Below are 144179 nucleotides of genomic sequence, written 5' to 3'. Positions count from 1 at the left end.
TGTGTGTGCCAAGACTAGAAAGGCTAAAGTGAACTAAAGCATGAGGACTTTAAATGGAGACTGCTGGGGAGCTGAGAGGGCAGTGGAGGGCTGGGGCTGTCTTCTAACATCTGTTATACCACTGGAGGTGCTCAACTTGTTTCATCTCAGGGCAAGTCAGAAGAAACACAAGTGTAGTTAGTTACAATTTCCAGTTGGATGCTGAAGAGTATGGACAATAGTCTCCAAGATGCTGGAGACTTCTATCCCCTTGTACGTATATATATGTAGTGATCTGAGCTTGCATTCATGTTCAGTGCTTTCACTGACATTGGAGAATTTACCTGCTGCAGTATAGCTAAAGGACATCAACCTTCAGCATTAGAGCAGATCACTCAGAGATGGAAAATAAAAGTAAAATATCTTATTTCACCTGGATGACTTTTAGTCAAGAAAGGATATATATGGAAAAATCAAAGACATGGAGTCAGTGTTTGACTCCTGGAGGCACTTCACCAGCCTGTAGTCTCTGTTATCCCATTCATCTACCTGCACTGCAGGGTGAGTTTGGGGAGTCACCCATCACTCAACCAAGCTGAGCCATGTTGCAAATCCAGATTGACCCTGCTAGAAAAGGTTCATTTCTCTGTCTTGTCCTTGCCTTGCCTCTCCTGCCTCCTAGTATCAATATATGCAGAGCAGCCAGGCCTCCAGCATCTCTTTCTTTTCAGGTTTGCACAGCCTTTTCCCTGGAATCCAGGGGACTTGTTTGTATTAACGTAATTGGCAAACACATTGTTCAAATATTAGCAGTGGCAGCAAAACCATTGTGCGGGAGTAGTCAGGGGAAAGTGGTCCCTTCCCTCACAACAGTTAGAACTGGATGCTGCTGCCAGGCCTGCTGGGTGCTGAACGTGGTCCAGAAAAGCAGTCTAGATCTGGAGCTGGCTGAGCCACTCCAATCTTAGGCATTATTAATTTGAATGGAGATGAAATGACACAGAAAGCCACTTCATACATGTGATGAAACACAAGGAAGGGGGTCTAAAGGTGGGCGGGGGGTTTCTGTAGGGCTGGAGGAAGGCTTGGGTTGGCAGCTTCAAAACCACAGGAAAACCCAAATGTACCAGGTACAAAGTAGATCAGTATTTTTATGATGATGACCTTTGCTGATATACTGTTTGTCTAAAAAAAATTAAAAAAAAGGAAAGAAAAGTGGTCATCAAGCTCAGTTTATACTTAAACTTACAGACACGTGAATAATTCAGATCCTATATGACAATAAAAAGAATGGGAGGAAGGTCTTTTAAACTCTTTATTGATGAATATAATGCAGTGGGACAATACCGAATTGTTGATGTGATGGAGGGGCTGGGGCTGCCAGCACTGGTTCGGACCTGGCCTATGGCTGAAAGAAGTGAGAATTTCAGTCATTAAATATGCATTCCCCTGCTGAGACTGAGGAGAAGTGCCAATAAGATGGTGGAGATCTCCCACTTATTCTCATGTAAAATACAGTGCCCAGGAGGATGCTGAGGAGAGCATCTGTGATACAAAGGATTAATAGGATGGAACTTGCGTATCACTGCTCCCTATTCAAAATCCCATGCATCCTTCACCCCCTATCCAGCGTTATCAGCTTTGTTTGGTTTTTCAGGTAAATCTTCATTTCTTGGAAACACGAACTAACGGAGAGTCACATTTTTCTGTAAGAAAACATGCCGTGTTTTTCTTCTGCAGATGCAGCTGGGGAAAAAAAAAAACTACCTCAGCATAGCCTGAAGATGTAAAAGAGAGAAGACACATAAACAAGAATTCAAAATGTATTTATAAAAACCTCATGCATTTTTTCAGCTACTCTCACGCTGTTTGAACACGTAAAGCTGGGCACACTCAGGCTGCAGTTGAAGCATCTCCTACGATAGCTCTGCTGGAGCTGAGACGAGCTACATCAGCACACAATTTGGCCCATAATTTTTCCTCAAGATTGGCAATTTAAGAAATAATCTCTGAAGGCAGTGGGTGTTTGAGCACCGTTAGCTCAGCTCACACTGCTGCTCTCCCATGGTGCTTCGTCCTGACCCAGGCCCTGTGCTGCCTGCAGCCCTCACAGCATCATGGCCTGGAGCTGGGGGTCTCACTGGAGCACCCTGACTATGATGATGCTCAGCCCTGTCTTCTCATTTTCCCAAAGTGCGATGAAACACGAAGGCCATTTGATGCTACTTCTGTTTTAACAGCAGTGCCACATCCTCACTTCGGCTGGGGGGAAACTGAGGCAAAAAAGGGAAATGTCTTTTGGTAAATACACTGTAGTGGAAATGCTAAGTCAGTGACATAACATGATTGAGTAGCTGGAGGGAAGGCAGGGCCAACCCAGGGCAGTGCAGTTGCATGCAATGTCCCTGAGTGACTGGAAGAGATGGAGCCAGCATCCACCCCCTCCCAGACCTCATTTAAGGGTTGGCAGTGAAGGTATCTTGCTAGAGACCCTTGTGTATCTGAGGCCTTCTGGAGGTAAATGGCTTCTTTCCTTGGTTCTTTGGCTATCGCATTTGAGGAAGTCCTCACTTGGTGCAGCCTGGACTTTGCTGCTCTGTTGTCATTGCTTTCCTTAACATCAATATTATGCTTCCACCAAAAGTCTGTCTTTAAATGAGAGCAAACTCTCAGCCTTCTCAAGAAGCTGTTTCTGTTAAAATGGAAGAACCCTGAAGCTTTTAGCATATTATTGCAAACGTTTCAAAACTGTTGATATTAATGGAGAGCTATGAGAAAACAAAAATCATTAAAGGGAGCTTTTTCCTTTTAACATGTATAAGTTCAGAGATGGATGCACTGGTGTTTTTTCTATGCCACCATTTTGTTAATGAAAAATTTGTTTGTTTACCTTTGCACATATCCAAGGACAGCTTCACAGCATGGTTTCTGTTATTCCCCAGCAAGCAGAAAGTTTGTGGTTTTAGGGAAGCGCTTCTATTTAACATTTATAGCAGAATATGGATGAGATTCACGGGCAGAATTTTGCTCCAGTGTGATGTTTCAATATATCAATAGGATTGATAGGATAGAAAGTTAAATAGAAACTCAATTTTGTCACAAACTGTTTGAAGGATAGTGTGAAAATGCTGGAAATTTTATTTTTAAGTGAAAATCCTCCAGATATGTCAATTTGTTTCAAGATAATGCTATTTCGGGGCACATTACTCTCTCCCATGGGCTTCAGAATAGGGATATACCTGTCTTCTTCAAAAGAAAATCTGAAGTAATTTCTGCCATGTTGATATTTTACAGGGGGGGTGGGAGGGGTGGGGGGTGCGGAGAGAAACGAAATACTTCCTTGCAAATGCTTTGATGGTAAATCTCTAATCATCTGCCACTATTCAATGAGCTGCATGTAATTCCTTATGTGGGCAAAGTTCCACGGAAAGCCATGTCCCCATTGACGCTTGTGAGGGTTTCTGAAGAGCAGTGGATTAGCCTTCCTGAGCAGGGAGCCAGCCAAAATTGACACCCATCACAGCCACATCTGTCTTGTCTGAATAGTACAGGGCTGTCTGTCTGTCTGGGTGCACAGCTAAGTAGCTACTCCTGTAGGTGATATCCTGGAGGGGTGCAGGGAGATGGGAGAGGAGGGCCGCCTTCTGAGGAGCATCAGTTCAAGTCCATGCAGACTAAAAATGGCATAGACCTCCCCTTCCTCATCCTCAGACAAATACTGAGAGCAGTGACACGCAGCACCAGCAATTTGCCACTTACCTTTTGGTCTGTAATACTGATCTGCTTGTGACAAGCACTCACAGGAACAGGAGATCTTCAGATGCAGCTGCGGAGATTGGACTGTTAGAGATGTTTCCAACAAACTCCTCTTATTATCCCTACAACCTCTCTTCTTTGCTTCCAGCCAACCATGAAATAGCTGATTCAGCCACAAGGAACTGAACACATCTCACTTCCTTTTCTTTTTTTCCTTCCTGTAGTTGTATTTCATATGGAATTTTGATGAGCTTTAGGTATATCTGTGCATTTGTGATTTAATGAGATACCAAAAGTGCTTCCAATAGGATAATATGTGGTGAGAAGAAGGTACCAAGGAGAAAAGGAAGCAAGAGATAACAAAGAAAAGGGGGAAAAGGGAATAATAAGAAAAGAAGGATGGAACTGAAAGGAAAAGTCAAGGAAGGAAATGTAAAATCAAAAGGAAAGAAAAAAAGCAAAGGTAAAAGGGCAGATGGAGGAGAGAAAAAAGAGAAGATGAATGGGTGGGATGGAGGAGGGCAAAGGAAGAGAAAAGCTGAGTAAGAAGGGATGAAAGAACTCCAGAGTGATGGGTTTTGCAGGTGCATCTCAGCAGGTTGCCTATGATCGGCTCTCTCAGGGACACAGCATGTTACCTGGACTAATTTATAAAGGAAATGAAAAGGAAATGGACTTGTTATAATGAACACCATTAATTCACCTCTTCAGACTTCACTGTTTGAACAGAGAGCATCAAGCTAGTCAATTGTCATTTGTCTATTCCATGCTTCACTGTTGCCTGTTGGAAATGACTGGTGAGCACATACGCCCCCGAATGGCTGCGCAGCCACTAATTAGCATATATATTGTTTGTCCTGGTACAAATTTATAGCAAACAGCAATATTTTACACTCCAGTAAAGTTAATAAATGAGGCTTTAGGCTATAAAAATTTCATGTTCTTTTGTGCAAAGGTCAATTATAAATAGTTAAGCACATATTCATCCAAAACTCTGGGCTCCAGCACAGGAAGAATAAAATATATATTGGTCAATCCATGTGCCAGCTGGATCGATGCCTCTTGTGTAGCTGCTGAGACACCTCTCTCCAAATGGCCATTCAGCTGTAGAGTGCTTTTGGCCATGAGATGATGGAGGTCCCATTGAAGCTTAGAGGATGATGCTCTGCAGTGCTGGAGGTGTGCTAGGATCACACTGAGCCAGGCTAGGGGAGAATTTAATGATCAGTTATCTTCTATGAGAAGTAGTTCTGGTGTTAGAAGTCGGATGCTTATACTCAGCAATGCCTCTGATGATACTAAGCACAAAAAACAAACAGGAGGAGCTCAAACTAAGTGAAGTGAAAACCCTTTAAGACAGAAGGAAACCTGGATTTCAAAGGATCTTTAATTGGCATTATGGAAACACAGAGCCACATTGAGCTCAACCATACAAATATTCAGAAGAGAAGTGGCCTGTATCTTATAAAGCATCATCTACATATGAGTGATGAAAAGAGAGGTTCTGCAGTTATGTGAGTTGTTAATAATATTATTCCTTTACATTACAGTTTCAATATTAAGACTGCGTATGTGACCATAGATTAAGACAGACAATTCCTCAGAACTGAGAACTTCTGAGGCAAGGAATCAATGACATGTGGCTATATCTTCTTCTATTGCAGGTGGAGGGGAAACACATGGGCATTTCCTGCTACAATCTTCTTGAGGTTGGAGGTATTAAATCACAGATTTTCTTGAGGGATCGTGCCAAAACTGGCCTGTGACAGTGTGACAAGAAAATTCAATCAGAGGACACTTGAGATTAGAAAAAAGTGAGGGTGGAATGCAAGAGTTTGGCTGCTAGAAAGAGACACTTTACAGCAGCATCTGACGACTTGACACTGCAGGAGGTTAGGAATGAAGAGGGCTGTAGCCCAGATCACAGAGGAAGCAGTGCTAAACAAACTGTCATCTAGCATTTGTCATCAGTGTTAACCTGGTAACCAGGCAACTGAGAGAGATGTTAGAAGCTCACTGCATCATCCAGAGTGAAAGGATGCATTTGGAGGGGATGAGAGAGCTTAAGAGCTCTGTGATTCACGGGATCAGCAACTCATCACCAGGGGTTGCTGGGCTGGCAACTCAGGACACACACACAGAGACTTTATATTGCTTCTCCTCTGCCCAGGGACTGCATCGGGCACCATTAGCTTTAATGGGGGAAGGAGAGCCACAGGACAGCAGCAAACTTCCAAACAGAGGCAGGTGGGGATGGAAGAATAAAGCTGCTGAGGACAGTTGACAATTAGAGACTTGCTTGTTTCTATAGAGAGGACACCTCCTGATTGAACTGTTTTTATACAGGGAATAGTTTGAAGGCCTTGTACAAGTGAAATCTGCCAGGTAACAGAAAACTATGTGGAGGAGAAATTAAATCAGAAATGCTTTTTACGTGAAGAGACATGAAGGGGGAGATGCACATACCCTGTAAATTCATTCCCCTGCATTTTTTCTGCTAAACATGATGGGAGCTCTGCTGCAGCAGGCAATCCAATAGAGACTGGTAACAAGATTGGAAAGGAGAAGTAGCTACCCAAGGTCAGCAGAAGCCTTTGGCTGCCAGCGCCAGGATGGCTCAGCAAAGGTCACCACAAATGGAGAGAGATGTCTTTACTGCAAAAGGCTGTTTAGCATGTGAAACAGGCAGGCCTGAGTTGTCAGGGGAGATCCAAGGATGCACCTGGCACCCAGTGAGGTGAGGGATGCTGATGTCTGCACTTGGTCAGGAGACAAAGCTCAGCAAAGACAATGCAGCTGTGACTGTCATGTTGGCTTTGCCTTGTTTACAGTGCCTGTTAATTACACAAGGTTTGTTTTGAGAACAGCCCTGCTTCTGCAAATGCTGGTTTGGCCATGACCTCAGTCCCAGGATTGGGAGGAACCTATTAACTGACTTTTTGCCTCAGAGGGGACTGAAGTCAGGCAGGTCCAAGGATCTGGATGCCACTCAGCTGGTCCTGACCTTTCTACTTTCTTCCTCTTTGTGTGTCCAGTGACCAGTTCTCATTCTGCTTCTAGTTGTATAACACCCCTATTTTAAACTGGGCTGTGAAACAACTTCATTTTGTCTCAATTCATACAAGAAAAGAGGGAAAAGTTATTTCAGATTTAGCTGCTAGAAACAGATCCTCCATACTGTTTATAGTTCAGGATTTGCCTTTCAAAGGTTTGGAATTACTAGTGCCAGAGGGAAAACAATTCAGAAGTTTAAGACACAGACCTTTGGTTACTCCCTGTAACTCAAAAGAGGTTCTATTTGTTAGACAGTCGTGTGCTACTTACAGGCTCACTCAGAAATATGTCTACACAGCTGATTTCATACACCTGGGATTTTAAAACATTTAAATAAAGTTTGCTGAAGGCTTTGAGTACAGCCTGGATTTTGCTGTATGAAAGCAAGTGCTTCATTCCACACCCTGTGAATGGAATCCAGTCTGGAGGTGCTGTGCTTGTGCTTGGATGAGAGCTGGACACTGATGGGAGAAAAAGAAAACCATGGGAGCATCCTTTAGTGAGACAAAGCCTCGTGAGTGGTTCCTGATGTTAAAGGATGTGTCTTTAGACGTGGTGCTGGGAGTGAAAGGCTTCTCCTGCTCACAACGCTGAGCACTGTGAACAGAGGGGCAGCTGGCCTGGCACACCAGCCCTACACCACCCCACCAGCTCACACCCAGCTCTGCTGCTGCCTTTCCCCTTCAGAAGTGGGACTGTCTGCCCACAGAGGAGCTGGAAGGAGGCTGAGGGGTATGAGAGGGACTCCTGTAGCTCTGATATGATGTCTGACCAGTTGGTAGACATAGGTTGGCTGTCCACTCTCTCACCTGGCTATATTAATCCCTCAGGAGTTCAAAATCTCATACAGATTCAGAAATTTGGAAGCTCAGTCTGGTCTCATCAAAGCTTTCAATGTTATTATCTCTGCTACTCAGAGGCAGATTCCAAACACCCTCAGGAATTCACCTTTAATAAACAGTGGTGGGGTGAGGGGGTGGGAAGTACTCAGTACAGACCCTGTTATTATATTTTCCCCTTGTTTCGTGCAGCTCTCATTCAAATACCAGAACCATAGAGGGCTGCTGGTGGGATGGGGATCTTATTACATTTCATTTCTCCTCCAAATAAAAATCAGCACATTGAGTTCACCTTGCTGAACTCACTTGAGTCTTTTTGCTGGAGCAGAGAGGATGGGCAGTGGTCCTCAGCAGTGACAAATATGGGAGGTGGGCACTGGAGGCTCACTGCTTGAGAAGATGAAGGATGAAATGTGCTAGTCCTAAGGCAGCTGGCAATAGATGCAGCCAACACATCTCAGATGGAGCATTGGTCAGACCCCTACTATAGTGGCAGCAGGCTGATGCAAGCTGGATGTGCTCTTCTGCTGGGCCCCCACTGTACTGTATAAGCAGCACCAATGGTGTCCAAACATCTGCCCAGCCACATGGCTGACAGCAGCAGCCGAAGGCAGTTTCCTTGCTGCAGCAGGATCCAGTCTCTCCAGGCAATGAGAGGAGACTGTGGGAGGAATCCAGGCAGCAATACCCTGATCTGAGTCATCTGAGTGACTTGCAAAATTCATTTGACTAAGATTTCACTAAGCAGCTGAAGGGGCTTGGATGGCTGTTTTGTGGCAGTGGTTTCTTTTTTTCTTCTCTTTTCTTCTTTTTCCTCCCAGCTCTGTAATGAACATTCCCCACATTTCACCAGCCCAGACTTTCAAACTGCACGTGCACCAATGTGCGTGTGCACACAGACTGATGTTTTCCCCTTCTTCACCCTTTCTCCCTCCACTCTCAATACTCAAGTGCATTTATCTTGCCTGTGTCCTTGAGCACACCAATGATCTGTGCTTATTCCCAAGTTCTTGTTGCTGGCAGTGGTTGAGAAGCACAACCCCAGCCTCTTCAGTGGAACAAGTCAGTAGCGGGGCTCTTCACTGCTGTTCAGGAATCTGAATTACAAATGCTTCCCTTTGAAATCTCCTTTCACCTGTGAGTGGAGCCACGGGCTCCAGGATTTGTTTTATATTTTACTATTTTATTCACATTCTATCTTCTTTGTCTTCAAAAGGTGCTTCTCACAATGCGGGGGGAGGATCTATTTCTTAGTGTAAGATGGAAGAAAGTAAATGTGGAACAATAGTTGACAAAATAAGCCTATAATGGAAAATCTTCCTGCAGTTTTGTGTTTTATTGCAAGTTATTGTGTACACCCCCTGCTCTGATGTTATTTTATCATCTGACATGCTGCCGTTCAGTACAATTCTGATGGACACCTCAGGTAGGGTTATCCATAAGATCTAAGCAGTTGGTGACCCTGATGACTTGTATAGCTGCCCTTGTCCCCTGCCCATATCTGCACGCTGCAGCACTTGCCCAAGATCAGGAGATCCCAGTTGAGGGGGAATTCAAGTCTGTGAAGCCATTTATTGTCATCTCTCCACAACCTCTCGCATCAATTTAATTTCATGTTTTTATTGATCCATTTCACGCTTCTGAAGTCAATTTTCAAAGCCATTTAGGGGCAGGTGTGCTTCTGTGTTTTTGCTAAATGTCCGTGCCCCACGGTGCTCCCAGAGAACACAACTAAGCAGCATCACCTTATGTGCAGGGCTCCAGCTCCAGCTCCAGCTGGCTGTAGATTAAGACCAGACTCAGGTTTCCATTCCACTACTGATGCAGCCATACTCACACTGGCATCAGTCAGGTGCCTCTATTATGGTCATCTTAATTTATATGGTCAAAATGATGTTTAATGCATAAAGTGTGTCATCAGCAGACCTCACCCAACGTGAAGTATCATAGTTAGATGAACTTTAATGGATATCGTCTAATTTATTCTGCATGTGATAATGCCATGACACACTCAGGGTCTAGAGGGCAGGAGTAACCCATCTTGCTGCTCACTGTGAAGTTCTTAGCATTTAATGATCTTCAAGCTTGGCCTGGTGATCCTATGAGCTCCTGAGTGAACTATCTGCAGTTTTCTTGTTGTTCATCCAAGATTTTGGACACGTCATTCATAAAGATGTTTTCTTCTTGCTGCTAATTATCCTGGGGTATTGCACCATGCAGAAAAGAAAACCCTTCCTGGGAGAAAATGAGCTTTGAAGAAAAACCCAAAGTGAAATGGTGGAAAGCTCAGCAGCCACAGCGGCATTACCTGCACGCCATGCCTAAAGAGAAGGCGAAGGAAAGCTGATGCCCACCTTTCATCCATGCAGGGGGCCTCTGATATCTGGGGAAGGTTTTCCCAGATTTGTGAAATAAAAGAAATGCAAAGAAGTGCCTTCATCCTGTGCTTCCCCCCCAAGCTGGATTAAAATTGTGCATTCAGAAAGCAAGCTGAAATGTGTTCTGTTTAATAAATTCTCTTTGAAAGCTGGAAAGAGTTTGCAGCCAGCAGAGGAGGGAAGCTCCAGAACAGCCTTCCAGCAGGAGGAGTGGGTGGCAAGCAGCAGCCTGACTGGTTTTATGATGAAGCTTGATCAGTTTATGAGTGGGATTGTGTGGTGCCGTTGCCTGAGATAGCAAGGGACTGGATGTAATGACTGAAATCTCTTCCCGTCATGTGTTCTTCAACTGCAATGAAGTCACAGAACAGAATAGGCATAGTTCCTATTTTTCTGCTTAAGATACTTGAACTTACACCAGCTGAGAATCTGCCCGAAGCCAGGGCCAGCAACCTTTAATCTTTGCAATGTGTGATGCCCCTTTAGCCCTGCCCACACCTGGCTCCCCAATAATATCAGCAATGTCTTTATTCTGCAATGCCTTTTTCTATTGCAGAGATGTTAGCAATGGCTCATGTGGTGGTCACATCCAAATATCTACTTTTTCCCTTTGTCTGGGCAATAAAAGACGCCTCGAAGGATCAAGGATGGTGGTGAGAGTGTCAGGTGGGGTCATGAGGCACAGACGTTCCACAAAAGGGAGTCAAATAACAACCAGCAAATACCTCAAAACGCTTTCCAAAAATAACAGCCTAATTAATACAGCTGTTGTTTGCTCTGCTCCTGCGTCTCCTTTTCCCACGCTCGGCAGTGACTGCTGGGGAATACAACGGGGAACTCAACTTTGTTTCTAAGCTTCGGCCCTAACAACTGGGCTTTGATAGGGAAATGTGTATGAGATCAGGGGGATGGGGACATGGCATGTGAACTCTGGGCTGTGTCAGAACTAACCACTGCAACACGAGCATGGGATACAGAGTACTGACAATGCACTGCCTATTATGTATACATATCTTACAGAGGGACGGTGTGCTCCCAGTCAAAGTGCTGGATGGGCTGCAAAAACAGAACAAAAAAAGACAACCTGCAGAAGCTTCCAATTCAAATAAGTTAAGACACAGTAGAATAATTCCAGGGGAAAAAAATAAATAATTTTTAAAAATTAGCAAATAAATCTAAAGGATTAATGATCTCAGTTGAAGGAGGATAATTCACAGAAAGGCAAAATGAGTCTAATAAATTAGAAAGAAGCAAAATTAGCCTAATAAACCTTTGGCTAGAAGTTAATCACTGCGGTGCACAGGTACAATGTAACTTCCCTCTGGGTTATCCTGAGCATGGAGAGCAGCTCAGTGTGAATGCACACTTGCAGATGTGTCAGAGTTGGGAGGAAAGTCTATTTCACCCTCCCCTGAAACTCCTGCAACCCATTGCTCATCAGCTAACAGATATCTCAGCATGTGCCCAGCCCGGTCCTGGTAGGAGACAGATATTGGGTTTGTACATCTCGCTATCAAGCCTGGTATGACTTCCAACTTAGCAGGCCTTATGTCCCAGTTTTCTGTGGTCAGACAAAGCAGCATTTGTTCTGCTGCTGCTCCTCTTGAGGTCTTTGGAGATCCCCTGTGCATGCACTGCTGGTGTACACGGGCAGTGCTGGTCACATCCCTATGCACCTGAGGATACCAGAATTAGGATCTCGTTTATATCACCCCATAAATTAGACCTGTCCAAGCTGCACAGGAAAGTGAGCCCAGGTGCACATTTTATGGCTCAATTGTTGCGATGTGCAGCAGCTCAAGGGTACAAAAGGTCATGGTTTCTGTTATTGCTGTACATCCCTAAGGAGCATCTTTATGTCTGACACGGGAATGGCACCAAAGTGTCCCTCCATCAGTCCCTGTGAAGGTACAGGTTAGGGTAGGGAACAAGCAGGTCAGCAGCAGGGCTCTGCAGCCGCAAAGCAGAGCACTGGAGGAGGGAATGATGTCCCCAGAAGGCATTCTGCTCTTGCCAGCACTCACAGTAGCACGTTGACTGTTCATCCCCACTGCACAGAGGGAAGACTTGAAGCGCTGTCTAAACCTCCTCTTTTCCTAAACCTCAGCAGCTGCCCAAGGACACTAGTTCATTTAATTGCTGTATCAGTACATTCAAAGATACTCACTATCTCACTATCGGTCCAAGCGAAACATGTATTATCCATTTGTCCTTGAGAGCAGCCATTCCCTCACATAGCGATTAAAGTAGTCTTGTGCTGGATGAACCATGCACATCTTTTCTTTCTGCCTTCCCCAGAAGATATCATCCCCCTCCACCTCTATCCCAGTCATGACAGAGCTTCCTCCTTGCAATTTGTTATGTTTGCACTCGCTTGTTTTCCTTTTGACAGTCTTTGAGACGCTGCATCCAGTGACCTCTGGCAAAGGACTGGGAACAGCACACACTTATTCTGGCACTGGGGAGCAACAGTGACACACTGGTTTACTATTCTGCCTGTTACCAGGGGCTGAGAGTAGGGAGAAGAAGTTTAATTACCCCAGAGTTACTTAAGCATCTGAAAAGCTCTTTGTAATCTCTCCTCTCTGATGTTATTTAATATATATTTGGGTTTCTCTATTCGTGCTTGGGAACACAGAAAGTTTTGTCCAAATGGATGGAATGTTCTGGTGGGAAATAAACTTGCTATCGTGACGTGCTGGGATTTATATATATTATCTTAACAGCTAAATATACATGTTCTGTTGTGTATGGATGTACTCAGCTATGCTAGAAATGAGAACAGCAGACACATGCACAACCACACTTCCCAGCATGAATATATCGAGCCATCCACCAGTGAAAAGAGATTGGGAGGTGTGGTGTGCACAACCACCAGCACTTCTCACAGCCTTTGGGAATGTTTTGGAAAGAAAGTACTCTTTCCACTTCACTCTAAGACTGGAGTCTTCCAAGAATGGAAGTAGCCCAGTAGGTGGAGGACTCTGGTGATATGGGAAAGCACAAAGAGCAAATAGTGACAATTTTGGCTTCTGGACTGATTGTTTTGTTAGCAACCCTCTTGTCCCACCATGGCACATCCACCTACCATGGCATAGGAACAACACCAGGAGAGTTTAATGTGAAGAACCCAACACTGACTTCCTTGGCAAAGCCTTTGAGGTCTACTGAGAAGAAGCACTCTCGGCAGCCAGGTGTTGCTTCCCATCGACTGAAAAAATCTAAGGATTAGTTTTAACACTTGTGGATTTTTTTCTGCATAACTGTTCCTAAAGGAGCACTTTTATGCTCAACCATCCATCTTCCATTCTGACTCTGCTATCTGCTGTTGTTCCGAGGATGATCCATGAAAAATTATGTCCCTCTTAGTTTGGTACACTATCAGAACAACATTTTCCCTGTTCCCATGTTGCTGCCACATCCCAACCTCAAAGGAACGATCTCAGTGTGGCCTCTTCATAGAACTGCAGTTGTGCTTCCTCCTCTCCTTTTTATTTATTTATTTATTTATTTTTGTGGCTGATGTTATCTTCTGTTATTTTAATTACATGCTTTAAGGATGCCTGCTGCAAAGATCATTGATGGAGTTTGATGTTTGTTAATATCACATTGCGTTATGGAAATGTGGTACATTAAGACCTTGGTGTCTTTCCAAATTATTCTGAAGATATAAAAAAAAAACTTAATAAGCAACCCACTTTAACTAATGCAGACTAATAGGTTGAAAAGGGAGGAGGTGAGCCTGGGAGCTTGATTGTTTGTGGGATTGTAAGTAAAATGATTTGAAGAGCCCTTGATTGAAATTTGTTCTTTAAGGTCACAATTTGGCATCAGAATTAGGGGTAGGACTGGTGGGGATAGTAGAAACCAGTCTGTGGTCAAATCAAGTCAACCTTCCTGCTTTCATTTAATTTTTCCCCAACCAGCAATTTGTCATTAAAAGCCAGCACTCAGCTAAATCAGGTGCAGATGGTTGTTTTTATCAAATGAATGCTGTTTTATCACTTTAAAAGCTTTTGTTTTTAGTCAAGTGAAGGAAGTGGGCAGCACTCCCTTGTTTTTGAAAGAAGAAGAGCATATGCTTTTTAATTTGAAATGTAGCACTAATAGCATTATCCACAGGGGGATAGGCTGTGCTATTGTGGAATGTGGATAATGCATTTATGCTCAAATATCCTTTATTCCCTTCTGAGTGAAAGAATTTAACATATTGTATTACCGTGCCATAGAGAATATAGTTTACTTTTAGAATGAATTTTTTGACAGTCATAACTGTTTTTGTTTCTGTTTTGTTAATTATGGGGGAAATTCTTGATGAATTTGCAATGTTCTTTTAACACCGTGCTGAAAAATGCCTTCAACCTACCATGAACGATGAGAAAATACTGTTGAGGGCAGATCTGGAGATATTGCAGTCAAGAGCCAGAGACAGTTTCAAAAATAGCTTTTCTGACACATCCCTTCTTTGCATTTCTCGGTCTCTGCTCTCTTCTCAACACAAGTTGGTGCTCATGCTTACAATGGTGCCAAGCTGGGGATGCTGTGAAACACAGAGAAGAAAGCTCGAGATGAGGAAACTCAGTCCATTAGTGACTTTCTATAGCAAACTCATTTTCCCCAGGGCTGTAAGACAAATGGTTTAATAACCCAGAATGCTGTGCTCTTTGCTTCTGCAGAGTCGACTCTCCGCATTCAGCCGTACCCACAGGTATCTCCAACAACCTTCTGGGAAAATGCTGAACAAACCGAGATCGCGACTTGGAGGCCCGGGGCTGGCCTTGCATTGTTTGCTTTTTATTGTAAGGCTTATCTCACTGTGTCATATGGCTAAAAACTGGAGCCTTGCCTCCAAGATAGCAATGGGAAGGCAAGAAAGCTTGTGCGCATTTGTCTTCAGGTCAGTTTTATAAATGAATATAATGATGCAGCACTCAACAGAATGCAAGGGAGGAACTCTGAGCATGAAAAAGCAAGTACAAGTTCTGACTTCTTTTCTGTCACGTGGCTTTCTGGAAATGGAAAATGTGAACACTGCTCTCATGCGCTGTCATCAGAGAATTGGCTGTGCTCCAGGAATATTGTCAAGTGCTGGACTGGTGCTTCCAGGCCAACACAGCAGGGATGGGCACAGCCAGCCCAGCTGCAGGCACATCTGGGAAAAGCCGCTGAGTGCTGTTCTCAATTCCCATCTGCTCACAGGATCTTGGGATGTAGCGTCAGAGACACCAAGCCAAACTTGCTGCTGATGCTGGAATAGAGTTAGCAAACTCAGGATGGAAAGAAGGCATCACAACCCATGTGCATGGTGTCCAAGTGGCATGGTGGAGAACAAGAGGAAAAGGGTTTTTGAAGATACTCTGGCCTCTGAGAGCTCTGAATGCTCTATTCCTACAGCACTCTATCTGCTAAGGCAGAGCCTGAAGCAGTGATGGAGAACCTAGTGGGAAAGCAGGGCCAAGCCGGGGTTGCTCAGGTATATGCAATGCACCTGAGTGAGTGGAAGGGATGGAGCCAGGATGCACCCTTTCCCAGACCTCATTTAAGGGTTGGTGGTGGAGGTGAGGGTTTCTTGCTGGAGATCCCTGCCTACCTGAGGCCTCTTAAAGGTGCAAAATTTTCTTTGTTTTTGTGTCCATGGCTGCTGAATTTGTTCTTGTTCTCATTTGCTGCAACCTGGGACTTCACCACCCTGCTCTTATTGCTGTACTTTCCATTGTGTTATAGCACTACAAGCAGGAAACAGAAAACAGGGCTGCTGTCTCCCAGGAGAGCTCAGCTGAGATCAAGCCTGAACCTGGCCTGACCTACTGCTGGGCAGCAAGACCTTCACCTGCCTCAAGCATCCTACAGATGGAACAGCAGTGGTGTGATTTCCATCCTAGTGCTGTTCTGGAAAGCATGCTAATATCTGTGTCTTCTTCAGGAAAGATTACTTGTACTTAGTTTTAGCCATTTAAAAGTTGAGGTGTCTAAGCTGGTGATCCAGGCTTCATCTACAGGCTGTGGAGAGAAAGGGAGGCATCTCCAGAGGGTGAGTCACCTCTTCCAATGTGCAGTGCCTAAAGTGGGTGGCATGATTCATCCTTCGAAGGCAACAGCCTTTCTTTCTATGGCTTAAATGACTAGCTTCAACTAAAAGCCTCACTTTCTGGCAGAAATAAACCAGTTTCACTATCACCCAAATTTGCCCTGAGCTACTTTCAAAATTCAGAGCTACATATGTAAGAAAGTTTACTTCTCAGTAGATGACCCTTTCAAAGGACTGTTTTGTGCTTCCTCCTGGGATCGGCAGATCTTTGTCCTTCAAAATGGTGCTGAGATGGTTTTTTCTCAAGTTTCATAGAGTCAGAGAAACTAAAACCTATTGGGAGGATAAGTAGAAGTCACTTAGCCCATCCCCAAACCCCAGGCAGAAAGCTGCAGCTAAGTTGTGTTATCCTTAGTGCTTCGTCCTTTCAACAGTATCTTCCAGAAGTCAGTAAGAAAATTCCAGTTGTCTTCAATGGGCTTTCATCCAAGCCTGCAGAGAGAGCAATAGAGAAAATTCAGTTGCAGAGGCAAATCAACAGAGGGGAAAGGTAATGGCACAAGAGAGCTAAGGGATATAAACATGAGAGGGGGAGATGGAAGCCAGGAGGTCTGCTTAAAAGGCTGAGCAGTGGAGAAACATAGAGGCAAGGCTCAGTAGAGAGGAGATGTGGGCAGGGCGAGAGGGACAAGTTGGTACCCTTGAAAGAAGCCTCTCTCCCGTGCTGCAGTGTCACATCCATTTGAAAATGCCTAACTGCTCTTCAGTTTAATCATAGCTGCACTTTTGGGTATAAGATGAATAATTAAGCCTGGGAGTAGAATACGGCAAGTGTTAATAGAGCTAAAGGTACTGCAAAGCCCTTATAAAAAGCTGTGCTTGCAGCACAGAGTGGCTGCTGTTCTCTGCGTCCCCAATCACAAAGCGAAGAGCATGACAGTACTAAATTAAATGAAGTGCATCTGTATCTATTCTGCTTGATGTTTTTCCCTCCTGCGTTTCATACTATTGCATGCTAAATAATACCCTGTCTCCCACAAAGGTTGAATGGTCTGATTCTACATCTTCTTCCCAAATCAAACCAGGACAAACATCCTGCACATCATAGAATTATAGGATTGTTTGATTTGCAAGGGACCCTTAAAGGCCATCTTGTCTAACTCCCTACAATGAGCAGGGACACCCACAGCTCCACCAGGCTGTCCAGAGCATGATGCCGTCCCCATGCCTACCCTTGCACAGACTCTCACAAGCATATTCTCTCTTATATTTTAAACATTAACTTATATATGATGGCTTAAAGAGATAGGTCAATGTGAAGTGGTGGTGCTACGGGACTCTTTCTTCATTGACTTCAAGGTTGCTTCCTATTTCTGTGCCACTTAGTCCATAAGAGGTGGCAATTAAGCAGTGTCTGAGAAGGCACTGTCCCAGCTACGCTGAGCAGTACTGGGCTCTTGCAGAGGACAGTGTGCAAGGAGCTGGGTTCACTCCTGTGAGGAGGGATGAGATGGAGTGCTATGTTAAATAGCAAACACAAAGCTCCTATCGTAGGTCCTCGTTTTCCATACACACCCAGTTAAACTAATGTGAACTAATCAAATTAGGATGGGAAGGAAGAGAGGTGGTTATTTTTAAGTACTTGAGAGATGTTTGGGAATGGGAGGTCACGCAGGTAAAGAGGGAGGTCAATAAATAGAAAGAAGGAAGTTATTTTTAACCATAGCGATAAGGTATTTTTAGAGCAATCACCTGAAAGATCCCTGAACTATTCAGAATGATGAGCACTGCTCACACAGCAGCAGTAATGGGAGTTACAGCTGGCACGGACCCATAGTCCCCTGCTTATTTCAAGTGAGATTTCAGTGTAAGGGTTTAGGTTTCCCACCACCACCACCTTTTCATCCCCCTCCTGTCCTTACTGCCATCCCTGGGGTTACCTCAATGACCTGACTCTCATATGGGCATTTGTGGAAGTTTTCAGTTCTTGCTATGTGGGCATTTTCCCCCTTCTTTGGCTTCTGTTTCATCCATTTATTTTGACTGCTCTCCTCTCACCTCTGTACAAAATAGAAGAGACAAAAAGCTGAACATCTGCAGGCAGGTGGGAAAAGGGCTCCTTCCTACAGGACTTGTGTGCGTTTGTGGTGGGAGGGAGAGACGTCATTGGGTCTTTATTTTCACTTTTGGCCTTTTTGCACACTACCCCACATGGTTTCACCAGTTTTCAACATCACACTTTGTCAGCAAGGAGACAGGACCAGCACCTTCATTTCTTATAATCAAATTTAGGGGAAGGCAAATGCCTTTAGATGAGGATAAACTTAGAACTTGCCTCCCACAAGCGTTCTTCAGGGATGTCGTAAGCAACACCATGGGATGCACCAACCTGAGTGTGCAAAGAATAATATTTGATCTCCAGCCTTCTTAGAAGGGGTCTAATCCTCCAAGTGCTTCAGCATAAATGATGCTCTGCCATAATGCTGTGAACTTAGCAGGTGTTTTCAAAAGCATGGGAAGGTGTGAGTGTATCCCTCAATCTGAATGGGTATTTTTCCCTCCCAGACACCAGTCTTTTGAGTAATTCAGTACATTGATGTCTTCCTGCTGTTTGGGGGAAGCAGATGCTTGAGAGGCGTTTTCCTATCTTGCATTATCTGCAAACTTAAGCTGAACATCTTGCCGCATCCTCTCTAGACACTCCATTGAATACGGTGCTGTTATTCCTCTGTGGTCTTCCCAAGTAAGGTCAGTGAGAGGGGACTTTTTTCTTTCAAGGATCAGAGCAGAACACAGAAGATGCCAAATGATAAATATTTGACTTTCAAAGATGAAAAAAAGAAAAGAATAACAGCATCAAGGGAATCAATCTCTTGGGATGTCCTGTGGTCTGAATGTACAGTTTGTATTGCTGAGATAGGAGCTGGGGATGTGGTGTGTAAAGATGTGAGTTTTACAAGGAAAAGGAATCATCCGGGAGACCTCTGGGAAATCACAGAAGTGTGTGTACACCTTATGGCTTGTATAAAATTAAATGTTTTTTTCCTCTTAGAGATATTGATCCTTGTTCTTTTATTATCATGATTATGATTTTTTTTTCTGCTGCTTCATTTTCCATAGCCCTGTCTTTCAGATCCCTTGTTTGAGTTAGTCCTATTTATCTGAACCAGGTTGGTAACTCTCATTTCTTTTCTCTTTTGCTCTCAATAATTATAGGTCTCCTAGGAAAGCTGGCCTTCAGTAGAAATTTTGTCAAGGTTTTGAAAGATTTTATTAGAAAAGATTTGGATCCTGCACAATTACCAGTTCTGAAAGGTGCTTTGCCCACCTCCTCCACTGGAAGTGCTATTGATCATCTCACAAAAGGAAGGCACGCACTTACAGAGAGAAAAGTTGAGGTCTGGTTGTCTTTTCAACATCAATGATAAAATGCATCTAACGTTCACCTCATTCACCTTAGCTCCACTGGTCTGCACTAATTAAGGTGGAGCAAGCAGTGCCAGTTAATAAAGAACACTGTAATTCAGCTTGTGCTGGTCCATTATTGCAACAAGAGGAAAAACCCAATAAATGATTGCAAAGATGGGCTTTGATTAATAGAGATAGCTGGGGCTTTTGTTCCCTGATTGTATGACATAGACTGCAAAACCCTGCCACTATCAATGGCTTAGATGTAACACTCAAAATACCATCTCTCTCTTTAAAGTTGGGCTCTGTCTTGTAAAATCCTGCTGTAAAATATTGCAGACAATTGTCATAATTCTTTTTTTTTTTTCCCCTTCCAAAAGCTTGGCCAGATGAGCCACTGTTCTGCTCTGAGGCCTTGCACCCAGGGAGTCACGTCCCATGAGAGAGCTGACTCTTTTTGGTGCCATCACCTCATTTCCTGTAAGTGAAACACCAGAGCAGTTTACAGAATATTATGCTCATATATCTATTGTAGATGTCCATAGGTGTATTAACTTTGGTTCCCTCTATCCAGGATAGCTCTTAATCACTATCAGAACAGAGTTTCCATACTTCACAACCACAAACCCTTGCTACATGTCCCATGTCTTCTGTGCTGAGCCACCTATGGACTACAAAGCTGGGAAATTATAGAAAGCATATACACCTTATGGTTTGTATAGAATTATACATCTTTTTTCTATTAGATACATTAATCCTTGATCTTTTACTATTATGTTTTGTTTGTTTTTTTTTTCCTTTCTACCACTGACACCATGTGCTGTGTGATGCCTTCAGCCTCAGCCATGGGGAATGTGACTGGCTGGAAGACTGAGGTGTGGGACAAGCAAGTGGTACAAACCCATGAGCTTCACACAGCCCAGCCTCACCTGGACCAGTATGTGTGGTGAGACACTGGAACAGGTTGCCCAGTGAGGTTGCAGATACTCCCTCCCTGAGAGCACTTGGGGCCAGGCTGGATGGGGCTGTGAGCAACCTGGTCTAATGGCAAGTGTCCCTGACTATAACAGGGGGGTTGGAACTAGGTGATCTTCAAGGTCCCTTCCAACCCAAACCATTCTATGATTACAGCTGTGTAAATGGGAGACAGAGTGATCATGGATCAATTCTTCCTCCCAGCAGCTCCCAGGCTCTCTCAGGAGCAGTAAGACTGGTCTGTGTGTACTCAGCAAGGCCAACTTTTCACACCCCATTAGCCCAGATGTGATGAACCTCACTTCCCACAGCCAACTCTGCTGATGAAGCTGACCAAGGCTTTTTTTTTCCTCCCAGCTGAACAGTCTTCTCTTAAAGAAAAGCAAATTCAGCAAAATATATTTTTGTTGACATTTTTAATGGGAAATTATTAAAACACCTCACTTCCACTTTAGCATTTGGCCAATTCTGTCTCTTCTGGCATGAAGTAATCAAAATCCAGCAGAGAAGTCCTCTCTGGATTTACCTCTTTCAATCATTTAAAGTAAGGCTGTCCTGAGATTCCCAAGCTGAAATAGAATGGGGTGGGATGTTGCCTCTCACCCTGCACTTTGACAGTGTTTTTCATTTAGTTTTGGGACTTTCCTCCACAGCACACAAATACTGCTCCAGAAAGCTGCATTTCTAAGGAGGAAGGTTGTCTTGTACCAACTGAATCATAGACAGGATGGTTTGACTCAAGGCATGTAGAAATAAACAGTTGCCACAGCAGAGCTCCTCATGCAGCCAAGGCAATGCAGAGAGGAGCTGATGAAGGGAGCCCTGTGTGGTTTTATAGCGACAGATTTCTTTGCATAATGCATCTTGGGTGAAGTTTCAGGTTTATTTTGTACTTATCTGATGTCAGAAAAGTACATATTAAGTCTTAAAAAAAAAAAAAAAATTAAAAAAAAAAAAGGTTTTTTTGTAATCAGCTTATTGCAGCCTTCCATGTATAATAACGTAGTTATATGGCAGTAAACCTGGAATCCTACAGGAGTTTGTTGTAAAGTGACAGATTCAGGTCAAAGCTGTTAATGAGCAGCCAGGCTGATGTGTGATGCATAATGAAGAAGAAAACGACATTATTGTTTTACAGGTGAGCTCAGAAAGTTGGGATATGCCAGGTCCATTAGAGCAACTGTGTATCTTGAAGTTTAATACCTTGCCTCTGGCCAGTACCTGATAGTTCAGAAAAATCTGGGCTATTTTACTGTTGATAACTAAAGAAAGCATGATGTAGGTGCATTTTTTTGGCTACTTGGCTCCCTTCTCCCTGGCAACAAACCCTGAATGTCCCAGCTGACTCTTCTGCAGATGCAGACTTTGAAGGGTGCTGATATGGTGTGGGCATGACCGCTCAGACCCATGTTTTCTTCTTTGCTCTGCCACTGTGAGACCCTATGCAGCTGTTTCAATGTCTGTTCTGCCTTCTTTCTCATCTGAAATGAATGCTTTCTGGGAACAAGTTTCTCATTCCCCTGTTGCCTAACTGGCTTTTTCTTTTTCCCTTAATGTTTCTTTGTTTTTATTTTCATTAACCAGAGCCTATAATGAATGCACAAGTAATATTGGCCTGAAAAATACCCAAAACATTGCTCACCCCATGAGGAATATCAACATAGTAAAAAAAAAAAAAAGCACTTTGGAAATGGGAAGAGATGCAGAAAGACAAACGCAATCATTTCTGTTCAGCATTTCCTGGGAAGAGAGGGCAGCAAACAAATACCCGAACAAACAGATGACAGGCAGGTCTTCCTCTGTGAGACTGACCCTTGAAAAATGATTGGGAACTTCAGTCGGTGTCACAGTCGTTTTCTTTTTAATTGGTGCTCTCCTGAGACGCTTCTTGAAACGAGGTCTCCTTTTTGTTATGTCTCTAAAATGCCATCCACTCTGGTGCCTTGGTGTGTGACTGAGGTCCCCCGGTGCCACATGTGAGATATTAATTCTCATTAAGAAATGATGCAATTTGTGGCCATTTGGATATTTGCTGTGCTCTTCACTGGCTGTTCTGGGTGTGATGTAAGAGTTCATAGCAGTCTAATGCCCACTGCCTGGGATGACTGATCCCAACCCAGACATTGAAATTAAAGATGTAATTCAGGCTAGCAAGTTGCTTTAGGATCTCAGAGTTCCCAGGCCTTTATGTCCCTGAGAAGTGGGATTCCCCTGGAACTCAATACCCATTACCAGTTACTGACAGCTATGGATCTCAGCTAGAAAAATACGTTGTCATGATCATAATTCATGGTTTTGAACAGTCCTTTTGACTTCCACACATGCACTTGCTCAATGTTGCAATTCAGAGGTCTCAGCACCACACAGGACTGAGCCCCTCACTAATCCTTCTAAACCCAAGTCTATTGACTTTCAAAGCAAACCGCAAGGGCTTCTTATCTACATTTCCTGAGCAAGCTGCTTGCTTAGGCTGAGCCTTTTGCATTAGTCTTCACCAGAGTTGATTTTGAGCAGCAAACATGATTAGATTTTCATATCAAGAGAGACTGAAAGCATGGAGGTGGTTGCCAAATATCCAGGAGTAAGTCAGGAGCAAACTCTCTTCATTGAGTAGTTTGTGAAAACACAGCAGGATCAGAATTGGTGCCTAATCCCAACCCAGACAGTATCCAGGCTTTGTTTTCTCACTCTGGAATGAAACTTAACCGAACCCTGAGTCTGAGTGTCTTAGGGAAGCTTGAAAACCAGATCTCAGCTGTTAGCTGCATGACATTTGTATAATCTGATCCTGTCATCACATTGCAGAACAAGATTCAGCCTTAAATTACACCACAACCCAACTCAGAGAGAGACGCGCTGCACGTTGTCAAGAAGCCTGCCCCAGAAAACAGGCTGAAATAAGGTTTGTTTTGCCTCTAGAATATTTCTGTTACTGGCTTCTCTTTGCACCAAAATCAGGCAAAGGCATTGCTTTCAGGCTTGACCGGAGCATCTGGGTTGTCTCAAGACTGAAACTAAATCCACACCATAGTAGCACACTGCTGTATATCTTTGTCAAGGTCACTACCACTGCCTGTGTGAGTGGGGCACTCAGGCAACAAAACTGTCAGGGAAAATAAAAGCCTATCTGGAACAGCACCTCCTGTCCTGATGTCTCTCCTGTTGATACAACGGTCAGTCTGTTGATGGCTGATGGCTGAGACTAAAAAATAATGAAATATATTTGTGTATATAGAAGCAATGTGTACATGCTGTGTTTCTGGTTTGATGATATCAGGTCTCTTGACTTCCTTGAATTCAGCAGCACCTCTTTGCTCTGCTCCTGGCAGCATCTTTGAGACCTCATGACTTCAGATCCCCTTGGCAGACCCTGTCCTAAGAGACTCTGAGCACTCTGCAAAGCCATTGAAGCTGAACTCCTGTTTCCCATTTACAAGTCTATGTTCTAGATGAGATGAATGACAGGTAGTCAAAACAATGTGTGGCTCAGATAACTGAAAAGTAACATGTACTTTTAGCTCCTATTTCCATCAGAAATATTGCATTTACAATTCTCTTTTATTTTTCTTTTAGGTTTCTTTTAGAATTTCAGCCAAAATAATTCAGCTGACCACTTTCTACTGCAGGCTGTGGTGCTGGTAACTCCCAGCAACCTCACAGCAACATACCACTGGCAAAATCTTACCTAAAATAAGGTGTCTTTGTGATTTTGCTGTTTCATTTTGTTTCTTTGTTCAGCTAAATCTGTTTGAATTTTTTCCATGCCATTAAAATACAATTTGAGCTGTACTTATAGGTTGTGTTTTACATACTAAGCTAATGGGCTGGCATTGTTCATTACTGAGCCAAAACTGATAAGAGGGAAGGGTCAGCAACAGGATTGGTTTGGGGAGTAGAAGAGTCCTCACTGCACAGTGAGGTCAGTAATCCCATTTCTTTTGTGTCTGACTGTATCTCTTCAGGGTCACCTAATCAGATTATTCTCCTCTGCAGGCTTTGCTGCAGTTCTAATTCTTTCTAGCAATACCTTTCGGAGTTCTCTTGGGGAAGGACCCATGGCCTGTTTTTTCTAGGTCTCTGCACAAGGTCAGATTTCTTTCCTGCCTGCATTCTGAGGAAAGCAAGCACTGGAGGGCAATGGGAACTACTCAATGCTTGCACTCCTCTACCATGCATCACTAATAATGAGGGCACAGAGTGGCATGGCTGGATCCGTGAGCCCCATGGAGATGTATCTAATGGCACAAAGTTGTTCCTGGTGGTCAAGATTGCTATTGGCAGTTTTGAATGTGAGGTTTGTTCTGTGCATCCTGAGAGCACAGATTTCACATAGTTGGGTTTTTTCTTGTTACAAAAAAGGAAAGTCATCTTGGCTTGAAGAGTGGACTTGTATCAAGCACCCATCTCATGCCAGGAAAAGTCACAAGCTGGACATTCAAGAGAGGGAGCTGAAATTTCTAGCAAGTTTTTCTTATAGAGATCTTAGTCCTCATTGTTTTTCAGGTTTATTTAATTTACAATAGATTAATAATCCTGATGACACTCAGAGAAGTTTATGCTTAGAAAAAAAGAAAGGTTACTGGAAGAAGGTGTAGAGAAGATGGAAGGGACTTAGTTGATGTGTAATTTTGATAAGGGATCTTGAACAAGGACCATGATTTGTCTGGGTCCAGCAGGTCCATTTCAAACCCTCCAGGCTGGAAGGGATGTCGAAATGTCTTGTTCATTACCTCCTTATGCCCTGTCTTATCTCCCTCATGCCTCTCCCCAACACCTAACTGCTATCTCCACCTCCTCTGTCTCTGCTTTCAGACAAGAACCTGAACCTTGTGCTATTTTCCCTTTCAGCAAGATTCATCAAGGAAAGTCCTTTAGCTGGAGACAGGAGTGCACAGCCTGGGTTGCCACTCAGTACTGAGAGCTGAGCAGTCGGGCTGGGGATCTTGCTGTGTGCTCTAGTGCAGGAGATGCCATCTGCCAAATGTCCTCCTGAGTGGTGTTTTAGCAAGTGGGCTAAAAAGAACATCCTGTGCATGGCAGCTGAAGTCCGTCACAGCTGTCACGGGAACATGCACGCACAGCCTGGGCTGGAGGTGGATCTGGCTCTGCGGGGAGGCTGGGCGTGTGGCCAACAAACCTCTCTTCTTTGCCCATGTTTCCCTTAGGGGAAGGGAAACGCTGGCTTAGCATGGCCAGAAATTGCTCAGAGGACAGGACAGCACTGAGAAGCATTGGCATTCTCGGGTGCAGCTCAGCCAGGCAGACACTGACACCTCAAACTGAGCTTGTCAGAGCCTTGCGGCCAGCCCTGACTTTTTTGAGGTCACAGTCATGAGTCCCATTGTCACCAAAAGCAGCACCTCTCCTATGTTCTTTTCTGCAACAGCAAGTAGGCTTTCTGAGAAGAGGAAAATAAGAGAGGGAACAACATCCATCCTTTGTTTACCCCTGTCATCACCTCCACCTTACTTCTTGTGCACTCGCTTCTGGTGCATGCAGGACATGTCTGCTCCAGGACATGGCTGCTGGAGCTGCACAGGGGAGGCTGGAGGTCAGCAGGGCCATGCCCTTGGCTTCTGAGGAGGGCAGAGCTGCCATGGTCCAGACTCTTCCTGATGATTTCATGTGAGAGCTAATTAATGGCCTCCCCATGTCTCCATAGCAACTCCATGCTGTGCTCTTAGCCCTGATCCAAATGGGCATTCTGTACACTTCTGAAGCCGTAGCATCAGCATATTAATAAGATTTGCTGACGTCCTTTGCTTTCTGCCACATCGGCTGGGAACTCTAAATTTGAATAACTTTTAAAAAGCACTTTTCTTAATCAGCTCCTCATCCATTCTCTCCTGTGACTTGAAGCAACTGATACCAGAAGTCTTCTGCATCTGGGGGATAAAAGTAGTCTACTCTACCTGCTGGTCTTTGCCATTCTTAGCCTTAAAGACATCTGCTACCTGGCTTTTCTTTCTGTCTTTCTCTGGTGTTTGTTTTTTTTTTGGAAGCTCCAGCTTTCACAATGTCCCTAACTGCAGCAGGGGACAAGCATCTATCATGAGCCAGTAGGACCACCCCTGTATTAGTCAGGATGGAGCATCTCAGGGGTCGCTCCCTATCTCCCTCTTGTATGGGAGATAGGATTTGAGTTCCATTATCCAGTCAATGATTACCCACCTCTAATAGTCTGAAGATCCCTTTTTAACCTTGTCCCATGTAGCAAGGTCTATCAGCCATGTTGCTCAGTAATCTTAATGTTATAGGTGAAAGTACTCTCTCAGTGCAATCTAATTGTCCTCTATTTACCCTCCAATCTTACACTGTCTTGTAAAATATTTTTCTGGCCAGGTGGAGGTGTTGGACATGACTCCCTCAAAAGGTTGATGGGCCTGAGCAGTAGAAGCAGACTGTGTGCTCTGTATGAGGTACTATGAACATGTCACATTTGAAAGGTAGGGCATGAAAATTTTCTTTCTACATAAACTGGACCCAGACATCTGTTTCTGTCATCAAAAGCAGAGGACAGTGTTGCCCAAGGCACAGTTGATCACGTTATTTGGTTTTGCTTTTCCTTTTTTTTTTCTGACATGCATTTTGAGCTCAAAACAGTGTCTCGTTGCTCAATTGCTACATTTTTCCCCTGAAGGACAAGAGAATTGATCCAAGACATCTCATCTTCATTCCACCTCCAAACATCATCCAGCCATGCTGCAACAGCTTTACTGCACAGAAGCTCCACTTCACTGTTGTTACGTACCATTATACTTTGGTGGCATGTCACCAGATCGGGAACTCATGATGTAAGCTTCCTATTCTGACAGTGCTTATCTGTGTAAACTTCCTTCCATATTCCTAATCTGATTTTCAACACTCCAACTTCATTATCCCAGTCATGGTGGAAATGCTTGTCTATCTCAGGGAACCCATCTCCAACCCCACTGCTGCCTGCCATGGCTTTGGGTCATGTCTGGACAGCAGCGATTTAAAATTCTGTGGTGTTGCCCTCCTTGTCAAAGCACAGTATAATTGGTGCTGATCGTATCCAGATATCATTAGAAATACATGAGAGCAATCAATTTGATCTCTAACAGTCCCACGAACACCAGGCAAGATTTAGCTCATGTGTTGTTAGCTACCCACGAGATCTGAGATTTAATTGCAACTTCTCTGGCTGCTAGTCACTAGAGCTGGATACTTTTCTCATAGGAAAGCAATTTATCGAATTAATTTCACTTTATGTGAACACATTCGCTATTCCCAGCCACGAACAGATCCCATCATTGAATGCAGACTGCATCTCAGGCTATAGGTTTGCTCATAAGCAGTAGTCAGTATTTTTAGAGTAATAACTATAGTTCTTTTTCAGTGTCAGCTCCTCAGGTCATACATGTAAATTAAACAGTATATTTGTATTCCCTGCTTGGATGGATGAAACTGCCAGGAACATTATTTTCACTCATAATTACTAATTTGACATTCATTTCCCATGAATACTCTTCACTATTTGCTTAAAACTGTCTTCCATGCATACCATTGCCAATGAATTTTCCCTCATTGGAGAAGTGACATAGAAATGTCACAGCTATAAAGAAACATTTGAATGGTGGGGGTCCATAAGCATGAAACTCTGCTATGCAAACAAAGACCAAAAAACAACAACAAAAACAATTAAAAAAACAAATTAACTAATTAAGAAAAAGGCAACCTTGCAATCTCTTGCAGGGACTGAGTAAAGACAGAAAGAAGTCTCAGTATGTGTTGGGAAAAACACAAAGACACAAGTTACTACCAGCTGAAATGGATGAATGTCCCTGGAAACATTTCTGTTGAATTCACTCCGATCTTCTTCAGGCTCATTCATATCCACTCCTTTTGGTGGATGCACAAGGACTGATGTGTTCTTTTATGACTAGGATTCTATTTTTTGTTTTCTTACTAACTAGACAGATAGTTTCTTGTATGCCCTCAATCATTAGTTCCGCAGGAGAGTTCAGTGAATGTTTATTTTCCTCAAGGTATCTAACTCCTTCTCAGCTTTCATTTGCATCAACCAAAACCTCTCAAATTGAACAAAACCTGAAGCCAGACTTAATTGCCTAAGTCCCTGAAGTCATATGAGTAACACCACAATGCATTTAGCTCTTTCCAGAAGAACTGATGTTATTCCAAGATAACGTAACAAATAAGATCAAAACCTGCACGATTTCGAACATGGCTGAACCACCACGTTAAGTCTTGAGCCAAATCTGAATCTTGGGTGTTGGGTCAAGGCCTCCTGCTCAGCCCTGCTTTTCCATGGGACACTCCTCCAGCTCAACAAGTCTGAAGGATGAGAGTTTTGTTTATTCCTTCTGAAAGGAAAAAGCAGTTTTGACCAAAAAAAAATTAACTAAAAATAGTGAAATCAAGAGAAATAACCCACTATTCTCCTCCTGTTGTGTTCAGGCTTTATCACCAGCTCAGCTGATCCTACACTCATACCTATACTTCATACACTCTACCCTATATTTAAAAAATATATATCCAAACACACACACACACACACACGCTGCAAAACCTTACACAGCTTTTGGTTATTTCAGGTTTTTGGTCTGTCTGATAACTCAACCCTTTTAAATCTGTCTTTATCTTTGTAAACTGAGAGCAGATTTTTGTGAGTTCTGGAGATAACGTAATAAAATCTTCCTCATTTGGTTTCTGTTTGGTTTTGTTTGTTTGTTTGTTTTATGGACAAAGAATCTGTGAAAGAAGGATATTCTTCACAGCTACAGAATCATAAGAAAATATAAAGGATTTTTCCTTCCCCAGAGAACTAAAATCACTCTTTTACCCCTCGGCATCTCCAGGTTTCCTTGGAAATATGTTTTCTTACCCTATGCTTTGGGTTTTTGCAGTGATGACAGTTTCCCAGTGTTATTACACATACCAGAATATAGGTTAAAAACAAAACTCAGGTTAGCCTTTAAATCAAGGTTTTCCAGTGTGAAATATAATTTTTCAATTTTAGGGTGTTCAAACCTTAAAGAGCAGTGTCAGGGGTTGAGCTCTGGCCTCAATGAAGGCAACAGCAGCCTGCTGTCAGGCATGGAATGGAATGGAAGGAGACCTGACACATCCTTCTCTTCGGCAAGAGTTGACACTGCCTCTGGTGAGAAGTTTCCCAAGGTGAAAATGCCAAAGTGAAGATCAGATCTCACCTCAGATCTGCACCCACCCTTCCACCTGCTGTGTCTTCTCCCCAGTGAGATACTTGATTTACTCTCAAAGGTCTGCCATCACATTCTGTCCTTCAGCAAAGCTCAGCACGGGCTGGGTGAATAACTCAACATAAAGCTGGCATAAATCTCAACAGGAGAAATATCTTTTATCTTTAACCATTTACTCCCACTAGGAATAATGGCAGTTCTTTTACATTTACATATAACTCTTGTTTGCTTTTTGTATTTGTTTGTTTGTTTTGTCTCTTTGTCTTGGCACCTGCATAGCAGAAATCTTTACAGTTCATTACAGAAATTTGCCCCTCTCTCAGCTTCTCCCTTTATTTATTCACCCTGCTGCCCCTGAGGACTAGCAAGCAACACCTCCAAGGTCAAGAGAGAGTAAGGTGTTACTCTTTTATGACGGATTATAGAAATAACAAACATGCCTGACAGTTTTATACAGCTGCTAGAACGGGTTTAGTTTTCAACAAATGAAGAATTTTTCCTCTTTTTTTTCCTCTTTTGTATATTAATTACATTTTACAAATTTTGTTTTTCCCCCATCTTTACTTTCCCCACCCCCCCTTTTTTTCTTTCTTTTTACTTGTTTTTTTTTTTCCTCTTTTTTTTCTGTCTTTTTTGTTTTGTTTTTTTTCCTCTTTTATTTTTATTTTTTTACAGCAAAAGGATCAGTCACTAACGTGTCCCACTGAAAAGTCCGGGTTAGCAGAGTTTGGCTGTCATCTGGTCCGACTGTTTGAGGATCTCGGTGTTGTACAGGTCTAGAGCATGGTTCACACGGATGATCTCACTGTTGGTGAGCTTCAGGCGGTGCTTGAGCATACAAGAGAACAGATCCAGCTGGGGCTTCCCCGGGGCCACAGGAGGTGCCAGTCTATTGATTCGGTCCCGAATATCCAGCAGCAAGAGCATGACGGAGGAGGAAGAATAGAACTGCCCACCTTGTGTGTACGACTGGTTGACCTGCTGCACGGCGCTGCGCAGAAGGTCAGCATTGAAGCGCAGGCTGTAGCCAAACACCTGCACATCTGAGATCTTGATGTAGAACTGTCGCTTGCTGGGGTCAGAAAGGTCCACAGGCCCTTGGCCCGTCTCGTTTCGCAGCAGGGAGGGCAGCCGCGTCCGGCTGCGTAGGTAGATGTGGACGGTCTCGAAAAAGGTTTTCCACCGGTTGCCCAGTAGCAGGGTCCAGTTGTAGCACTGGCTGTTTTGGAGGCGGATTTTCTCCCAGCGTGGGTAGCCATACTCCCCAAAGGGCATATTCCAGCCCTCGGAGTGACTCCCGCTGAATGGGTTGACATAGACAAAGAACATAGGGTCCAGGCTGCTGTTGCGCATCTGACAGATGCGCATGGAGATCCCAATCACCATGTGGATGAAGTCCATCCTGTTCTTGTTGCTCTTCAAGGTGAGGGACATGCGTTTGCGCCACCTGGGGTCAAAGAAGGTGTCCAGGCGTATCTCGTTGCTGATGAAGGTGGTATGCACGTACAGGCGAGAGTCCATTTTCTGCAGCAGGTATTTCAGCTCTAGATCCTGGAAGTCCAAGTCCGTCTCAAAGCTGATGAATTGCTCACTCCGCTCCGAGTCTACGTTCTGAGGCTCGCAACGGCCCCGATAAAGCTTATAGCCCTTGTTGCATGAGCCACAGAGAGAGATGTTGGCAAGGCTGCACATGGCACAGCTGTTGTTGCCCCCAATGATGCAAGGGATGGGACGCTGGCACAAGCTGGTGCCACCATGGCAAACACAGCTCCGCTGGCTTTCCAAAAATGTGCCCCAAAACCCATTCTCATTGCAGTAGAGTAGGGACTGGACCCGGGTAAGCCATTCCTGTATTGTCCTGCAGGTAGGAATAAGAGAGGATTAGCACTGTAGAGCTTCACAAAATCTTTGGTGTTGGCATCTTTCTATGCTCATAGTGGTTTTAGGCATATACCTGGAGCAGAACTCTCAGGGCACTAATGCCCTGCTACAAAATTTGGGAACAAGTCCAGGTTATTTCTAGGCTACATCTTACATCTGGTGTTTATTCCTCCCACAGAGAACAAAAGCCCTCTAAGAAATAGCCATAAGTTAGCACTGATCATCTGGGAGCTCTCTCTTCAAGCTGCTCTAAGAGCTGAGTCTGGCTCAGCCTCCTGACTGCTCCCATCAGTGTAGTGGTGAGAAAGTTCAACTATGGGAAGAGCTGATAAAGCAGTGCCAGAGGCTGAAGTGTTATCAGGTATTGCAGCATAACTCCTAGAGTGGCTGGAGGCAGCCGCCCATCTCCATATCACAGGCAGTTCCCCCCAATCCCTAAAAACAGATTCTGTAATGGGATGAGGAGAATTCAATAGTAACCTCTGCTCATGGTGCAGAGTGCAGAAACCAGCAGAAAAGAGTATGCATGTCAGGGTGCACAGAGACCAAGCTGCTTGAATGGCTTCTCCTTTAAAAAATCTGCTGCTAATTAATCTCCTCTTACAGCCTCTCATCCAGCCACGCTTGCCCCTTCCCAGGTCCCACCACTCCCATCATTGCTCCATGAGCACCCTCATCTCTGCATCCCACAGCCCTGCATTGGCTCCGAATGAATGACACCATAACCCACGCTTGCTTTTCATACGACCGCCCTGCTAAGCTGCCTCGCTGCCCCTTCTCCCCCCTCTCTGGGAAATCTCAGCACAGCAACTCCTTTCTCTGCAGCCTTCAGCAGAATGCCTCGTTCAGTCTCGTCCAGCTCCCTCCCCCCTGCCTTCCCCCCCAGCTAATGAATACTTCATTGTCTCTTCTGGGCAAAAAGTTCTTGGTAGCACTGCAGTGAGAGGACTGGCTAATGACAAATTAGGATTCAGTCCCTGTAGAACAGGAGGAGTGATTATGGACAGAGGCTCTCAGAGCTGGATTAGTGAAATTCATGGCACCTGCATCGCCTGACCTCTGAATAATCATTAAGCTGTAGGCTGTATCAAAGAAGGCATTAAATGATACAGCAGCAAGGAACAGCAAGATGATTAGGGGGAGGGAGTGAGAGGAGGGATGAGAGTGTAAAACAGAGGAAAGCGCTGTAAGGAAAGAAATAATCGAGGAGCAGAAGTAGAAAGGGAAAAAGAGGGGAAAATGTGCAGGTAAAAGGCGAGAAATGCAAAAGGCTTAGGGATGCTGGAAAGAGCAATAATTGAAAGACAGGAATGGCAGGAAAGAAAAGAAGCACAAAGAAAACTGGGAAAAACACAGTGAAGGGGAAAAATGAAGTGAATTATCACAAAAAATCCTGAAGCCTTGAGTCCGTGAAGGGGCAATTTTCACGTTCCTGCCAGGGTTGCTTTCCTATGCTCAGAGGTAGCATGAGCTCTTCTGCCAATGGAAAAGCCTGGTCCCTAGAAAAAGGGCCCAGGACATTGCCTGTTTTCTAGGACACTTCTGCTTGGAGCCCTGCAAGTTTGAAGCTTTATGATACAGATTTCATGTGTTGATGATGCCACTGAGTTCTTGAGATGTGAGCTGTCCAGAAGGGATGCTATAAAAATTGGAATAAGATGACCACATCCTATCCAGCTGGTGTGTTCTGCCCTAGGGAAGAAGAAAAAAGGAAAAAAAAGAGAGAAAAAAAAAAGAGCTACCCTTCCTAACTTATATAAACTGTTGGCAGAGCAAAACAACAAAGGAGTTTCAGCTGATATTGTGCAATTCAAACTAGTAATTTTCCTGTTCCTCAGATCAACTTAGAGGAGGAAAGATGGAAGATCTGTAGAAGGAAGTGTTTTGTGTGTGTGCATCTTAGCGCTCAGCAAAGACACAAGTAGGACACAAGCGAGGGAAAGAACTACCCACCATCTGCTGATGGTAGCAATAAGGGATGTAATTAAATGAAAATGCAGAATCCAGGGCAGAGCTGGGCACTGGCTACAAGCATGACAATGGGAAGTGTGATGGAGTGAGAAACAGTGGTAAAATCACCCCATTTTATCCTCCAGCTTGGTCAGGGTAAGAATATACACAGAACCAGACAGAGCCCTTGGGCTGACAGGAGGCAACTTCTTGAAATACTGCCCTTGATGGCTCATGCTCATGTGAATGTAACGAAGATACAGAAGGAAGCTGAAAGGAGCCACAGTCTGAGAGATGAGAGTCAGTAGCAGAGTCACCACTGACTTTTATTTTTATTATTTTCTCTTTCATTAAGCTGTCATCAATTTCTCTTTCTCTCCCTTAATATCAGTGCAAGAGTTATTTTGCTTAATGTTTGCTACCTCTGCCAATTTAAATATAAAGCACTAGAGCATTTGAAATTAATAAAAAAGAAAACTGCCTACAAAGGTAACTGGAAGCAATTTTACGTTCAACTTTAATATCTGATGCTCCAAACTGAAATGAAAATAATGACATCCAGGCAGAACTGCAAGCATTAAGTTGCACTGGTTTCCTGCAGTTCCTCACAGGAGTCATGCAGCCTGGCAATGCTGGGAACTAGGGGCCAGGTTGTCCTGTTTCACCATTTAAAACCTATTGCACAAGAGCAACAACAACAAAACCCAACCACCAGCCAGCAGAACAGGTTCCTCTTTCTTTTTCCTTCTTTTTGTTCTCTCAATTGCAAAAACAAAGGTAGGAATTTAAGAAGTTCTCCTTTGCAAGCTCACCTGTCACTGTTCCAGCAGCACTAGCTGCTGTGCAGATACCTTTGGGCTTTCTGTATGGAGCAGTGAGGTAGACATCGCTATGTTCATTCTCAGCAGCTGGGAGGAGTATTTTAACTAATGACAATATGGCTGGAGCCCAGCACACATATCAACCCCCTCCTTTGGGTGTTATTTATATTTTACATCCAGAATTTTAAAATACAACTACAGGAGCCCATTCAATATTGAAGCTTTAACAACTGGGGAGTAGTTTCTTTTTTAAACCAACAAACTTGGCAGCAAAGAGGTGCATTAAGTAAAATATAAGCAAATATGGATATTTATATTTCCTTTTTTAACTGTTACAAAAGGTTATGGAAAGATTATCCTAATTTCAAAAATTCCTAATCTTCCTTTCTGTTGGAAACATCACCCTCCTTTCCCTGAGGGCAATGGACAGCAGTCCTATTTCTCTTTTTATGTTGCTTTTGAACATATAATGCATATAAAAGAGGGAGAAAGGCTTGGTCATAATGGAACCTTCCCATCCTTTCAATGCCACCGGCATGCTCAATAAGTGTCTGTTGTTTTGTACGGGAACAATTAAAAAATAAGAGTATTTCCAAGCCGTGTGAAAAGAGCAATGAAATGCATACCTCTTCCACCATAGAGCTGTCTACCGAGCCCCTCCCCTGCCTAGCTGCAAATGCAGAATGACAAATAAGAAAAGAAATGATAATATGCCTGGTGGTGTTGACTTAAACAAATCAAGCACATCAGTCAGTTAAAAAACCCAGCTGCCATCATCCATTTTGTTCTCCTTTCCCCAGATTCTATAATATGAGTTGGAGGCTCCCTTTCTGCCTGGCTGACTTTTTAAAATAGAAGAGAAATGCTAAAGACATATTTAGCTGAGTGCTTGGAGCAGCGTGGATCTCTGCTCTGTGCTGTTGTGGCACAACTCAAAATAAAGCCTGGACTTGCTTGTGACTCCTCCACCCATCGGCTGGTTTGTAGCAATGGAACCAATTGGTAGGAATGGTCCAACAACAGGAAATTCTCCAAAGTCTTCTTTTGATAAACACCTAATAGATATTTCTCCTCATCCCTGGTAACACCATTAAGTCTTAGTCCAGAGACATGAAAACTTTGGCATATTAAAGAGACTTGAAACCTTGGGCTGCACCACCATGAAATAAAAACCTAACATGTATAGCAGCCAATGGGCAGGATGATAATAGGACACAAAAATCAGCTCATTTTCTCTTGAGTTTGAATATATATGCAATAGAGGAGCTAAAACCCAGTTCTACAAATGTTAACCTGGCCAGGCTGCTTCCAGAGATGCATGGAAGAAAAGGGCACTTGGACTCTTTTTTACCCCCAAGATTTTCAGTGTCACTTCACTCCAGATAATGTAGAAATAAACAGCAAGCAATATTTAATAAAAATCTACAGATGTAATTCTGCAGAAATGTTGAGAAGCAAACAAATATGGCCACAGGGCAGTGCTGAGAAGAACCAGCAGGAGGTGACTATTGGATATCAATAGTTATTGTAACCGTAGTGGAAAATCTGCCCTCTCCATCTGTAATAACATCACAGGTTTTCTGGTCAATGCCAGTTGCAAAGTTTTCCACCAAACCTCCATGCCAGCACACCCTCAATCCAATCACTTTGGCTGCAGGGTTTAGGTCACCAAGCCCAGCCCTACCCCATCCCCACAAGGGATGAAGGTTACCTTTCTCTAGGCAGCTGGTGGTTGGGGTTGTGCCGACACCGGACACTGAGGCCGAAGAGTTTGCGGGCAGTGCGTTGGATCTTCTGGCGTTGGGCTTCCAAGGAGCTCTGCAGCAGCTTGTAGCGGTTCTGCAGGTCCCAGTCGTTCCCCCAGTGCTGGTGGATGCTCGCAATGGTCAGGAAGTGGTTGCTAGGTAGCCTTTTCATGAAGGATTTGAACTCATCTGGAACATACAGATAAGTGGAGGAATAGAACTATAGGACTATAATGAAGTTACAAGGAGTTCCACGTGCAGGATGGAGAAGCAGTGATGATGTATGGGGAACTGAAGGCTGTCAACCCACTGGACTGCTATTCTGCCCCAGGAAACCCACCGCTTCCATTGCTGCTATGGTGTGGGAAATGAAACCCGTGAAAATAATACAGTTAATGTGTACAGGGTGAAGAAAGACAACAACACATTCCCTGCAGCATGGAGGTATAGTCTGGGGACTGTGAACAAAAAGCAGGGAGCTGTAATCACCCTCAGCTAGAGTGCTCATTTCAGTTGTTTTTCAGATGCTCCTAAAATGCCATTTGTTACTGGAAGTCAAATCGCTTTGGCTGTGTCATTAGGAAAAAAGGGGGGAAATGGGCTTAAGAAAATCCCCAATGGAATGATTTGAGTTGTACTAAAATGTCCTGCTCTCTCCTTTCTTTTTCTTTTTTTTGCTTTTTAAAGACACTTCTTCTTCTTCATTTGAAGTTAATTGAGTCACTTTATGCAACAATGAAAAGAAAACAAAAGTCAGAACGAAATGCATCAGTTTTAGCCAAAGGAAAAAATCCAACCAATCCCAAAAGATGCTCTTAAATGTTATTTTGTGATCGCTTTATTTCTGTTTGATTTTGCTTGATAATCATAATTTTTTTTAAAAAAACAAAAAAAAACCCTTTATGTTAGATCTGGGTGTTGTTTTTTTCTCTCATCACAGAACAGAGGATCTGATCCTTTTTGTGTTTATGACCATTCCTGTTTATGATCCTTTTTTTTCCAAACCAAGTAGAGTAGTTTGCTTAGACTCTGATTGCCAGGCTGGGACATCCTCATGTGGATGAGACAGATGGTTCCAACATCCTCAGTAGAAAACAGCCCATTTTTTGATACCAGAAAACTGTTTGGCACATTGGGACCTTGAGAAACTTGAGGAGTGGGCCAACAAAAACCTCATAAAGTGCAATAAAGAAAAGCAGAAAGCTCTACACCAGGGCAGTACAGCCTCAGCATCAGCACAAGCTTGGAAACAGACAAGAGCAGCTGGAATAGCCCCAGGTTCCCTCTGCCCTTGTGGCAAACTGCATATGGGGCTAAATCCAGCAGATAAGGGGAAGTAAATATTCCCTATTGCTTGGCACTGCTGAGGCAGCACGTCCAGTTTTAGGGACACCCAATTAAAAGTGGGCATTGAAAAAGTGGGGAGGGCACAACTGAGAGCAATAGAGGTGGTCAGGGGCCTCAGCACAAGTCCTGCCAGGTCAGGTGCAGGGATCTGCACATCTTTAATCTGGTGAAGCAGAAGGCAAGGGGCAATCTAATGACACTTCTCAGAAGACAGTTTACAAACATGAAGGAAAGTCTTCTCATTAGAGACAGATGATATAGAAAGGAATAACAGACATGATCTGCAGCTTGAGAAGTTCAAGTGACTTGTTGGAAAACTTCACTTAGAGGTAATACAGTGCTGGAAGACGAAGAGTCTCCTATTTTAGACTGGTTGACAAAACCACAGCTGACCTGATTTAGTGCTAGTGATGGTCACTGCTTCTAGTGACAAGTTGGCTTAAACCCCCATCCCAACCCACAATGCATTCAGTGAAAAAAAAACAGCCCTCTTTTCCATTAAATTAACAATACTATCTTCCTTCCTTTCCTCAGTATTTAAAAATTTTATCTTCATCTCATTTTCAGAAGGCAGACATCTAAAAAGAAGAAATAATCCATAGCATTACATAGAATTATCAAAGCAGATAATTTAGAGCCTATTGTACAAAGCTCGTATATGTGAATTCATAAGACTATATGTATTTGCATAACAGTTTTCCTATTATTTAACAATCTGCAATTCATTCTTAACTGCTTAATAAAGAATATCTATGCATTAGTTGGTGGTATCATTATATAGACGGTAAATGGATGATCATGTCTTACTTGTCACACAGTGAAACTGAGCACCTAATAAAAATAATTATCACCATTGCGCTATCATGATCCACGGGATATCTGCTTGTCTTCTTTCTTCCCCAAAGGATAACTGGGAGATGCTTTTTTAATCATCCCTCAGCTTTTCACACCATCAGTAACGCTGCTTTAGGTGCCCTTCTCCTCCCCAAAAATGATTCTCTCCCATGCAGTGGTCCTCTGAAACTATCATCATGTATAATTGCTTCTGTTGACCATGCTGATTACTCCTGGTACCTTTCAGCAGTAAAAGCCTTGCATTTGCTTCCCTCCCCTTATAAATCAATTTCCTCAAAAGCCTGTTTGTGCAAAAGACCAAGCTTTTTTTTTTCTCCCCTCCGATGATGAATGTGCTACATTTTTCATAGAGACGGGTAAGGGAGAAATTTCAGTGCAGTGTGCACATTTTGATACTGCAGTGCAACGTTGGGGGAAAAACAAATGAGCAAAGAAATCTGGCAAACTAACAGCTGAACGGTGTTGTTTTATAAAAAGGGGGGGGGAAAAACATAAAGAAAAATGGAAGACTTTCCAAAAAGTATTTCTTCATTATTTAGTTATATTCTAAGCCATCTCCAGAGGCCCCTCCCCAGCCCAGCTTGTTCTTAAGCCTTATACTTTTCTGGGAATAGTTCATTTTTAGCCCAGAGGATCCCAATTCACTAATCAGGTTGTTTTTCCTTTTGTTGCTGCTGTATTTATCACTGCAGAGAATATTGCTGACGGCTGGGACTACGTCTCCCAGAATGCCCTATAGCTCTTTCTGCTGACTCACCCCACTGCTGGGCATGACTCATCACTGCAGGCAGTGCAGGTCCATGGTCCCACCTCTGGAGGAGGTTCTCTCCCACATCACACCATCCCTTTATTTCCCTCGCAGGGTTTTTGTTTCTTTGGGTTTTATTTTGAATCCAACACAGATCAGAAACAGAATATAGATCTTTTAGGCTATCAGTATCTTCCTGTACGGATGCTATTTGCTTTCAGAGCGCTCGTGTGCCTTTCACCCCTCTTTATTGAAAAAGCCTTCAGATGTCATTAGAGATTTTTCTTCTGCTGTTCATTATAAAGAAAATCCTCCAGTTATTGGGAATTTTTATTAAAACAAAGAAGCCAAACACTAATACTATAGTCTTTTGTGACAGCAACTTTCATCTCAAAGGATGAGTTCACGCATGATGCAACAAAATGATGAACGAGATGCAGCAGCTTTAAACATAAAGATAATCACTCCATCTAGCCCTGAAAAGCCTCCAGTACTGGGTGGAATATGGCCACAGCGCAGCAGAGAATTGCACTGCAATGTGTCACTTTAACATGGCAAATGAAAAACACCCTCCCGTGTGGAAATCTCAAGGCAAGGGAGACTGAATATAATTATCTATTGCAGTCTTTGCTTAGATCAACTGCAACAAGTGCCTGGTGCAATAGTAAAACAGTCACTGGGGGACTGTAATTCTTTGTCCTCCATAGGGCAAGCTGTCAACATGTCTGGGTTAGATCCCCTGGAAAGGGACTCGATGAGTGGTGGCCAATGTATGGCTCTTGAGTAGCTTGTGTGGAATTCCCATACCAGAGGTAGCAACAAGTAACATGGGTTTTATACAGTACTGATCTAGCAGAGCTCAGTCTCTGCTTTACCCTGCTGTTCCTGCTCCATCCATAAATCTGCAGAAATAGCCTGAAAACCACTGAGGCCTTCCAGCTGCTTCTGGAACTGCCCCAGCCTGTGGCTCCCAAAAGAGTGTGCCCTGCAGCTGTCATCCAGGTGCTCATCTATCAAATTTTGGGCCATTGGCTGCTGCTCTGACTGCTCTCCCAAACACAAGGCTGTTTCATCTCATATTGCATGAGAAATGTAGCACTCTTCACTATGGGTTTTGCCAGCATCATAGAATCAAAGAACAGTTTGGCTTGGAAAGGACCTTAAAGATCATCCAGTTCCAACCCCCTCAGCATCAACATGGAACAAACTCCACTGATGCTGACAGCACTGGGAGAAAGCAGAGGAGGAAGAGAAATGTTCACACCAACAGACATCGGTGCTGTAGGAGAGAGAAGTCATTTTCCCTTCTCTCTGTCTCAAATGAGGTGTCATCTGGCCTGTGCTCTCCCTGTGAATTGCCTTTCACCAAAGCAGAATAAATCATTCATGCAAATCTGAAAAGCAATTTCTGCATCATTCATATTGTGGAAATTTCTCTGTAGGGCTATTAAAGAGAGGTTTTGAGGTGGTTTAGATTGAAAAATCAGATTTTTAATTAAAAAATAAAAAATAAAAAAATCTTCCATGGAAAATATCTCCTTACACATATCATTATGTGCAGTGTGTGTGGTCACATATGTATGTGCATAGAGAAAAAACAAGAATCTCTCAACATCAAAATCAAACTTTGGGGCTCGATATCATCTATTTTTTATCCAAACTGTAATGCTTTGCTAGAGAAGAAAATGATTCTCAACTAGTATAGTTTGTTTGAAAGAAATCAATTGGAAAACATGTTTTGCTTGATTACCTGAATTCTCCAGATCTTTATAGGCTTCTGTCCAAGTCTTGCCCATGTTGGCTAGAGTGTACTCCATGATCTGGATGTCGGTGATGGGGCAGTTGCACTGTGGGAACTCCTCCGCGCATTGGCAGCCGCATTGGCTGTTCCGGCAGATGTACTCGCCCTCCCCATTGCACATGATGTAGCTCAAGGCAGACTGGACAAACTTCTCTTGGAGGTACTGGGGGAAGATGATCTGGAGACCTGGAAATGAAGCACAGATGTAGGGGGAAAGAAGAAAAAAAAAAAAAAGAAGGAAAAAAAAAAAAAAAAAGGTCATTTCAGGTATCTGCTCTGCTTTCAAAACCTGTTTCATTAACAGCTTGGGGAAGCGATACTGAGGAATTAAAAGCTGTTGGGAGATTTCTCTCAGAGCTGTCACGGGTAAGGAAGATAGTTAGAAAATACACGCCTTGGATGCAAGCAGTAGATGAGCTGAGATCAGATGCCCTCTTCTTCCCAGTCCTGGATCCCACTGTGGTGTGAAGCAGCTCATAGCAAAGCCTCCCTCACCCTATGTATTGGTTTTTATGCTTTGCAGCCAAGCAGTAGCTCAGAAGTGATGAGCATCACATTGTTCTGGGGGAGATTAAATAGGTTTGGTACCACAGAAACAAAGACTATGCACTGAAAAGGAAAAAATAAAAAAAGAGAAAGGAAAACAGAAGAATGGAAAATAACATGGGGAGGGATTTCTAAAAGAGCCTTGCAGAGTTAAGTGCCCGGCTCCCACAGCATAAATACAGGAGCTGGGTACCTGACTCTTTCCAGCTCACTCCCTGCTAGGAGGGCTACTTGCCAAATCCTATAAAAGTGCAAATGGATTTAGTGCCAGGGATTTCAGTGGTGCTCGGAAGGTTTACATTAGCTGAGAGATCAATCCCCAGCTCTCTTTCTGTGCAGCGAGTGTTTGTGCATCCATCCATCTGTGCAGGCACACGTGTGGGCGGATGCCTGCTCGGGTACCCGAGGACGTGATGGCAGTTTCCCTGTGTGCTCTGTGTATAACACATACATACGCCTTTGCAGCCTCTCCTCCTCTCAGCCGCCATCTCCGGGCTCCCTGATGATGGCCCTGGGGCTTTTGGGGACTCACAGCTGTTTTCCTGCACTGGGGCTGTCAGCATCACTCAGGATGCATGAGGCAGCGAGGAGGCCCATGGGCTCATCCCTTGTAAATGGCCCAGGGATGGCAGAGTGGCAGAGTGGAGTTTATGGCTCGAACAGCAGTGCTGAACTCCAGCACAGTGAAGGCGCGCAGGTCAATTACCCATCTGTTTGTGTTTCTGAATTACCGTATCTGTTGCTGACAGCTCATTGGAGTGGAATGAAAATAAAGCAATAATTCAGAGGGTGAGAGCGTGTAGAAAGGGCAGGAGGGGCCACACTGCCATCCAGGAGTTCAGGACCACCTCTGTGCTGGGTCTTGTTCATCTCAGGCCCCTGAGCATCACACAGCCAGATGCCCTCTGGTTCCACACAGACACCTCAGCCTTGGCAGGGTCCCCCAGGCCCAGGGGCATCAGGGGGCAAGGGGAACCATGGGGACATCCCTTCCTCCCCCTGCTGTTCACCATGCCCGGTGGCAGCCCTGTCTGACCCAATTTGCAGCTGGGCTCAGAGCGGTGTCAGCTGCCAGGCGGGATGAGCATGGGGCAGAGCTCAGCTTGTGACATGAGGCAGGGCTTTGGGCTGGGCCTTAGGAGGGTAGGGAGCATGCATGAGGCTGAGCAGATTACAGCATCCCTGCAAGCATCACAGAGCTAGTCTGAGGAGGATCAGGGCAACAGCAGAATTTTGAAGTTTCTTTGCACTTTCCTGAGATGTATCTGAATTAAAAATATAGTTTTCCTCCTCTTGACTGCAGGAAGGGCTGACATTCAGGCTCTTTTAGAGATTTATCTGAAGCTGACACCACAGAAGGATGATCTCTTTTCAAACCTTCACACTGACATTAGGGATGGTTCCTCCTGCCAGGCTCCAACACTGAGGAATGGAAAGAAAGCACTGAGCTATTGGAGAACTGAGACCTAGAGAAGAAGGTTGGAGAGCCTGAAGGCTGCTGCACTCCCTGAGCTCTCACGCTCACCGAAGATGGGGCCAGGCTCCTTGCTGTGCAATGACCCTATTTATGCATGGTCCAAGCCCCATGAATAAATCTTTCCACTCCCTGCTTCACGGAGGAGCAACCTGCCCTGGCCTCAACCTTTGAATATGAAGCCCAAAAGCCCACAGGCTCTTCAGCTCACTGTGTTTTCTGTTTGAATTTTAACTCAGATAAGAGCACCAACATGCTGTCTATTTCCAGCTATAAATGGCACAGGCTTTGCAGGCTGGAGTTGGAAAGGTGTGAAAACAAGTCAGTAAAGATGCAGGGAAACCACTTTCCATTGGAAAAGACATATGCAGTGTGTCCCAGAATATGTGGAAACATGAATACCTTGTAATCTCCAAAAAAAAACCACCCAGAAAGCTCATGGTCACATCCCACACTGCAGATACTTGATTTTTGTTCATGAAATATGTGATTTCTGAAAAATATTTCCAAAATAACCTTCTCTTATAAAAAAAAGATTTCATATTCCCATGGCAGTGTAAATGACCCTTTGTTTAAGTGACAGCCAGACCCCCTACACACACAGCAAAGCACCTGTATGAATGCTTTACTTAATTGAGTACGGAGTTCTGCTGAAATCTGTGTAGTTGATTGCAGCACTTAACAAGAAGCACATACTCAAACACATGCTTAGGCCTGGAATGCATGTAACACACAAATCCAACCACCCACTGAAACATGCGTGGTACCTCTTCCAAACTCAGAACATAAGCAAATGCAGGACAGGAATTACATGTTACTTAGAGATCTTCCAGCCAAAAGCTTCCTTGCAGAAAAAATCTCTGCCAGCCCCAGCCCTAACAAAGCATCCCACGGAGCTGTATCATTCCCTAGGTATTGTCTTTGACTCCTACAAACATGCAAATAAGTTGCTATTTATTCCCTCATTTTCATCTATCGATTAATTCTGTCTCAGCAGCCAAGCTGACCTGGCCTTAAAGACTGGGAACCAAAATCATGGGGTGAACACCTCAGTGCAAGCCAGGTGCACAAGGAATTGGCTCTTTCCTCCACAGCAGCCTTGGGTGCTGATGGTGCAGGAAGAAGGCATGTTTGCTGGTGACTACTGATGGGGAAAATGTCTTGGTTTGAAGACATCATTGGTCAGAAGGGGGAATTCTGAAGTGTAAAGTTTCTCTTTAAAGAGGACCATAGGTACAGTATAGGTTTGGCTTTGAAAACTGCAGGCAGAATGTTAAGTAACTGACAAGGGAACATGTCCTTAATTCACCTAGAAAATCTATTAGAGAGAGATGTTTGGCTTTAGACTGCATACAAAAGGCTTCCTGCATTAAAAGAGGTAAATTTCCCCTGCTCTAAATTAGAGTTATTTGAAACATTTTCCATAGAAGAGTTCTCTGTTGAAAATGCAGTTTCATTGAAGCATTTTGTGAGAACATGTTGACTCAAAAAGCACTTTTGACAGGGAAAGGTCTAAGTGTGTTTTTCATACTTCCCTCATTTTGTTTCGCTGAAAAGCTGAAATGTTTTTGTTGTCATTACAGCTCTGCCCATCTTGGTGAAGACTTTAATATTAATTGTGAAGTGAATTTTAATATTCTATTACCATATTTGATATAACAAACTGCCCAGGGAGCAATATCTCCTGATTACTGTTGCAGTGGCTAGAACAGCACTGGGATTTTACCTTGTAGAAACAGTGCCATGTTGCAATATAGACAGAGATGGTCAGGCTGCCCAAGAGTCCTTCCCTACATCTCCAGGCTGGCTGACTTCCCCAAACCCTGCTTGCAGGTATGGAGGTTTCTCTGTGTCCATCCACCGAGCCCAAACAGCACAGCTTTGGAAACATTACTCTCAGGCCTGGGCTGCAGCAAGGAACAGAAATCCTCCCTGCCATGAAGATGCTGCTCTTTTATTGAGCCAACCTCAGAGACTGAGCGACGCGAAGGCAGCGACATGGATTTCTGTCAGCAGCTCTTGCTTGGCTGCTAATCAGATCGGAGAAGACTCGGTCACGATCCATTACCCACAGTCCTGTGACTAATTCCTAATGAGGCCTCTCAGAGCAGAGGAAGGATCCTGGGTAATTATCCCAAGAGCCGCTCTCCAGATTAGAAAAACACTCAGGTGTAGCTTTAAAGGTCACTTTGTCCTATTAAGGACAAAGCCTTCCCTCCTTCCATCACTGTCTCCCTTGGATTGGGTCTGACCCCTAGATTATGCCATGTAATGCCATGAAATCCACTTCTTCTTGACCATTAGATCTTACTGCCACATCCCCATCTGCTGCCTTGTCCACCTTACCTGCCCTCTTTTAAAATTCCCCATTTCTTCCATCTCCTCCCTTTCAGCTATCTTGCTTTTTCTCTTCCTTTTAGCATCAGACAGCCAACAGATATCTACTCATTTACTTACTTACCCACTTGTCTGCCTATGAACCAAGCTGTCAGTCTATTTAGCTCTTTACTTACTTAGCTGATGTGTCATTCTTTGGTTTTCATTACCAACAATCAGCACCACACTATACAAAAAGCCTCAAATTACTTATTGTTAATTAGGTTAAGTACCAAAATTCAGTGATTTCAAGAATCACAAGAAAACTGAAAGCAACCTGCCTATTATTTTTAAGGGCAAATAACAACAACAATAATATGACTCAGTAAATTAAACTCCGTTTCTTTGAAACCAAGATTAAAATAGCACTTGCCAAATTACACTTAAAGCTGAGAATGTAATGTAGCCCATTCATCTGAAAAATTAGACTTTGTGCAAGTACAAAGATTCCAGAAATAAAAACATCTGGGCAAATGAGCAATTAAAGCCCACATTTCCTTAGTTTATAAGAAAAAACTGGAAATAACCTTAGGAAATTATGCACCCATCACATTTTCTCCTTCTACTTAAGCTGACTTCTTGATAACCAGCATGTTTTATTTCATTTATTAACTTATTGATTCAGTTGTGACTTCTGCCTGTAGACTTCTGGACCAGTCCCCCAGCTGGGACTGAAGCCATGGCTTTCAGCCTCCAAATAAAACTTCTGTGATTTTTCCTAAAGATTATGCTCACAAGAGAGTCCCAAAAGTTGATCTGCCAGTCATCGATTTGGGAGGGACAAAGTGAGGTGTGGGCAGTAAATCCCATCAATATTAATGGAAAAAAGTGACCATTTATTTGTATTGGTGTATGCACGATCCACAGAAATCTGTCAAAATTCAGTACAGGAGGGGACACCCAATTTCTTTGCTTAGGCCCAGTCTGCACCTTCTTCTACCTTTAGTTCAGTCCCATTGAGCCCCAGTCCTACAGGGAACTTGAACTGCAGAAGGCAATCACAGCAAACAGGGAAAATAAAAACGATCACCCCTCTCATTGCATCCCCCTCTCCATGCCCTGATTGCCCCTCTCCTTCCTTCCTGTGTCTTACCTTGCAGGTGGAGTTTGCTTTCAGTGCTTTGCAGAAGGACAGAACTCACAGAGTCCAGATTGTCGTAGCTGTTACAGCCCAGGGGGCCAGTCCGAGTTTCTGTTACCTGCAGAGGATGTAGAGGAGAGAGAACTGAGTGTTGCCTTTGCTTCCAGCACCACGTCTTCCCCAGGCAAGTTCAGACTTTGTGATACAGTGACCCATTGCCACCAGCTGGTGCAATCCAAAATGCATGTTATATAACTGAGAAAATAGGCTTCTCACTGAACAAGCATGGCTAATGCTTGAGGAACCCATGAGCTGGAAAGAAAAGAGTGACTTGTGCCTGCTTTCCTTATGGAACAGAATGTTACTCTGGGCTTAGAAATGAGGAGAATCTCCAGTGGAGAACACCAGAAGCCAGTAGAGGAACTATTCCCTGGCTTCTCTTAATGGAAAACAAGATGTAAGATGGATTGCCAGCCTGCAATGGCACCTATTGCTTCCACAGCATATGCGCACACCATCCTCATACTGAGGATAGAAGGAGGCACAGATGACCTGCAATGCTGCTTCTGTGGCTGTTGCTGTTGGTTTCCAGCCATGGAGGAGAGTTGCCCTTCCTGAATTCACAGAGGGTGATTATCTGCTGTCACTGTTTCAATATCTCAATCCGATTTCCCATCCAGGAGGGAACAGACTCAGCCATGAGACACCATAGAACAATAATAAGAGCTGAAATCCTTCAGAAATGGCTAACAATGACAACTCCATCCACATTCACCTTCCCTGGAGTGAACTCCGCAACAATAAAATCCCTCCCCAGTATAGGATGATTGCTTTCAGAGAAGGCAGCCTTTGTCTGCAGAGCCATTTTCCCTGTTTTGTATGCTCTGAGCAGCTCTCCCTCCTTCCTGCTCCAACCCTCAAGCTCTCTCAGTCCATTTCATTGCAGATGCCTCGGTAACGCCACACTCAGTTTTTCTCCTTTTCTTGCAGTGAGTTTATCAGAGAGATGTTTATCAGTCCTCTAGCCACAAGGGGAAAATATTCTTGTGTTGCATGGGTTGTCTACTTCACAAAACTGCCTTTCCTTTCCCATTTTCATTGCTTATCTGGGTTATCTGTTCCCTTTCTTCCTTCCAGAAGTCAGTGCTACGGATAGTGGAAATCTCTTAGCCTACATAACCATCACACCTCTTTCTAGACATTACTTGTCTCAGGAGTTCAGTTCAGAATTTCTGGTTCCTGACAAAGCCCTGTCCCAAAACCCTGCATTATTGGTATGGGAATATATAGCTAGGCACAGTACCTTGATTGCTCCGGTAGAGATCTGGATCTCATGGAGTCTCCTCATGGTGCCATCACGGTCTACGAAGTAGGAGGAAGCGAGCTGGTGCAAGGCTTCCACACTCTGGGTAGCGTTTCCTGACTTCCTGTCGAGGCGACTTTTGTCCATGTACATGGTCAGGGCCTCCTCTCCTGCAGTGAGAAGAAAAAGAGCTGCCAGCGGGGCCCAGGAGGCTGCCAGGTAGGGCAGACGATATCCCAGGAGCTGGTGTAGATGATCCTTATAGGCTCCTTCCAACTTGGGATGTTCTACGATTCTGTGATTCTATGATATCCTATTTTACACCTATAGGAAGAAAATCTTGACACAAAAAACACTATTAGATGGATCCACCTTTCCTTTCAGGTAAGGGATAGCAGGTGACTTTGTGCCAGTAAACACAGGGAGTTTGGTAGTGAGGCAGTTAAGATCAGAAAGCACCAGGCATCCTGAATGTTATCAGAAACATGAATCTAAAAGATGATAAATGAAAAGGAAACAAAGCTGAGAAGTTATATTTACTTCAAAGTTCAACTTGTGCTACGTGAGCTAAATTAAAATCCATCAGAGGCATAGAATACCATCCTGTCTCCTCAGCATGCAAAGCTCTGACTTTAATAAATGAAGAGAATAGATGCTGTACCAGAGGACTTAAATCCAAGTTTCCAATGAGACACAACAGGTGCATATAGCAAACACCCAGAAAAGCACACAGCAATGAGACAACAGCGATCGGTGTGAGAAGCAGCAGTCACAGAGTGCCAGGTGCCTTCTTGCTGTCAGTGCATTTCCAGGTCTCATTGTCAAGGTGGATTTTCCCAGGGGATTGAAGGAAGGTCAGGCTTTGTGAATTTTCATCAGGCAGCTTGTTTGCCACTGGAATGACAGCCTCGTGGGAGAGGTTTGGGGGTGCAAAGTGGTGTGCTTTGAGGCAGGAGTATTTCTCAGCTCACCGGGGTGTTTAGCTTTGTGGAGATGCTGCGGACATAAATAGGGCTTCACCTCCATTGCACATGGCTGTGAATGGAAAGGGAGGATGTGGAATAGTGCTCCTCACCTACAGCTCTCTGAGGAACCTGTGGGATTCAGGCAGCACCAACTCTGAGATTTCACTAGGAAGCGGAAAAAGCAGCTATTTGTGGGGGAAAAAACACCTGATTCCACCTTCTGATAGCTCATGCACAACACTATGAGCTTTTCAGTGCAGGTTCTGAGGAACAGTAACTAGAGGAATGTTGAGACTGGAGATGCATTGGATAGAAAGCAACCAGGAAGCCTGACTTGAAGTACTCATGCAGTGACACCAGCGTCAGAGTCAGCATCAGCTTCGGACCCCCTGACAACACAGAGAAGGCAACGAGCGACTGGGACAGTTCCTAGACATCAGACAGGAGAACCCAGTGCTTTGAGGTGCTGGACATGAAAGGTTTTACTGCAGAAGTCATCACTTTTGCTCCCTGAGGTGTCTGAACTCCTCCACTGGGAGGAAGAAAGGAGGAGAGGAAAGTAAAGCCCTTGAGATTTGATGCTTTTTCTGAAGGGCAAATTCAGTCCCTAGGAGGGAAGGGTGCTGAGCAGAGATAACACTGCTGGAAACCTACTCTGTGCACATGTGTGCAGACCAGGAAAAGCACAGCATCCCCATGGAGAGTGCGCGTGAACAAGCAACCCTTAGATCAAGAGAGGTTAATAGACTTTTGCTGCATTATTAAGTCTTAATTTCTCGTTTATTAAGCGGATGCTATGTTCAAAGTTGTCTTTCCTTCAGGGCTTTCCCTGCAAATTGGCTCTCAGCTCTGTGTGCTCCATCCTGGAGCACAGATGCCCTCAAAACGACCCTTCACCAGTTCCTTTGTCAGATCTAAACTAGAGTAGAGCTGGATTTTAGACTCTACAAGGATCTGGATGCTTCATAGGTTGAAAAGCATGGGGGCTGTTCCTTATGTGACCAGGTATGAAACTATCTGTGTTTGCCCTGGGCTGGCCTGATCCATCACCCAGCCTCCCGTGGTCTGTGCAACAGATGGCACTGAAAGGGAAAAAAATTTCCTTTGCATTTGTTGCTCATTTGCAACATAAGACATCAGTTTAAGTTACAAACCCCTGTAATCCAAAGCAGGAGTCCTGGAACATTTATTTTTTAGGAGATCTCCCAGGGGTCTTAGAAGGGTCGGTGCATGTCTGGTTTTATGCCCCAGTGGTCTTGTTTAGCCCACAGACTGTGCTAAGAGTGTGTCCTCCTTGCATAATGTGTGCTCAGCCTCATCTGCATCTTATGTTGGGCTGCCACTGCCAAGATAAATTCTTCTTTTCCCCCACTGTTGCTCACCATGCTCTGGGCTGATAGAGCAGTTTGCTCTCCTCTCCAATAGCAGTTCTCATTGCAAGTCTCTGCATATTTAAAATTGTTGTGTTGTAAAATCAGGAGAAGAAACAAGGCACTGTGAATAATTCACAACCTCACCCAGGCAAAATTAAAAATATATTTCAACATCAAAGGTCTTTCTTATTTCAAATTTCCAGGGATGTGAACAGGGAGGCCAGTCAAAAAAAGGCATGTCAATGGAAAGGAAAGTGAGCCCCAACAGAAAACTCTTAACACCTTCCTAGTTTCCTACTTGGCTGGTTCGGGCTCTATAAATTACAGTCTTAAAAACTATTCCTTCAATGAAGAGGTTTTTACCCTTACAGCAAGTTCTTTAGTGCCTGATGCAGGCACCACTCATGCACTTTAGTGCATGGAGACCTTCTCTCTCACATTTCTTGCTGATGGAGCAGCCAGTTTAGTGGCTGGGCAGGAAGAGCAGCCTGAGGTTCTTTGAAGGATTCACGCTGCACGAAGGGTCATTTGCCTTCAGTGGAACTGTGCCAATTTACTTACCACCTCATTTGTGCATGAATCACATGCACACATCTAATCTCATCTACATCTCATCTGAGCATCTGCAGAATGCTTTGGGAATAGGCAGACGGCCAGAAATCCCTCAAAGTTCACTACAAACTTCACAGTGTGGCAAGGGTGAAGGTCAAGAGCAACAGCAACAAACTCTACTGAAATTAAAACCATTTACCAGCACAGCAACCTTATGGATACATGTTCTCAAAGGAACGGAATTTAAATGCATGCCCTAAGACGGTAAAGAATGATAAAAATGATATAAGGAAAAAAGAAATCATCATGAATTTTTAAGAGGAGATGCTGATTTTCACCCCTCATATTCTCAGCACTTAAAATGTTAATGCAGCACCAACAGCAGTGCACTCACATGAGTTAATGGTCCTACAGTTCTCTGTCTTCTGTCACAAATTCTGCCTGCACATACAAACTTCTCTGCAGTCCCTTCTGTCCACTTTGAACTTCAGTCAGTCATGATTTTCCAGCAGTCAGGTCCATGCTGCTGCTTTCCCTTCTGCATCCATCCAGCCCAGACCTCCTTGGCCATTTCTTCCCCTGCTCCCTGCTCAGCTCCTTCTCCTGGAGCTCATTACAACTCCTCCAGTTCCAGCAAGAAAGCGTGTCTTTCCTCTACATTTGGTTTCATAGTGCAAAAATAGGAATCAGCCCACTCTATTGCCAAATTAAGGACAGGGGCAGAGAAGCTGCAGACAGGCTCCTGCTAAACGAAGCACATTTATCTTGCCGCACACCAGCACGCACACTGTTGCCAGACGAGCACAGGTGCACACATATCACAGATGCTGAACGTGCACGCGTTGCTCTGTGAATTCATTTGCAATGGCTATTTGTACTCTGGGGGATTTTTAATCCTAATGATGAGACATTCATGGGCTGGGGGCTTCCACGTGGTATGGCCAATGGCCTAGGGGTGTTGCACAGAGCTTTTCCAACCCATTCCAATACTGCTGCAAGAGAAGAGCCCAGGCTGTCCACCTACCTCCCAGGGTGGCAGAGATGAGGATGTGAGTGCCGTACTTTTTGATGATGGTATCGATGAACTGCTGCGTGGTGGGTCTCCGGCCCAGGAGGCGGATGCTCCTTTGGAACTCAGGCATCAGGGGCAGTGGGTTGTGGAGCAGGTCCCTCCGTTCAATGGCTGTGTTCCTCACCTTCCAACGGGCAAACTCCCTATACGACAAGACAGGAACACAAGAGGAGTGAGGCGCTGAGTCTGGAGGGGCAAGGAGAGCCCCTGAGGGCAGGGAAGGAGGATGGTGAAGGAGATGATGATCCCACTGGACAACCCCGCATGGATACACAAGTGGGGCTACAGGGCTAGACAGAAAGGGAGGGGAGGAGAAGAGAAGTGAGACATTACTGCACTGCAACAAAACACTTCGGGGATTGTGATCTGGGCTAGTGAGGAGATAGCCTTGGAATCTCCAGAGGTGTCGGGCAGAGAGCTGCATTTCCCTGCAAGGAAAGCAGGCTGGCCCTTACACCCCCACATACTTTGGGGGTATTACACCTCCCCCTAAAGCAGCAAATTCTGATCTCTGTCACCAAATCATAGAATCATAGAATGGCTTAGCTTAAAAATCATCCAGTTCCAACCTCTGCTGAGAGTTGATTACCCCCCACCGGTTCAGGCTGCTCAGGACCCCATCCACGGATGTGGGCACCTCCAGGGATGGGGCACCCACTGCTCTGAGCAGCAGTGCCAGCACCTCACCACCTCTGAGTAAAAAAGAACAGGTCAATTCAATAAACTTGTGACCCAAATCAGTCTAACCATTTCTATATCCTCCTGTCCTTGCATTCACAAGCCATCCTGGTATTTAGAGCTACTGCTTTTGCAAAACAAACAGAAGGAAATGCATTGTCTTCATCCGAAGGAAATGCATTGTCTCCAAATATCTTTCAGTACCAGTAAGTACAGCAAAAGAACAGCTTGAAAAACAGCACATTTGCTAAACCATCTAAAAGGATCAATTCAAATGTAAGCAGAAGGACTGGATGAAAATGAAAGTTTTGTTAGTTTTTCTTTATTATTTTTTTTAAGTATAAATTGACTTTCAAATCCCTTCTTCTAAACTGATAGCAAGTTGTAGTATGTCCATATATTATATATAAATATATATATAAAGTTAAATGTGTGCCGGAGCAGCTCTTCATTGCAAGTATCCATTTTGAAACAACACAAAGGCAAGTGCCTTGAGAAAGCCTTGCACACCTGTGAACTAAAAACCAGGCCTCTGAAATGCATCACCAGCTGAGCACCTGGAAGATGAGAAACCTCATAATGCCCTTTGAAAAATATTGAGCAAGGCCTTCTTAAAAAGGAAAGAATATTATTTATAACCACTCTCCTACAACGCACCTGCGCTATCTTAACCCATTTCCCAGATAATCAAGTCACAGACTTCTCTGTCCCTTTTCATTCAATTATTCCTGTAAATGGGATTTAAGGCAAAATTGCATTTAAATAATAGGAATGACAATACCTGGCACTGGCACGACACTTTCTATCAGTGTTTGTCAACCAGCACCTGCAGTCCCACACTGCTGGAGGAGAACCTGACATGCAGGCAGATCTGGAGGTACCATCAGTCAGATGCAAAGCCAGGGTCACAAAACAGAGTTTTCTGCTCAGAGGTTGACTCTACACCCAGACCATTTCATGTGTATTAGGTTCTTTCACTTAACGTAATTATGCATGTATTTATTTTGATTGCATACCATCACAACACCCCAGGCTGCCTAACAGCAGTTGCATTCATTAAAATAGCAAAGTGGTGGCTTTTTACTTCTAAATGTCTCCTTCCATCTGAGCTAATGCCCCCTCTGTAGCTCCTAGGCTTTCACAAGCCAAGTAAATAGCCCAAAGCAAAACACCCCTCTGATAACATTCTAGAAGTCAGTAATGTCAAACCTTGAAATCTGCAGGAGTGTAGGTTTTTCCCAGGAGAAAAAAAAAAAGGAGAACAAAAACGGAGGGGGAAAGGGCAGGGACAGATCACACCTGGATCTCAGCATCATGACTAGAGAAGACATAGACAGACATTGGCTCAAGAACAGTCTATGGAAACAAGTGCATTAGCAATGTCCGTGAAGTTATTGCATGAAGCAGTTTCTTCTGCTTTATACAAACTCTAGTACTTAGTTTCTGTGGAAGAGACACATTTGTGTGTCCCGCAATTGCTTTCAATGATAAGTAGAACCGTAAAAGTAAAGAGAGCTTCTGTCTGACACTGCATGGTGAAGGTACTTTCATCATTCATCATCCCAAACCTGGATCTAGAAAGAAACCCCCCTTGCACAAATAGGAACGGTCCCATCAGGACAGAGCAGTTCTCACTGGTAGAGCAGTTACACTGAATGGGAAGATACAGATCTGGATGCTAAAATACAGGCAAAGTTTTATAATAAATAGAAATTCCCGTGTTCCTGACATAAAGACTGTAAGTGTAGGAAAAAAACCATCTGTGCTTCCTCTTCAAAGAGACCATTTTTAGATCCTGTAAAATCAAATGTACTTTTGCTCTCAGATTGCTGCTTCCTGGAAGTGCTATCAGTAAAGTCAGGAGATACTTAAGCCCTCCATGGCCAGGATGCTTTCAGAAAGGGAAGTGGGAATACTTGATATTGCCAGAAAAAATGACAGAAATTTTGCTTTTATCGCTATCAAAGTATCTATTCCAAAGCAAAATACAACACAGCTGAAGCATTCAGCTGTTCAAGTAGGTTCTTACTGATATATCAACACCCAAACCCAAGGAACAACCCCAAAGAACCCAAGGAAAGTGGATGGAGATGGACTGGACAAACAGCTACAGTTAAGGCTGTGTAATAGAATGCAGTAGGCAGTACAGATGGGAGAAGAGAGGAGAAGAAAATGATAGTTTGGTAAGCAAAGTTTTCAGGGGAAAAGAAGGGTTCCTTTGTTGTTGTTTCTTTTTTTAATATCAGATCCTACATAATCTTTTGACAGCAGCAGCAGGAGGAAAAAGGGGAGAAATCACTGCCTTATCAGCAACCTTGCCTGCTACCAAGGGACAATTCCAGCCCCCATTCACAGAGTAGAGAAGTCCTGAAAAGCATCCACGTCCACACTAAGGCATCATACTGGAAGGAGAGGTTTTCTACCTCATTCTTTTGCATGCAGATCCTCCCCAGCACTACCTGCTTTCAGAGCATACCATGGAGGTGAAAGCCCAGTCCTGTTATCCTCTCCAGTTGCCTAGATGTGTGGCTTTCATAGCTGATGAGAAAAGCTGAGCAAATATGTTATGTTGAATAATTTATGCAACTAACTTAGATGTTTATCTTCAGCACATGGAATATCTAACAGCCAGCTGCAATTCCCTCTAATTTATGCACTATTTGGATTTACTTAGTGACATTTTTTAAGCTGCATTTTTTTAGGCTATAGCATATTTGTCTGTATTCTCTTCCTGTGTATTGAATGCTTGGCTGGGACTGGTCAGTCAAATGATACAGCATTGTTTAGTTTCCTCATTAGTGACCACAAATACCTTTCCACATTTTAAACCTGGCTTCCTCAGTACCAGAATATTTTATATTTTATATTCAAAGCAATACTCTGAATACTAACAATCTTCCGTGTAAACCATGTTAGTTTGTGCTATAGGATGCACTTGAGGACAAGATTATGGTGCAATTTTGGAAAACAGATTTGACATTAATGAATATGGCCACTGAAACGAGTGAGAATTCTTGAAGTCACTGATTAAAAAGGGTTACAGGGAGCGAAATACTTCCAGCCTTGGGGGATAATCCAACCAGTAACTCCTGAAATCTGTGAAGAAACACCTCCAGGAGCAGGTTTTCTATTAACTTTCAATGTGAGACTTAATTGCACTTTCTACAGAAGCAGCTGCTGTTGGCCAAAACAGAATCCATGCTACCCGGCCAGCAAACAAGCTCTCGTCTGCTTGTCACCACAGAATCCTTGAGACTGTGAATCCTTGGAGGACTCAGTTTTATGGATGCTGTGTGCAGAGGGGCACTGAAATTCTTCCTTCCAGAAATCCTTCTCTGATGCCATTTCACTGACCATTGCTTCTCAGCAGTATCAGTTCCACTGTCTAGAAAGCACAGGTGAGGCTCCACGGGTCTCAAGGCACTTTATGAAGAAGAAAAATCATGTTGTTGTTTGCTGGCTTTCCAGGTGAAGAAGTTGCAAAGAGTTGACCAGTATTGTGATGGAACCCCCTAATGATGGTTGGGATTAATACAGCCTTGTGACCCTCAGGGGAAAACCCTGTCCAGGATCTGAACTTCTGCCAGTGGGAAAGCTTTTATGGACTTCAGAAAGGAGATAAACCTCTTAACGAGGAGGAAAAAGGATCTGTATCCCTGATGTAGAGACGGGATAAGGAGGAACTATGAGCTAACGTCTGAGTAGTGGAGGAGAGGCACTTGTTTATGCTCTAACGTCTCGCCAGTGTAGACAGCCCTTGCTAATGGGGAGAGTACACTGGGAAATGCCTGCCAGGTCAGTGGAGAGCAGTCTGCTCTCTAATATCTGGTGAAAGCACTGAGAGTCTACTCTTAATGGCTGGAAGGGGTAGTATCTCACTGCTAGTACCTAAAGGAGGGGAAAGTGAGTGATGAAGTACATGCAGTAGCCTTGGGGAGACAGATGTGCATATTTCAGCCCTTCCCCTTTGTCAAGTAAGGGGATGCATTTGATTTGTACATGGCTGTATCTGGAAAAATACTTACCCCTCCTCCCTCCCCTCCCCCTCCAGTGTCTGTGTTAATGAGCTAGCCATCAAGGCCATGCATGTCAGACAGACAGAGTCACTGGAGATGCCCCAGTGCTCATTAGTTCTCTGACCCCTCCAGGGAAACACACACAAAAAAAGGGGGGTAAATGCTGAAGAGACAAATCAAAAGCCTAGAATGGGAACGTCACCCAGACCCCCACTGCAGCAGCAGAGAGGCTAGGGGAATCCAAGGGCAGAAACAGGGAGAGGAGTCTGAAAAAGAGAGGCCGTCGGAGCAAATTAGATTCCCCATCTTCAAACAGCCAAGGCGACCAAAGGACATAAGTGAAGAAATAAGTTCAGTACAGACCTCAGGGATCGTTGCTTGAAACCAAAAAGAAATTAAATGCATTAAACAGTGAACGAGACAGAGTCTGTTCAGAAAAAAAAAAAAGAAAGAAAGAAAGAAAAACAGAATAGAGAGAAACTGAACAAAGTCCATAACTATCATAATATCATCCCAGTCCTTTCTGCTCCTGTGATGCTGCATATATCAGTGGAAACTGGGCAGCGAAAGGGCACCAGCTCCCTCCTGCTCAGTGGTTCTTTATCCATGTTATAGAACACAGCTCTAAAGCTGTTGACTGCTCCAATGGTCAGAGAATCCTAGAATCCTAAAATGCTAGAATCATATAGGTTGGAAAGACCACTAAGTTCATCAAGCTCAACCACCAGCCCATCGCCACCATGCCCACTAACCATGTCCCTCAGTGTGACATCTACCTTCTTCTTGAACAACAGCACTCCCTGGGCAGCCTGTTCCAATACCTCACCATCCTTTCTTAAAGGAAATTCTTCTTAATTTCCAATCTGAACCTTCACTGGCATAACTTAAAGCCATCCATCACCTTTCACCTCTCTGATGAGCAGTCAGAGCCTTTCCAAACAAGGCAGCACTCTCTTTAGTAACAGCAAGTTGTAAACATTGCTTAATGCCCTCCACTGCCCTGCTGCACATACAGTGATGTCAATAGGAAGCCAGGTAAGAGATAGAGACCTCCTGGAGTCTTCTTGTTCTCTTGGGCTTTGGTGCACACACATCTCCCTGGACTCATGGTTACCCCTTGTTATCATCCGAGTAACTAACAATCATTCAGGCTGACATTTTGGGGCACCCCCATGTTGCAGAGAAGTGTTATTAGCTGTATGCACGTGAGCTAGAACACAGACAGTATTCAGACTTCTCCCAGGTAAAACAGAAGCTTTTTTATAGCATCAGGAACTAAGCCCAGCATCCTCTAAAATCCTCCTGGATGCTCCTACAACAGAGCTGGGATTTCTGTTTGTTTGCTCTGTTTGTTTTTCCTTTTCTCAATCTAATTGTCCCAGCCAGGGGCTGCACAAAGTACCAGTTATCTCCAGTCCCCAGGGCAATAGCTCATCCAGGATGCTGTGAGCCCGACTGCAAACAATGCCATGGAGGCAGGGCAGGAGCAGGACTGCAGCACTGTAATGCTTATCTTTTACCTCCAGATCTGGCTTAATGCGAGCCTGTGCTGGCTATCTGTGGTCATGGTGGGCTTGGTGATGTTTTCTTTCTAGTCAGTGCCCTCAAAATGCCAGACAGCCCCAGGCTGAGCACTGCAATATTCCTTCAGCAGTTCCCTCTGCAGCCTGGCCCCTTCTCTATCTAGGCCAGCATGAAGAAGTCAGCCTTCAAAGCTGAGCTTTTCAAAGGCCCTACAAGAATTAGTTTCCTGTGAGGGCTTGGCACTCATCCCCCCTAATCTGTTTAAGAAAACTCCAGTCCATAGATTCAAACAAGTTCCAAATTAGACAGAGGATGAAGACTTGCCATAAAAGAAAGAGAGAGAAAAAAATAAAAGCTCAAGAAGTATGAAAAAGGAATAATTTAAGCTGAAAATCTGACAGCACTGTGTGTAACAACCAGGCCAGCAGACAGGCTGCCATATGACAGCCAGCAGGTGAATAAGATGAAGAAATTGATTATTGATCTATTGATTTATGCTGTGCTGTCCATGCAAGTTTTACTCCTTTAGGAGCATACACCTGAACAGGAACGAACCGAAAGCAAAGTCCATCAGTGCCTGGCTGACTCCAGATACCCATCTAGAAGAAATAGAGTGCTTTAGGATGACTGACACCTCTGTGTTCTTCAAATGGAAGAACCTTCTGCTATTTTTCCTTGGTCTATACTTTGGCCATACTTTTGGTCTGGGCTGAGGTATCTGAGACCTCAGCATCTCCCCCTGTTCTGGGCAATGACTTCAGCCTGCTACAAACAGAGTTTTGGCTTTTGTTTCTCTGCTATTTTTCTAAAATTAAAAAATAAAATTGTTCAGGGGCTAAAAAAAAAAATGCATTTTTCTTTTTTTAGAAGGAAAGAGAGATGAATAAGTGCAGAATGGCATGAAGTTTGCAAGAAACAATAAGAAAGAAAATTACTTCAAAGTTAGGTGGATTTCGTGTGACCTTGAAAGTATCTGGGTAAACAGATTGTTCCAGCAGTGAATTAAAAACCAATCAGACAAACATGACTCTGAGCCTTGTGTTCTCTGTTAGGATGTGACTATACCTGGATCTCTCAGGAGACAGCGAGTAATTGTTGGGTGCTGGAAAGATCGATCTATTTAAAAGAAGGTGAAACCGGAATAGATGGATTACTAGAGTCAAATCAGAGTGATTCAGCACAGGTGAGTATGAGCTTAAAGACAGGTCGTTATTTTTGGTCATTATTAAGTTGGCTAAGTATTCAATTTCAACCTATCCAAGATATGGCCGTGATTCCTAGGTTTAATATCCAAACAGCCACCATGGCAGACAACCATAAGCAAGCACGGAAGGGTAGGTTGCTATCCCTTCCACTGAATGAGGTCACTCCCATGTTAGATATTTCTGCACTCTCAGCTAACATACAGTAACTTCTAAACTGCTTCAGCACAGAGTAAACTCACCAGTTACTCTCGTCTGTCATCTATTGATCCATTCTCATATTCCACCTGAGTCAGCTGGTCCAATTCCCTTCCATTACACCCATCAGGTTACAGTGCAACTGCCTGTGGGACATTTGTTCCACTCAACTTTCACCATAATGCACTTTGTGCAGAATTCATTGCAAGCAGCACAAACCTCAGGCATTAGAGATGCCCTTTCCAACACCAGCCTACTTAAGCTTCCTCCACCCTGGAGACTTGCTTATAAGTAGTTCCCATTACTGTTAACACCATTTCAGCTGTTTTCAGCATTGTGCTGACGGCGCTTCTTTTGAGCCACTACAATTTACATAGCAGTTGATACTGGCTGCTAGAAGCTGGAGTGACATCTCTATGAGAGCTTCCAGCGTTGTTAGCACCGCTGTAGCTTTACAAACATTAGCAACAATAGGAAGAGGTCTGTTCTGTTGCTGTTTTCTTCCTAAAAGCCTGCCTGAACCAGACATGGTTTGTTAAGCTACCGAAGAAGCTGTTCTAATGGGCTGCCAGGTCCTGTGCTCCAAGCAGTGAAACAGATAATACAGAGACACCCATTCCTTCACTGTGAATTACGATAACGATCACAGGAGATGCAGAATCTTTTTTTTTTTTTCCCAGTTCCCTTCTTCTTTTTGTGTGATCCTTTCCTCAGCATAGGAAAGGAAGGTAAGGCATAGGATGGTGAGAGACCTCACTAAGTTTGAGCATGGGAGAAAGATGGAAATTAGTCAGCCTGGTAAGAAACAACAATAATAATAAAGAGATAACTTCATGTTGAAGTTTTTGTTTGGGTTCTAGTAGGACAGAGGTTTTAAATCCACAGGAAACCCTCCTGATATGACTAAATAGTACTTGAAAACATTTAACTCTGCTGTTTCTTAAAGCAAGTTTCAAATGGAAGACAGGCAGACATTCTCACTTACAGAGCAGACAGAAAATCCCCTGGGGAAGGACCACCCTGTGCTGTGCCTTGGTGAGCTCTTGCTGTCCCACATATCATCTCACCAGGCCAGCTCTGCCCTGCCACAAAACTCACCATTGCTCACCAGTATTCTTATGAGCACAGCAGTACGAATCAAAGGCTGCAACAAGAACACAGTTTGGAACAAGTTGTTTCATTAAATTGCACTTGCTTCATTTCCTGAAGATACCGATGTTTGGACTTCTGGTGATATTTTCCCCTAATTTTAGCTACAGCAAACTGATAACCTCAGCTTGCAACACCACAGCCCCAGGCTTCGCTCTCTACTTATCATGATTCACAGTAAACTCGGATGAAAAAAAGTGTGATAAACGTGTACCTGAACTTTAATTTCTCACATTATGAGCACGGGTACCTGACTACTGCACTACTGGCAACCAAAACATTTGTCAGTACTGGGTAAGCAAGCAGCAGAAATTTAGCCTTGATTGCCCTTTTCTTTTCTCAAAAAGCACAGGATTTTCTCCAACGCAGCATGCATCCATGTTTCAAAATTTGAACTGTTGTTAGAAAATGGAGCCATCACCCCCCTCCGGTCAGTGGTTTTGGCAAAGCTTCAAATTCATTGTGCCAGGAGGAGGGAAAAAAAAACGTGTTGTTTAAACACAGAACCCTTCCTCCCTCCTACACCCAGCTGTGCCCCCCAGCATGTCCCAGCAGAGCCATATGGGCACTGTGACCATGCCTGCAGGCTTAGCCAGAGCAGTGATGGCAAAGCTGTCCCCTCGCCCACCCCTCACCCCTGAGTCATTCTCAGATGATGGAGGAGATGCTGCAGTGGGTGCTGCTGAGTGACTTGGATGGCTAACGCCAGCCTGCTGGCAACACCATCTGTTTGCATCAGGGACCTCGTACTGCAGGCTGGGTGAGGGGTTTAGTCCAGGTGAGGAGAAGGGAAGGGGTTCTAGCCTGGGGAATGTCCTTCAGGTGGAAGACGGTGCTCCTGGGGGTTCATCTGGGGGCTCTGCTTGGTAGACAGGTACACAGCAAATCCTGACCTGCAGAAATGCAATAGGGTGGAGAGAACAGTCATGTCTGCCCCTAAAGGCACACCAAAACTCAGCACCTGGTCACCAGCCTTAGCAGAACACAGGAGTTGGGAGTGCTCAGCAGCTGGAATCCTTTGGCATCCCCTTGTGCAGAAAGCACTCACAAGGATGTGGGGAATAAGAGCAAAATCTGTTCTGCCATCATAGAACAAAACCACCTTCTGCTCCCACACTGATCCTGGCGACTTTAATCCTATGATGTAACAGCTGGTTTGCATTTAGAGGTAAATGGTGGTTCCTGCTCACTGTTCCTCAGGACACCCATGACTAATCCTTCACCCCAAGCTCCATGGCTCAACATCTGCTTGGTTTCCGAGCTCTGCTTTTACATCCAGACACATTGCCAAGGCTTCCAGTTTCAACAGTGACATCCAGTAAGCCAGGATATATATACAGTGGCTATTTGCAGAGACTGCTTCCTCTCACAGAGTTCACAGAACTCACAGAAGGCAGATGGTAACTGGGTCTGAAGTTACCAGTAAAAGCTGAGAAATTGGGCTGCAGAGAAGGACTGCAGCAAAATTCAAACCATCCATAATCAGAGACATTTGTGTTTTGTTCAAGTCCCCAAAAGCCTGTGACATTTCAGAATTACAGGAAAACTGAAGAAATTTTCTCTAGGAAAAAGGTGACCCATTTCCTCAGACTAAATCCCTCCTTAGCAAAAAAATAAATAAATAAATGGATCCGAACACAAGCACTGAGAAAGCCTTGAACATTCCCCAGTCGCTCCAAAATCTCATTTCAACCAAAATCAGTTTTGATGTATTTAATTTTCATTTCTAGTCATGCCATTTCAATCTCAGACATGTTTTGATGGAAGAAATAAAAAGGCTACAATAAAATAAAAATTCACAAACTCGTGAAGAAAGGCAATCTTTTTGAATGCTGCAAAGTGGCCTGCAATAAAAAGACAACCGTGCCTTTCGTGCAACGTTTCATCAAGGAGAAGCTTTATTTTTGTCATGTCCTATCCAGGGAACAGGGCTGAGTGAATGCAAATACCTTTGTTTTCTTGGATCTGTTTGCAATGCTCTGAAGAACTTGGTTATTCAGGCATGTGCTTAGCAATTTCCCAATCTCGTCATGTTTCCTTTAACTGTTACCTGTGACTTTGATGTATGGATCTCAAAGCACTTTTAAACAAATGTGTCAATGCAGGCAGAGGATCCAAGGCAGCAAGAGACGAGCAGCTCTTCCAAGGAAGAGATCCACCATGAAGCACAGCCATGAACAAAATTAACCCAGGTCTGGAGCCAGACTGAAGCATTTCAGCTGAAAAGACTGAAGTAGCAACATGCAGACCCAGCCCCATAGTGTTGATGGAGTACAGAAGAAGAGCAGGAGGTAAATGACTTCAGAAAACACCACTGCAGATGGAACAGTAATAGGTTGTCCAGAGAGGTGGTGGTGCCCCATCCCTGCAGGCAGCCAAGGTGAGGCTGCTGGGGCTCTGAGCACTGATGGAGCTGTGGGTGTCCCTGTGCACTGCAAGGAGTGGGACCTGATGGCCTTTAATGACCCCTTCCAACTCGAATGATTCTGTGATTCCCAAATCCTGTACCTTTGGGGAGGACATCACCATGTGCAAGCAGTGGAGAAGTGTGTGATACTGCCAAGAGGGAGATGGTGGATTTGTTTGTAGTAAAAGTGAGAGGGATCAAATGTACACCCATGACATTTATCTTCTAGATTGTAATAGGACTCCAGTGCTGTGAAATCAATCTAATGAAATGCAAACCATTTCCTTTGGGAAGGTGATGCTGATTGCCAACACTGTTGTCTCCCAGTCAGTAGATGAGAACTTGCAAGTTGGTCTGGAAGAGGAAGCTGCAGACCTCCAAGGCTTTCAGCTCACCCACACTGCTTCACACTGTCCAAATTCCTGCCTTGTTATGACTATACTAGAGCCATATGATCCAGGAGGCTGATTTAGTGTAAAAAGGAGTCCCAGATTGTTTCCTCAGCCAAATGAACCTTTGGTACACCCAAAATAGCTGGGAGGGTTTGTTCTACCAACTCTGTAGGCAGAAAAACTATGGGGATGGAAGAGAGTTCAGCATAAGGGCAGCAATGCAAATTAACTGCCCTGCAATGCCTGCAGAACTACCTATGTGCCTGCCTGCAGGGATCATTTAATTCTGCTGCAGAGCAAAGTACACATGCACGCTAAGGTCCACATTTCAAATTCAGGTCCTGGGGAGCCTAAGAGCAAAAACCCCTGGACCTCAGTGCAGACAGCATCCAGCTCCAAGTGCAAAAGCAATCTCAAGGACCAGCAGGGCTCTGCATTGCAAGCAGAGCTGTTCTGCTGCATCGGAATCTAGGGCTCGGGAAAGGCCCTGAATATGGCTCTGCCTTTTTAAAGGCAGCCTCACCATTCAGCGTATGTAAGGAGGAAAGAGAAGTCCACTGTGTGGGGAGTTGTTTTAGTTTTTCAAGGTTACTAGGGAGTGAAATTGAGAGTGAAGGGGTTGTTCTTCAGTAAGGGCTCTTACGCCTCAGATTTTCATTTTGGCTTGGCAGGTCTTTGCTTTGTGCCTTTGTCGTGGCTCAGGAATCCTTTGCTGAGGCTGGGTGGGAGCTTCTGTGAGGTCAGCTCTTCCCCTCTTGCCTGCACAGCTCACTTTCATGGTAAGCTTTTTTTGGTTAAGTTGAAGTCAGGATGTCTCCAAGGCAAGGCACTGGAAACCCAGTCTGGGGGTGATCAGAGGATGAAATGACCTCCCCTCATGGCTAAAAAAAGGAAAAGCACCAGCTCCCAGCCTGCATGTCAGCTAAAGCCATAGCTAAGGCTGAATAAGGGTTTATGTGCTATTGCACCTCTGAGCCTCTGCTCAGAAATAATGAAGCAGACCCCAGGATTCTGAGGCATATGCATAAGTATATATTTACCTAGTGAACAAAACAGCAATATCTGCGATGCTTTTTATTTGCCTGCTGTGTTTTGAGATTTAAAGACTCATCTTTTCTGTCTTTTCTTTGCAATCCTAAAAGACAACCTATTCTTAATTTTTAAGTGGAAACTGTGAGTTATACAATTACGTGACTCAAACCTGGAAGTGCTCAAAGAAGAGGGAGGAAAAACTGATATGAATCCCCTCCCAAGTCTTATAAAGACTAGAAAAAATAAAATCTGTGAGACCTAGAAGGGAACTGGTACCACATACTCACAGCCTCCACTCACTGGCTGGGAGTTGCTCTGGGCACCCACTTCCCACCTTCCCACCACCCTGCCCCACTGTCCCCATGCCATGGAGGCTGGATGTAGAGCCTCAGTCTTCCTGAGCTCTGAACCATTACAGGTTGCTCGCATATCGGCATCACCGAGTTTCTCTGACTGATTGATTTTTGATTCTGTTTGGCATTTTATCCCAGCTGCAGAGAAAACTTATTATGAAATCATGTTGGTGTTACTTAGATGATAGGTGTGAGTCACTGCAGCAGGAGGGCACTGAGGTGGCATGGCTGAGCTGCCGGCCAGGCCCAGGGTTTGTGGAGATGCAAACAGGAGCCCCTCAGTCAGCCCCAGGTTGTCCTGGGGGCTGTTGCACTTCTGACTAGATCCCCACACTGCAAATTACTGTTCTAAATGCAGATTAGTTTTACATTAGATGACTGCAGGAGCCCCTGCTGCCATTAAAAATCTGTTATTCTTTCCCTTGCACAGCCTCAGGCTAGAGCTTGCCATCCAGTCACACCTGAGTCAAGTCCAACAGCCTGTGGTAGAGCTAGAGAGCATTATTATTCAGGTTTTTGGATATTGCTTAGGTTCAGGGAGCAGCCAGCAGCTGGGAGATGCACTGTGCAAAGAGATGGTGTGTATTGACCTGTAGGATTAGGGCTGGGATTCTGCCTGGCAGAGCAGGAGGTGGGAGGCTGGGACTCACAGGGTCCTTTTTGTTCTAGAAAACTCAAGTTAACCCTCTTCTTACCAGGCTTTTTACTCTCTCTGCTGCTATTTATGACTTATTCTCTGTAACCATGCTCTTTAATGCTTCAGTATGGAAAATAGAATCACTAAGGTTGGAAAGGACCTGCAAGATCATCCAGTCCAACCATCCACCCATCACCAACAGTTCTCACTAAACCATGTCCCTCAACACAACGTCCAAACATTCCTTGAACACCTCCAGGGTCGGTGACTCCACCACCTCCCTGGGCAGCCCATTCCAGTGCCTGACCACTCTTTTGGATTAGTATTATCTTCTACCCAATGGGAATCTCCCCTGGAGCAACTTGAGGCCATTCCCTCTGGTCCTACCACTAGTTAAGCCTCAGGGGTCCCTTCCAACAGGGTTATTCTACCATGCTAAGACACTCACGCTGAGAGCTGCTCTCCTTGCACTGACTTTGGGCACCATCTTTCTACAAAAGGCCTGAAAGAACCACACGTCCCCTCCTGCAGGAGCACCTGGGATGTTGCATTGCAACAGCACAGACCAGGATGATGCTCTCCATCCAGGGTGCAGCATACCTTGAGAGCACATGGTCCCACCACCTCACCACTGCTGGGAACACCGGGCTCTGCAGGAGTCAGACAACTCCCAGCAAAGCAGGATGAGTCTGCGAGGCTTCTTCCTACACTGGGATTTTTTATCATGCGCACGCCACGCTGCAGCTGGTTCTGGGAAGGTCTCTGCCCACACACTAAATAAATTCTGGTGCGGTGCACTGCTTCTCTATGGAAACCGTACCCTGCATTTCTCTCTATAGGATTTTTCTCATTTCAGGCTCCATAATAAATTAACGAGAAGATGTTTTCTTTACACCAACCATAGGAGAGACTCTTTTCTGTACTCGATTAATCTTTAGTGATCTATATTAAATATTTATCTGAAGAAACGAGGCCTGTATTGCTGCAACATTTTCTATTATGAGACTTTATCATATCAAAAGATATTTTCCTGGCTCTGACTCCTTCGCATGTACCCAGACAGAATTTCCAATGGAAGGGCACTCTTTGTTTCTTTCTCTCCCAGTGACCTTTTCCCTCCATAACAAGCTGCTGATATGTTAGAATTTACTGGGTTATAAACATTTTTTATCGAGTAGGAGGAAGCTGGGTGATTTGGCATCAGCTTTCCTAATAAAACCCAAGGGAGAGGCTGCGATGTTTGACACCAATAAAGGCATGGAAGAAGAAGCTGCCTTCTGGGATGCTGGTCACGAATGCCAGCGGGAGTGCAGTGACTGTTGGTCACACAGCTCTGCTCTGCTGAGGCTCTGCTGGAAGGAGGCCAGTTCGCTGGCACGAGTGAGGAGCTGGGAGGAACCTGGTAAAGGGCTCCTCTGTTCCTTCCCAGCAGTACAGAAATCACATGAGCAGGGAAAACAGGGGGGCAGGGATTCCTCAACACTCTTTTCCTGCAACTGGGAAGTGGAGAGACACTGAAGAGTTGAGATGTGGAAGAAGGAATGAGGACTTTGTTGTTGGAGTCAGGCACTGGTCCCACAGGAGAGTAGAGAACTCAGATCAAGGTTTGGTTTTGAATTAGTGGCTGAATTTTTCCTGTCCAAGATAGACTTGGCATAGGCTATAGATAAGCAGAGCTACAATTACTCGCATTGACGTAGAGTCAAAAGGAAACCCAGCCACAGGACTCTGCTTGTGGGGCCAGGCACTGAACAGCAATGCAGCAAAAAAAAGATGCTCCATGTTCACCAGGAACTCGCAGCCTAATACATCTCCACCTCCCAAGGGAGCCGTGATTTAAACTGGTCAATAACTAACCCATTCCTCCAAAGCTTGAATAAATCATCTGCTGACTAGATATACACACATTATAAATGCTTAGCTCTGATAATATATGAGTGAGCTGTTATTTTGACAAATAGCTGGTGAATAATATATTTGATGAACTGCATAATATTTTACTAATGATTAATTTATTCATTTGAAACAAACAAACAAAACTCAGTCTTATCTTTAGCTATTATAAACAACCCTAGTAAGTAAGGGCTGCAAAGAGCTTTGAGATCCCTGGATGGTCTATGTTTTCTTCTATTCCCTTTATAATTGTGTATTTCTAGTGATTTATTACCACGCATAACAAATCCATGGCTTATATTATAGACAGTCTCATTTAAAGTAGTGACAGGTCCTGCTCAGAAGTTCCTGATTTTACAATGCCCACTAAAAGCTGAAGGAATGTGGCACTTAGATAGTTAAGCACCATTAAAAAAAGGTACTTAAATGCCTTTTCAAAGTGGGGACCAAACTTCTCTGAGGCATCACCTGCTTCTTTTGTATGGAAACAGAAGTGCTGTGCTTGGGTATATACTCAGTAGGGCTGGTTACTGCAAGACGATGGTCTGCAAGGTTTCTTGAGTATTGCCCTGGATGTAGTTCTCCCTCACTCTTAATCCCATTCAGAAATATAATTTCTGTGAGTTCACAGAGAAGATAAAGGACCAAAGAGCAAGAGCGCTTCCTCAGAGCCGCTCTGCAAAGGCGGGCTGATTGATTACAGATTGGACTCTGCTCTAACTTCTCCTCCTAAATGAAAAATTGAGAGCTCTTAAAAATTGAATAAAATATGCCATACTAAGAAGGATTTCCACTGGCACGAGCACAATAGGAGGCAGTCGTGGGTTGCTCAATATTTCTGCGTACACTGGCTAATCCGTTACTCCTCAGTCCCTTTGCAATGTCCCCGTGGCACCTGATGGTAACTCATCTGTAATTGGGATGGACTTCAGCTTTGTGTCTCCAGACAAAGCCTAAATCGCTCACGTTCAGGGGAGCTCTGACTGCAGTTGTGGCTGGAGCCATCCAGGAGATTACGCCTTTTCACTGATGCTACTTTCATGGCTGCAGGATCTAGCATCTTTCCATTCTGGAAGGATCTGGAGCAGCTTGTGATGTTTTCACCAGACAGAATTTTGTCAAAATGGTATGTTTCTTAGATCTCTCTTTTGCCGTAGTCACCAGTGACCTGAGAGGTTGCGGCTTCACAAACGCACTGAAGCCAATTCATCAGCCTCAAACACTTTGTGCCAACAAAAAAAAGCATGTTGACAAAACCTCACTTTGAGGAAAATATTTCCTTCCCCGAGGCAATATTATTACACCTAAAACACAAAGGCTTTGTCATCCTGCCATTTGCCTTCCCCAGTCCTTCTAGAAGCACACTGGGTCTCTTTTCCTTTCAGCATGCAATCCCTGCCACTGTGAGAAATAATCCCACCCCAGTGGTACAAACACTCGCAAGACTTTGACAGATTGCTGAGCAGCTTCCATAGCAGACAGCAGGCAGCAGCTGCGCTTACAGCATCTTTACCTTTGATGCTGACCCACAGTTGTGCAGGAGACAGCCACCAATGGAGCTGATATGCTTAAGTGGGGAGATGAAGCACTGTGTTTTTTCAAAAGGCATGGTGAAAATATCTCAGTCCCCAGGAGTGAAAACAATACACTTGCTTTTGTGCCTCTTCTGCAGAAGAAAAATCAGTCCAAATACAGTTGGCAATTATCTTGTAAGCTTATTATATATAGTAGCATTCAGCTTCTTCTGTGCTCTTTATTCCTCCTTTGTTGTATGCTAGAAGGGCTGGTAGGACTTATTCTGTCCCCTACTACAGAGCCATTTCACAGAAGAGTATCTTCAGATTTCCTTTAATCCACTACAGCCACACAAGATGCTCATCACCCCAACATCGGAGTGCACCTCTAAGACTACTGCTCCCATCTGTGAGGCTCTGGGCACATCTACAAGCACGGTGTGTTTGCTCCCTCCCTACCTCTCCAATGGGCATGACCCAGAAACTGAATGTGGCCAGTCTGGGTAAACACAGCTGGGAAATGTGAGCCCACTGCTCAGTGGTGACAGTGGCAGTCCTCCTTCATCTCGTCACAGGAGTAGCCCTGTCTTGATGCATGTGTGTGCAAATATTCCAGGAATAAAGTGCCCCAGGGTGATGCACGTGCTTGAAGGAAACATCAGAGCAGGTTGTTGCAACACCCGATTAATTAAGCTCATCCTAGATTATCACACAATTAGCATTGCTAGCATCCACATGTGTCTGTTCAGCCTGCAATCCTATAGTAGGATAGAAGACTCCAGAATGTAATTCTCTTAGTGTTTGCAATGCTCTTGCTCCATGACTTGTTTTCCCTGCTTATGCAGCCTGATGAGATTTACAATTATGAATCGCCCCACAAAACTACCTTCAAACTCAAACTTAATAACCTAAGTATTATGAAGATCAATATTATGGCTATTCTCATTCATACGATTAGCACTAATATCATTCTGGGAAATATTTATGCTGCTGTAGTGACTAGAGAGCTGGATTAAAAGCAAGCCCTCAGCATCTATACAGAAGACAAGGCACTGTTCTCTCCGGCTGTGTCCTCAAGTGCAATACTCAATCTTGGAGTCTCCACGGGTTCAGATATTTTATGTAAGTTATCTAACAAGATAACAAACCAGCTTTACAATCCCTACAGCCATATTGCTAACTGTTTGAAAATCATGAGTCAGGCTCCAAAAAAGAATTAAGAGATTGGTTTTAAAATTCATGAGACTTTTTAAATCTGATAAACCTCAGGTTTGCTTTTTCTTTCCTTCTTCCTTTTTTTTTTCGCCTTCTGCTTTCTGGGTATGTAGGAGTCATATTATCAAGTTTCCTTCTGCAATTATGAGGGCTGTAAACTTACTTCAGAAATTGAGTTGAGACTCTTACATAATCACAGGACTCTGAAAGTGTGGGATTTGAAGAGACACTAAATAGTCTTCAGATACAGCTTCACCATGTGATGCGGCTGCTGGAGTACGGCACAGATTTCAAATACCCAGTTCTCCCCTGAAACAGTCAGGAGTCTTTTATGGGCAGGAGAGGGATAGAAGTCAGAGATTTTTGCAGGGTGAGGAAAACAGGGAGGAAGGGATGTCAAGTGCAAGGAGAAAAACCTCGTCTCGTATGGACTGATCTTTAACTAGACATGAAGGTAGCAGCCTTCTTTTCTTATTATCTTCTTGTCTTCTTATTCTCTTAGTTATGCAGCACACAGTTTGCCCTGTGTACCAAGTTCTCTTATTAGTGTTAGCCAGGCTGCACGGCTGCACTCCCTGGGGAGAGCCCCAAACATTTGGAGGGGAGTAAAAAGAAATGTTCTTGCTGGTTTTTTTGCTCAAGAGCTGGAAGCTAACACTGAAATATTTACTGCTGCATATGCCATAGGCGGGTTTTCCTTTGCTGAGAGGAAAGGAATCAGTGTGGAAGAAAGGAAAGCAAGGTTGAGCAGGGGGGCACATGTACGATGGAAACAGGTTTTGCTCTCCTAACACACAGTGCTGGAATTCAGCCTGTCCTTCTTCCACCTTGGTTAGCTGTGGGGAGGCAGTGTCCATCTGTGGATATGTGCCTGTGTTCTCCCATGCTGAATCCCCTGAGTGCCCCACAATGCCCTGCTATTGAAATCAGTGCTCAAACTCATCCTTGTGCTCCGAGCAACCTGCCAGAGGCAAGCAGTCCATGAATCCCTTGCTTGCAGTTTCCAGAGGAGCACTTTTATGGCAGAAATTACAAGATATCTGGTTATATCAGCATAGGGGTCAGTGTCAGGAAGCTCGTCAGACCAATGGGTAAGTCAGACTGGCCCAAACTATGAGCTGCAGTGAAGCAGCTCTTCTGCTACTTTTTGTGTTATTTATCCAAGGAAACAAAGTACCACTGCAGTACCAAGAACATCAGAGACCCTGGGCTTTAGGGACAGCAGGTGTTGAAGGGCTGCCTGCCATAGGGGAATCACAAAGGATTAATCCCTAAAAGCTCTAGGAAGCAAACCATCTCCAGCCATAAGCATGGAACAGAGAACTTCTACCTCACTGCTTAAAAAGTGCTCTTCTCCTTCACCCAACAGAGCCTGCAGGAGCACAATGCAGCCAGCAGCCTGGTGCAATTCTGCCATCACCCAGCTTTTGTAGGAACCCTCCTTTCTCCAAGCAAGTGCTTTCATGGCCAGCAGAAGCACAAGCAGGCTGACCTGGATGGGAATCAGATCTAATAGTTTTCCCTCCCAGCTGCTCTCCCTCTGCTGAGTGCTGGCTGCACATTGAAGCAGATGTTGCTCGCACTCGGGTCGTGTTTCTAAGCTTTCCTTTGCAGTCATAAGGGCTAGAGACTCTTCCCTCCCTCCCCATGCTCATTTCTTAATTAAAGCTTAAATTCTGATGTCATCACATGACTGCGGGAGCAGGGCCCCAGGCAGGCTGTTAGTGCTCTGTGCAGTCAGCAGGGCTGTGATTTAGATGCACAGCAGATAACTTGGGAGAATCCCATCCCTTTGCTGCCCTTAGCTTGGATCCTTCTGGAGTCAGAGCTGAGGGCTGAACTCTCACGGCAGGTGAGAGGCTTCCCTTGTGCACAATATGGGATTTTAAGGTTGGACTTGCAAAGCACCATGGGTGTGAAATGCAGCCTGACTGTCCAAGATGTGGAGCTGCCAGGCTTAGCATTGACTCACAGCATCACTACAGTATATGGGGCAGAAAGTCATCACCTAAACCCCATTCACCATGAACCTAAATCCTGCCTCCACCCCACTTCCCAGGAGAGAAGCAGGGGTCACCTGTCTAGGGCTCTCTGGGCCAGATCAGGCTGCATTCAGAGATGCTACCAGCTCATAATGGACTTGGATGTATGCTGCTGGGAGAGGAGAGCCTTGCACAAGTGGCTGGCCTGTGCCCTCCTTTGTCCCTGCACCAGGCAAAGCTGATTTCTTCTTGGAGGTGTCCTTGGGTTCTGTACCTGCATTTAGTCGATTAACACAGGAAGCCAGCTTGCATGGCTCTGCCTGCCCCAGTGGGACGTGTCTTGTTCCATTTACAGAGGCTGGTGGGTGGCAATCAGCAGAAAAGAAAGGAAAAAGGAAAAAGAAACCATACTTTGTGGAACCCATGGGAAACATTAGAGGGATCCAGAAATAGAAAAAAAACCCTATAATAGATACAGTCATGCCATCTCCCAGTTCTCCTGGTGCCAGAACAAAATTACCCCATGCATCTAACAGGATATATGTATTTTTTTGTTATATTTTTTTAATGTAACAGCTTCTCTGCTGAAATAAGCATCTGCCTGATGTAAAAGCAGAATTAATAATCTGCTCATAAGAAGAAAAAGAAAAAGAGCAAAGGTTTTTCCTTGGCTTGTTAGCCTTTAAAATATGTTCCCAAGCCACTGGACTGTCATCTGCTGGTTTGAAGAACTCTGAGATGAGCATGCAGAGTTAGTGCCATGGCAGCAAGCTGAAGCAGCCTTGGGGGCCAGCTGGGTAGAGCCCTCCTGCCATCACCTCCAAGCAGAGGGGAGAACCCTGCACAAGGTCCTCAAGGGGCTGTGCAGGATGCTCCCTGCCAGCCCAGCAGGATGCAGATCTATTTGGAAGCCTCAGTGACTCAAAATGTTTGTCCATACTGATTTCTGTGCTTGGCTGGGAGGATGGCTACAGTGTTTGACTGTGGGTTCCCAAGGGAAGTTTTGGTGCTTGGGTTTGCCACTCTACAGAACTCAATGAGGAGTTTCCTGTGGTTAGCAGGCAGGGCAGCCAGTTAGTGCTGTGCCTTGCTTGTTGTGCAGCTCCTGTAAGTGCTTTCACTTACAAGCACCCTACTGGAACACAGACTCATCAACAGTGGTCATACACCATTCCCCACAGCTGTGAGCCACCAAGATGAGGTGGGCTACTCTTCCCCAAAGCTTTCTGAGATGTTCATTTCCCAGATCCTAGCAGCTCTGATCATATCAAAGGTTGGTGCCGTTTATCCTTCCATGTGTCCTGTGTTCTCAAGAATATCAAAGGGAAGGAGGGGAAGGATGCATCCTTCTGTTGACTCCTACAGCTGCAAGGGATGCTTGCAAGCCCTCGCCATCTGAATCTGCCTGCAGCCAGCACAGCTGATACTGCAGCCCTGTTCACAGGGCTCAGCACTGCACAGCTCAGCCCAAGCCATCCCCTGCCACCCTCCTCCTGCCTCTTCTCCTTCTAATGCAAATCTATGAAAAGCTTTCAGTAGGCAGGGAACGCCACAATTCCTGTCCTTGAACGGCATGAAGGATGAAGGCTGTGGCTGAGAGGAGATGCTGTGAGATGGGATTGGGCAGGTTTACCCCCAGCTCTGAAGGGCTCATGTCTGCCAAGCTGCTGCGTTAGAGCCGGTGAGACAGGAATGTAAATCATGGCTCTCTTGTAAAGTTGCATCAACTTGTAGTAATGTCATTTTCAGATTAACATTTACATTGAAGAGAACACTGTAAGGCTTCATTGTTTACATGCACTATGGAAATAGATTTAAATTTTTGGGTTTACACACATTTATTTACAAGGCATTTGCTGATTACAAACCAACGTACATCACTCGTTTACATGCATAATGTAAAGTATGGAGATTTTGTATTTTTTGCCATGCAACGCTGTTCAGACTCCCATTGCTCATTCCACACAGAGGCAAGAGCCTCCTTTCATCTCAGCTCCCTCTGTCCTTCAATTGCTGCATTGCTTCTCTTAAAAAAAAAACCTTGCCTCTGACTGGAAAACATAAAAGTTGATGTCCCCTTTAAACAGAGAGCATAAAAAACTAATAGGAAAACCTTGTCAGCAGAACTTCAGCATGACTAAAAAAGCCGAAGCAAAGATTAAAAAGCCTAACGGTGCCTATCAATTTGTACCAGCGCAGAGCATCACCTTAATGCTGCTTGAGAAGAACCTTCACGGTGCTTTTTGGGATGCTGCAGGCATCCAAACAACTGAAACAGGACTGAAAGCTTGCCAGGTTATGTGTGGGAGAGGAACTGTGACTGCACCCATACTGGATGCTTCGTCTCAGTCCATAGCACTTGGGTCTCAGCATCCAGCTGAGTTTTGAGCAAATGTGAGCCTTCCTTTAGCAAAGCTGTCATTCTACAGCTGTGTCTTGGCTGTGTCTCCCTTGGCAAGGAGTGCTGGGGAAAAATGCATATATATATATATATATATGTGTATGTATGTATGTATGTATGTATGTATGTGTCTTTACCTTAGGAGGCCAAAAGCTGACCCAAGGGAAGGCAGTGCTGAACCCTGGGGAACTGACAGACCCGAGGTGTCACAAAGAACAACAAACACAGTCAGACTGTCTTAGTTTCTTTTTCCTCATTGTTGGCTTCAAGGACTGAGTGACCACTTGCAAATGCAACACAAATTAAGTGAGCACACTGACAGGCCAAAGAGCTCAACAAAGCACACTCCTGAATCAAGGTGTTGCTCTGTTGATATATCTTAAGTGGCAGCAGTTGGCTCTGTGCTGAAAGGTGAACTGTTATGCTTTAAGAAATGGGGGGGAAATAAACAAATACTGTTTTTCACTGGATTAAACGATAAATAAAACAAACAGCAAAGCTTAAACATAGCGCTGAACCTAAAATGAAATGGTTTGATTTTTTTTCACTTTACTGGAAATCTGAACAAACATCGGTTTCAGATCAGCCCATTTTTAATGTTATTTTTTCTTCTATACAACCAGTGAACCACAAAATCAATTATTTGTACATCTCTAGTGACCAGCAGATTAAATTCAATCCAATAGAGAAACAGCGCAAGGAGTCAATGAGGAGTGGAGAGATGGAAGAAAAAAAATGGACCGAAACAAAATGGACTGAAACAATGGTGCAAGCAGCTCTAACAGGGCTTGTCTGCCCACACTTAGGATGCCATTTCACAACTACTTCAGCACAACTCTAATCCACATTGCTGCTGAAAACAGCAGTCGCATCAGTCCCTTTCTGCCTCTGTCCCTATAGCCCCATCCTTTTAATAGTCCCTGGGTACACAGTGAATGAAACTGGAGAAGCGATCTGGCTAAAAACTAACTTTGTTTGTTTGCTTGCTTCCTGAAGGCTTAGATTTGTGCCAGATCAGTCCCTTGGCTGTGGAAATCACAGCTTTGCACGCGACATGCCTGGAAGGTCTGGCCAGGGAAACCAAAATTCTTATACTAGGAGCTACTGAAAGCAGTCATTAAAGGCTCCCTTGTACCTAGTCAGATTGTGCATGTCCAGTGCCTGAACATAGGATTCTCCTCTCACCTAGGAATAAGAACAAGCCACACATATCCAGCCATACCAGCAGGATGTGCAGCAGCCCAGTCCTGTATTGCTGTGTGGGGCTGGGGGCAGTGGCAGCACTGGCCATGCTACAGCAGATTCCCCAGCAACAAAAATGAGTGTCTTTTCCTGGAAGTCAACAGATTCACATATTCATTTCACAGAGAACCAGGCCTGACAGCAGAAAAGCATCTGCATTTGTAAGTCAATTGTAGCCTGTGCTATGTGCACAGTGGAGATCCTCACTTCATGGTAATTCTCTTCCACTTTGTCAAGGGAATTAGAGAGCATGCAGCTGCTCAGATGTGTGGGTTTTCTAGGACTAAATAAAAATCTCTAGCACGGCCAAAGCTGCACTCAGTACTGCAAATCCCTTTATGAGCACCCAGTTTAGTGCCCATTCTGAATTAGAGAATCGGGGGAATCACAGAGACATCATTGAGATAGGACCCTTGGGGTCTCCAGTCCAACTTCTTGCTTACAACAAAGCTCATCCTGCCCTGCTCCTGTGGTAGCAGGAGTGCTTTCTGACCCAAGCAGAGCCCCAGCCACAAAGTCAAGCCGAGCTGAGCTTCATCTACTTTCCAGCCCTTGTGTAGTATCTAGCACCCAAGGCTCTCATGACTAGGAACAATAAGGATGGTGATAATGAATATTCAGACATCCTACAAACAACTCTGAGCATCTGCCACCCTATCTGCATTAGCATCAGAGTGCACAGATAATGATCAAAGCAGCATTTTCCTGCCAGAGGCCCCCCTAAACCAGCCTTATTAGTGTGAATCGATGCTGATTAATGTGCCTCCTTAATGCAATTGTATCTACCCCACTGTCCATAATTCAATATAAAACACCTCCCTCCTATACTTGTCTTCCTCCTGATAAATCATGCAAGGTGCAAACCTTGACTGTGTGGGCACCAGTAAAATCAGTGGTTCAACTGTTGCTAAAAGGAGTCCTAAAATCTGCCAAAATGCCACAGGAGAGAATGGATCTTTGGAGACTGTAACAGGGAGCTGCTTTGGGGCTAGATGGTAGATCAGGATCTAGATTTATGAAGAAATAGACTGTTGTACAGCAGTTCAGTTCATGCAGTGTTAACCTTGCTAACCCAAACAGGCTCTTCCTCACCACTGACAGACAGGTGGACATCACCTGCTATGCAAGAGGGAGTGTTGCAGTTTTTAGTCTGATGTTGCACTTGTAGAAGTTGGAAAATGCTGCCCTTTGCCTTACACTGCTATGTGACATCAACAGTGGCTTCCTCTCTCTGGGTTTTCAGTGATAATGACACAGTTCTAATATACCATGTCCATGCTCCTGCACAGCAAGACACTGGGGAAATCACCATTAAACAAGTGACAGCATTTCAATTAGGGATGGGTGAGGTCCCCTTGTCTGATTTCACATGTACTCCAAAAGCCTTGGCCACAATGGCTGGTTTGAGATCTGCTGCTAGAAGATCGGTAGTCAGGTCAACCCTCATTGAACAACAATTGCTGGATGGAGCTGCTGGATGGAGTGAAAAAACAGCCAAAGAATCAAACAAAAAGTCTGGGAGAAAAGGAACACTAAAAGAGAAGACAATATAGGAAAATTCCCATGCTCCAAATCAGCTGCTATCCTACAGAAAGGAGTGCTACGCTTAATGCAGAATATGTGCCTCCCTTGGGCTAGTCTAGTGCAAAGAGCAATTGAGAGACATCATTTGGGAGGAAAAAAGGCCTCTACTTTGGAATTAAGCAGTTGACAAAATCCCAACAGCTTCACAGATTCTTGAAGTCAATTTAAGAAGCCTGCAAAATGAGATTTTCCCCCTGTGGGTCTCAGTGCAATGACTTGTTTTGGAGCGTGTGTGTTCAGAGTCCAGCTGTGAATCACTGCAAGTGGCTCCACTCGTTCACCAGAGCTAGCCTGATTCTGATACTGCTTTAAAAATGCACGGGCCAGCTTTCCAAGTGATCAGTCCTGTAAGCAGAACCAGATATGAAAAACAAACAACCCTCCAATACCTGACTTAATGCCTTCACTACTCGGCTGAAGGCAGTAAGGTCTCCCACTCCTGCTGACTACAATGGATCCAAAAGCCACTCCCAGATCATGCTACCTCCCAGTCATGATATATGGTCAAGCAATGCATCCCTAGATTTTTTCCCTCTTTTGCAGGGGTACAACATCATGACCTACCTATGCAAGAAGTTTCTCTGATAAATAATTTGGCAATATCCAGCAGAAATGGAGAAATTCAGCCCCTATTCCACTTGCCATGTATAAAGTTCATCCTGAACTGAAATAGACCTTCAAACCCTTTACAGTCTCCTACAAATGAAAGGAGAATTCTCTCCTCACTAGCCAGAAATCACAGGCTTCACATTAAATCTGAGCCAAATTCTCACTCCTTTATGAAGACGGGGACAGCAAAGCGACGGCACAGGCTGCCTGCTTGGGGTGTGAATTCTCCTTCCCAGGAAACCTTTCATGAGAGATTGCCACAAACCTTTGTCAGATGCAACACAGGTATGGCTGAGTCTGCCTTGGGGAAGAGACATGGATTAAATGACCTCTCAAGGTCCTTCCAGCGCTGTTTCTCCGTGATTCTCAGAGACAGGATCCCAGGCTTGATGGATCTCTGCCCTGACCTACACTGACAGTTCCTGGATGCGTCTGAACACATACATTGCAGGCATTTCCCTCCTACAACAGCTCATGCAGGCTGCTGCGGTGGCACTGAGGGCTGAAAAGCTCTTTAGCAAAGGGCAGAGCCAATTCCAGAGGCACTGCATGGGGAAGGGGTGCACAGCCTCAATCAGGGTGCAAGCTGTCAGCCAGGGGAGGGTGGGAGCATAGCCAGGTAAATCTTTGTGAAAAAGGCATGTATTCCCTGATTCCTTGCTCCTCCACGCAAGCAGAGCCTGTAAGGTGTCCTTAAAGGAAGCATGGCAAGATAATTTCTGCTTTTTGCGGCTGACATCCCACAGGCTGTTTTGAATGAAGACAACAAGCCAGGACAATATTTTCAAGCCATGCTAACCTTCCCCTGCTCTGTGGGTTGCTGCAAGGGGAGGGGATGCTGCACTCGCTGGAGGCCATGGGACAGGCAGAACTCATTTTTCTTCCCCACACATAAGATGATGTCTCACATGTTGCTATTACTCTGCAAATGCTTTTGGCTTTCTGCCCATGGGAGAATGCTACTGCATGCACTCAGGTTTTCTGCTCCTCCTGACCCCAGTAGTCTGTGTGTGCATCTGCATGCACGCTGCCTGCAAGCTATTCACCAACACTTTCCCACCTACTAGTTTGTGTCGATATGTTTGCAAGTGTCTTTCTGAAACACAACAGGACTCTATAATTATGTAAATGTGCACATGTCTATGAGAGTTTTGCAGTCTCTCTGGGTTTTAGCCCAAATCTCATGATACTTGCTGGCTTATTCCCCTTCCTTCCAAAGTGCCTGCTGCTGTAATAGGAGGCTCACATGAGCACTCCAGCTTTTCATATTCAAATAGCAAAAAGATAAGTATATTTCTAAATATCACAGCTGCCAAGAAGCACTTGAAACGGGCAACAATAAAGGCTTCAAAACCTAGAAGGCGAAGGGAAATCCAAATTCTGCTTATTTGCTGTAGTTTTTTAATTGAATGACTTTCAAACCAGGCTCACGGTTCTGGGGACAAGTCCAACCCAAGCACAGGGACCATCTGCAAAGGGCTGCAGTAGGCAGCAGACAGCTTAAGCACATGCACTGTGCATTTTTATGTGTGTTCTCGCCCACATGAACCTTAAGCTGTTGGCAGTGCACATGCATGAATTTGGTGCAGAAACTTGGTCTGCTACTTGGGACACTGACTTGAGAAATGTGCTTGTGAGCCTGTGATTGGATCTGCCCCACAAATAAAGTGCATGAGTTGAAGTTCTCAGACTACATGACAGCACTACAGCCAAGTCTCTGAGGCAGCCTGCATTGCCACCAAAGGAATGTGGGGAACCTAAGAAGCATGGAGGGTACAGTGATGCTTCCTTACATTGACAACAAGCCTTGATCCCAAGGGAACTGGCTGCACGCCCACTACCTAACAACTCCTCAAAGTTACAGGTGCTGTAGGAAACCGACATACCTGTATATTTTATATCTGGTTGTAAATCCTTGACGATGTCTTTCCACAAAGGATAAGTAGCTCCGCGAGTGGTGGAAAGGCCCCCTGTCTGAAATAAGCCAATCAAACTCCTTGGAGACATGTTGGTTGGTGGCAGCTGGGTCCTGGTGGGAGGGCTGTACTAGTATATGGTCCCATATAAACAGGAGGTAGAGGAACTCAACAAGCCTCCAGTTCATGCTTTTCTGTCTGCCTTTTTCCTCTCATTCTTGCTCCATTCTGTGGAGTCCTGTTGAAAAAGAGAAGGAAGAGGAGGAAGGAAAGAGAGAGAAATGGAGGGGAGGGAGAAGGGAGAGAAAGAGAGAGTTTAAAAATGGGAATTGCTTTGATCCTGTGACAGTCATCTCTCGGGGTGAAAACAGACATGAAAAATCACATTTTAAAAGCCTTCAGTCTGCCTGTGTGTTACTGCTTGAAGTATTTGGCAGCATTTTATTCATGTATCTAAGTGGTGCCTTTAACTTCCCGAGCGCATACCACCTTTGAAATAACCAGGTCCTGACCTGAGACATCCTCACCCCAGCTTTTCCATCATCTCCCTAGTGAAATTCTCCTCAATGCAGTGGAGATGAGCGAGGGCTGGGCGCAGAAGGTGGCCGCACCCCAGGCTACAATTACCCGGTTATTGTCCCTTTAATGCTGTGCCAGAGAAACGTGTCTTCTGCTTTCATGTCTCTCTGACGATCTGTAATCCATACTCCGTGCAACCTGAGCAATCTATAAAGACCCAGCTCTTACTTTAAAGTGTTGCCAAAAAAGAAATAAAACAAAATAATTACCCAGGTTTCAATGACGAGCACATGCAGACAAACACACACACACACACACACACAGAGCTATGGAATCCAGCCTAATTTTGAAAGCTAAAAAATCACCCCAACCTGCTTTGCTCCTTGGGTGCCAGGGAGATGTGAGTATGGAAGCAGGGGATAGGGGCTGCTGCTATTTGGACCTCTGTTGGACCTTGAGTCTTTTCCAGAGATCAAGGCTCTGTGGGGAGACATGCTGAACATGCATATTTAACATATTTTACTAGGGAGCTGAAGGGGATGCTCCTCAGCACCTGGTGCAGGGCACGCCATCCCCCTCCTGTGCGAATAATGGCTGCAGGCAGCCCAGCTCCTCACCCCAGTGTGTTCAGCGTCTGAATAGACAAGACATATGATGAGTGGGAAGGGAAACAGAGTGGTGAAACACCTTGCCAAAGGTTACGCAGCAAGCTATGGATACAGCTGGAAGAGAGCCCTCGACTCCTCAGTCCCATTTCCAGCATTTCAGCTGTCAGATCATCCACCCCCGCAGTAACACTGCTGGCACCATGCCCCTCTCCAAATGGAGCTGCGTGCTCCACTGGTGCAAGGGAGCAGCTTGGTTTGTCAGCACCCATGCCTGGCAGCAACCCCTCCCCTGCAGCTTGCTACATGCAAGGGAATGCAGTACAGCAGCAGCCTCACGTGCAGGGTTGTGCTCCCCAGCTCAATGGGCAGAACATTCACATCGCAGGGTGTTGGTGAGGCTGCTTTTCTCCTCTCCATGCATAGTGCATGCTCCTCCTGCTTTCTACCCCCTATCCATCTGCCTGCCCTGCTGAGTTCCGTCCTTGCAGGGATGTAGCAGCATGGTGGGGATGTTCAGGCAGGCAGAGTGGCTTTGAAGCTGTGTGCCCACCCCTCTCTAGCCATGCCAACCTAGCCAAAGGTTGTCCTCAGGACACATAATAGACACCCACTTTTCAGAATATAGCACAAAGAGCCAGGACAGATATACATTTGCAGCACTGCATGTAGACATCAGAGCTTTAGTGCTGTAAGCACCATTGTATAGACCAGAGGGCACCAGCTCTGCAGCTGATGTGGTCATCATCTCCTTTGCTTCAGGAGCTTTCACGGAGACCAAAGCAATGCTGCCACCCATGGCAGCGAGCACATGTCTCTGCACAGGCATATTGAACCTGGGACTGTGATGGGGAGCATGAGAGACTGGAGTATGCGTGCACCGAGCGTGTGGGAGTCTGCACGTGTGCACAGCATGTGCTCACGGAGCTGCAGCGAGCTCAGCAGCACTTGACAAAACAGAGTCGTGTAAGTCTGGTTAAAAACGACAATCAGCTGTTGCACTGCATGAAGAAATGAAAGAAATTAACGATGGGAAAGTCAACTAATGTTTGCTTTTTTTTCTGTTGGGCACATACAAGCTTCTTTCCAATTGCAGATAGAATATTGCTGTTATTAATAATAACGGTACCTGTAGCTCATAACTGAAGAGGCTGTTCCCCTTCTGGAGACATTTTTAATATTAGCCCTTACCACTGCCTCCCATTTCTGCCATAAACACGACACGTCTCAGTGCTTTAGCCCATCACCTCTCAGAAAAGAGTGGTTCTATTTCACCTTACTAAACTGGGCTTGGAGAGTTTCTATCCCTACACTGAGGGGAACACGGTGTGCTTTCAGTGAGATATGGTACATATCAGCTTCCACTCACACGTGGCATGAACCTGAGGTGGCTATTTGGACACACTCCCACCTACATCCCACCCTGGGCAATTCCAAATTCCAGGTCAGGGGTTTGTTTCTCCTGTTTCTCTGTCCTGCTGCTTTTTGCATACCCACAGCACGCTGCCATCACAGTGAGCAGCTGCAAGCCCAGTGTACTTGCTATTAGATAGGTATGTAGATTTGCTGCTGATAACAATCTGTACACATTGTCCAAACTCCCTTGCTTGTCTGTTCATTAAACTCTTCTGTAACTACTTCCTCCATCAGCCAGCCTGGATCAGTTTTCCTTTAAGCATTTCACTTCCTATTGAATTTCTATTGCAGAGAGGAAGGGAGCTCTTACGTACCCAAGAGGAGTGACAGCCTACCTCCAGTTCCCAGCTCAAAACAAGCACAAACTGAAATAGGAGAAGAATCAAATGAAGTGGGTTTCAAAGAAATCCCACTGTGTCTTCGCATCCACGAGCAGCATACGCTGGGGAAATTTCAGCTTATGAGAGAGAAGCAATATTCATTAATTTCCCCCACACACCTCTTCATCATCCTCCCTTCTTTTCTTTTTAGGTTGGAGTCAGGATGAGTGGTGTTGTGATGCCTTAACCAAGACTTCTAGACATAACAAGCACTTGCCTTGAGATCCCAAGAAATAGCCTCCTCGTCTGGAAGCTGGCTGGAGGTATCAGTGCTGAGAGCAGGCAATGGTGCCCGAGGCAGTGAGGATGGTAGAGCACAACTGGGTCTAGATGACTACCACAAAACCAACTTTAATTTTTTAGTAGTATCTTTTTCCCCCCTGTAGCTGCTGTAGAGATGTTGTTTCACGTTAAATATTAATACACACCATGGGGCTGGTCCCTGTGGAAGCTCTAAAGCTTACTGAAGTGGGATTATTCTGCGTCTGAGGCAATAACGTGAGGTCTATTCAATCTAACTCCTAACAAGTTTGAATCAGAAATTAATTTGTTATGTGGTGTTATGAGGCTCCACAGACATAAGATATGTTCAGAGGATTGTGCAAGGCATATGGGGGAAGAAAAGGAAGGAGGGATGTCTCCAAGTATGTAGCCTTTGGGTTGGAGACCCAAGAGTAAGTGAAAGCTAAATCTGGCACAGATGCAATCTCTGTATTAAAGGATAGTCTTGCTGGAAGTGGATTTTGATCCAGGAATCCGGCATTCTTTTCAAATCTGCCCAACACATCCTCTGTTATTTTGAGCGATGCCCTTAAATGCTTTCTTTTGCCTCACTTTCCAATTATCAGTTTGGACATACGGTATTATTTGTTTGACAGATTTGCAATCTTGTTGGAGAGGCCATCATCTGAGTATAGCACTTAGCAAAACGCCGTCCTGTTGCACTCATGGTGCATTAGGTGTTTATCTCCTAAAAGCAATGAGAAGCAACCACCCCAAGGCGTCAGCAAGCTTTACAAAGCAGCAGTTAGAAAAATCCAAACTATAAAGCCCATTCTCAGTCTGGAGTATTATACAGTAATGCAGTGATCTGGGTGATGAACTAAACGATGAGATTATCACATCTGTTAATAAACATGATCAGCGGGTGAGCCAGCACCCAGGCTAAAGTTCACAGTAAATAAGTGCTGGATACAAAATATGAGAAGTACTGATTCCAAGTCATTTTATGGTCAGTTTCCAGCACTGTCCATCACAAAGGCGTATCTGACAGTGGCAGTGTTACAAACCTCCTTAATCAGGCAGATAAAGATGGCCTTATTATAATCAGAATTCAGCCTGGAACATTAAATGTTCCTTGTCTTATAAGTATTCAGGATTCTTGGAGGAAAAATAGGCAGGTACTGTCTGTAAAGTGCAAGCTGTATTTGAATGTACACTTAATTTCATTGTGATTGATATCTGTGTGTTAATTATATTCTATTTTGGGCAATACCTTTGCTGTCACAAGGCAGTGCCTTTTATCCAAGGAGTTCAAATTGAATTAGAGACATTAATTAAAGCTCTCAGCACTCTAGTAAGGCAGGCAAGTGCTGTTACTCCCATTGTTTCTTGAAATAAGAAGAAAGGAATAAAGCTGAGTGTCTACTTAGCCACTTAAAAGGTAATTTTTCTACAGTGAGATAGCTCGGAATGATAGATTTTGCACAAAATGATTCTGCAAGATCTTTTTCTTATCAGGAAGGCTATGCAGAGCTGTTCGTTGCTTGTTCTAAACACTCTTCTTTTCCTCTGCCTCCTGGGATTTTCAACCTTTCTTCTAACCTCTGTACCTTTCACTTATCCCTTCTATTAGAGTCAAACTGATCTTGCACACATCCCTTCTGTTTTCTCATGCTCATCGCTGTAAACTATTCTCCATCAGAAATGCAGACTCAGGAAATTACTGAACACAGTATTCGTAGTGAAGAAATAAGTTCCCTATCTCTTTAAGCTTCATGCACCAATAATTCATTCTTGTGTCCCACATTTCGTTCTTGGCAGGTTGAAAGAGGTTTCTGCCTGCTGCCATTTACCAGAGGGAAGAGGCTAACAATTGCTATTTGTATCCGAAACACTTCTGTTCTGCAGCAACTTCACACACTGCTTTAGGATGCTGATAAATTAGTAAAAGACTGAAGTGTCAAGGGAGAGATGAAACAGCTTATGTTAGTTTAGAGCTCGACCCTGCAAAGTGAGGAACATCTGACCTCATTTCAGCAAACAGCTTAAGTGTACACTTAATTTTAAGTATGGGAGATCTAGGTTTTATTCAGCAGTTCCTGCTTTAAGGTAACTTGCACACTCTCCTGCTAGACAGATACCTACTGCCCTTCATCTTTAGGGTTTAGTTCTTGGTAGATCACTTGGTAGGACAGCATTAGCTGTCCCTGGAAACACTGGCCAGCAATCCAACTAATCTGAGGACATCTCTCATGTGTCAGGGACAAGGGAAAACAGGGATCATGGACAGAAAAGGATGGGGAAGCCAATCTGTCAAGGTTTGTTAAGTCATACAAAGTTCTGAGGATAAGTCTGAGGCTTGGGAACACAGAATTTGGCCATTTCTGCCCTTGAGAAATTATAGCTCAAACTGCAATGGCTGATATCCAACTGGAGTCAGCAGTGCAGCTGCAAGTCAGTGGTTGCTCTGAGTTTCTGATCAGTGCCTAAATGTTCACTTACTCTTCACCCATTCCAGTTGGAAATATGTATGAGCAGTTTGACCTGGGGGACATTCATCAGCTGAGAAATGTAGGGGTGAAGGATGGCAAGGAGAGGTGATGAGAAATTCTTCTCCAATAATAACAGCACAGTTGAAGAATGCACTTCTGTTTTGCCAAATTGTTCATGCTGAAAAAAATAATGATTGGGCAACATCAGTTTTGGTTTTCAGAGCACCAAGGGAACACGATTCCAAATTTCTGTTTGCAACTACTAAGAATATTTTTTTCCCTTTTGATTTGTCCTTCCAGGTTCTTAAAGAGGGAACAGTTAAGAAAAAGTATTTCTTTTGAACCCTAATGACTTAAAGGAAGAAAGGTCCTTTTCTTTTCAGTTTGTCAACACTTTGCTTACGACTTGTCAGAATACTCAGTGAACCAAAAGATCACCCTATGTATCCTTCTTTATTAATGCAGTACAACCAGCAGTCGAAAGGAAGCAAAGCTTATGTGCAAAGCCACTAATTGCTCCCTGCCTAGAATGAGCTGAGAATCACGCTGGTAACAACTACATACCTTATTTGAGTTCATCTGTCCCTGTACTTCAACTACTATTGTTATTATGATGAGGTTCAGAGGCAGCTTGAAACCAAAGAGTGCTATGGGTTCAACGGTGGAGCTGGATGCTATCTTCTGCACGTGCACACTGGCATGGAAGGAAGAATCCCATTCTTGCTGAATCTGGGACTGGCACAACATCATGATAGGTGCTGCACAACCAGGAAGGCGGTCCATGCCCCCAAAAGCTTACAATCTAATTAGAAGACCAAGGACACCAGATGGTCAGGGACAGATGGGGAAACGCAAGGGAACAGTGAGATAATACCGCTCAGCGTGCTGCGGAGCAGTGGTGTCAGCACACCAGCAGCCCTACTGTTGGCAAGATTTTGATAGCTATTGTCATAAATGAGAGTTATAAATAGGGAGGCTGGATAATGAGCTAGCTTTGTAGATGTTTGTGAGGAACTCCTCTCATTTGTGAAGTGGCAGAGATAGAATGAATATAGATGATAATAATAATGATAAATCGCACTTTTCTGAGCTGCTTATTAGGAAAAAAAAAGTATGGTGGGTGGTGAGCAGTGATTTCTATTAAACACTGCCCCAAACTTGAAATTATTTCTACTATTATTAAATTATTGTCCAAGCTAGTCCACTTCCCCATAATTTCATTCTAAGCTACACAAAAATGCAGCTCTGCTTTCTGTCTTCCTCAGTATTTATACACCTTATATCAAAGTCCAGCAACCTCATAAGTGTTAATAGGTTTTTATCCTTGCAGTAGCTTGAGATTGGGAAATGCTGTTTTTCCCATTCTGCAGAATGGGAACTGAGACACGGGGCAGATTAATGGCTTGCCCCAAATCATTTCATAAGTGCTCCAGGAATTCAACCCGAATCTTTTAAGTCGTGGCTCAACACTACATCTCCTTGCAGTATCCTTCCTACGCACCTTCATGCTACTGTTCCAGAATTAGCTAAGACTTTCCACAGAGCCGCTTAGAATTTTTTTGGATTGCTCATTTTTATGTCAGAAAAATGCCAATTCATCAGAGGCAAAGCGCTTTGTAGGAATTTGTTGATTTACAGGGGGGAAAAAAAAAGCATTTTGATAAAGTCAGCTTTTCTTTGGAACAGAAAATGTTGAGTTTTCTATTTGGAAAGGATTGGTTCAAGATTGTGTTTTGTTTTTCATTACATGTTGAGTAATACATATCCCAAATCAAAATGATGTGTTTTCTTAAACAGCATGTCATGAGCGAACAAAAACAACTTCTGTAATGATGCACAAAGGAAATGTCCAAATGCAATTCATACTTCTGTTGCATTTTGGAATAAAAGTTTGTAGAAACACCTGAAGACATCACGAAATAAACTAAACAAAACCATCACCTTTCCCTATCATTAAAACTGAGAAAGACAGTAATCTGAAAACTGAGTTCCAAGAGGCTTGGATCAGAGTCTATAAACCCTGATTCTTGCCGTCATGCCTACTACAGTCAGTGTGCTGGTCTTTCCTTTCTAATATATTCATTGCAACAATTTGGACCTGTAAGCAAAAATCAATGCCAAAAAACTGCCTTGAAGAGTAAAAAATAAAATGTTCAATCCAAAAGGTCAACTGTTATCCCACACCTGACATTCTTTGTGATATTTCTGTTGTTCTGAAGTTCATTCCTAGGCAGGCACCATGCCACCACAGCCACACAGAATGATCCCTTGGAAATGCAAGCAAACAATGCCTGTTTTGGCATGTTAGGAAGCTGAGGTTACCTAATGATCCTTGTAACTTATGCATCTCCTTGGTGTTTTTTTTACCCCTCAGTCATTTCCTGACTTGGGTCTTCTGCATCTCTCAGTCCTGGCTGAGTCCTGCCAGGCTGAGACCTCACAGAGCTGGTGTAGCTTGGACTTTTGTGGGGGAACAGAGCTGTATCTGGAACCAGGGTTAAGACAAATGGCTGCTGAGGTGGGCTTGAAGCCTCAATGCCCTGCCTCGCTTTATAGGGGGAGTTAAATGCACACTCATACAAAAGAGTTTACATTCAGACCGTAAATGTGAGCTAAAATATGTAATAATAGCCCCAAATAACTCTATTTTTAGCAGCTGCTGAAATATTAGTCAGAAACCTTCGAATGCAGATCTCCTGCAGCAGGCGTGCATCCATGCAGCACACAGAAGCTGCAGGTTCTACTGGAAGGTCTATTGAAGTCAATGAGCCTTAGGTTGAATCTCATTGCAAAAAGATAATCAAATATCATATTAACTCTTAATTTGGAACAGCATATTAAATTAGAAGCACAAATTAACCTGAAACTGCTTTTATATAATGAGAAGATTTAAAATCTGTGCATCAAGAGAGTGGGAGAATTCCTAGCCAACGCTCTCTTTACCAGTTCTGAATCCCAGAGCCAATCTATCTGCAGTGCTACATTTCAACCTACTCCATAGGAACCCATACTGGGAATTGCACTGAGAAGGAAGCATGAATGGATAATAAAGCCATCTCATACTTCTTAATATTAATGTAGGAAGCACAGAAGAGTTGTTAGTATCTAGATCCTAACCAGTTGAAACATCCCAGAGGATACTGAAAATCTGCACTGGCATCTGACCATCACAGATAATAGACCATTCCATTATTGCATCATTCCTGCTATACAGCTTCCCTAAAAACTAAAGAACCACCACTAGGATTTGATTCCAGAATCACTCCGTTCTGAGCATCTCAAACATTAAAGCAGTTTGGTACCCAAGTGTAAGGCCACTTCTATCTGTGAGTTTAATTTATTTCCTTCTCCGAGACTGTTCTGCTCTGTGCTAAATCTATCTTGTGACCACCTGGAGCGTTTGAGAGTCTTGGCTGTGATGCTTGTCTGTTTAGATAGACTGCAAGTAGAGCTGGTCAAAAAATTATGACAGAACAGTTTTTCGCAGGAAAATGCAGTCCTCTTGAAATCGAAACATTACATGGGAACGTGTCAATTCTGACAAACTTTTTTATGTTCCAAGTGTCAAAACAAATCATTTTGATTCTCTCTCTTCATTTCAGTTGTACTGAAAATGTTTCATTTTGAGGAGACAAACACATTATTTTTACGTTGTTTCAATTAATTTGCTGTGACATTTTTACTTATTCTGTACGGTGTTGATATATGCTTAATATGCTTAAAATACATGATATAGTGCACGGAGCATTTGATGGTGTTTTAGTTATAACATTTATTAACACTGTACCATGCCAAATATTTCCTGTAGCATTTTAATGCTGCAGAAACAGAAGATATTGATGGTCTCAAATTATTATTACTTTATTTTATTTTATTTTGCCTGAAGAAATTTGTGTTCATAAGAGCAAAGTTCTGATTCAAAACGGAGTTTTAAATAAGTAAATAAATGAATAAGTAAAGCCACACAAGCAGCTTAAACACAAAAACAGCAGAAATCTGAAGGTAAGACTTTTGTGTGGAAATAATGTGTCCATTTTCTGAGCAGGTCTGTCAGCTCTGTGGTTGCATAGCACAACTCAGGTCTCTTCTACACAACTTCTCTGCTTGGTTCATAAATAAGGAAATACATTAATAAGGAAAATGAAGTTTCTCCCAGGGTGGAATCTGTGTGTGATGTTTTCATGAGCATCAGGGACTTAAACTTCTTAATACCATTGACCTCCTTGGGGCCTTTGGCTTCTAAACCACTTATGGGCTTTCAAAAGATATATTCCCCCTCCTCCTTGGAAATCTCCCTCTTTTAGAGCCCATTTTTGCTCCTCCATGCATTGCAGAGGGGAATTGCTCCCCATGCCTTTGTGCCGTCAACCCAGTGCAGGAGGTGGTGGAAGTGGGTTGAAAAAAAAAAGGGCAAAAGAGAAGTGAAAATGGCCATACAGAGCACAGCCTGCAATGAAGCAGCTGTATTGATTCTTCATGTCATGGGTGAAAGTGTCCCTGATAGCCACTGCACATTTGCTGCTGTTCGATTGGAGATGGAGGGCAGCGGGGCTCGGTGCTCCATGCTCAGCCCTGCACTAGGCTGCACCGCCAGCTGCTGCCTGTGGGCTGGGAGGGAAGAGGCCGAAGAACGAGCATCCCCTGTATTTGAAGGCTTATTTCAAGTAGCAGAGGCTTTTCTGCCTGCTTTCCCTCTCTAAGGGATGTGTCCCTATAGCCAGGCTCTACAACTGAAATGCTGAATCCCCCCCATGCAGCTGCTCAGCATGCATCTTCGCATGCAGATTCGCCTGGTCTTCTACAGTTGCTCCAGCTGGTCTGTCACTATAGATTACAGCTTTTTTGCTAATAGCAAGGCACTGATCAAGTCTCAGACTTCCATTAAGGGCTGATGTTCCCACCTCCCCGCCCCATGAATGGCTCCCTCCCAGCCAACGCTTCTGTACGCTTGGCCTCATTGCCACAGTGCAAGAGGAGCAAAGTGCCTCCATTTGTTTCCATGTTAGACAACAGTGGAACAAGTTGGAGGCAGAAAAAGATGATAGAGGATGAAGAAATTTGAAAATTGGGACTTAGTAGCCTGAAGGGTGACCTCATCCCTTGTCACCTGCACATCCCTTTTGCAGCCCCATCCCTTTGACAGCATCAGTACCACTGAGCACTGAGTTATACCCTGGAAGAGTCTTTGAGAGAAATGCTTCGTGATGCCAAGCTGCACTGTGGAGTCTCTTTGGAGAGGAAGAATGCTCCTGCAGGGAGAGATTGCCCATCCAAGCCAGGTACTGGAAATCATTAGCCCTTCATTGCCAGAGGATTTGAAGGATGCTGACAGATCGAAAAGAATTGGCATGGACACTTGACCTTTCTCCATTGCCAGGAGGAAATCATTGACCAGAAAGAATAGCACATGCTCTGCTCATCTCTACAAGGGGAGGGAAGAAGGTCTGGAAGAATATGGAGCTATTTGTAAAACAAACACTGAAGCTTCAGCACAACCTGTGCAGTTGGCCAGCGCTGCAGTTGAGGGCATGCTGGAGGGGTGACTTTCAATTTGGCTTGTGTCAGATGGCATCACAGCTCCTCTTGTTCCAAACGGGGACATTTAGAATGAGGGTCTACCCAGAAGATCCCTTGTGGATGCCGACAGATTCACACCTTTGCTGGCTGGGAACAGGACAGGACATGCTGAAGTACAGCCTATCATTCTGCACAGTGTCCTACCAAAGCAAGAGCCAGGTTCCCTGCACCAGCATGCACACAGCTGAGTTCCCCACTGCTTGATAGATCCCACATACCTCTACATCCTTCCCAAGTGACTGCCTGACAGCAATCCAGAGCAGGCATCACATTTGTTTCTCTAACAGCCTGACTCCCAGGAAGACTCTGTGCAGTCAGCTAGCCAAAACCAAATGTAAAAAAAACACCTCCATCACTGGTCATGACTAATTAATTCTGCTTCGACATTCCCCAGGGCACCTACCAGCTAGTATGAGCTGCTGGAGAAAGAGACACTGCTGTGGAAAAAGGAATAAATAGATTTTCCTCAACTGCAGCCATAGAATTAGATAATAAATAACTAGATAGATAAATAATTTTCTATGAGTGGCAAATCAAATGCAGAACAAGAACAAGAATGGCTAGCTGGCTTATCCCTGTGAGATCGAAGGTGTTTGGAAGGAGTTTTCAAAGAAGGATATTTAAAGTCTACTGTGCTTGTGAAGGCATAAGCCTGAAGTCATCTATCATGTCTAATGTGACTGTTTACAAAGACAGCCAACTATTCTTGGACATTTTATTCTTGATATAATATTCTTGGCTCAAAGTAGCTCAAGGAAGCGTCTTCCTAATTTACATCTCACTTTTCTTCCTTCCCCTGCCTGGATTGCGGGCTTTGTTCCCAGAGTATCAGTACAGTCCCCCCCACCAGCTGCTGAGTGCTTGGCCTCTATTCTCCAAGGAGCTATAGGTACCAGCCCAGATATGGATTCTTCAGTCTCATCTCCTATCTGGCACTTAAATGCTTCTCCTCCCTAAATCCATGCGCTCTGTTCACATCAGTCCATTAACCACACAACAGAGACTCCAGAGACGAAAATGTTATTCTGCACAACTTGAGGACCTCGGCAGGAGTTCCAGCAGCATCCGGGATTCAGGTACTGACCCCATACTGTGCATTGTACCAAGCAGATGGCAGTCTAATCCCTGCCAGCACGCAATGCCCAGCGCGCAGAGAGCACCCGTAACCCCTGTCTGATCAAATATGCATACTCACATCTGATTTTACTCGAGCACTAGAAGTCCCTGTGCACTAACTCATCCAGACAAATTGAATGCGAGACATCCAGACTTCAGGTCCTGCCACAGCAAAGAGGAAAAAGCTGTTTGTTCCTCTTCGCCCACGTATCTCTCTGCCCTGTAAGACTTTGCTCTACTTTTGGGCCTTTAGGATACAGATCCCAGCTTTCAGATGGGTTTGTGCTTTCCTCCTTAGATGTTCAGTTTGGTTCCTGTGCTCCCACTCCCTGCTCACCTTCCTGCACACCTTCAGCTGACATCTATTCACATCTGTCCCTTCCCTCCTTCTTTGCTTCTCTTCTCCTTTGCCCATCCAGCTCCTTGTTCAACCCTTGCAGCAGGCACAGACAGGACACACTATTAACACTTGCCACTTCATTAGTCATCTTCTGCAGGAGGAACAGAGGAGAAGAAAAGAGGAAAGTGTGCAAAAAGGGAGAGGAAGGAAAGTTGAATTAGAGGAAAAATGACAAAGAATTGAAGGTGTGAATGAGAAAGTGCTGGAGAAGAAGAAGTATGAGAAAAACCTAATGGGTGAGAAAGAGATTTGTAATTAATCTGCAGTCTAGTGAGAGAGCAGGGGAATGGAAGTCAAGACTGTAAGCTTCTCCAAAGGCTTCTACTACTGATTTACTCTGTGACTCCAGACTAATCTTTTTCTTTTCTCTTTTATCTCCCACTGCTCTGTACCCTCTGAGTATAAGTTATTTGAGGTATGAATTGTTTTAAACAGTGTGTAGCACAAAGGAAACTGCAATCATAGGCACTGAAGACGCGAGACGTTATTTTTAACACACACTAAAATCAGGCACAGAAAAAGTGCTATGGGATCGACTGACAACGCTTATTAATTCAGGCCGAATCCATTAGATAGAGGTTGTCAGAAGAAAACCAGGATGGGAGAAGTCTAAATGAGTCGAAGTACAACAGCATTATTCCTAAACTCTCACGTTGTGCTGTTGATTTTATTGTACCTTACTCTCCTCTAGTCCAAACCTACATTTAACAGAGAATTTAAAGTAAAACAGTTGGATTTACAGAAAAACAAGTGAGCTAATCCTTGTTTCCAATATGCGAGAACAGTTCCCAGGAAATAATCTCAGAGAGATTGGATTTTCTTTTTCCATTAGAAATTGCCACGTACAGCTGTTGTGTTTCAAGGCAGTCACAGCATCCCTTTTTACCTCTTGTTTCTCCGAATTCTTGCTTTCCTCTTCTTTTGGATCTACTCTGGTTTTTTAAGCACAACCCCCTCTAACATGTAATCAGAGGTCTCTACAGAAAAATGGAATGAGCGATATCCAAATGCATCTGACCTCAAACAAAACGCACAGCTCACTACTATCAGCAATCCCTAATCTAACCCACCAAAGTGTGCTCTGAATGAGATGCAGACAGCAGGAACAGTAGAAGCATGTACAGGGGATCCTGTTCTCCTATTCCTTGGGCATCCTCTGCCTTCCATTCCCACTCCTGAGCTCTCAAGCACGCTGCTCTGCTCCCAGCCACCCAGTGTCAGCCTCAGTACTAAAAGTACTGAGGGAAGCATCACCTGCTTAGCTTCCTGCAGCCAGTGGATTTAACACTGAATTGTATTCACAGATATCTGCAGACAAACTGTAATGCTGTGCAAGCACAGCAGAGCGTGTTTGTCCCCAGCCCTTCTGGCCAAGTCTGCTATAGCACCTGAGACAGGATCCTGCCCCAGCACCAGAGAAATATCCCTGACCTCCGTGACAAGATGGGTTTGGGGGCTGCTCTTTGCTGGTCTCAAGGCTCTGTGCTTCCTCCCTTCCTCTCAGACCCTGTTGTATTAACAGGGGAGAAGATGCGACTGCACATTACCTTGACATGAGCTGCAAAGGCAGAGACAAACTCAGAGCTGCATCCTTCCTAACACAGTGATTTCTTCCACCGTGAGCAGCCTGGAGGAGCAGAAGTGAGAAGGAAAAAAAAAAAGCTATGGGAAAACATACTGACTGTTTTCAAAATTAAAAACAAACAAAGTAATGAGAAGCACTGCAGGAGAATCCACTGCTAGAAAGGACTTCTGCTCTTCTTTTTAATGTAAGCAGTTTTATCATTAATTGCTATTTACTGCCAATGTTGGAGTTGGTAAAAAAAAGCTAATACGCTGCACTGAAATAGCAGTCTTCATTCAGGTGTCTCAAAGAACAGTATGTATGTGCATGCATGGATCCGTGCACTTGCATACTTCCTTGTGCACACTGTGCAAGCAAAAACCCCACATCTGTGTGCGGGAGAGGGAAAGAGGTACAATCAACATATTCTTCCTTTATGTATTCCAGCAAAAGGCTAACTTCATTAGCACTCTTAGGTAATGAGAAGATAAGTAAATGCAGGTCAGGCTTCTAAACACAGAGCCAATTTGCTGAGGTGGTAGGGAGTCAGATGCAAACCAGAGCTGCTTTTTGCCCTGCACTGGAAATGTAAAGACTCAGCACTGCTTAACACCAGTCTTTGGGGGACTATATTTCCTGAGGACACGGGTTGCTGAATTCTTCAAAAAATCCAGATTTTTCCTCATGCCAAATGTGGAGCCGAGTTCCCTGAGTGGTTCATATTCAGTGTGTGAGCCGGAGGGCTCGGAACTGCAGCTTCGACTGAAGAAATTCAGCTCCTATGTACGGAAACGCAGGCATTTAAAAAGCTCTTCTGGAAGGTACCAACCTAAGTGACCTGCCCAAGGTCATATATAACACGTCGCTGACAGCATCAGAATTGAACTATCTCGCCACAGCGCTGCTTTATTCACACAGCACTGTTGCATCCCAAAACAGCCACTGCTCCCGATCCGCTGCTGCCTTCCACTCCTTATCGCAGTCTCCTTAGAGACACATCTGTCCTGTGCTCCGTAAACCATAATATACCCATAGTCTTTTATTCACTATCCATCACTGTACAGTTTTATTGCAGATCCCTGAGTTACCCAGCCTAGCTTACAATCCGCTTATTCCTACCAGCCATTCTCCTTTCCAACCCGCACCTCACCTTTCAGCCTTGTCAGTGTTTTAAGCCTTTCAGGTACTTGAAATGCAGGGACAATTCTCATTCCCTGGGGCAAATCCAGCAGAATTTCACCAACACCAAACCTGCTGGTTCCTTTCTACCTTAATATTACCTCTATTTGTAATGCAAATGGTTGGAAACCAGAACCTAACACTGGTCTCTGCAGTCACATTCGAACCAGTCCTTCAAGAATACTAACTCACAACTGCCATTTTAAAGCTCTGATTCCAATTCGTGCTGTCTTTAAATTTTACTTCCCCCCTCTTTTCCGCTCCCTTCATCAGAAATCAATCTTCCAATAATGCAGGTAAAATAAAAATCCAACCCACAGCTACTTTTAGGCTTGCATCTTTCTCATGCATTTTGCAGGATGAAAACTCCATTGTCCATCCTTCTTTCCAGCCAAACTTATAAGCACAGCAATCATCACACCTACAGAACACCTTGCCAGCAGATTTGCACCTGCCTGTAACATCTCTATATTGTTTGCAAGCCAGGAAGTAAAAGAATCATTTTTCCTTGACGTGGCAATTTGTCTCAGCACTTGCACTGGTTTTACCAGTGAACTTTGTGTTCCTGCCTACCAGCTCTCCTCTCCCTCCCAGCTCCAGCCATATACCTCTCCTGGAGCTTTATGCCATCTACATCATGTATTATCCTCACAGCCATCAGCTTTTCTTCCTTCCCACCTTTCTGAAGGAAACACACTTTAGTTACCTGTCCTAGAGCAGAATCTCTTTGCACACCTGGGGATGCTTATGGCCACAAGACATGTGGTCTTCAGAAAGCATCCCCTGCCAAAGCAAAGCACCCCTGTCTGTATATGACAGCGGAGGGTAGGTTCCTCTATCTTCCCACAAACAAGGCCCAGGTGGTGGTGGAAGACACTGGGCAGGAGACAGGATTCTGGTCAGCACACAACACCATGGGCTGTGGTGCTCTGGGGGAGCACCTTGGAACACCCTGATGCATAGGGATGTAATATGGGATGGATGAGATGGGACACAAAAGCTCTCTGTCAGTGCTATCTCACCTATTAGGGCAGTTTGGTTGAAAGTCCAGATATGCCAAGTCATTTCTCTCTGCCGCAGCCTTTCTCCGTGAGCCCAGGTGATAATTCACACACACCTTAGAGGCTGATTTTCCAAGTGTTCAACACACTCTACAGCAATATTTAAGGCCATGTTTTCTCAAACGTTCTGTTATTTTGCCACTGACTACTTTCAAAATGAGTGAGGGCTAAGAAAGAGCTCTCGTCCCTACAAACTGAAATGCTTCCACTGACTGTAATAGGATTTGAATTGATCCCTGAGCTTTGTGCTGCACTTCCCCTGCTACAGAGCAGTAGTGACAGCATTTCCTGCCTCTCTTCCTACTCTCCTCTGTCTGGACTGCAAGCCCTCAAGGGCAGAGCTCACACCCATACAGTACCTTGCACAGGAGACTGCAGGCTTCTCTGGGCTCCGTGCTGTCCTGCAGATAACAGCAGCAATAGGGGAAGTTGAAATGTGCAGCTCAGGGTCATTGCAACTGCTTACAACCGCCCATTTTATGCGCTGCTTCAATATCTGCTGTAATCTTTGCAATTACTTACGTGGGAGTTGACACAGGAGAAGAGACTGTTGGATTGATATTCTGTTTGGCAATGATGAAAACCTTTTTAAGAAATACCACCTTAATCCAGCACCCACAGAAGCAATTTGCTAATCTCTTTGCTGACTTAGCTTCAATCAGTCATATTACCACGACCAGTCATATTACCACAACCAACCACATTACCAGGCCAACCATATTATACTCTTACTAGGCAGAGAGAAAATGTCCTTCCCGACCCCAGAAGATGGTCAGCCTTTGCTTTGAAGCATAAGATCTGATTACCATTGTCCTAGATTGCAGAGCTGCAAATGCTATTAATTGCTACAAAGTTGTGTAGCCCTTTTACACTTCAAATCCACCCAGACTTTCATCTCAGCGACATCCTGCAGCAGGGAATTGTGTAGCTTCACTATAGGCTGAAGAAAGGACTATTTCCTTTTAATTTGCTTTAAAAGTTGTGCCCTTTAATTTTGATGTGTCCCTTGTTCTTGTATCATCAAAGCATTAAAATGTTTCTGATCGCTTTTCTCTCTAACCTTCAGATACTTTTGTGCTGGAACCCGAATGTACCTTCTTAGTCCTAAGCTTCCCCAGACTAAATAAACTGTCCTTTCCGGTCTTTCCTCATTCAACTTGTTAATATTTGTAAAGCAATTTAAAATATATTAATATAGTTCAATTATAATATCGTTTCTATTTTTCATCCTTCCTTTTAATGTCTCAAGTATCCATTTAATTTGCCATCAATCTCCATTGATTCTCCTTCTGATGATATGTTAGTCTTTATAATATCCTGGGGAATATTTCTTCTGCCTTCCTGACCAGCATTTTGGAACAAAGACACTGAACTCCATCGGATCATAAACATGATTCACTCTGCACTCCACACGCGTATGGATTTGCAGTTGCTTCCACTTTGATCTTGGAATCAGATTTCATTATGCCCACGGTAATTGGAAATGTGTCTGTGTGATTCAGGCTGCAGGATCAGGCCCTCTGCAGACATGATGGCTCTGGGTTGGTGACAGTTCAGCACATATTTAAAAGCCCATGCTCAATATTCCTTGAGCAATACTTAAACCCTCAGTAATGTATCCTGCAGAAACGAGGCCAGCAGGTCTTCCATTGTCTTCTGATGTGTTTTTTCTTTTACTTCTTGGAGCACCCTGTATTTATATTTCCCATTCTGTAAAGACACCCTCACCCTGTTCCAGCAATTCCAACACATGTTGCTTCCTCCCATTATTTTGGTGAGACCACTTCTGAGCTGCTCTCATTTTTAACACCATCCGACCCAGATGTTCCACTCCTTCCTCCATTTCACCACCATACATCCTGAGCAGCACAATCACTTCTGATCACTACGTTTTACCATTAACTTTCCTCCTCTAAAAGCAAAGAAGACTACTGATACATCTATCTGTAAATGCACTATATATATAGGCACAAAACAGTGAAGCCTGGAGTGGTTTTGCAGAAACAACCCTGAATTTGGATAGCATGACATAAACAGTTCTAGAAATAGCTGCTGGTCTTAAGGCTACATTACAGGTACAAGTCTCCCCCTGCACTGAACAGTGCAAGAAATGCCTGGAACAACTCTACCATCCTCATACTGTAGGTAAGGAGGTGGCCTGAGCCAGGAGGGACCTAAAGCCACATATATACCCCAGCATATGTCTGAGGTTTTTGCTACCTGCTCACCATCTGTACCAGCCTGAAGAGCAGTCCGGCTGCTCCAGCACTCAGAGTCTGCCTGGCTGCTGCGTATTCCACCCATCCCAAAAGCCCAGCTAGAGATTCACACCTCCTTGTCTTGGTTCTCCTGCTTGTCCTTATGCACTTGCTTCCTCCTCAGGGTCACAGTTCAATTCCTTCTGTCCTTCAATGGTTAGTTTTAGCTTCTTTGCACTTTTCCAACTATTGCTCTCTACAAATATCTTTTATTTATTCTCCTGGTCCTGGCAGCATGTCTGGAATGTATTGCTTATACCAGGCAATGGTTCTAAAGCTTGCCCTCCCTGTCTTCCATTCTGCTTAGCAAGTCAGCATCCACAACCACAAGGATAAATTATCACAAAGGTCTCCAATGTTTGCAGTGTATCTGACAACCTCATACATTGCTCCAGCAGGTAAAGAGATGGCTAAATGGGATCAGTTGTGCCGACTCAGTACTTCTGGCCAAAACTACATCCAAAACCATGACAGACATGGCAGAATCTAGAGAGCAGGCCAGGTTCTAAATCACACTCTAAATCAAACCCCATGATAGAGATCCTCACTCACCACGAAGCCAGTTAACTCCCCCAGCTTCAGCAGGCTGTGCTGACTTACAGCAAGCAGTTCCTGGCTTTTCACAGGCACTCACTGCGCAGTGCATTTCAGCTGCAATATGCATAGATACAAAAAGTCACGGCTACAAGTACACCTGCCATAAGGCTCCAGGTTTTCTTTTCTATAAGCATGGTCAGAGAGCACGCTTCCTCTCAGGAGAGCCACAAGACAGGTCACGGGCATGAAGGGACTGCAAGAAACCTGAGCTACTCTGTGGTCTTAGGTCCCCTTACTCTGCTGGAAATGATGCAAAACAAGAGAGCAGAGGGGAGTGTGAGAGCTCCCTCTGCTCCTGTGTTGTGTTTTCATTTCTAACAAAATGCCCTAGAGCAAATTTCTGGAGCTGCCCTTGTGTGTGAGAACCTCTTACAGGTTGGTTTGCAAGGCTTTGTGTCACTGCTTGGTATGTATCAGCAGAGAGTTGGCTTTGTTGTGATTTGTTAACCTGGGAGAGGAAAGATGTCACTGTGATGGTGTTATTCTATTCCAAAGTGCTCACTGCTAATGCACACAGGAAAAAAATTGCAGGGATTGAAAGCTGTGTTGGTGCTCCTGGCCCTTGAGCTACTTCCCAGCATTTCTATCACTAACACCAATATTGCACAATGATAAAGCATCCGGCAAAGGCTGCTCACCCTGTCCTCCTTTGGAAGCCACTATTTGAGGAAGTCCACTTAGATTCCTTGCTCTGCTCAGCTTCTGCTGCTTCAACTTATATCTATTCCCACTGCCACTGCACAGGGCAAACCATCAGCAGCACAACAACATAGGAGGGGAAATGGTACAAGTGAGAGCATTGCAGCTTATCGTGTTGACACACAGAGACATGCCATCAGCAGGGTATTGGGGCTTGGTGCCACGATGAGGATCCAGCACCAAGCAGGCCTGGTGATGGGCATGGCAACAGTGCTGAGAGTAGGTAAGCTATGCCTTGTAGGCAACAGTAAGATGGATGTAGAGCACATGACTTCTGAAGAACAAATAGAAAAAGCAAGTAAGCATCTTTCTCTCTCTCTTTCTCTCCTGTGATGCTGCTCACAGGCCTTCCTACATCCAGGCTGCAAGCAAACAGCTCACCGTGCAGAGGTCTGCAAGCATGTGGACATGCTGCATCCCCAGCCCAAGCACTGAGGGAACACAGGCCCTGATGCTCAGCTTCTTTCCAAAGGGACATCTTCATGCCACCTCCACTTAGGATCTTATCCAGCATCCCTGAAGTAAACTTCAGTCTTTAGACTTTCTTCATCACATCCTGCATCCCCTGCCTCTAGACTCTAGCACCAGTCCTAGCACTTTTTCTTCCCTGAAAAGGAACAATTCAGCTCATCATGCCAGCACAGCTGTCCCATGCCTACTCTCAAACCACCTTGTTCATCGAGTCTATCCTTGCCCATGCTTGACTCCCTCTGGACATACAAACCCAGCAGCCATACCCCATTTCCCATTCCCATACTGACCACAGGCTGCAGCCTCATCATATCAAGCTCTGCATCTCCACATGGCAGCACCAAGCAGGGAAAAATCCAGAGCACTCTATGCTGACCCACAGAGCCGAGATGCTCTGCCCCATCCCAGCCCCACAGGGCAGCCATCAGAGCAGCACCATGGGTCTACCAGAAGCCATGCATGGATGTCCTCCCTGGGAGGAAATGGGCCAAGGTCCTTACGGTTGTTAAAATCTCATGGTAGTTTTGTGAGAGGGACGGCGTAAATCAAAGCGTAGGACAGCAGCTACCCAACTCTGGGTAATTTATATTCTGCCTCACTAAGTTCATCTCTGCACTTTCAATGCGTGAAGTGATTTTTCACTACCCCTGTAGTATTTGCTGGCACGGAGAAGCTGCTGGGCTCTGTCCCAGAAGTAGCTGCATTTCATCACCGGGTAAAGGATTCCTGCATGCTTAGGGCCAGATCCTCAGCAGGACTCCTGCACTAGCCAGGATCCAGCCCAAACTCATTCATTTGCACCTGGGCTCCTCGGAGAAGAGAATCCTGTTGTTATTTATCGCTTCCCCCACCCTCGCCCTTAAGTTATTAGCACCCTTGGCCCCCACTCCGGGCAGGGGGAGGCTGTACGCCCTGCTCGGCTCCGCTCGGTCCGGTTCGGCTCTTCTTGGACCCCATTCAGTCCCGTTCAGCTCCGCTCACAACAGCTGCGTGGAGCCACAGCTCCCCCTCCTGGGCTAAAGCAGCGCCGCCCGCCCCGCGGCCGCGGACCGGCTCCGCAGGGGCGCAGCGGGACAAGGAGCTTCGTGGCTGCGGATGGAGCTCTGCCATTAAGACAACAGGAAAGAGGTTCCTGCGTGTTGCCCAGTCCAGGAGCGGCATGCCGTGGGTTTTGCAGTACCGGTTCCTGATCTTTGGCAATGCTAATTTTGTTTGGGTTTTCTTTCTTTTTTCTGGGGGGGGGGGGGGGGGGGGGATGGAGTAAACCTGAATAACCCATCAGCTGCTCCACACCCTGGGTGTAAGCTCCAAAAATCCACATCCAACTCATAAGGAGATGATATGCAAGGGGCTTGGCTAGTGCTGGTTTGTGCAGCCCTTCCCCAAGCAGAGCTCAGAGCAGGCACTGGGACTGTGCCCGAGCAGAACACGAGGCTCTGAGGTATTTTTGCTGCACAAACAGCAGCATTCAGAGCTCCATGGGAGTGTGCAGCATCAACCTCACACATACTTCCAGTGTAATATACAGTGCGGGTGAGGAGGGACTCTCCATCAGGATTCTGTGTTCATCTCCTTTGGAACACCCCTTTACCCACAGCACACCTTTTCACCCCGTGTTCCTCCTCTCCAAAGTTTCACCATAGACTCCAGTTGGCCTCATCACAATCCTGCTTTGGGAGAACAGTGCAGCCTCCTTCCTAGGCCCTATGGAAAGGGGAAGGGGAGGAAGGTCAGAGGGGAATGCTGCTTAAATACCTCTAATGCACTGACATCACCTCCCCTGTGTGCACTGTGCCTGCTTTGACTTGGGGGGGGGCTTGCAAAGGCAGATTTGTATTTGCTCTCCACACATGGGAATTGCTCTGAACCTGGGTGAGACTGAAGCAGAGTCTGCACTGCATGCATTTAGCTATAGATCCATGTGTGGTTTTGCTCACAGATGGAAAAAGCAATGCGATTCTAGCAGAGCTCTTCACGTTCTCACGGAGTGGTCCTTGAACAGAGGAGGGAATGACGGCTGTGGGATTGCCGCTGCTCCCCCAAGCCATTTCCCGGTCCCTGGCTGCTTCTCTGCTCTTCCAGCAGTGAAATCAGTGCTGAGTTCCTGGGAACATGCAAAGAGCACTAAAACAAACGTAGACTCACAAAACGCTTTTTCTGCTGAGTGGCAAAGGGCTTTGGAGGCAGACAAACCCCAAATCAATGCCTGCAATCAGCTACAAAGGAGAAGACGATGCTGAAGGAGTAAATCACCTACCAGGAGACCTGCAAGGAAGGCAGCGTGTGCATTCACGTTGTGTGAACGTCTGAATCCTCGGTTCACATAATGAGAATCTCGGCTCAGTCCTGCACATTACGGTGTTCATGTGTAGATCAGCACCGTGTATCTGGGTGCAGGGGAACTGCGGGGCTGTGTAGCTTCTATGCGAGGGTGAGACCGAGGTGCTGTGCTTAGCTTGGGGTGGATGGGGTGAGTTCACAACGCGTGTTTTGTGTGCTTAACGTGTGCAAACGTGCAAGGAAAACCCGACTGCTTGTCTGCGTGCGGTGTGGGAGGGAGAGAGCCTGGGTTTGTCTGGCTGTCACTCACGGGAAGATCTGATCAATCTTTTTTTCTTTTTCAAGGCATAAAACATACATTTCCTTTTATATTTCTTGCAGCAAAGCATCGCCTCCTTTTGACTTGGTGTCTCTGCTTCTCAATAACCCTCAAATACTTCTTTACAACTCCCAGAAAAGCCGCTTAACTGCCATTAACAAATTATTGTTATGCACCCAGATGAGCAGGCAGAGTAAAGCATGAAGGATCCCTCTGTCCTACCTAGTGCAGATGTCAATCACAAGGCTAAAGCCACACATTAACGCTGCCAGGGCTTCATCTGCTGCTTGTTTCTCTCCACAAAAAGAGAACCATATATAAGAAGTGACCCCCCCCCGTCCCTTCTCGTATCTCAAGTAAAAGCACAGAGGGACTCTCTCAAGCCAAAAGACACGCTCACACCTACAGCACCACACTCTTTTGGTCATAGCTGGATTTTAACCCCAGGCTGTGCCGGACCCCGGGAATGATGTCATGGTGGGCAGATGCCCTCTGTCATCCTATTCCCCATGGGCAGAAAAAAGCAAACTTGTGCTCCACGACAGTACTGAGCTGGGAGAATCCAATCTCCTGAGCTGTGGGATGCGGCCCCTCCGCCATCGCTGCCCTCCCCCGGCTCAGCCGCTGTCTCCCAGTCCCCCACTCCAAGTAGAGGCAATCAGCCCAGTGTGAGATTCGAGGCGACAGACTTTCCTTTTCCTCCGCGATTTGCTTGTCACTTGCTAAAACGGAGCCGTGGATTAAGTGGAGATGACACCATCTCCTTGGGGACGGTCCCCCCCCCCCCTCCTCCTCTCTCCGGGATGTATCGATACTCAGAATACAGATGGAGCCTGGCTGCCTCCCACCCCCGGCTCGCTGCCAACACAGCCGGATCTGAGCACCCCCATTGCCGGGCATCCTCCAAGGGCTGCGTCCTTCCCTTGTGCTCCCATGTGCCGACAAACCTCGGCCCCACGCTCCTTTCCTCCCCCCCCACCCCCCTTCCACCCCCAAGCACTACACAGGACCTGTGCCATCCAGCCCCCTGGGAACTCCGTTCTGCCCAAGGTGGGATGCGGAACAGAGGCACACTTATGCGGGGCTGGGGGCGGAGGTGCCGAGGGCGTTATACAACGCGGCCGAGGCAGGACTGGGACGCCGGGGCAGTGGCATCGCTGCAGCCGCAGCGCCGCGCTCTCCTTACCTGCTGCTAATGTCCCTCTCTGGCGGAGATCTGCTCGCCCGTGGGTTTTATTCGGCTCGGTAGGAACTTGTGGGAGAGCTTCTCTGTCCAGCTTGCATACTGGGTGCTGGGTTGATAATGCAGGCGTGAAAATCCTGGGGCTCTAGCAGTCCTTTTCATGCTCAGACAGAAAATCCCCCTCCTTGATCCAGATCGCGGGCATTAAGGGCAGAGGAAACAAAAATCCCCGTTTTATTCTTCCCTCTTTCTTTTTGCTTTTTCTTTTATTCTTGCTTTCTTTTCCCCCCCTTTCCTTATTCGTGTGCTCCCTCCCCCCCCCCTCTCCTCTGCTGCTCAGTTCGTGGCCATAGGGGGAAGGAGCAGAGGCAGCAGGGAGAATGGAGAGGGGGTTAGAAATAAAAATGAAAAGGGCTCCAGGAGGGAAGCGAGAGGCTGGGCTTGCCACAAGGGGAGGGGCTTAGAGCGGCCTGGAGAGGATGAATGGGGAAGAGGGAAGCAGGGAGGAGCCCCAGCCTGGCCATTTTATTCTAAGAAGTGTTTTGTACATAATTAGGAAAGGGGCGGAGAGGGAGAGAGGGGGGCGGGGGGGCTGGTGGGGGGCCAAAAAGGAGGGGCTTTAGCTCCGTCCAGACGGAGCCTGGGCCGTGGGAAGGAAGGATGAGACGAGGAAGGGCCGCTGGACGGGACTTGGGGGGGGGGATCTAAACTTGCCTACCTCCCGTTTTTGGAGAGAAAGATGCAGCGGAGCTGATTACGATTCCAAGCAGCCCCCATCCATTAAATATTTTAAATATATATATTTTTTTCCTTTTCCTCTCCTTTCTCTTCCTTCCCTCTTTTTCTCCTTGCCGGAGCCAGACAGTGCAGGGCTCTATTCTCCGAGCATGCTGGATGAAAGGAAGGAAGGAATGAAGGAAGGAGGATGCGGGGGCTGCTTCGGGGCGGGCGGAAGGAGCCGGTCGGGTGCGGTTCAGCACCATGGACAGCTCTGTCCCGGCGGGGCGGTGGCGACCGGGGACCGCCCCAAGACCCCCGAGCCTTCCCCGGGCAGCAGAGGGCGAGAAGAACCCAATGTAGCCGAACCGAACCGAGCCGAGCCGAGCTGAGTCGCCTCAGGAGGCACCGAGCAGCCAACTGCTCTCCCCGGAGCCTCCTGACTCTGTTTCTGGGCTGGGCTCGCCTGGCAGAGTGGGTGAAAAACCCAATGCACAGCTGGAGGTGATGTGGGAATGGGATCTCCCACTCCTCCGCAGCTTGCCTTTGGTTTATATTAACAGAATGGGCCTCAACAACTGCCTGAGTGCTTCAAAAAATACAAGAAAGACAAGGGAGGAACGAGTTGGAGACGGAGGTGCCTCAAGGGCATCGCTCACCCAGACAAATCTCCGCAGCCCAGCAAAGCCCAGTGCAGAAAGAGCATTTAACATTCCCTACCATTGTGTGAGGTTTCTAGCCAGAGACCTCTCAGACAAATCATTAGCTGTGCTGCGTTGCCAGAGGGGAAAACATTCAGCCACTTTATACAGTGTATATGGGGCAAGAAGGACAATGGAAGATATCCTCCTCCCACCTCCTTTCTCTGGCCTGCAAGGACAGTCAGTTCTGCCCTTCCCTTGTGGCTGCAGAACATTGTCTTAAGCTAAATCTTCAGCAAATCTTTCCTAAGCAGAATTAGAAGCTGTTTGCTTAAAATCCAGACTGCTCTGATAGGGTTGAGGCTTAGCTTATCTCAGTTACAGTGTACCCAAAGCTTTTGAGTTTTACTTTTTTTCCTGGCAAAGTTCAGCTGCAAAGCATGCTTCTTGGCAAACCACCTCTGATTCTATCATATTGGCTCATGTAAAAAATAATGAAATAATTCTCATGGATCTCCCTGGTACAAGGCCTCAGGGGAATGGCATATACCACGACAGAGAGGTCTGAGAGATTAGCTCTTATATAGATCATAAATCTGCAAGGCATTTGTTTAAACAAATAAATAGTGCCTGGGGTTATTGCTAGTGTGTATTTTCGTTGTTGATCACAGCATTTACCAGAAATGAGATCCTAGATCTTAGAGAGAGATGTTGAGGATGTTTAAAATCAAAGCAAAATCTCCAGGAACAACTGCTGTTGTCACATGAGATTTACTAATTCATCTAACAGAACAATACTGGGTATCTTTCCTAGTTGCCCCAGGGAAGGTTACTGTGTGATTAGGTTTATCAAGACTTGGGACAACTCAGATGAATATTTCATATTCCAGTGAGGAGTCAGTGAGAGAAAGCAGGTGAGCCCAAATGTCTCAAGGATCTAAATAACAACTCAGAAATTCCCTACACTGTAACACCCTCTTCCACAAGGTCAGAGTCAACAAAAGCCACTGATCAGTGTCCTGCCTGAAAACAAGAATTACCATCAATATCATAAACTTATAGGAAGAAAACAAAGCAAAATGGAAAGAGAAGTTTTGCTTATAATTTTCCTGCCCCAGACTCTTGTCTCTCTTCCACCCCAGTTCATAAACACACTATTCCCTCCTCTTTTCCAAAAGCTTTTACTGTCTCTCTATCAAAAGAGGATTATTTGGTGCATTGAGTATTCAACATGTTCTCTTACAGTATTGTTGTGTTCAATGAGCTTTGCTCATCTGAATGGACACTCACTGCATAGTCCACTGGTTTAATTTGCTGCTTTGGAAACCTAAGCAGGTTACAGCATATTTAGCTATGTGTCTGTTCTTATGTGTCAAAGATAAGGCTTCTGGATGCCATTTTTCAAAACAAAATTATTTCACTCCAGTGGCTTTCTCTTTTCAGTCATCTCTTCTTTTTAGTCTTGGATATTTCAACTTGCCTGCAATGAACAAAGCCTGGATCTTCACCCCAGATCAGCAAAGCTCCATTGAACAAGAATCTTTATTTCTTTTTCCAGTGAGGAGTTTTTCTGAGTTGTTAACAATTTTAGCGTGTCCAATTCTCACTTCTTCTCTTCCAACAGTCTTCTTGAAAGCAATGATTAGGGTTTTTTAAATTACAATATTCTTCCCATGAAGAAAATAGAAACTAGTCAATCAAGAGAGGATATGAAGGAGAATAGAAATTCGTAACATGTGGTGTAAAAAAAAAATAGTCTCCCGTTTGCAAATAGTAGGCAAAAAGAAATGGTGGTGAGGATAGAGAAACAGTAATTTGGACTGTCAAAAGCCTCGCAAGACATTACACGAAACGGAGAGATCTGAAAAGCAGAAATAAGTGTCCATGTTCAGCTGAGTTTCCACTGGATGTTTCGAGTGTTATTTCCTGGTGCAAAAGTATCTGCATGTGCCAAGTGCACATGGTGGGTACTTCACTGCTATTTGTGATTCTAGGGCAAAAACTCACTTCAGAGTCCCTGATAATAATCAGATGCTACTCTTGAGTTTCTTGTGCTACCAGCAGACTTCTTGCTATGTATCCTCTTGTGTTACCCTCCTTGAGGATGCAGAATGTATTCTTGTCAATGTTTGCAGATTTCCTTGTTTATTACAGGCTAAAAATGGATTAAACCTGCTCTGTGAGCATGGTATTGGCATTCTGGTGCTCTCCTAGTGCCTTATGAAATGTATTTCCTATCTCCCCTGTAAACAACACCACAATAAGTACTGATCTTATTTAGACCATGTTTTGTGTTTGTTGAGTAGATATTCAGCTCCTAGGCACTAACCATATTCATTTGCTGTTGGTATCCCTTAACAGGTTGGCAGGTGTCTCACTTTCACAAAGTGAAATGGATGGGTGATACACAGGGCTGTGTGGCCAGATGAATACCAGGCTGTTCTGATGGATGATGGAAAAAATCTGGGTGTGGACTCAAAGGTCAGGTTTAAGAGGCAAGGAGCTGGCAGAGACTTGTTTGCATCATGCCCAGTGCAGAATTAAAGCTTTATAGTGAAAGCTAAGCAAAAATGTTGACAGGTCCCAGGAGAGTGGGAAGAAATGGTTGAGAACTTAGTTTTTTTCTGAAAGGAGTTCTGAATAGCTGGCTCCTCTGCGTTAAACTGAATCATCCTCAGTGCAGTTCTAGAAGCCTGAAAGGCACAGAACTTACTGAATTTTCCAAGTGGGTGCTGTTCCATCTTTGCACTGCACCTAAATTAACATATCCCCAAATTATCTATTGAGATAAATCACTTTCCAGTTTCAAATCAGCAAATGGAGAGATACCACAGCTTTAAAATTGAACTTGCTGTCCTAGGCACTCATCTTTCAGGATACTTGTTCTGAGCACTGTGAGCCTCTGGAGCTGCAGAATGAGATTTTCAATCTCCTGAGATTTAGCTTTCTGATGAGCTTCTTTTTTGTATTTTTACTACTGGTCTTGGGTAGAAAGCAGATGGTTTGTGAAAAAAAAAACAAAAAAAAACCAAAAAAAAACCAACGAAGTGATAGTAGTTTGTCATTGAAGCTTAAAATAAGACAGAGATCTCTATAAGGTCAATTCTAGGAAGACACAGTGGGCAGGAAAGAGTAAGAACAGATCACTTCCCAGCTCAGAAGACATGCTGATATGAAAGTTCTTAGCCAGGGTTAACTGAAGCAAAATTAATGATATGATTCACTGGATTAACATGGAATTATAACAGAACAGGTGTTTGGTTTCAGATATTTGTCTAAATATTTTCCTCAGTCACTGGAACGAGGTATTATCCTGTTATCTTAGACACTGTCTTAGATATAAGATGAATTTCCTTCTGAAACTAGCTCTCTGTTGTCTTAAGGGGGAAAAAATTATCAGCTTAGACTGAATTGTGAAATTTTAGTTGGATGAAGTCAAAAGAGTTGAGTCTCATCCTCTAGAGCTTGCTGATGTTCATGGGAATGCAAGCAAATGAATCCACATCTGCTGACTTTCCGATCTTAGTCACAAATCTATCCTTTTTATTAGCACTCTTTCATACTCACCATTGTTACTATTGTGTAGTAACAAGTACAAGCCATCAGTATTCATCACCTGCAGCTTAGCTTCCTTCTGAACTTGGACTAAGGCTTTTGAAATCGAACTACTTGTAACTCCCAAACCATCACGAGCTGCACTGCATAGAAGGCTTCAAGCCTCACTCTTCTTCTGTCTGCAATCACTTAGCACTTCAGACCACTCAGAAAAAAGTGTTGGTAGACGAAACCTACATGCAGTCAAATGGAAGGACTAGAATGTTCAGTTGAGCTTTTTTGTCTTATTCTTCACTCCAATGTATCTATGTTCTTGCACCTGTTTCATTTCTCTGGGAGCCCCAAGAATGTTCATTGCCAAGGAGACTGCAAAGGAAGAGGCATTGATATCTCCTGATGTTTGTGAAACAGGCATGAAAAAAGTCTTATAGCCCAACAAAAAGGGATTAGGAAGGTCAGCCTGGAGGTTGACCTCCTAAACCTGGAGGAAGAGGATCACCACTGGCATTTGTATTCTTTATAAAATAAGTCTGAAGCAGGTCTATTCTGATTTACTCAAGCGAAGTAGCCAGTGAATGACTTAAAGTGATGCTGATATAGTGTAACTCTATGGACAACTTCTGGGGACTTTTTTGTGGGTCAGAAAGAACTATCTCCAGCGTCTTCTCACAAACCAATATACCTGGCAAGCTACTCTGTTGGAGTCACACTTTGCCTCAGGTATTCACTGAGTCACAAGATTGAGAGCTGGTGCATACTGGCACCCTGAGGAGTGGGATTATTGTTATCTTACAGTAGCCAGATGCCCTGAGCAGTATTATTCCTCACTTACAAAAGTGAATTTTCATTCTGTTAAGAAAAAGTTGAGGTGGGCAGTTTTTGGGAGCTATGGTGAAAGATGTCTGCCAATGTTCTTTACACAGCCTCATAGACTGTTCTGGCTGGTGGTCAGAGTAGGAGACAAACCAAAACATTTGGGAATGTGTTTTGGGAAACACAGTCAGGTTTGAGGGATATGGTTTAGCTGGGAAGTATTGGTAATGGTTGTACTGGATGATCTTCTAGGTCTTTTCCAATCTTGATAATTCTGTGATTCTGTGATTCTGTTATCCAGGAATGAGCCCTTGTGTACCATATAAATGTGTCTAGAATGAAGATCTTGGTGTGCAGGGAGAAGCACGGCTCACAGATTGTTTAAATATAGCTTTTATGCTACAGTTTCCCAAGCAGCATGTTAAAGAGTGTGTATAAAAACTGCACCTTGTTTATTTTATTTGGAATCTTCCCAAAGCAAAGACTTCTACTTTAGCCTGTGTAGGCACACCTCTCCCAGAGCACTCCTCAACTCAGCTGCTACCTTTCTCTGCTAGCAGAAGTACTGCTGACAGTGAACTTTGCCTGTGTGATTCTTCACCTCTTGCAATCCAGACGTATCTGGCTGGCATCATGGCACAGCTTAGGGTAGTATGGTTATGTTACCCACAGTCAGGGTACTATGGTCAGGTTGAGGTTGGACTTGATGATCTTGAAGGTCTTTTCCAACCTTAGCAATTCTGTAAGTGCAAAACCAATTACAGATTTCTATGAGCTCTCAATGCTAAGCACTCCATTGACTACATTTCTTTTGTACCAGGTTATTTCCTACCTTTCCCCATCTTGAGATCCTGTTTGTCCATGTCACCTTCTGAGCCAGTCCTAGGGCACTGTCCTCCCCAGTGTCCCAGTGCTATTACAGTAGACTGACACTTTAGCTTCAGTCTTCAGAACCAAAACTGCTTTTTGGTTGCCAGCAATTGATTTTGTGCACAGATATTCAAGACAAATGATTATGACTGTCAAACACTTCTGTACATAGTATTCAATACTTTTTTTCAAGCTTTTCTTTTGCTCGCAGCATCTCCAGAAACAAACAGTTCTTTCCCTGCTTGTTTTAGACCTCTTTCCTCCAAGCCACTCAGCATTTAATTCTTCCCACATCTCTTGAGGAAAATCAAACTGTTCCCCTCTGGAGGGAGTGGCCTATTGCACAGGAAGCACAGGACCAACTCGGACACCTGAAATCTATTTCTAGCTCTGCTGCTGTATGGCCATATTACCTCAGGGGGATCATTTCACTCTTGCTTCCACCTATGCAATACAAGCGGTAACACATCAATCTAATTCTCTCATCTTGTCAGAGTTATAGTTGTTTCTACAACTGTCACCCAGAAGCCAGAACTGAGCTAAGTGCAGTTATACACCCAGCTTTTTGTTTACAAGCAGAGTGGAGCGCAACGACAGCAGACATTAATGTATTTGTACTGGTTTTACTCAGCTGGCGTGGGAAATGTCAGTGCTGAAAGCATCATGGTTTGCACTCACGTCTCCACTCCTGCAGTTACCCACACCAGCAAGACTAAGACAATACAGGAATGCTAACATGCACTACCAAAGCATCAACTGGCTTTGTAGACTTTCCCAAGGGGAGATGCAGGGCTTGCTTCACAGGCCTCAGTATCACAACAGGTGAAATCAAAAGGAGATGCTAGTCACCCTGTTGTTTCCCCTGCAGTTTATGAGAAAGAACGTGTTTTGCACAAAACCAGAAGCAGAAGCAGGGACAAACTCAGATATCTCCAGCCTCTGTTAAGCATCGTTAATCTCCAAATCATCCATCTTTACACATCTGCTGACAAAAGCCACCATAGGTGGGTGAAGTAATTATTTTTATTCTCTTTCTTTCCTTTCTGCTTCACCAATAGCTGATCAATATTGTCATTAAAGCTCCAAGAATAGGTTCTGTTGGTTAATCTACACCTTGAGTACCACACAGGAAAACAAAGGAAAACAAAAACCTCTCAATCACATAGTTCTTCCATCATCATCAGCCCCTTTGTTCAGAAAAAGGGGCACATCCATGGATGTCTCTTTCACAAATGACACAGCACACAGGTCTGAGTTTTCAATAGGCATTTGGAGTCTAAGAGATATTCCTCACCGGTGACAATCTGTAGGTAGGTCAGATTTAGAGGATGAACTGATGGAGGTATCCTTTAAATAGCTGGCTTATTGTATACTTAGCGTATTCCTTTAACAGGCTTATACTATCATCAAGTCTTCTATGGAGGAATGGAGCCATTGTGACAGTGCAATGCTGACCTAATTAGCTTTGCTGAGGATTTATTTAACAGGTTTATTCTAACAAGTTTTTTCTTTAAATGCCTGATAGCTGATTTGTTGTAACTCTTTTTAATGAGTCTCTCTCTTCATCTGTTGAGTTTAATTCTTTTTGCTGCCTCTCAGTACCAATATTCATGTAACGTGTGGAAGAAGGAATTTCTTATTAATATATTTGAATATCAGTACAGTGTCTTTCATCCCAGTGAGAGCCAAGCAGTGTCACAAGCCATCACATTCACATTTGTTGCTGTTGTTGCTTGTTTTCATGTAAGGAAATCCAAGCAAGAATGTCAGAGCATTAATCAGAATTGGCCCACAGATCAGTGGAAAAGATCTTAGCTCTCCCAGACCAGTTCTGTAATCTTAGATTGGGTTCTACACACAAAAGAGGAATATTCTGTTGTTCAAACAGAGAAATAAAAGAAACCCAAGAATTTTAAATCCAAAATGTATTACAGTACATCAGATAAACAAGAATGACAACTAATAATTCATAATTAGATGAATATTTAAATGTTATTTATACATGATACATAATTAGAGCTAGTTAAGGTGTTAATGGGTTTTCCTCCACATTGCTATAGTGAGTACCACTTGATTCAGTTCTCAGTAGACAAATTCCTCTTCATATGAGCTTACTCACAATAACATTCAACCAGGACGTCCCTCAGCTACAGAAAGCATCCTGAAATTGATGTCTGGTAGCAGAATGTTGTATGTCATTTTAGAATGCAATTTTGAACAGCAAAGAGAGAAGGTTCAGGGAGAAGCCAACACTTTTGCCTTCTAGAAGCTGTGAATCTGCTGTGAGAATGAAGTAACACCTCTGCAGAAAGGGAGGAAGGACTGTAGGTATATGTCTGTGTGCACATAGGTAGACAGAAAACTTCAGTCTCCTGTATTTATTTCTTAATACCATTAGAAAGAGGTGGAAATACTCTTATTTCTATAGACTAGAATCTGACAGACTGAGAGGTCTTATCCACAGAGTAATAAAAAAGTGTACCCAGGAAAAAAGTTAACAATTTCTTCTAAAATAGCAGGTCTTTACCTCTGGATCAACCACCTCCTATTGGAAGCTTTCATTCTGTAGTGCCTTAAAATGCATGACTTTGTATCACCAGAAATACATGAAGAATTAACCAATGTAAGCTTGTGTGTAAAGGAAGATTTGACTCCCTGGGGACACCTGGCAGTCCTCATTTTTGCCACCTCGGCTTTGCCAGTGTTTCTTTTGGAGGGTCTGCCAGAAAGGTTTTACAACATAAATCAAAAGGAGAAAGAAAAATAATAATAATAATTCTCCATGAAAATATCACTGAAGAGGTCTCAGCACGAAGGGACGAATTTCCACCACACAGTGATCTATCTGCTTCCTGCTACTAACGATAACCTTTTCTACCCCTTAGAGTCCAAATGGGGAAACATTTCTAATAACAGAAGGCTCTGAGAGCAATCCATCAAACACATGGTTTCCCCAAACAAGCCATATTCACCAGAGACAAAATGTTCCATCTCAGCACTTGTTACAAACATACAAATTGATCAGTACCTACAGAATAGAGCTGGATGTACATTTTCTGATAAAATGTGATTATTTGTTTTCATTCAAGAACGTTAAGGCTCTTTAAAACACCAAACTTTACAGGGGAAAGGTTTTTCTTCAGTAAACCCTCTCAGTCACTGGGTAGCACCTGCAGTGGGCAGTGGCTGTTGTCTGGAAATATGTTTTGATGTCTCCTATGGAGTAAGAAGAAAAATTCATCTTCCCAGTTCTCCAGCCTGACTTGTTCTCTGTAAATATAAGCCTCCTCCATAGAAGAAAGACCCTTCTGCTACCGCACCTCAAGTTTCACCACTTATTCCCACCCCTGCACTGTGGTTTTGTGCCCACTGCACAGTACCTTTGAGTTAGTGATGACTGTCCAAGCTGCCCTCCACAGGCTTAGATCTCTATCTGCAGCTGCAAGGCGACTTTCTACCAATGGGCTTCTGTTCTGTCTGCAGAGATAATAAAAGAAAATATACCTTGGCTTCCCACCAGTTTAACATAGTTGTTTAATACAGTAATTCTGTGAGAATGTACATGTTGTGAATGACTTACTGTTATTACATGCATTTAGGGCAGCCCGAAGATTCAAAAACAGAGATAAAAGTGCTATTATCTAAGGGACCCCTTTGCCCAGAACAGTGTTTATGAAAATCATTTTGTTCTCTTGCAATTTGATTTTCCATTTTATTAAACTGTAAAGCATGTTAAAAGGAGAGTGGAAATACATTTGCTTGCTGGAGCCACCTCAATCAGATCAGGAGAGGGCATGGGATCATCCCTCCAATTTCTCTTCTACCTTGTGAAAAGAAATGTGGACCTGGAAATTGGAAATAAAGGTGTGGGATTTAAGTGATACAGATATTTTCTGCCAGCTGCTGGTAGAGTACCAGAGAGGTTGAAAAGCCAGGATGTGAAGGTGGAAAACAGCACTGGCAGATCACAGCTACCAGTTTCAATTATCACCATTGTACCACTTGAACAGTCCTCAGTGTGACTCTGAACTCTTCTGCAAAATGGGCCTTACTTTTTTCTGTTGTTTGTTTTAGAGAAAAGATTCTGTTATAGTCTGAGTTGCCATTATAACCAGTGCTTTTAACGGAGCTCCAGAATGTCAAGGTTTTGTCCATTTGCTTTGAATAGATGCTTCCTTCATTTGGAAAGAAATAAGCAGTACATTCATACCTCCTTAAGCCAGCAGCAAAAGAGATAATGAATATGAATCTTCCTTACTCAGCAAAAGAAGGCACACTCCACCTCTCCAAATTCTCTTGTTATTTTTTCACTTAAAGCCATATGTTCTTCAGTCAATATTGTTACCTTGGAGAGAAGAGTTTAAGAGCTTTCAGTTTGGAATCTTTTAGATTCTGAAAAATCTTCTGCATTTTTAGGTAGGAAAATCCTTTGTCCACATATGTCTCTACTTATGTGTCTGAACAACCTGTGGTACAGCATCACCTTGATCTTTGCAAGAGCTCTGAATTGCTCCTAGATTGCAGTCTGATAATTCACCTCCCCCTCCCACCCCAGGTTTTCATTTGAGTAATTTCATCAGTTCCCATCTGAAACAAGAATATTGCTAAGGCTTCTTAATGGCTGTTACTTCTGCCTTCTGGAGGTTCATCAGAGCAGGCAAAACTCATCAATATCACCCCACCTGCGGTGCTGATCTTGTCATCCTCACCAGCAATGGAAGGCTAATCCGTAAGCAGGAATGCTTACGGAAGTGCAGCAGCAACATTTTTCTGGCTGTTATTCTTGTAATTAATGATTGGTTTATGCTGGACTCCAGCTTTCAGATAATTTCTCTGACCGTGGCGCTTCCAGTGACAGCACAAAGAAGTTGAAAGGGAAGTGCTGGGTGTTTGTGGTAGAAATAGAATAGGAAAAGAAACCACAACAAAACAGTGCAGATATCTAGAAAATAGTACATCCTGCTAGAAACAGAATGGTGATATAGCAGATCTGTTCAGTTTCAGATTGGAGAGCTCCAGGAAAAAATCCATGTATTGACACAATGTCCATGATAAGTTCAAGTATACAAAAAGCAAGCAAACAAACAAACAAAAACCCCACAACATTTTTTTCTCTTCAATCTGCAGGGTACTTTCTATAAAATAGAAAACATGAAATGCGAAAGGATATTTTATGTACCTTCTATTTTCTGATCCTCCAAAGTGTTCACATAGGATTTTCTAGCTTTTATTTTCTATTACGAAGATTGGAAGCTTGATGTTTGTATCAATTAGCTAACAAATGAACTATCCAATAATTACATGTCACCAGAATACGTCTTTCAGAATAGAATTGATATTATGAGGTTCACAATAATCTGATTAAAATGATACCAGTGCACATTACTGATGAAGTCCTTCTTTTTTTTTTTCTTTTCCCATTACTTTCTCAGGATGCCTTGCATCCTACTGCAAATAAACCAGATTATTAGATTTTCCCCTGTGTATATGGTCCCTTCTCCTTTCCAGCACCACTCCTCAGACTCCAGCAAACACTACTGAGCTCTGCTCCAGGAGTTGCCTCTTTTCCAGGCTGATGATTTCCTTTTCTTCAGTGTTTGTTGAAGTATCTTCAATAATTACTATCTTGATCTAGCTGCCCATGGCAGAGGTGCTGGAACTAGATGATCTCTGAGCTCCCTCCCAACCCAAGCCATTCTGTGATTCTATAAAAATTATTTCTTTTTCCTGGTGATACGGAACAGTCAACACACAGAGATCTATCATAGCTTTAAAATGTTGCCAAATGCAGCTATTCACCCAAATGCCAAATCCAAACGAGTATCTTCGTAATATTAATCTCATTGCCACAACTCTGTCACTTTAGTAGGGGGTGAGTAAATCTGTGCTCCTTGCATCAGTATGAAAACATCACACAGGGACAGGATGACCCAAGATCCAGAAAATAAGCAGGATGACAGCAAAAGCTGTCCTCCTACCAATCTCTGAAGGGGGAAGTGACAATCTCTGTTCCAGGAAGCTGTGCCATTCCTGGATAGCCCCCTCCTGCACAGCCAGATATAGGACAATCTAACCTGACTCGCTTTTCCACCCACGGTATTTCTTATGCATTGATTAGATTTTGCAATCACAGATCAATTGATAATTTCATAAAACTAAGTGAATGGTTGTCAAGACTAATCAGCCTGGTATGGCGTATATGCATCGACCTTCAGTCCCAGGAGCACGTGTCAAAGATAAAATGCCTCTTTGCAAAGCCTCTCCCTCCCACTCTCCCCAGGCTATTGCTGTTTATGAACCGAGCTTTTGTTTAATTGGTTACAGCAAACAGGGAAATAAATAACACCAATACTCAGTCTGTCTCTAGTGACTCCCAGATGGCCATGGTGAGCAAGCTTTGCTCTACAAGCAGCCCTCAGGAAAAGTTTGTAAGCCTGCTATGAGGGAAAAAGCACACAGACTTCCAGCTCCACTACAGAGGACTGAGTTTCTCCTGTCTTTTAGTAAGGGGAATAAAGTAAGAATTGTATGAAAATCTTATTTCTGCCTTTGCAATTCACATTGCAGAGCTGGTTGTCTTTTCTTCTCCAGTTCCTCGGCATGAACTGCAAGGACATGACCCAGGCAATGCTCTTCCCATGCTTTGTCTTTCTTCTTTTCCTTTTCCCCTTGACCTACAGCTGTCCTTGAAGGAGTATCAATATTATCCAACATTTACAGACATGAGAAGGGAGAAAGAGAAGTAAATCACTAACAGGGATACTGACAGAAATCTTTTCAGAGCATCACTGTATTTCTTATCTGTTTCCATTTGCTCATCATTTCACAACAAGCAAATGCAGCAATTCCTTTTCACTTGCATCTCTGCATGTTCTTTTCCTGCAATTCGTTATTCCTAGAGCTTGAAAAACTTACAAGCCATGCAAACTCCTTCCTACTGCCAAAGATTTCCATGTACGTACTTCAAACTTGTGAAGACTGGAAGACAACAGAGTTGGCTGACTTAGAATCCCCAGCTGAGGTTCCCAGGAACACTGTGCTGCACAATGGTTTCACAGTCACCTCCACATGGCTCTCTAATCATGGAATAAATAAAAGCCCTTTAGACTTTGGTATAAACATGGCATGAAGCGTGAAATTAACCCATGTTGTACATCATTTGGAATAACCACTTGTGTGCAGATTCTAGTCTAAGTAATTAGCCAAATAATTAATAATCTGCTAAATAATTAGCACACAATTAGGTGTGGACAAAAATCAAGTGCCTAATTAAGTATGTGCTCCTTGAGTTTGAGTTACACCAAAAAAAGATCAGAATGCAAACTATAAGAGTAAGAGTAGGGAAGCATTGGCACAGGTTGCCAAGAGATGGGTGGATGCCCCATCACTGGAGACATTCAAGGTCAGGCTGAGCAATCTGATCTACCTATAGGTATCCCTTTCCATCATCAGGGAATTGAACCAGTTGACTTTTAAGGGTCCCTTCCAACTTGAATGATTCTGTGATTCTAAGAGTTGTTAGCATTAATCAAAATGAGAGGAAGCTGTTTGTGCCCCTGATGAAGATCAGCAGTGCTAGCTCTGTGAGATAAAGCCATGAGAATCTGAAAGCCTTCTTCAAGGCGTCAGCAGATGGCCACCTGGTAGAAGGACATTTAGTGTTATGCCTCACCTCCAAACTCACTGATGAACTGATGCCTTACACACCTTCTTCTAGCCTTCCAAAGAACCATTCATCACAGGAGGCAGGACAGCAGGCAACCTGGCTAAGTGGCACAATAAGCAAATCCTGTCTCCTGAGAGGTGTGTTCTGTGCAGCTTCCAGCACACATGCAGGTCTCCATCTGCAGCCGTGCTGAGCCAGCCCTCCCCTGGATGGGTGTGGGGAAGGAAGCTTTGGCTGCATTTTTCCCCCTGAGGCTGATGTGATATATTAGGTGGAGGTGACACGTGGGTCAAGTGAGCACCTGTTCTCCCAAGGCCTCAGGGAGCCTTACTAACATGGGAAGAATTTATTTTAACAGCTAGAATCTGGGGGAGATTATCACTATACATTCTCTCCCTGGGAGTTGTAAACTGCTGGAATTCACGTCTGCCCTTTGGGATGAACAGAAGAGAGGAAAGGTCTCTCTCCAAGGGCAGGAGGAAGGGTTTTGGCTCTGTAAAGCCAGGCTCTGTGTTAGCTTTCAGTATGGATTACAGAAGTTGATGGATATCCTTGATATGTTAAGGGTGACAACAAAAACTCTCCACCAAGAAAGCTGGAGTACAGGACTGAGCCCATTTTGTGTAATCCAGAGGATCTGTCATTTTGTTAAGACAAGGGATAACTTCCACTTAATGATCACTCGGAAAAGAAGCAGCTAATGCCTCATGTCAGTGTTCAAGGAGCACTTGGATAATGCCCTCAATAATACACTTCAACTTTTGTTTCACCCCGAGGTGACCAGACAGCTGGACTGGATGATTTCTGAATTCTCTTTAATATCTTTGTCATACTCAGACCAGTTTTAGTAGTCAAAAAAGCTACTCTTTCTCTGGCCCTAAATGAAAGTCAGTTTTTTGTTCTGGTTTCCATTTAACTATTAAAAACAAAGGAAAAAAAGTGGGTTATTTGCCAGCCGTTGGAATTGCTGCTCACCTCTTATTCCTACTTCTGGTACTACTGGCATAAATTCAGCAGATGAACAGAGGATTTCAATCATCTAAAACTGCCAATCCTGCACCTTTCAAAAACGCCAACTGCACTTTCTATGATAGCAATGAATCCCTGAGCTGGTGATGGCAGAGCCCACAGACTGTGCCAGAAGCAGAATCCAGGGTGAGAAGCCTGAGCAGCTCTGTGGAAATCAGTCACGTCCACCTTGCTTTCCACTGGGATCAGTTGAACTCACCCCCAGCCTCTCTTGATCCCTAGATGCAAGTACAGGCCACATTATTTGACCCAAGGACTTTGTTCATCAGGAGCCTGCCTCATCCAGCTGTTGGAGAGAGACTGGAGCAGCATTCCCTTCCCTCCTCTGTGTACTGAGACAAAGGCAGGGAGAGTGGGAGCGATGTTTCTCAATGCAACTTCTGCCAAACAAACTTCTGTCTTTCCTGCCAAATGTGCCCGCCTCAAAGGGATACACCCCTTACACCACCTGCAGCTGCTGTTTCTGCAGCAGAGTGCCACTTGCTTGGAAATGGCTGATTTCCAACATGGAAAATAAATAGAAGTCACTCCCAGTAGCAGAGATTCCACTGGGAAGAGGCACTGCACAAAGACAAAAAGACCAGATCACTCAAACTCCCTCACCAGCAGCAATCTGTCCTCCTATCCCCTGCAGTCCCAGTGGGTCTGGATAAATCCTTGCACAACCTAAAGCCTTTACTTGAGGCATTATTAACACCTTCCCCCAACTTCTGTAAGGCTGTCCCACTGAAGCCAAGAAGGGATGGCTATGGTAATTAATAGGTAGCGAAGCTCCTCGTCTGCATGAACAGGGGACGAGTCAATACAGTTCAATCTGCTGCTGAATTGACTGCAATCAATTTCTCTTTCTGCCCATCCAAGGCTGCAGCTGTAAAGCACTCACAATCTGATCAATGGTGACCTTGAGAGCAATGAAGAGAGACAAAGCCACACTGCAAACTGTAGGAGGGACAGAGTGAGCCTTGGGAGCAAGCAGACATTAAAGGGAATGTAGAGCATAGCCTTCTTCTAGAGCAAAGCAGATGCATGTTGCAGTTGTGTGGTATCAGCTGGGGAAGCATGCTGCACATAGGGATGCATTCTTCCACCACCCCTCCAGAAAGAGCAATGTGATCACCCCACTAACAGTCTGCATCATGAGAAAGAGGGCTTAACCACAGGGTGGGATGGTTCTTACCCAAAAGTACATTAAGAAATGATACTGATACATCGCCACTCCTTATTTCTCATCTCCATGCTGCAGGGATGGAATACTCAAAGTCAGTGCCAGGCATCCAAGGCAGCCCAGCATCTACACTTGGCTTTAGGATGGATGAGTCTGCCCATCTCAGGCAGCTCCTGCAGAGATGTCCAAAGAAATAAAACAAGATTGTGTCTTAGCACTTTCTCTCACACTCCCCACCAGCTCTATCCCAACCCAATCACTGGTAATGAATTAATAATTAATCAATCACTACCTGATTTCATTTTCAGCTTGCAAGATGAGAAAAAGAAATGAGATCTTAAAATAATACTCTGCAATGGGTTGTGTCTGTCTCTAGCAAATGCAATTTAACTGCCTTAATGAAATGCTAATTGGTAGAAAATATATATAAAAAACATCCTGAATACTACTCTAATTAAATTTCCTTTTTCCAGATCTGCAAAGCAAAATGCTCAGCGCAGAAAGAACAGTAAACAGGCACAAAAGCTGTCCTATTCAAGAGGGGGTAAAATTACAAAGAATGGAACGAGGGTTCTTCGGGAATAACACCATTGTTGTTCCTAATTGTGTGCGTGTGTTGTGTGCGCATGTGGCATAGCAAAATAAAAACGATGTTTATAGAGAGCTGCCTGCTTCTTTGCTGATGGACTGGAGGCGCTGATCCGACAATTAAAGCATCGTCTCAGTAATAGCCATAAATAAACAGGCAGCATTAGAACAGACTTGCAATAAAGATGATATTAAAAGCAGAACAAAATGAGAAGCAGCGCTGAATGGGAAAGGGTGAAGTGTAAGTCACGTTGATTTGTTCTTTCTTGCTGATAAGGAAACAATGAGATGTCCTTACCGTGGACCCCCAGCACTCAGCAAAGCTGTTATAAAGAAGTGAAGGACAAGTCTCCAACAAGGGGGGTGGGATGAGTTTGTAAATAGCTTTCAGTCAGAAAGAGGAGGAAGGAAAGGGAGTGAAGTGGACACAATGAGAGCTAGTTAGAAGTCATCTTTGGAAACTCATGTAGGAAAATATTGATTTGTCAAAACCTCATGTTCTTGCAGGCCAGGGTCAGTTCCAACCCATCTTCTATGATTCACAGAAGTTCTGAATTGACAGAAATGTGACACTGACAGAATGTCAAGTTCCCAATTTCAAGCTGGAGTCGCTTTCCATATAGAAATTGTATATAGGTACAATAAGAAGAAAAAAAATACCAAAAACAATACCTCGATTACCAACACAAAATGACAGCTGACCTAAAGCAACTAACCGTCCACTCCCCACAAATTTCTGACCTAGGAACAATTCTAAAGTTCAAAGCCTTCATCCTCTTTTGGAGAGAAGCTCTGACACTCTGAAAAGTCCCAAGTGGGAGAGCAGAGCAGCATCCTCTGCTGTGATGGACATGCTGCAGTATGAACTTATCCCTAGCAATTCCATTGGCAGAACATTGTCTGTCACTCATGTGTAGCATCAGGATTCTCTAGCAAACACCATCGCTACCAGCAGTTTGAGCCTGGTAGTCCCCATGGACAGCACATTGCACTTGCTCCAGGCCATATGTATAGTACTATCTTTAAACCCAATGTGCCAGCATAGAGACTTTAAATGCCTTTGTAAATAGCCTTTCCAGCTGAGTGTAATTACCTTAATTAAAAACCCACCTCATCTTTCTGACTGGAATGGTACATGTAATCGCTGTGTTTATCTTAATGGTCTCATTAGTAGCAGGATCAGAAAGTCTTTCAGCACCTCTGCTGATGGGCTGAGACCTGGATGAGCATCAGTTGAGAAATCACGCCTCTGCCTCTGGGGGAGGAGTATGTGGGCTGAGGTTTTGGGCTGGATGGGTGGACGAGGTGTCTTCATCTTCTGTTTCATGCAAACCTTGATAACTTCTGGCTTCCCCTTTCTTCCATGGCATTGGAATCTCCTGAAACTCCAAAGAGCGAATCCTAATGCCTTAAAGGATATCTAGGCTGTTTATGCCTACCTGAGAAACAAATAGTGACTGCTATGTGGTAGCAGAAAATACTTCCATTCCTTGTTTTGAGCAAGGGGGGTGTTCATTGGCCACTAGTCCAAACAAGGCAAACCTATTTTGTTTCTGCGTCTAAGCTTATGGGGCTTAGAAAGCAGAGAATAGCCACTTTGCATATGCATTCTACTTGTATTGTGTCTAATTTTTATAGATACTTCCTGCAACGCTATCCACTCCTTTCCTTTAACTGTTGCTATCCGGCTCACAAAGTCCAGAGGTAGATTTGACCATTTACACTTGGTCTGTGTTAGATAATGGAACTGCTGGGGCAGCAGATTATTCTAAAAGGATCTTTTCTATTTCCAGCTTCCATATCCTTGTTCCAGTCAAACCAAAGGGGTACCTCAGTTTTTGGGCTATAGGCTGGGGAGAGCTGAAGGGAGGATGAAGGGATCTGGGAGACCGGCTGCTTCTTCCTCCTTACTGGGTGTGCAGAGACCGGAACTGCTTCTTCTTCCTTGCTGCCATGAAAATTGCCTTATTGAATTTTTAAATAAACTGTGCTGGTTGGAATATCTAAAGAGCTTTTGCACAGACCCTGACAGGGTCCTTTTTTTTTCTTTTTTAAATTAAAAATCTTGGCCTCAGGCAAAATGGAAATGTCTTCAGCTTTGCAATCAGTGCTCGTGTAACATATCTGAAACGTGGTTTATAAACTGGTGATTTGATGGGATTTGTTCCTGGGGGCTGCAATGAATAGATCTGCAGATTCTTAAAGTCCAGGATGACATGACACAAGTTGCTACCAATGACCATCACAAGGGAAGAGGAGAGAATGGGCGAGGAAAAGAGCAGTTCAGCTCCAATTGCATTGTTACACTTGGGAATCACTTTGTCTTATATATCCTCCTCTGTATCTTTGACCCACCAAGATGTCAAATCTGTGCTGGGAGCAACACATTTAGGAAAAGGAAGGAAAAAAAAATCATTACCAAGTGGAAAACTTCTATGAGTTGCAAAAGCAGTGACACACATGCACCATTCACCTGATAGAGGTGGGAAATAAGAAACTAAGAACCTGATGCTAAAGGCTGAGTGTAATCGGCTACAAAGAACCTGCTGAGGAGAAAGAAGCCTGAACTGTGCCTTGAGGCAGCTGTCCCCACTCTCTGAGCTGGATCTTCTGATTAGTTAAGGCCAAAGGGAAATCTGGCCAGGAGATGGCCTGGGAAAAGAAGGAGAATAGTTTAAAATACCTTGCTTGCCTTTCCTCTCTCAAGAATACAATGCCACTGGCCTTAGCTAAGGAAGAAGTGGATGATGAAATCACTAATGTCCTTAGGTTAAATGGGTAGAGAATGCAGGGAGGGAGCCACTGAGGTAAGACTGGGGACTGAATGTTAAACAAAGCAGTAGAAGAGCTAACAACAGAGATCCAGTGAGACCAGAGCCGTGTAGAGGAGAAGTGGAGCATTGAGGCTCTTTGCTGAAGCCATCCAGAGCATGCAAAGACAAGTGTTGCAGAGATTCATCAGTCATTACTAATGCAAGGCTAATGCAAACTGTGAAAGCCATACATCATCGTGCAGAGCTGGCTCAGAGGCTTCAGGGATGTCTTGGAGACAGAGCTCCTCAACTGCAGATCTTTCTCCTCTGCACTTAGAAACCAGGCTCAGCTGTCACCTGGTGGGATCGTCTCACCTGGAATAAGAATGGAGGGAATGTTCCCCATCCCCAGAGGGATGTTCCACATCCTAAGTATGTGGATATTGCACCTTGCTGTAAACAACGTGTTGTGCTCACAGCCCTGTCATTCACACTCGTGCATCTCACATGTATTACCTTTTTAATCCACATGGCTAATCCAAAGTTACCCATGATCTCTGCCAGCCCATGCTTGATCAGTGCCAACCTGCTCTCCTCACCCCGCCACCTGACATGTGGGCCACCTTGTAACACATGGCAGTGTTCAGCAGTGTGTGCAGAAGGAAAGCATAGAGTTGCAGCAGGAGGAACAGGCTCTTAGGCAGATTGCACAATGCTTGTGAGGTCAAAAGGATGTGAGCTGTGGGGTATCGGAGCTAAGCTGTAGGGCAGGGAGAGGAATGTGCTGAGATGCAGAGCTCTGAGAAAAGAAGCAGGTCAGAGCAGAGCTGGGCTCCATGGTTTGGGGCAGGCTTGGGAAACGTTGTTTTTGCTCTGCCTCTCCCCCCGAACTGTAAATGATTCTTATCCATCATTATTATGTCACTGTGCATGGGGATGGCCTAAGGGCTCTGCAGAGGTCAGCAAGCTGATCTATAAAAAGGCACCCAACAATCAGCTGACTTTGTTGTGCACAGGAAAGGAATGGGTGAGATCTTTAAACCTCTGGAATCAGAAACTACTTGGGCTCTTCATAGCCTGAAACTGCAGTTTTTGGTATCCATCATTTTTCTAACAGCTTCTCAGGACCTATTTGATATGACTTCTCTCAGGGTTCCCTCAATCAATACTGAGAATTCATTGAGATTTCTTTTTCACATGCAGCCAGTTTCAGTATCTTCTTCACTCAATTTTTTTGGGGGGAAGGGAGGTTTTGGACACTGTCCAAAAGCTATCACTGGTATGAGATGGAAAATGACAGTTCTCTAGTTTGCAATGTCTTTTGTCATCCTGTAGCTTAGCAAATTATGGGACTCAAAGGTTTTTTGTTTGCTATGTCAATATATGACAAAAGGAAAGAGAAAGGTTTAAAGAGCAAGTTTCACTTGATTGAAAGAGATTGGTTTTCTATATGTATTTTACTTATTCTGACTTTGCAGAGGGCTTGAAATTTCAGCCTTGCAACTTGCTTCGGGATACGACCATTTTTCAAACCTACAAAAATATTTGGAGACAGACAACCCAGCACAGCTGTGCTACCCTGGAAAATGAGAGGCCCTCTCTGTTGCCTTACATGTTCCCAAAGCATTGTGACAAACTGGTGAAAGGTGAATGTGTTCTTCCCACTGCCTCTGAAAACCTCTTTTGCTCTGGATAAGGTGTTTATGTGGTGGTCCATTGTGATGTCTGCAAACAGCTTCATTTCACACTGCCATGCTGTATTTAAGGGTAGTCAGTGCCTCCCTATGGCATGTCCTCAGAAAATATTTCATCTCCTGTCTGAATCCAAAAAAAACCAGTGTCTGATTGGCAGCTCAGTGACCATGAGTCCTTGTGACTCATTTAAGGATCCCAGAAAGAGAAGAGTCCCTTTCTTTCATAGCAAAAGTGCCTTAGAGCCCAATCTGGAAAAGATCCCACGTGAGTAGAAGACCATCATGAAACCCAACCTTGTGGGATGCTGTATAACTGCCCTCCACAAACAAGAGCACCCAGCAGCAGCCTGGATACAGCATTTTTCCAGAGGGATGGAGAGACAAGAGGTAAATACAGAGAGTGTGCAACCAAGGGGCAGAAAGACTGCGGGAGGGTTTCGTCATTCCCCTGTCTAGAAGATATTTCTCCATTGACTCTATTTAAAGTCAGCCTCAGGCTTGTGAGCTTGGAGAGCTTTTAGCAGATGAAAGAACTCACTCATCAGGCAGAGTTTTTTTGATATATCTTTTTTCTTTTTCTTTTTTTTTTCCTCCCCAGCTCTCCCTGGTCTGTTTTAAAGCCATTTCAGCAATTGTTGAAAACTGTCAGATGCCTTTGACAGATCAATACCTTACCATGGAATTTGCATGGCCTGTTAGCCAATCAAAATGCAAATTGGGGATACATTTAAAACACGAGCCCCCAATTTGTCTTCCAAACGCTGCTGGAAAGTCATGAAAGCAATTTAGCTGTTCCTGGGACTGCACCTTGTCTCGAGCCTCACTTCTGGCAAAGCTGCTGTATTTATTATTATTATTTTATTATTTTCTTTTTGCCATGAGGGAATGTGAGTGTGTGTATGTGCACACGCTACGGGCGTCGTTTCCAAGCTGTGAACATAAATCTTCCCTGCTGACAGAGTGAGATTTATGGCCCTGCCACGGGGCTTCCAGCACCTCCCAGCCCAGCAACATGGCTTGGGATGGAGCAAGGGGCGGCTCAGGCTCCCTTTGCCTTTCCCAGATGGTATTAGGGTTTAGAGATAGAGCAGCGCCAACAGCTCACACTGCAGCAATAATGAGAGCCGTTTAATGAAGGCTGAGTCAATAAAAACATTCTCTTCTCAACAAATGAATGCTTTTGTTCCTCCTCCTTGCTTTCCCTGCTAGGAGCTTTGTGTGAGGTCAAATTGCTGGATGGGTATCACAAGAGATGAGCACCTTTGCTTTGGCTCTGGGTAGGGGTATTTGGTCTCCTGGTGGCACAGGCTGTTGTGTTGGTCCCTATTCCTGCTCCTCAACTCGACCAAGAAAGTCTTCCTCCAATTACTTGCCCCCAGCTTAAGGTATCCATCCATCTATCCATCCATCCATCCATCTGAGCCTGGGAACACACTCTGAGCCTGTTTAACTGGTTTTATGTCTTTTTCTAATAGAAAACAATTTTTTTCTGCTCCTTTTAAGCTTTTGGAAAGAAAAGGCCTGCTTTGTCTGAAAGTAATTCATTTCCCCCTGAAAATATCCCTTTCCCCATAATAACCCTACGGTTTTGATTTAAAGCTACCTGCAAAGGTGATTTTGTCTTTAATGAGAACTAGAAACACTCTACGCAAGACAGAAAGCCTGACCAGCCCATTCTTCAGCTGGAAATGACATTACTTCATTCAGACTCATGCATGAAAATTTACCTAAATTCTTTTTTAAACTGGTTTGGAAACAAAAGGCCCTGTCAGCTGTTATCTATCCATAGAGCTGTCTATTTGTAACAGCTGGGCTGAACCCACTGGTATCTCATTATGAATTGCTTCTTCCCCTGGTGACCTGGGAACATGCAGATTCTGCTGCATGGGATCTTTCCTGGCATCCAATGCAGGATGGTTATGCTGGAAGTGATCTTCCAGTGGACTGGGTTCCCTCCAAAAGAAATCAGTTCACACCTACCAGATTTGGTTAATAAAATGAAATGGGTAAATCTTCACTGTAAGATTATTTGGAGTGATTTTTAGTTGATCCTTGCTTGGCAAATGATTAGTTTTCCACTCCCTGCTTTCCTTGAAGGTCTGGGTTCTCCCTCTCCTTGCAGTCTGCTCTCGTCTGGCTCACCGAGGCAGCCAGATGGTGTAATTTGCAGGTACCTCCACAGCACTTACTTGTCTGACATGCCCGAACTGATTGAAACATGCACAGAAACATTTGAAACCTCATTGAAAGGGTCTGGATAAAGCCTTGGAATGTGATAGATCTGTGAGGCAGACCAGGCACATCCAACCACCCCCAGAGACTGCAAGAAAATCCAGGGGAAAGAGTTTCTGCGTGCACATCTGTGCACAGAGGGGAGGTTGCTGTAGATCTTTAGATGGCTATTTCTCAGAAAATAAATACACTGTGGTTGCTCATATTGCTTTTGTAGGTGGATGTGTGCTCTGGTGGATATATAGAACTCTCCCATTTTTGTGCATCTCTGAACTACATGCATATGCTCGATACACATATGCTTGTGTTGGGGTTGAGCCTGGTGTTCTTAGAGGTCTTTTCCAACCTTAATGATTCTATGACTACCTTGAGGTCAACACCATCCACATACTGTGATTCCACAGTTTTACTTTTTCTCTTCCACCTTTGTGCCCTCAGTGACACCTGAGCACCTTGAAAGCATGCAGAAAGAGTCGTACATGGAAAATGCACCAAAGTAGATATAAAAGTAATTTTCTTCCTGGCATCTCCTGCTTCTTCCTTTCAGGGTATGCTGTCAGATGTGAAACAATTGGTGAAGGGTCAGTGTGTATGATGCCGGGCCAGGTCCTGTGGAGATTCCTTCCAGTGCTTGAAGGCAGCTTATAAACAGGAAGGAAAGTGACTCTGTACACTGCCTGATAGCGATAGAACAAGGGGGAATGGCTTTAAACTAAAAGAAGGGAAATTTAGGTTAGCTGTTAGGAAGAAGTTCTTTCCTCAGTTGAATGGTGAGGCCTTGGCACTGCTGCCCTGAGCTGTGGGTGCCCCATCCCTGGTGGTACCCAAGGCCATGGATGTGTCCTTGGCAATACAATCTGGAGAGGGGCAACCAGCCCATGGTAGGGGGCAGAACTAAATAATCTTTACAGTCCCTATGATTCTATGAGATCTGCAGCAACCACAGGGAGCAGAGCTTGCCAAGACCCTTCTGAGCAGTGGGCTGCAGAGAACTGAGTTATAATGCTTCTAAATGCAGGAGGAGAGTCGGTACTCAGTGTCTGGATCAGTGCATTCCAGGGAGGACGCCTGCTGCCATATGAATAAAATCTCCCCTGGAAATGTGTCTGCAAACTGCAGTGGCTTTGTAAACAAACACCTGGCAAGAACAGAATGGAATCAAGCACTGATTTAAATGCAGTAAGAAAACTAGCAGGAAAAAGAAATATATATATATTAATTGTATTATATTGCTGGAGTGAAAAATAAGACAAAGCATAAAAGCCTTTCTCATGCTCCAGCTGGGACAGGAGGAGAGGAGCAAGGGGTGAGACATGCTCACACAGTGCCCTGTTGTGCCAGGGCTGGCAGCGCCCTGTCAGCAAATCATGAGAAGGAGCTCCATCTTTCTTTCTTACATGGCCTGACAGCTTTTCAGAAGAGATTTATACAGGGACAGATCGGAATATCTGTCATAGCAAACCACCGTGATCAAGAGAAATGAGGCGCTGAACCTCCAAGCTGGGACTTCACGTTATTTTAGGGAAAGATCTTGTTCCATTGGAGGGCACAACTGTGGGAGCTGCTGTGGGAGCAGAGGGTCCCTGGGCTACATGGGTACAAGTTGTCAATGCTTGGATTTATCTGACTGTGTACAGATGTGTGGAGAGTACAGGCCTACATCCCCACAGCTTGGAGAGCTTCCCCTTATGATCAAGGCAGAGAAGCTGTCACTTCCAGAGCCCAATCCATCTCTGAGGCAGACGTCTAAAGCAAGTCATATGAATTGTGCTGTGGAATTGCTTGTTCCTCTTTCCCTACTGTAAGGGGAGTCTAGACAGATCGCTTGGCTGAAGGCAGTTGGAAGGGAAAAAGGATGAGCCTCAGCCCTGATGTGCAGGTGGGCCATCCCATGTTAACTGCCTAAAACCCTGTAAGACCACCACTGCATCTGCTGGCATGAGGGTCAGTGATGCACAGGGTGTGCATCCCATGGGGTGGCCCACCGTGCTGTGAGGTGCAGCCAACGCATCAGAAACTTCAAACAAGCCCAGAGAGATGAAATTTGCCACAATTGGATTTGAAAGGGAGGGGGAAAAAAAGTCATGGAAGTTCTCTGATGGAAAAATCTCACCATTAGCATTAAGCAGCAAAGCTGCTCGGCTCGCCCCCTGAGCCACTCTGCTGTGACAAAGCCACGGGAGCATTTTACAAGGACAAAGGTTGCTGGCTGGTGAGCAGCAGCGTATTAACATGGAAATGACAGCAATCCATGTCAGAGCACGGTGCCCATGCAAATCTTTCTTAGGCTATTAGCAGTATGTGGAACGCGTCCTCTGATGTGGGACGCTATCGTGCAGGTACCGGGTGACTGGTTCGCAGCCTCGCAGTGCTGTGTGGCTGCTCTGAAGCAAACCCGCTATGTCGAATCACTGGGGGAGAAGAAAGAAGAAAAAAAAAGGAAGGGGAAAAAAAAAGCAGATTGCAATTCAGCCCCCTGCTTTTGCAGTGAAGCTCCTCCGGACCCCAGCTGCGGTGTAAATTGAGATTCCGCATGAATGCTGTTGCCTGCTTTCACTGCTCGTTGGGTGCAATTTACTTGTCTTATCCGATTTACACTATGCACTCAGGTTTGGAGCATAAATATACAAGCTCATAACTATGCAAGCATCTTTTTTTTTTCCCTCCCCTTTTCCTCTCTCCCATCTCTCACACAGCCCAGATCCATCAAATTCAGAGGCAGAGACTTCAATTTCAGCGATCTTTCTTTTCTCACCCAAAGCCCCACTGATTTCTGTGCTGAGGCTTCCTAACCGCAACAGTAGATTTTTCCATTGGTTTTCATCTTATCCCCTGATTTGAAGGGCTTAAGTGGGAATTAAGTGATACCTCGGCTTTGAGCACAGCCCCTCCTCCTAGGGGTGAATTTCAGCCTAAATGAAAAGTGCATGCATTAGGAACGTGCTCCCCAAGCATGAATAAATGTTCTCAGGGTGCTCCTTAACAACATGCAATCTTCCACACAACAGGTTGCTTTGCTCGGATTAACAACCTGGAGGAGAAGGATTAATATAATTGCTACTCCTAACCACAACCACAGAAAATAATCACAATGAAGTTAAATAAAACCTTCGAAACCTGTCAGGGGTTGTTTTGCACTATTTTAGCCTGTGCATATCTTTCAGGAAGTTCTCTGATGTCAGACAGGATGGGGAAGCATTCCCTTTCTCCTCCTTACTCGTCAGGGAGGTTTATATGATCAGGTCAAAAAGAATAACATCCAAGCTGACCTTTCCCAGCCCAGATCCACATATCACAGAACTGTCAGGGTTGGAAGGGAAAACCGGAGACCAACTTTTCCAGCCCCCCAATACACTGGATCATTCCATAAGAACAAAATGAAGAGATCTATGTCATCTAGCCCAGTATCTTCTATTCAGTAGTGGCAAAAAACTGTCGCAAGGACTACACCAATGTAAGTGTAGCTGTATTTTCCTTTTACTCTTTCTCAAGCTCCAGCAAGCAGCAGCTCAGGGACTCCCTGAGCCAGAAGTGTTATCTTTCTTTGGTTTCTGTGCCAAAGAATCCCTTGATGGATTTTTTTTTCTTCTGTGAAGGTTCTAACAGCTTCACAAAACGCACAGCCAGGTTGTAGAGCTGTGTTTCTTGTGAGTGCCAGAAGTTTACATAGGTTCCAAAAGCAAAGCGTGAAACCACACCACATTTCCATCTCTGGATGTGCTACCAAACAAACACATCTTGACAAGGAAATAGGAAAAAAAATATGTATCTCTCTTTTCAGGAGATGATAGTATTTTGATACTGTTGCAATCAGAAGGATTAACTTGGTGGAAGTGTGATACAGGAATGTAATAGCAAAGGAACCAGCACGGATAGGATGATATTTAAAAGGAAAAGTAAAGGTGTCTTTGAATATCTCAGCTCACAGGAAAGACTCCACAAGGGAAGGAACTCCAACCAGATACCCTTCCAGCAGGGCAGTCAGCCCTTATATGGGGTCTAAGAGAGGTGTAGCCAGGCTCTAATCCTTTGGGTCGCACAGCTGAATTGCCCTCACTTATGCTCCCATGGCTGAGTCCTTTCCCCCAGTGTTCAATCAGTGCTTCAGGCCATGACTTAGCAGTTACCATACATATACATAGGGTTGTGTTGTTTTTTTTAAACATATACATGTATTTCTGGAATAAAAATATTCTGTAGCAAATATTGCAAAAAAAATTAAAAAAAATAAAAAAAAATAGCATTTCCTTGCAATCAACACCCCCTTGAAAATGGCTCACAGTACTCCTTCAGTCTATTGCCATGAGGGCTGTTTTCAGTGCTGGTACCTGATTAGAGATAGATCAGATGTACTACAACGTATTTGTCCTGCTGCCCAGAAGTGGAACATCAGGAGCTGCTGGACTGTGACCAGTTGAGTAATTCTCAACAAATACATGGAAATAAACATAATCATCTTCATCACGTTAATCACAGTCTCACAGGAAACCTTCATGAATTTCAGTGAATTCACAGCCAGTCTATTCATTATCTCTCATTCTCTGGTAGCCCTGGGCAGCCAAAGCAAAATTCACCCTTGTATAAAATCCAACACAAGGCCAGTGCATCACCTGCATGCTGTTTGCATGGTTCTGTGCTTTTGACCTCTGCAAGGTGATGTGGTGGTGAGGCCTTGTAGGATCTGAGGAGCTACACACAGTGAAGGCCATGCAGTACAGTACCAAACCTGTGCTTCTGAAGTCTTTCCCACCCTACAGCTCTTCTCCTTCCCTCTCTGGCTGTCAAGACCCTTTGCTTGTTACATAGGCACTAAGGAATAACCCCTTCACTTAAATAGGAAGGTTTTCAACTCCCACAAAACATTTCCCACTCCAGGAAACTTGTTCTAACACTTGCTTTCACCAGTACAGAAACTGCAGTAGAAAGCCAAGCCTGCTGGCTTCAAGAGGAAGAATAAGCCTTCGTTCTGCAGCAAGCACCATGGGCTCTTTAAAGTCTTCCCAGAGCAGGAGTTAGTCTCCCTTTCTTTCCTTGATCGCTTTGTGCATGTTTTCGTAGACCTGAACTTCTATTCTGAATTACTTTTGAAGCCAAACCTGTTACAAGTCTGCAGATCAGATCCTAGTTCATCTCCTTGAATCATAGAACTATGGAATGGCTCAGGTTGGATGGGACCTTAAAAATCATGTAATTCCAGCCCCCCTGCCATGGGCTGGAGGTGTTTAAAGAAAGGGTACATGTACTGCTTAGGGACATGGTCTAGTGGGCAATATTGATGGTAGGTAGGTGGTTGGACTCGATTATTGTAGAGGTCTTTTATAACCTTAATGATTCTATGATTCAGATAGCTCCAGATCCACACAAACAGCTCTTCTGTGCAAGCGGGATGAAACCTTTCTGCCTTGGCTTTGCCGAGGAGAGACAGAGAGATGCCCCTCAGGCACAATGAAAAGGACCCAACTAACACTGTGATGACAGCACAGTAAAATTTCCTGGGCCCTAAATATTTTATCATCATAAAATAAACATAGATCTTCTCATCATGAAATATACATTAAAAAATGTTTAAACATGTTAATTATTAAACCAATATTGATTCATATTGGATGAAGCATTAACGGGTGGAGTTTGCAGGAAGAAAATTGGCAAATGTATTTAATGTCGAAAGAACGCTTGCCACATATCAATATTCATCAGGCCTAACCACTAATAATCATAAAAGTGACATGCTGGATTTATAGCTCCTGTGTGTAAAGGCAAGCCTGTGCAAAGTGACAAACTGAAATATTAAGACTGGGGATGGGAGGGGGGGCACAAAAATTCAATTTCTTTTCACCAGCTCATCATTGTGATTTTGTGGATAAAGTGAAGATTTGGGTATGAGACTCTGAGAAAACAGGCTCTTGGGAGGCTGTTTTGGAGCAGGTTATCAGAAGGGTACAATCCGGTGCTCATGATCACAAGTGGGGTAAGACCACTTTGTGGAGTAACTGGTATCACAGTACACAAAGAGTTAAATATTCCTCATATATCCTCTCTTTGGATGTTTATTAAAAAAAAATATCTTAAACGGGTTATCTGAAAGAGGGAGAGTGGGAAATGCATCATTTGCCACCTTTAGCATAGGCAGGGTTGAAGGTGAAGCTGGAGCTTGGGGAGTTTTACAGTGCAAGTCAGTTACTTTGATTTGGGGTTGTAAATACTCCCCTGAGGAGAATTCCTTGCTCACTGCCTCTGCACATATTTATTTATTATTTATTTATTTATTTATTTATTTCTGCATTTCTTCCACAGAACATCTAGTTATGGTCATACTCTGTGACTGCAACACAGACAGACATGGAAGGTACTGGAGACCATAATTGCCATTGATATAGGAGGCTTACTGAAGGTCCTTAATTTGATTTAGTTTTAAATGCGAATGCCCATCCAAACCACTGAAGGGGAAGGAGCCCTTATGTGAATAGCCTGTCTTGGAGCATTCCTGGCACTGTCACATGGTATTGTTTTTCATTTCTACCTAGATAATCTTTTCCCTTGGTTTACCTCAAAGTGAACAGGTATACCAAGACCTGACTTCTCAATCTGCAATACTGTGTGATTATGTGAATTTAATAGTATTTTTGTGATATGCTTGAGTCTGACGGAACTGTAGAATTGCAGAGTTCAATGTATTTAAAACATCATCTTGAGAAGAGTGTCTCCTTTTCTGATCTTTAAACAAAAAGCACAATGAGGTTCACTGACTGTGTTCAAGGACTCCAATTTAAATTTGTTCAGCCTACAAATCAAAAAAGAAATTTGTTTTCTTAACAGCCACCTCTGCAAACGCAGTATGGTACCAGGGAGTTAACAGGTGCTCTCTGTCTTGCATGCCAAATTTATTCAATACTTCTTATTGCTGTGTCACTTTGAAGGACTAATACAAGTTAGAAACAGCAAACTGATAGAAATCTTTGCTTCTGAGCCTTGGAGAGGATTCCTATGACTACTGATGGACAGAGTCAAGCCAAGGAAACTTGCATACAGCTTCTTGGTCTTGGTGTCAGGTCTGATACCTGACCAAACTGGAATAATTTCCTGCTGATGTGTAAGCTATTGCATAGAAGACAAGAATGGTTAAAAAAGGAGATCAGATGAGGAGGACGTGACCACTCTGTTGACCAACCGCAACCTTGAAAACGGTGAACTTTTAGGTCTTTTATTCCCCCCCTTTACCCACCAGCCCTGAATGCTGTCAGGAAAGAACTGCAATTTCTTTTTTTCTTGCTACAAAACATATGCCAGTGTGACAGCAAATGTCAACCTTTTTCTGTGGGACAACGCGTTCAAAGGCCAAAACCTTTAACATCTGGCAGCTGTAGTATTCTGTTGAACAACAGCTTTATTGTCAATGTTTATCCGCTGGAGAAATGCTTTTGAGCCTATGCATAGAGATGATACACTAAATTGTCCATTTAATTTCCACTTACTGTGAGATTCGGCATACATTAAATAATATTTGATCATTAAAAGCATGTTTATGGACTCTCATATTGCTATCAGTGATACGTGACTAATACATAGTAAAGTGCATTTTGTCATGATCGGTTGATTTCAAAGTAATTTGTCATTGGCAATTGTTAGTCTGGGGGTTCTCTTCCACTCTCTCCTAATGCGTCTCTGTAAGACGTGCCTGGAGGGAGTCCTGCTATGGTGATGTCCTTGTACAATGTCCCTGTATACATCAAGGAGTGGAGCAACCCACTCAAGAGGAGGCCCAAAGTATGGGATGGGTCCTGGCACTACTTTCTGGAGTGACACTGACTTCACTGGGAGCATCTAGGGAGCAAGAGGGATTTCTAGAGTGAAGAACAGTGCCATTAATGTCTCTAGCATCCAGCTGGATAACATGACATGCCTCAATCAAAACCAACCTTTAAGAGCTGGTTGGACCAGTTACCTAAGAAAATACATGCTCTGTTTTGGATGTGAGAACACCTATATCTCCCTATTTTGCTACGCTATCCCATCCAATAGCATTTGAACTGATTGACCAATTGCAATTAAATGTGATATACAGCTAGTACCCTCAAACACATTAAATTCTCACAAGTTTCACAAAAAAGTTAATTCCATTTGAGTTCCTAATTAACTGCACACCCAGGAATTCAACCACAAGATACATATTCATGGAAAACGAGCTTCATTTCCACCGATCACAGAAGTAGCTGGCATCTTGATGGGATGTTCTCCCAGTGGAAAACATCAATTTGTCAAAATCAAAACATGCTGCAGGAACAAACACTGCTTTCAGTAAAATTTCATTTGAAGACAGCTGTTTAGTCTGTGGTAACAGAATATTTAGTTGGTTGTTTGGTTGAGGTTTTGTTTGTTTGTTTGATTGTGGGTTTTTTTGGTGTGGGCTTTCTTTTTCAGTCTTAAAATATCACCCTGTCCCTAAAGATATGCTATCATTCTTGTGTACAGAAAATATATGTATTCTGGGGGTGGGAAGATGTGCTGGGAGGTGGGCATGGAACTGTGAGTGGTTTGTAAAATATTATCTTCTAAATGTGTACTGAAATAGAAAGTCTGAGTTCTGACCATAGCACTGGAAAAGAACTCTTCTGTACCTAACTGCTCAATCCGTGGTAATGAGCAGCTAAGTCTTCATCAGTTGTTTACCCACTGCATCTAGATGATATCACCAGTAATGCTCATCTAACACAAACACATCTGGTGTTCAGGCAGAAAGTGGAGCCAGGTACTCCAGTTCTCTTTGCCTTTGTTTTTGGCACCCTAATGCTCACGTCCTGTTGCCAAGCTGTTAGTCTCTTTGGTAACCAGCAGAAGCAATGTCACTCTAGCTGATGTGCTACTGGCAAGAGAATGAAGGTCTCTCTTTGCTTGTAAGTGGTCTTCCTCAAATTGCTTCTATATGCCATCACAATTATTTCAGCTTTTCCTCTCTCCTAGACCAGGACCTTCTCTTACCCAATAAAATCAAACCAGCCCTCGCAGTGACCTGGACTTCAGTAAAGAGTCACCCAGCACTGACTTGGATGAATTTGGAGAGGGTGTGCAGTCCCAAGGGACTAAAGCCACCCCCTGTTCTATTGTTTAGACAATCTGCAATGAAACAGGACAGTGCTGTTTGAAGGCACAGACAAGAGCTAGATTTGCTCAGATCAGGGTTACCCAGTGAATTGGGATCCCTCTATCTTGCCTTCCTCCATCTGTCCAGTTTCGTGGTTATACCACCTTATTTTTGGTCTCTCTATTGGGACTATACTTTTTGGACAGAAGCTGTGTCAAAGCCTGAGCAGCAGTTAGCCCGCTGACAGCTTGGTCTCAGCTGGATCACTAGATATTGCTAAAATAAACCCTAACAGGCACCATTCAGCATGGCAGGTTTGGCCACGAGCTGGGATGTAATGACATGGGACACACTTTGCAAATGCATCCGTCTTCTGGACTAACGGCAGCTACATTGTATAGGGTGCAATTAGGAGGTCACAGAAATGCTGTCACTGATGGCTTTCTGTCTGCCTTTGGAAAATGTTCTCAACACATAGCTAATAAGTAGGTTTCTTTTATACCACTTTGGTAGTTAAGGACAGCAGGAGGAAACAAGCAGAAGACCCAGCTCGGCTCTATTATTCCTTTTAACTTTGCTTAGCAAATGATTCTGAAGTGCTCAACACAATAACTCTCCCTTTTAAGCATAGGTTTTCTACTCCTCTTCCTCTGCTAGGGTCTAATTTTAAAGGAGCACTTTGGGATTTTAATAACAGAATTATACACTTTCCCCACAGGTCTTTAATCTCTCGATGTTTATCCCATCAGTTGCATCTCTGGCAAGCCTTTATCCTAGGATGTTTGTCTATTAAATTAACAGTATTTCAGAAGAAGAGAAGCCATTTGCGAACAGTAAATCACAAGGCAGTGGCATCCACTTAGCTCTCTCACTGTTGCATCACTCAGTATATTATACACTGTTCTATATACTCAGTATATCACCAAGTTCTTTATCTTCCCTGCCACCCCCGCCTTCCACCTCCATGCTGTCTGCAAAATGGACAAACCTTTCACAGTAAGGCGAATCAAAGGAGAAGAAGGCAGGAGAAATTTGTGCAAGCAGAGAACTGGGAAAGTTTTGAATGCTTTGGATGGCACTGCTGGAGCTGGATTTTGGCTGAGGCTGGATTTTGGCTGGGGTTGCCAATGGAGAAGAGAGGGAGAAAAGCCCTACATATCAGGATATCTCATAGTGGGTGAAAAATACTCACTAAGGGTGCACAGAAACCAAATGAAAGTGTGGAATCTAGAATGGTTTTGGATATCTTGATGTCCACTGAGCTTGTTCCAATCTAGAGCCAAGCTTGCCCCTCTCAGCATTGCCCATAGCTGCTTTGGGTGATGGATCCCCAGTTTCAGGCTGCTTTTCTGGGGCTGGAGATTCAGCTTCATTCTCTGTGCCCCAGGTCAGTTCCCTGACCATCTGTTTCTAAAACTGTTCTCTATTTGTTTGTTTATTTATCTCCTTTTTGAAATTCCTCTTTGGATCTCATAAATCTTCCTTATGGAAATATATTTGCAATAGGCACATCTCCAAGAAACATTCAGACTTCAACAAGGCAGCTTTTTATTCCATGGGGAGAAGTTTGTCACTATTTTTCTGGACAACTTCCCTCCATGAATCTTGGAAGCATTGGAGTCCCCTCCAGTAGGATATAATTGGAAGTAGCTACTCTGTCTGATAGCCCAGCTTTCAGAGTGTGGCCTCCAGTTTTATAGCTGCAAATAACTGTGGGCAATTTTGCCTATGCTTAATTTCAACATGTTGTTTCCTCTAATATTTAAGTCCTTAATTCTCAGGAAGGCACAGAGCTGAATGCTCATGTGTTCTGTAAAAACACTTTATAGCCAAATGTGATGACATGATTCTCTGCTAACATTCATGATTTTTTGGCTCACAGACTGGAGATCCAGGTGAACATCAGGTGATGTTATCACCAGAAAAAAAAGACTCACTGATAGATCTCTGTCTCCTGAAGAGCAAAAGTGTAACTCATTTCTTCTTCACTCTTCCTCCTGGTAAATTTAGCAATCTTTTAAGCAGGGTTAAAGTTAGTATTACACATAGAAAATGTACAACTGCAGAGGAACACAAATGACATTTTGAGTCAATCCCACTGGTGCAAGAGACGATAGATCTGCTGATGTTGAATCCAAATGGTGTTCTGTAGCCTTTTCTTCAAACTCCCCATTCATGATGAATCAGCTTGTATATGGGGAAAACTTTCTCCTCAGAATAAGTTATCTGGCACTGGCACGGGATGCCCAGGGAAATGGTGGGGTCAGCATCCCTGGAAATGTTAAGAAAAACATGGAGATGTGGCACTGATTACATGGATCAGTAGGCATGGTGGGGAAGGACTGGGGTTAGGCTTGCTGATTTTAGTGGTCCATTCCAGCCTTAATGGTTCCAGGATTCCACCATTTTCCCGGGCTATTTTTGTTCCCAACATTTCACTCTCTATAGTGTTAGAAAGCTCATCTAAATATCCTTTATAATTTAAGACCATCTTTGAGCCACTCCAAAATTAAATTGCCTCATGTTTAGAAGAGGATAGATAAACCTCAGATAGTAGATCTTACGGCTGTACCAGCTGTTAGCCCATAGAAACCTTTGCAGGGGCCTCACTGCTGTTCCTAAATTCTTAGAATAAGATTTTCCCAGGAAAGTGAGCAAGTGCTTTTCCATGCTCCACCATCTGCGCTTGCTGGAGACCAGCACTGTTACTGGCATCCCGCAAATCTGTCAATAGGAGACAAAACCATTAAGAAACCAGCAGAGATCACTTTAAAATGCAAACAAAGCAGAATAGTGAGACACTTCAGGCCACATCCCTAACTACAGTAAATCAGTGAAACTCGTGTATTTCAAGCAAACTATGCCAATTTGTGCCAGCTGAGGATTCGGTTCTTCGTCATTAACTCCTCCAGCGTTACACAGCCAGGTTTCAGAGGCTTTGAATGACTTCCTGCTTTGAGTTTACAGCTGTTCCAGCAAGGCCTTTGGTTTATCCCATTAATTTATCATTAGCCTGTGTAAACAAAAAGAGCAAAACAAAAAAATGGATGGGAAAAAAGAAAGTCAAGCAGATGCACTGACTTTTCTTCCGCTTCAGACAGACTTTAGGCAAGAACACCAAAGTGAAGATCTACTGGGACTTGTTTCCTAGTTAAGATAAGGATGTTGGTTGAGATCTAAAGCATGAAGAATATCAATTCAAATTAATGAAAAAAAAAATAAAATAAGCCTTCAACTCTTACCCAGGAGTCTTCTTTTTCATTAAAAGAATATTTCACCCTACATTTCAGTGTTTTCCAATCATTTCGATTCCACCTGGAATCAAATGCAGATGTCCTGAAACATCAGCAAGGAAGCTAATTCTGACAGTGTTTCTGAAGCGTAAGGAAGAAGAAAATGACAAATGTTTTTTAAAATATTCCCACTCTCTTGATATCATCCATCTATTTTGTCAGATTAATAGGGGCTGACAGTTTGGAAATGCTTCAGGTACATAAAGAAAGGGCAGAGACCTTACCTGACCACAGCTTTTGTGTCAGGTTGATTTCAGCTTGCAAACATCACCTTGTAGTTGATCCTGAGCTGCATCATGCTATTATGCTTGGGGATATCTGTGCAACCCAAACTAACATCCACATGGACAAACCTTTTTGGATGTTTGAAACAGGAAAAATCCATTATTCTATTTTTCCAAAGAAAAATGTAGAAGGAAACTTCTTCCCTTTAAGATGCTTAACTTGTCTAATGATCAGTTTATTTCTAGCTTTAACCACTGGATATATCACCAGTTTTTGCCCTTCAGACTGATTTCCCACAGTAGGGAATGGACAGAGAGTCCCAGAAGGGGCTAATAGGATTTCGTGGCTACATACCCTTGTTAATCAGTGAGAAAATAAATGGGCCAAAAGTTCTGCAAGCACTCTTGTGAATTCTTCTAGGCATTATTTGCTTTGCCACATAGTGCTGTTTATAAAACTGACTCACAATGCCATAACAAAGGTCACGCCAGTTCAGAATTAAACCCAAGATATCCAGTCCATCAAAAATATTTCCTGAAATGTTTTCTACTGATCTTGTTCCTGGTAACAACACAAATACAAGATGAGGATTTCATTGGATGGAAACAAACCAGAATCAATCTTCCTGCAAGCAGTGGCAGACTTAGAAATCTCCCTCAAAAGATAATGATAAAGGCAGCTTTCCTGTCTTTTTGGCAGAATTATCTTATGCTCTACCACAACCTCAATAGGTGGCATGTGTACCCAGCACAGGAGTTAAATTCGCTATTTCTGTTTCTTGTCATGTTGACTTCCATGGGTAGCTTATCAGGCAGACAAACAAATATTTCTTCTCAGACATAAAGGAAGTTTGGGGCAGATTCATCTTTCCATAAAAACTTTAAACGTTTATTTGTGTAGACTTCTGATAGAAAGACAAACGACTGTTTACATGGATATATTAGAGTGCATGCAAATCACATACACAGCTTCTGGTCTATGTACCCATTGCTTTGCAGGTTTGTGCTTTCCCAAGAACAGTGTCAGGGAATCTGTCCTGTCACACCGCTCCTTGGTGACAGATGCTCTGTGTGCTGCTGCAGCCTTATTGCATTGATAGAGCCTCTGCAACATGGAGACAGCAGCAGCCATCCTGGATGTGGTGCTCACAAGAAGGAGAGCTTCTGGGCTGGGTTTATAAGCAGACAAAATTAAGTGGCTCTTCATCAGGCCTTTTCTCTCTGGGGATTCCAGTTATACAGTGAGAGCTGAGATTTGGTAACTACCCTGACCACAGGAAAGGAAAGGGGACAGGAGAAGCATGATGAGACTAAAATCTTCCCCAAGTCCATCATAATCTGCTCAGCTGATGTGATGGATTGGGTAGGGCACATGTCAGATGGCCGATGCTGATGCTGAGCAGAGTGTTTGGATTGCAAAATGGCAGAATATTTGATGCTGTTGAGATGGAACCTATTTCAGTCCCACTCACAGTGGTGATGTCACATAAAAGTGATCTGGGATGATGTCTCTATTCTTCTTTTGGCTTTTTAAAGTCAGTATGGCACTGTAAGTCATACCTAGATTTAGCTTCTCATACACAGTACTGAATATTGTTCTTTACCTTGCCACTCACTATTGCCTGTCTGATTTGGAAAATTCAGGGCCAGACTGCAGCACTGCTCTCTGTGCCCCATATAGTTTCTGCTTTATGCTGTCATTGCATGGGATTAACATAACAATAAACAGTGTCTTCCAGTTCAGGAGCTTTGCAGTGAGCCTACATTAAACACACTCTTGATAGAGAAATCTTGTGTTTGAGGTGAGAAGGAAAACCAATTCTCAGTGTTCTTGGTGGGAAAGCACCCCAATTCTGGGCTGAATTTTCAGCAGTACATCCAGATCAATAAAAACATTATCCTGGAAATCTCACTCTACCCAGAAAGACTTTCTTTATGGGTTTTCCATATTTCTAGCTGTCAAATATATTTAAAACATGACATCAAGAGCCTCTCCGTATAATATTCTGTCTTTTCTTTCTCTAAGTGGTGAAAAAAATGAGCGAAGTTAGGAATGCATGAAATTGTAAATCAAAAATTACTACTGGTAGTAGTAATATTCCTGTTAATTACTGTAATATAACTCCATTTAGGAACCCTGCCAGGGACTTTGGTTTAGGTCCTATTCAAGGTGAGGAAGCAGGTGGCAAAATCACTTTCCATCTTAACAAATTTCCCCATTCCCTGTTTGTAGCACACATCAACCTGGCCCTTTGATGTGGTACAAGATACTTTGCCTCCCAAGAGAACTGGGGGCCAGATGCTCTGACACAAAGTAGCTCCATTACATCTCTATTGCTTTCCACAGGGCATCACAAATTTAAATTGGTCAAAGACTTTGCTCCTGAGACCCATTGGCGTGAACAAAAGAAAAGATGCAAGTGCTATAGTTTTTGAAACAGGCTGTCAAAAGAGAAGTGGGAATATCAGTGAGTTTTCCCCTATGAGATCTGCATCTTTGGGATGCAGAGAGAATAAACTGATGGAAGTTACAAGTTTGCAAAAGTGCATAGGCATGTGCCTCTATGCTGGGTTTTACACCAGTCGTTACCCATTGGCTTGTGTGACTCACTTTAATCTGCATATCATAAATACATGCTTACCTTGCTTTTGTGTTTATGGATATATAGATTCTCACATATTTGCATAAGCATGCCTTATAAACAAGTCTATTGCAGAGAAGATAATCTAATCTGGCTAGCTGGACAAACAGTCAAACAGCACAGCATGTATTTAGGCACATATATATAAACTTGTACAGCCTGCTTTTGATTGCTTACATATATATACTGTCACTGAGTGCTCTTGACTGCATCGCCATGGCTGCTCATGTTTAAAACCCATCTGTATGAATCACATCTGTGCATATAGCAGTTTTCTAAGCGCAGACAGCGCTGAAATGGCTCGGGACCAGATGCTCCATATCCCTCCACCAATTCAAGCACAGCTTTATGGTGAGCACACAGTAGAAGACTTTCCTTGCAGAGCTCAAGTTTTGCCACTGCATTTTTTTAATTATTATTTTTTTTCTTCACCAAGGGGATATTTATCTACAGTGGGGCTGTGTGTGTACAAGTGTATTTATGATGGTGAGAGATGGGAACTGTGGATATGGACACTCAGGCAATGCCCAGCTGCCACCAGTGCATTGGCAGAGGCAGCTGGTAGCCTCCCATTGGGTCCAGCTCAGTCCTCATGCAGGCAGTGAGCGTACAAATGCATTGCATGTGCACAGCAATACGCGTGTGTGTGAATGCACTTCCCTCTAGTGGGCAAATGCATGGCAGAGCTTAGAATGTTATTACAGATTCAGAATAGTTCCTCTAGCTTGAGCAGTGAAGTCTTGTGTTCTTAGCGCTGAAGGTCACAGGCAGAGGACATCAGCACCTTCATGGTGGATGCCTAAGGGCTGACTCAGCTCATTGGCATAACAGCACGTGTGAGGCTGCAGCTCAAACACTTGGTTGTGTCTCCATATGATCCCACAGTTCTACATTAGGGACAGTACTGAGGCTGGTGTAGGATGAGCCGTGATCCCCATCAAAACCCACATTGCCTGCTGCAGGAACCCTGGCAAAGCAGAAATCTCAGTCCTTCCCATCAGCCTCCAATGAGAATCCTCAGAGCGCCGTTTGGAGGGAGAATCCCAAGATATTTTTTTGATCAAACAAGATCAAAACAAGCTTATTGAAATATTCCATTTGATAATGTCAAAATGTTTCATTTTGAGAACGTCAAAACACCGCTATCTAAATGTTTAATTAAGTGGCATGTATGTGCAGAATATTGCTATTATTTCAGTTCAATTTTAGTTGTTTTTTTTTCTAACATTACCCTGAAACTGTAGCAAAATTGAATAAGAGGGCAAAAAAGGGAAAAAAAATAAAAAGTCAAATTAAATGATTTTCTTTTGATTGCTAATTGTTCTGATATTTTTCTACTGTAAGCGGCTCCACGATTGAAAATATTTTCAAGCACTTTTTAATTAAACTATCCTTCCCAAAGAAAATTTGACATTGCTGTACAGCTCTG

At 44.1% G+C, this 144179-nt stretch overlaps 1 protein-coding gene across 1 annotated transcript; it reads right to left on the bottom strand.

The window, feature by feature from the left end:
• Positions 1 to 29750: 29750 nt before the first annotated feature.
• On the bottom strand, positions 29751 to 104201 carry BRINP1 (BMP/retinoic acid inducible neural specific 1). Its single transcript, XM_015879374.3, has 8 exons — positions 103793 to 104201; positions 79422 to 79689; positions 51460 to 51650; positions 47546 to 47715; positions 46255 to 46360; positions 40715 to 40951; positions 35981 to 36203; positions 29751 to 31475 (listed from the first exon to the last, which is right to left on the bottom strand). Exons 2-8 carry the CDS (start codon positions 79637 to 79639, stop codon positions 30335 to 30337), a joined length of 2286 nt encoding a protein of 761 aa, XP_015734860.1. The 5' UTR covers positions 79640 to 79689; positions 103793 to 104201; the 3' UTR covers positions 29751 to 30334.
• Between the last annotated feature and the right edge of the window lie 39978 nt (positions 104202 to 144179).

This window comes from Coturnix japonica, chromosome 21 (assembly GCF_054131305.1).
Source record: "Coturnix japonica strain WE chromosome 21, WE-NBRP24, whole genome shotgun sequence".
NCBI lineage: Eukaryota > Metazoa > Chordata > Aves > Galliformes > Phasianidae > Coturnix > Coturnix japonica.
The sequence above is the reverse complement of the archived record's forward strand: the minus strand, read 5'-3'. Positions and strand labels throughout refer to the sequence as shown.

What these genes read in the sequence shown, in the direction of transcription:
- BRINP1 (XM_015879374.3), bottom strand. Translation starts at nt 79,639, where the DNA reads ATGAACTGGAGGCTTGTTGAGTTCCTCTACCTCCTGTTTATATGGGAC. An exon ending in TCTCTACCGGAGCAATCAAG is followed by an intron (nt 46,361 to 47,545) that starts GTACTGTGCCTA and finishes CATCCTCTGCAG; the next exon opens with GTAACAGAAACTCGGACTGG. An exon ending in CACCAGCTGCCTAGAGAAAG is followed by an intron (nt 31,476 to 35,980) that starts GTAACCTTCATC and finishes TCCTACCTGCAG; the next exon opens with GACAATACAGGAATGGCTTA.